At 37.4% G+C, this 141,295-nt stretch overlaps 13 protein-coding genes across 24 annotated transcripts in view; 6 read left to right on the plus strand and 7 right to left on the minus strand.

The window, feature by feature from the left end:
- Positions 1 to 18,816: 18,816 nt before the first annotated feature.
- Positions 18,817 to 24,516, plus strand: gucy1b2 (guanylate cyclase 1, soluble, beta 2). The gene is made up of 15 exons (XM_057361948.1): positions 18,817 to 18,929; positions 19,101 to 19,174; positions 19,244 to 19,338; positions 20,000 to 20,160; positions 20,629 to 20,728; positions 20,863 to 21,053; positions 21,193 to 21,304; positions 21,473 to 21,576; positions 21,687 to 21,903; positions 22,211 to 22,531; positions 22,677 to 22,825; positions 23,302 to 23,448; positions 23,531 to 23,685; positions 23,938 to 24,125; positions 24,285 to 24,516. Exons 1-15 carry the CDS (start codon positions 18,927 to 18,929, stop codon positions 24,494 to 24,496), a joined length of 2,229 nt encoding a protein of 742 aa, XP_057217931.1. The 5' UTR covers positions 18,817 to 18,926; the 3' UTR covers positions 24,497 to 24,516.
- A 1,074-nt stretch (positions 24,517 to 25,590) lies between these two features.
- Positions 25,591 to 28,850, minus strand: plekha3 (pleckstrin homology domain containing, family A (phosphoinositide binding specific) member 3). 2 transcript variants are annotated; one of them, XM_057361950.1, is made up of 8 exons: positions 28,506 to 28,850; positions 28,014 to 28,130; positions 27,748 to 27,903; positions 27,354 to 27,490; positions 27,082 to 27,252; positions 26,735 to 26,778; positions 26,522 to 26,631; positions 25,591 to 26,276 (listed from the first exon to the last, which is right to left on the minus strand). In XM_057361950.1, the coding sequence occupies exons 1-8, from the start codon at positions 28,543 to 28,545 to the stop codon at positions 26,155 to 26,157; spliced, it is 897 nt and encodes a 298-aa protein (XP_057217933.1). In that variant the 5' UTR covers positions 28,546 to 28,850; the 3' UTR covers positions 25,591 to 26,154. The 2 variants fall into 2 exon arrangements, with proteins under 2 accessions (XP_057217933.1, XP_057217932.1); XM_057361949.1 differs by having other exon boundaries at positions 26,735 to 26,781.
- A 413-nt stretch (positions 28,851 to 29,263) lies between these two features.
- Positions 29,264 to 40,891, plus strand: rpgrb (retinitis pigmentosa GTPase regulator b). Of its 6 annotated transcripts, XM_057362623.1 has the most exons (17): positions 29,264 to 29,346; positions 30,131 to 30,256; positions 30,363 to 30,455; positions 30,888 to 30,950; positions 31,385 to 31,543; positions 32,109 to 32,255; positions 33,039 to 33,197; positions 33,296 to 33,451; positions 33,558 to 33,682; positions 34,237 to 34,428; positions 34,684 to 34,813; positions 34,952 to 35,043; positions 35,189 to 35,248; positions 39,294 to 39,539; positions 39,759 to 39,807; positions 39,943 to 40,043; positions 40,215 to 40,891. In XM_057362623.1, exons 1-17 carry the CDS (start codon positions 29,316 to 29,318, stop codon positions 40,425 to 40,427), a joined length of 2,142 nt encoding a protein of 713 aa, XP_057218606.1. In that variant the 5' UTR covers positions 29,264 to 29,315; the 3' UTR covers positions 40,428 to 40,891. The 6 variants fall into 6 exon arrangements, with proteins under 6 accessions (XP_057218606.1, XP_057218610.1, XP_057218605.1 ...); XM_057362627.1 differs by lacking the exon at positions 39,943 to 40,043 and having other exon boundaries at positions 40,215 to 40,397; XM_057362622.1 differs by lacking the exons at positions 39,759 to 39,807; positions 39,943 to 40,043; positions 40,215 to 40,891 and adding an exon at positions 35,516 to 36,131.
- Positions 40,892 to 42,702: 1,811 nt separating this feature from the next.
- Positions 42,703 to 46,847, plus strand: dynlt3 (dynein light chain Tctex-type 3). Its single transcript, XM_057362207.1, has 5 exons — positions 42,703 to 42,850; positions 43,490 to 43,531; positions 43,704 to 43,827; positions 45,775 to 45,852; positions 46,122 to 46,847. Exons 1-5 carry the CDS (start codon positions 42,824 to 42,826, stop codon positions 46,196 to 46,198), a joined length of 348 nt encoding a protein of 115 aa, XP_057218190.1. The 5' UTR covers positions 42,703 to 42,823; the 3' UTR covers positions 46,199 to 46,847.
- On the minus strand, positions 46,789 to 51,724 carry LOC130571314 (cytochrome b-245 heavy chain). Its single transcript, XM_057362205.1, has 13 exons — positions 51,579 to 51,724; positions 51,344 to 51,436; positions 50,923 to 51,033; positions 50,747 to 50,831; positions 50,429 to 50,577; positions 49,602 to 49,783; positions 48,928 to 49,060; positions 48,749 to 48,841; positions 48,409 to 48,662; positions 47,854 to 48,016; positions 47,626 to 47,772; positions 47,407 to 47,531; positions 46,789 to 47,325 (listed from the first exon to the last, which is right to left on the minus strand). The coding sequence occupies exons 1-13, from the start codon at positions 51,621 to 51,623 to the stop codon at positions 47,208 to 47,210; spliced, it is 1,698 nt and encodes a 565-aa protein (XP_057218188.1). The 5' UTR covers positions 51,624 to 51,724; the 3' UTR covers positions 46,789 to 47,207.
- Positions 51,725 to 52,028: 304 nt separating this feature from the next.
- Positions 52,029 to 58,366, minus strand: xk (X-linked Kx blood group (McLeod syndrome)). Its single transcript, XM_057362206.1, has 3 exons — positions 58,021 to 58,366; positions 56,625 to 56,887; positions 52,029 to 53,603 (listed from the first exon to the last, which is right to left on the minus strand). Exons 1-3 carry the CDS (start codon positions 58,263 to 58,265, stop codon positions 52,840 to 52,842), a joined length of 1,272 nt encoding a protein of 423 aa, XP_057218189.1. The 5' UTR covers positions 58,266 to 58,366; the 3' UTR covers positions 52,029 to 52,839.
- A 4,656-nt stretch (positions 58,367 to 63,022) lies between these two features.
- Positions 63,023 to 69,812, plus strand: grpr (gastrin-releasing peptide receptor). The gene is made up of 3 exons (XM_057361974.1): positions 63,023 to 63,580; positions 64,956 to 65,307; positions 65,613 to 69,812. The coding sequence occupies exons 1-3, from the start codon at positions 63,174 to 63,176 to the stop codon at positions 65,994 to 65,996; spliced, it is 1,143 nt and encodes a 380-aa protein (XP_057217957.1). The 5' UTR covers positions 63,023 to 63,173; the 3' UTR covers positions 65,997 to 69,812.
- Positions 69,813 to 77,302: 7,490 nt separating this feature from the next.
- On the minus strand, positions 77,303 to 85,307 carry vegfd (vascular endothelial growth factor D). Its single transcript, XM_057362656.1, has 7 exons — positions 84,634 to 85,307; positions 80,638 to 80,836; positions 80,167 to 80,357; positions 78,934 to 79,070; positions 78,475 to 78,575; positions 78,124 to 78,248; positions 77,303 to 77,920 (listed from the first exon to the last, which is right to left on the minus strand). The coding sequence occupies exons 1-6, from the start codon at positions 84,721 to 84,723 to the stop codon at positions 78,148 to 78,150; spliced, it is 819 nt and encodes a 272-aa protein (XP_057218639.1). The 5' UTR covers positions 84,724 to 85,307; the 3' UTR covers positions 77,303 to 77,920; positions 78,124 to 78,147.
- Positions 85,308 to 85,641: 334 nt separating this feature from the next.
- Positions 85,642 to 91,893, minus strand: pir (pirin). Its single transcript, XM_057362655.1, has 9 exons — positions 91,520 to 91,893; positions 91,297 to 91,389; positions 89,680 to 89,760; positions 88,622 to 88,828; positions 87,505 to 87,589; positions 87,088 to 87,132; positions 86,448 to 86,530; positions 86,284 to 86,350; positions 85,642 to 86,108 (listed from the first exon to the last, which is right to left on the minus strand). The coding sequence occupies exons 1-9, from the start codon at positions 91,607 to 91,609 to the stop codon at positions 85,990 to 85,992; spliced, it is 870 nt and encodes a 289-aa protein (XP_057218638.1). The 5' UTR covers positions 91,610 to 91,893; the 3' UTR covers positions 85,642 to 85,989.
- Positions 91,894 to 97,604: 5,711 nt separating this feature from the next.
- Positions 97,605 to 106,666, minus strand: zgc:113276 (uncharacterized protein LOC553748 homolog). 5 transcript variants are annotated; one of them, XM_057362292.1, is made up of 11 exons: positions 106,554 to 106,666; positions 103,329 to 103,458; positions 102,982 to 103,155; positions 102,689 to 102,861; positions 102,170 to 102,385; positions 101,439 to 101,733; positions 101,169 to 101,302; positions 98,904 to 99,143; positions 98,482 to 98,643; positions 98,276 to 98,365; positions 97,605 to 97,845 (listed from the first exon to the last, which is right to left on the minus strand). In XM_057362292.1, exons 3-11 carry the CDS (start codon positions 103,151 to 103,153, stop codon positions 97,675 to 97,677), a joined length of 1,653 nt encoding a protein of 550 aa, XP_057218275.1. In that variant the 5' UTR covers positions 103,154 to 103,155; positions 103,329 to 103,458; positions 106,554 to 106,666; the 3' UTR covers positions 97,605 to 97,674. The 5 variants fall into 5 exon arrangements, with proteins under 5 accessions (XP_057218275.1, XP_057218276.1, XP_057218279.1 ...); XM_057362293.1 differs by having other exon boundaries at positions 103,325 to 103,458; XM_057362295.1 differs by having other exon boundaries at positions 97,717 to 97,845; positions 98,276 to 98,378.
- A 2,978-nt stretch (positions 106,667 to 109,644) lies between these two features.
- il1fma (interleukin-1 family member A) lies at positions 109,645 to 112,924 on the plus strand. 2 transcript variants are annotated; one of them, XM_057362162.1, is made up of 7 exons: positions 109,645 to 109,770; positions 110,012 to 110,118; positions 110,229 to 110,325; positions 110,544 to 110,880; positions 111,031 to 111,165; positions 111,345 to 111,487; positions 111,870 to 112,924. In XM_057362162.1, the coding sequence occupies exons 1-7, from the start codon at positions 109,759 to 109,761 to the stop codon at positions 112,095 to 112,097; spliced, it is 1,059 nt and encodes a 352-aa protein (XP_057218145.1). In that variant the 5' UTR covers positions 109,645 to 109,758; the 3' UTR covers positions 112,098 to 112,924. The 2 variants fall into 2 exon arrangements, with proteins under 2 accessions (XP_057218145.1, XP_057218146.1); XM_057362163.1 differs by having other exon boundaries at positions 111,046 to 111,165.
- A 3,345-nt stretch (positions 112,925 to 116,269) lies between these two features.
- Positions 116,270 to 122,570, minus strand: ace2 (angiotensin I converting enzyme 2). The gene is made up of 18 exons (XM_057362383.1): positions 122,388 to 122,570; positions 122,015 to 122,173; positions 121,817 to 121,910; positions 120,644 to 120,787; positions 120,346 to 120,458; positions 120,146 to 120,251; positions 119,920 to 120,017; positions 119,511 to 119,683; positions 119,056 to 119,282; positions 118,445 to 118,589; positions 118,235 to 118,333; positions 117,913 to 118,035; positions 117,647 to 117,825; positions 117,438 to 117,496; positions 117,248 to 117,348; positions 117,060 to 117,176; positions 116,750 to 116,944; positions 116,270 to 116,426 (listed from the first exon to the last, which is right to left on the minus strand). Exons 1-18 carry the CDS (start codon positions 122,568 to 122,570, stop codon positions 116,324 to 116,326), a joined length of 2,418 nt encoding a protein of 805 aa, XP_057218366.1. The 3' UTR covers positions 116,270 to 116,323.
- Positions 122,571 to 124,992: 2,422 nt separating this feature from the next.
- The window catches only part of nhsb (Nance-Horan syndrome b (congenital cataracts and dental anomalies)), a 44,600-nt gene continuing 28,297 nt past the window's right edge, over positions 124,993 to 141,295 (plus strand). The window contains exon 1 of the mRNA XM_057362489.1: positions 124,993 to 125,533. Coding sequence (XP_057218472.1) covers positions 125,254 to 125,533 — 280 coding nt within the window. The 5' untranslated portion in view covers positions 124,993 to 125,253. The remainder of the gene's footprint in view (positions 125,534 to 141,295) is intronic.

Consider the following 141,295-nt stretch of genomic DNA (forward strand, 5'->3'; position numbering starts at 1 on the left):
TGTGTGTGTGTGTGTGTGTGTGTGCGTGCGTGCATGCGTGTGTGCGTGTGCGTGTGGGTATGGGTGTGTGTGTGTAACAAAAGCTTATCTACTATACATCTACACAGCTTAATGTATACGGTAATAAAATGTTAAATGCATTATTGTTTTACAAAGAAGCACTGAAAGAGAATGCATCAGGCATCAGACTCTATGTAAATTTCTATTTGCTATGTCAATTTCTATTGCTAAAATAAATTAAAACCTCTTTTAGTTGGGGTGCACAGTTATGAAAAAAACATATTGTCGATTATTCACCTCAATGTTGTAATTGCTAATACCTATTATTAGTTTTCGATTAATTGTGCAGCCCTATCTTTAAGGTAACTTATCAGAGGATGAATTCTATTATTAAAAGAAAGCAAAAATACAGCAATCAGATAGGAAGAATCAGAGCCATTGAGAGAGAGATGCCTCAACTCTGTCCAATGGAACAGTTTTTTCACAGCAATGGCGGATCATGAGCCTCTCAATAGTTCCCGGAAGTTACTAGTAACACACGGAGCTGCGGCTAAACAGATCAATTGAGGTAAACTTTTAACACATTTAAAGACGTAAGTCGTTTAATTAATAAAATTAAAAAAGAAAGAATTAAAAGAAAAAACACAACTATCTGAAGGCTCCATGAATCAATGAAACTTCTTCCGTTATCGCAACTCTCTCTCTCAATGGCTCTGGGGAAAATAGATAACGTGGTCCAATTTAATTGGCTAACACAAAAAAAACCTCTTCAAAAAAACCCTATTCAAAGCAACAGACAAGCACAGTGTTGAAGAGGAGACGATTTGAGCTTGTTTTGCAGCAACACACAACCTTTCAGTCATCAATTCGACCATGACCTCATACCAAAGTAGTCTAAAGTGAAATGTGAGGCCACCGGCACCAACGGCTTGGCCAAAATTAAGTGATGCAACAGGCTTATGACCCCGAGTGCAACGGCAAATCAACAACTGAATTGCTGGAACAGAAAGAAATGAATGCGTTCAAATGTCCATGTCAAAGTGTAGACCTCTAGTTCATTGAGATGTGGCTTGAACATCTGCCCTCAGTCAAACATCAACAAACTGAAGTTATGTTAAAAAGAAGAGGGGGCGTAAAAACATTCAAGATGCTCAGACGGATGAATTCACATAGAAAACTTTTATATTGCACATTCTTGCAACAGATGTTAGCAAATAGATGTCTGTAAAACTGCAAATATACAATATAATATATTATAATATCAATTATCATCACTACATTTCTGTTGTTGACATGTTTATGACATGTTTTTTATTATTTATTATGTTAATGATGGCGCTCGGCTTTCGTAAAAACGCTCGCTCACCTTTACTCAAAACACACCTGCGAAAACAAAATGTATGATAAAGAGCATCAAAAAGTCTAAAACAAATTATACAGTATTTTTTCTATCATTATTTATTTACCCTCACAGTATGACTCTGGATACACAAAAGAAGATATTTTGAGAAATGTTTTGTGTACATACAATAGAAAATCAATGTTGTTTCGTTACCAACATTTTTCAAAATAATCTTCTTTTGTGTACTTCAGAAGAAATAAATGTATATAGTTTTGGAATTACAAGAGGTAGTAAATGATGAAAGATTGGTTGAACTATCCCAGGGATTACTTTTGTGTTGAATGTATTTGCGTTTTTTAATTTTATTGATTTAACTTTAATTAATTCAACCAAATATCTTCAGAAATATCTTCTTGAATAAACAATGCCACCCACATCTCGATGTACTGGAGGACTGTGGGTGAGAAAATTAGTAGCAATTGGGTAAAGTAACGCATTAAGGAATATAAAATACAATTAAAAAGACAATATCCATTTTAATTTAATATCATGAAAAGGCACAAATACTGGATGCAATATTTGTGTGCATGTTTTAATCATGGCCTATAAGTAACAGCAACAAAAACAGTATAAAAGGAACGAAACGCAATAAATAACAGAAAAACAAAATAACAGAAGAAATGAGAATATGGTAAAAAACTGGCCCGCATCCTATTTATACTGTTGGAATCTGGCCCTCAAAGAAAAGTAGTTGAAGACCCCTGCTTTAAGGGGTCACATATGTAGTTCTTCAATAAGTAAAAAACTGTCATTTTGTATCATAACCACTTCTTGACATATTTAAACCTGTATGCATACTTAATTCATATGTTTTTGTTTCATTTGTTAAAATGTTGTTTGTGTGTCTGTAAACTCTCCACAGATGAGCTATGTTGAGCGTTGACCTCCTTCCGTTAGCCTGTCAACCTCAACAAACAAATAAACTGTGACACTTTCCTATGTTTGCTTTGGCTGGCCGATCTGCGAGGTCCGATGGCTGTGCTGGAAGAGCGTTCCTCTGGAGGGCAATGACCATGAAAAAGACCAGTAGCATCTCGGTCGCCCCCCTTGCTCTCGATAGCGATAAGAGGTCAGTGCAGTTGCAGTGCTTCCGAATATGGCATGAGTAATGCAAGAGGTGAGATAAGCCAGTCACAGATAGGGTCAGAACAAGATTTGAAAGAGATGATGGCATTTGTGCACCAGGACAATCTTCATGTGTTTTAAATTTGTTCTCTCAAATATTACTCACCCTCATGTCATTGCAAACCTGCATGACTTTCTTTCTTCTGCAGAAGCACAAAAGAAGGTATTGTGAAGAATGTTGGTAACCAAACAACATTGGCCACCAATGACGTCCATTCAATGACACAAAACCACAGAGACATTTCTCAAAATATCTTCTTGTGTGTTCCACATAAGAAAGAATCAGGTTTTGAACAACATGAACCCGGTTTACTTAGCGATTGTGGGAAGTTCACCACAACCCTGAATCACTGAAAATGTTTCTCTGAAACTTGGGAGCTTGAAAGCTGCTCTGATGTTTCTCTTAATACTTTCTCTCACTCATTCTCACATACGCACGCACTTACACACACACACGCTGATTTTCAGGGACGTTCAGAAGCAGCAGTGTCTGCTGTTTCAGCCCAACTCAAGGTCAGCACACAGGCATACAAACACAAGGTCGGTCTGTTCACAGTACATAAAGGAACAGATGCCAAGCACACAGGTCCCTCCCTCCACGACTAACGCCACTCAGCCTGCACCCACACGTCCACCGGTTGAACGACCTGGCCTGATGGCTTCCGTCCTTTAATGGACCATCAGGGTTAACGCACAGGCTGAGTGATGTGTCGTGTTTGTGTGTTTGTATGTATGTGAGAGTGTGTGTGTGTACATGGGATTTGGTCATTGAAAGTAAAGCAAATGGACCTTTTCTACCTCGAAACAACCCCAAGGCCTCATTGAGTGCACAAGGCCTGCCCTTTCTCTGGCTTTTGTGTTGCTCTTCAAGTAAATGATATATCAGGGACATTTTCTGCTGCTCTAGGTCTCGGTATAAGAAACTGAATGCTTGGCCTTGGCATTGTCTTTCATACTAAAGAGCAACAATGGGAAGTGTAGGACAACTTGTTTTACGTCACAAACTGAATTTCTTAAAAAAACATATGTATTAAATCTATGATAACGTAAATGAATTAATACAAAACTATTGCCCGGTTTCGCAGACAAGGCTTAAGACTAGTCCCAGACTAAAATGAAAGTTTGGGTTGTCTTAACTGAAAATAAATTGCACTGACATATCTTAATATATGTCATTGCCATTGTTTGTCTCAAGATGCACACAGTAATATTTTTATAGAAGTCATTTGATTTTAATAAAAGCTACTTAAATATCCTAATTTAACCAAGGCATAGTGCTGGCTTAAGCGAAGCCTTGTCTGTGAAACCGGGCCTATATTCATTTAAATTACTAAGTAAGTATTGATTGAATAAAAAAAATCAATGTATTCATAAAAAAGTAAAACAAAACAACACAAACATAAAAAATATAATAATATACAAATAATATTAATAATAATAATTTTTACTATTATTTAAATTTGGTTTAAATTCATGTTTGCCTGACTACATTATAAACTTTATATTATATATTATAAACCTTAATGATATTCCTCACTTGCAGTAGGTTGAACTAAAGTTGTCTGGTTTTAAAACCTTGGTTCAGAGCAGTGCACCTGAAATACTTAGTTTATTTAATTTAGCAATGCCACGTACAAAATCATAAAAACAAATTAAAAAAAGAACATAAACAAACATGACACATTGCCAAGGCTATGTAAATAATTCACCATTCCCATTTCCTCAGTGTAAAAATCTCTTTCAGTTGCATATGAATAACCGAAGCTATTTCTACAGGAACATTTGCCTCTGTTTAGATTATTTCACCAGACAGAAAACTCTTTCATGATTTACTTTTGACTTTCCAAACCTGTATGACTTCAGAACACGCAGAACACAAAATAAGATATTTGGAAGAATGTCAGTAACCAAACCACATTAATCTTGACTTCCATTGTATGGACACAAAACCACTGAGACATTTATCAGAAAATCTGACTGGATATTTATTTTGGGTTACCTATCCATTTAGGAAAATTCTAGTAAAGTCTAAATTGCCTGCCTATACAGCTACTGTATATAACAATGAATATGGGAGATGACTTTAACCCTTAAATGTCTCCTTTCTGTGATCATACCATCACTGTTATCAACGTTTCTCATTAAAAAGCTGTTAAATCTCTCTCTCCTCACTGTCTTTAAGATTTTCTCTTAATCTCAGGTTACCCACAGTTCATCTGGCTCTGTGCCTCTCAATCACCTAACTGTCTCTGTGGATGGAAAATCTGTCAGCGGGTGCAGCTCCGCTCGCCTGAGATTGATAGCCATGGCCTTAGCTGCTGCAACTCTGCCACCACGGTCCAACAATTTTACATATTAATTTATGTTCTGTAGAGTTGTAATTGAGAGAGGAGGCGGCGGCGAACTATTTGCGCAGAGATGAGAGCCCCGCTCTATATGATTCATGACCCCTCATCACCTTTTGTAAGGCCCATTTAAACAGAGCATGTATACGTTGCCTTCACAGGTGAATGGAACAGGCGGAAATTATAGGCAGAGTTATATGCAGAGGTTGCATGTGGTTTATTTATTATTTTTTAAGATGTGTCAGGATAAATGAAATGTGTGAACTTGTGTCCAAAACTGCCAAAGGGAATAGTTGATATGTTATAGATATAATTACGGTGGCCGCTATGTCACAGCGCTGCAACGGAAGAAAACACATGCAAACAGAAAAAACACCAGCAAATTCAGAAAGCATCTTCATTAGTTTGGCAACACATGCCCTGCAAATAATCGCACCACAAACAAACACAGAAACACGCTGCAAATCCTCACAACACAAACAAATACATAAATGCGCTACAAGTGGCACAAACAACAAGGGAAGTGTTTCCGGGGGACTCAAAAAACTGATGCACCATTGCTTGGACGCGCTTCATTTCACTGTGCCCATGTTTGTAGGTGGAGAAGAACTTATATTGGGGTCCTATTTTCTTTGTTGTTGATCATGTTAAATGTACTTAACAATATGATTATAATTATAATTATAATAATGATGATAATTTTTTGTCCTTCCACGTTAGTGACACTTGTGAAAGCACGTCGGGCAGCTAACACTACATTTCATAGTTTCTTTGTTAAATTGTTCAAATCGGCCGGCTAGAATAGAAAAATGCATAAAAACTGTGTTTAAACCCATGCGGAGAAAACGCATAAAACAGAACGTTTATTGACAGTCTGTGGTATAAGGTTATCTTTTATATTTTGTTTACATAAGAAAACAAGCGTAAAGGCCTATTTTACTCTGGAAAGTCTGTTCCTCAGCCTGTTACAGTAAAGCTGAGAGCGGAGAAGACTCAATGTTCTTCGTTTGCCCGGTGACAATAGCCGGACAAGAATATATATTTTTATCATTTGTAATCTGGATAAAATAAATAAAAAAACAAACTTGATACCTCCATGCCGACTGTATGAGTTAAGATCCTAACACATGCCCCGCAACAAAGCCTGTTTTCCCGTTTATAGTGACCGTCATCTGAGGAAGGTATTTACTAATTCTACTGATCAGTGATCACCGCCGCATATATGTTGTTCTCTTTGTCGTTTCATTGTCAGTGTCTGTCTTATTTAGCTCTGCATTGTATAAATAAATAAAATCAACTAAGGTAACAGGAACTACAGCGCGTTTTAAAATGAAAAAACATCTGTGCGAATTTCAGCTACAAATTAATTTACAGGCTATAACTTGAAGGCGACGACCACATCGGAGTTCTTTGGAGGAAAATACAGGTTTTTAGGTAGGTTATGGAAAAAGGTACCAATCTTATGCTAAAGACAAATTCAATAGTCGCTGTGAAATGTATATATTTTCATGTTTTAAGCTTAAATTAGCATTAAATTGCTGTATTTTAACAAACGAACATGAATTTAAAGAACAACAGTTATAAATAAAATAAATAAAAATAATTTTTATTTAATATTACGTTGGTGTTTTTATATATAATGTATATGTTAACAAATTTCGTGGCTCACCAGTTTACTCTGTTTTGTTTTATTATTATTTGGTGATTTGAGCAGAGCATAACACAATACAGGCGGCCCGTGTGTAAACTTTAAATATTTAAATTAACTTGCTATCTGAGTGAATAAAATATAGGTACATAGCTACAAATGATTAATTTATGTGTATTATAAAGTAATTAAAGATGAAGCAATTAAAGTCATGCACACCCCTATAATATACACATAACGCGCATAATCAATATAATCATAACTTTTGTTTATGCTTTTATTTATTTGACTGCTGCGGCTTTGACTATTAATATATGTGAAGCTCTACTGTAACTCTAGCAATAAGAAAATACATTTTCAATTAGGTCAACCATGTGAAGATGTGTCGTGTGGGTTTCATCTCCTGTGCTTTTTTTCACATATGTGCAGTCATATTCATTTCTGAGGTAAACCTAAAATAATAAAAAAGAATGTCTGCCTCTTACAACTTTAACATTAGTTTGTATGATAATAGCTAAATAAATGAATACTCACACGCATATGTAACGTCTTTTAATTCCATAATAAAATATAAATAAAAATATAAACAGTGAAGGCATTCATTCATCATCTCGAATGTAATACAATAACAATGCTACAAAAAGTAAAATAACAGATTTATGTGAAACAAATCATAGAATTAAAGATAATTTAAAATAGTAAAATAATCTCTATATGTAAACTCGTCCGTTGTTTATCTGACTCATGATGCGGCGCAGTTGGGTGGTTTTCCCTCTCCACTTCTAGTGAAGTGATGTAAATGTCCCCTTATTCCCTAAGAGTTACGCCGTTCATTGTGCCCTTTGAACTGAACATGTTTTCTCACTTCAGATTGGAATCTCACTGAAATGACACGTGTCCCAACCATGGTGCATCAGTTTTGGAGTCCCCTGGAAACATTTCCGTTGTCGTTTGTTGTACTTGCAGCGCGTTTCTGTATTTGTTTGTGTTGCGAGAATTTGCAGGGCATGTGTTGCCAAACTAATGAAGATGCTTTCTGAATGTGATTGTATTTTTTCTATTTGCATGTGTTTTCACCTAGCGGCCACCGTATATATGGGTCATTCTCGGCTAAATTTTGTGTTAGATTATAATGGGGAAATATTTTTTATAATTAATTTGAAAAGGCTGCTGTTGAACAAAAAAAATTATTTCAGAATCAAAATTCCAGGGAAATAACTACTATATTCATTACCATAATTCGTTTTCATGACATCATTCCCAACAAAGTACCATTAGCAATACTAACCCTCATCCTAAAGTGCTACAATATTTCAATTGTGTCACTAACAATTATTAATTTAATTAAAACTTTTAATTAAATTTAATTAATATTATAAAAAATAAATACACAATAATAATTTATTGTGTTTATTAACAACAACAACAATAATAATAATAATAATAATAAATATTATACAAATAATATATTATATTTTAATAATAATATTTATTAATAATAATAAATGAATTTAAGATTATTTTAAATTCATGCTTGCCTGACTACATTATGTTGCAAGATTGGTATTTCATAAACCTTAATAACATCTAACTTACAGTATATACTTATACTGTAAGTTTAATAGAAAATTGAGTCATTTTTGTAGTACCACTCAGGTCTGGTGCGCTTTGTAATAAGTGACACATTTTAATAGGGACATCTGACACTAATCAAATATACTTTTTTTTCTGATATTAACCAAGACATCTTGGACAACAAAAACTGATTACAAGAAAAGGTTAGAAGCGCTTTCAGAACATAGGTACCTTTTATGAGATGCTTTGACATTTAGAGTTTGTTGCTTTAGATCTAGATGTATTTACCAGTGAGATTTTGATAATCCTTTGTCTCAAGGCCTCATTGCGTATAGTGAAGGTCAAATGCTAGGTAGCAGCGAGAGCCTTGAAGTTTTCATTGACTAAAAAAGTGTGCGCTTTGTTCTTGCACTTCTCAATGTCAGCAGGCAGTATAATGTACGCCACATTTATTTTCTTATATTGTCTCTGCTGTGTCTTCTGCTGATGTAATTACAATCAAAAGTACGGGCCAAGGTTGCTGCAGAAAAAACAATGTAAAGTGTTTCATAAGATAGGCTGTCTGTATACACTCACCTAAAGGATTATTAGGAACACCATACTAATACGGTGTTTGACCCCCTTTCGCCTTCAGAACTGCCTTAATTCTACGTGGCATTGATTCAACAAGGTGCTGAAAGCATTCTTTAGAAATGTTGGCCCATATTGATAGGATAGCATCTTGCAGTTGATGGAGATTTGTGGGATGCACATCCAGGGCACGAAGCTCCCGTTCCACCACATCCCAAAGATGTTCTATCGGGTTGAGATCTGGTGACTGTGGGGGCCATTCTAGTACAGTGAACTCATTGTCATGTTCAAGAAACCAATTTGAAATGATTCGAGCTTTGTGACATGGTGCATTATCCTGCTGGAAGTAGCCATTAGAGGATGGGTACATGGTGGTCATAAAGGGATGGACATGGTCAGAAACAATGCTCAGGTAGGCCGTGGCATTTAAACGATGCCCAATTGGCACTAAGGGGCCTAAAGTGTGCCAAGAAAACATCCCCCACACCATTACACCACCACCACCAGCCTGCACAGTGGTAACAAGGCATGATGGATCCATGTTCTCATTCTGTTTACGCCAAATTCTGACTCTACCATTTGAATGTCTCAACAGAAATCGAGACTCATCAGACCAGGCAACATTTTTCCAGTCTTCAACTGTCCAATTTTGGTGAGCTCGTGCAAATTGTAGCCTCTTTTTCCTATTTGTAGTGGAGATGAGTGGTACCCGGTGGGGTCTTCTGCTGTTGTAGCCCATCTGCCTCAAGGTTGTGCGTGTTGTGGCTTCACAAATGCTTTGCTGCATACCTCGGTTGTAACGAGTGGTTATTTCAGTCAAAGTTGCTCTTCTATCAGCTTGAATCAGTCGGCCCATTCTCCTCTGACCTCTAGCATCAACAAGGCATTTTCGCCCACAGGACTGCCGCATACTGGATGTTTTTCCCTTTTCACACCATTCTTTGTAAACCCTAGAAATGGTTGTGCGTGAAAATCCCAGTAACTGAGCAGATTGTGAAATACTCAGACCGGCCCGTCTGGCACCAACAACCATGCCACGCTCAAAATTGCTTAAATCACCTTTCTTTCCCATTCTGACATTCAGTTTGGAGTTCAGGAGATTGTCTTGACCAGGACCACACCCCTAAATGCATTGAAGCAACTGCCATGTGATTGGTTGATTAGATAATTGCATTAATGAGAAATTGAACAGGTGTTCCTAATAATCCTTTAGGTGAGTGTACATCTCTGTGCTTTTCTTATGTTCAAAGATGTCTAAAGAGCAAAGCAGCATGAGATTTTGTGACGATTTTGTGTTTTTGCATTAAAATACTATTTAGATAATGTTAGGATAAAGAAACAATTTTCCAAAAGGATTGATAAATAAGAGGGTTTTGCTCACATGAGCCATAAACGGAACAGTCATTAGGGGCCAAGCCCCGAAGGGGCTATGGACTCTATTGTTCTTGTCAGTATTATTATTCTGCTTCTTCTTCTTCTTCTTAACCATGGGTGTCTATGGTAGCCCTATGAACCGTACGTAGGAAAATGGTGAAAATTGGCACACTCGTAGAGGTGGTACTGATAAGTCATGTGACCAAGTATGGCGTCTCTAGCACTCACTCTATAGAGCCACCAACAGTTCAAAAATGCACTTTTCAAACAGCTGTAACTTTTGAACCCAGTGATGTACAAAAATTGTACTCGGCACACATCATGCACTCGTCACGCTTATCGCATTCCATGCGTTACACTAAGACTCCACCCAATACAGTAGCGGCCATCTCAAAAAGTACAGTATTGCGTTTTTTCGCTACAAGTCCTAGAAATTGTGACCGATTGTCACGAAAAAATCAGCTGAGACGATCTTTGGACTGAGCCGCATAGACATGATGCCACATGACGACGCCTATAATAATAATAATTCAAATAATTCAATTATTTGTCAAGTATAGTGACCCATACCCAAAATGTGACTCTGCATTTAACCCATCCAGAGAGTAGTGAACACACGCACAGCAAGTGGTGAACACACGTACACCCGGAGCAGTGGGCAGCTATCACTGCAGCGCCCGGGGAGCAAGTAGGGGTAAGGTGCCTTGCTCAAGGGCACCTCAGTCGTTACCCGCCGGCCCTGGGGATCGAACCGGCAACCTTCTGGTCACGAGTCCGACTCTCTAACCATTAGACCACGACTGCCCCTAAAGTTGACCCAAAAATGTATTGGAGGCTGTAACTCGGCCAATGTTCGATTCATCGATACCACACTTGGTACGTGTCAACTACACATTGGATTGGGGGTCCTTGCCAAAATGGGGAACAGCGAGATTTGAAAAATGTATATTTTTGCCTCTAACTTTTGAAATGTTTGTCAGAAAACCGTGATCTCGGTGTCTACAGATTCCTCGAATTGTGCCGGATCGGGTGAGTACGATTATGTCGCGATTGAATGATCGGCTCATCCGCCATTTTGAAAATGTGTCATAAATCGCGATATATTTTGACCCGTGTGATATATCGCCACAAAATTTGACACGCGCCAACTTGTAGTCCCAAACGTACCCATGAAGTTTCAAGAGATCTCGTGAGATATCACTCTTTTTATATTTTTTATTACCCTTGAACCTCGTGTTGCGCATTTGTACATTTCAATTTGCAAGTATGTGCACAAATAGTGCAAGTATGTCAACAAACGAAATGTAATGTCATTTTAGTAATGAAATAAAATATTGTGATGTATGCAGTGCAACTTAAAGTGGTTTATAATACATGTAAATATATTCAAATAGAATCCGTTCCTCCAATACATTGTTTTTCTGCTACTTTTGCTCTACTGTCTCATTTCATGTTGTGGGTACACTGGGGGAAGTGTGGGCTGGGTGTGGGCGTGTGGGGTAAGTGTGGGCTGGGAGTGGTGAGTACGCTGGGTAAAGCGGCGCAAAGTGTGGGCTTGGCCCCGGTGGTGCTGCTTGCAGCTCTTGTTTGATTTGATTCAGTTACAACAAGTAATAGTATTGAAGACCATACTGTATATGGACAACTTTTAAACAATTTTTTATTGACCACCCACCACATTAAAAGGTCCAACATGAAGTTGTAAATGACAGATTCTTCTCTGGTCCATTTAATACTTGTCTGATCTGACTGACATAGCACAAGACCAAGCGTTAGATTCAGAGAGGGAAACAAACTCTCTTTCTTTTTGTCTCGTTATTGGTGCTGCTAGACCTTAGTGCTGCATTCGACACCATTGACCACAGCACACTACTACATAGACTCGAAAATTACATCGGCATTAAGGGAATAGCTTTGAAATGGTTTAAATTGTAGCAATAAACAATGAGGTGTCACGCAAATCGCAAGTCCAGTACGGTGTACCACAGGGCTCAGTCTTAGGGCCTCTGCTCTTCGCATAATACATGCTACCTCTAGGAGATATAATAAAGCGACACGGAGTTAGCTTTCATTGTTATGCTGATGATACTCAACTTTATATTTCCTCGAAGCCTCATGAAACACAGCAGTTCCATCGAATAATGGAATGCATAGTCGATATAAAAAACTGGATGAGTAACACACTTTTATTACTGAACTCGGACAAAACAGAAGTGTTACTTATTGGACAGAAAACCGCCATACGTAACAACCAAGAATACTGCTTAACTATTGGCGGATGTTCCATAAAACCCTTATCGTCAGCTAAGAATCTTGGCGTTCTATTCGATAGTAATCTGTCATTTGAGAGCCATGTCGCCAACACCTGTAAAATTGCGTTTTTCCATCTTAAGAATATATCTAAACTACGTCATATGTGGTCACTGTCAGATGCAGAGAAGTTAATTCATGCATTCATGACATCAAGACTAGATTACTGTAATGCACTGTTAGGTGGTTGCCCTGCAGGCTTATTACAAAAACGCCAACTGGTCCAAAACGCGGCAGGTCGAGTTCTTACACGTACAAAAAAGTATGAACATATTAGCCCGGTTCTGTCAACCTTGCACTGGTTACCTATAAAGCACTTTAAAATCTTGCTTATTACCTATAAAGCCCTACATGGTTTAGCTCCTCAGTACTTGAGTGAACTCCTCTTGTATTACAGTCCTTCACGTGCATTACGCTCTCAGGCGTCCTGTCAGTTGGTAATACCTAGAATTTCAAAATTAAGTGCAGGTGGTAGATCCTTTCCCTAACTAGCACCTAAATTTAGGAATAGTCTGCCCTGCACTGTCCGGGAGGCAGACACACTCTGTCAGTTTAAATCTAGACTAAAGATGCATCTTTTTAATCTTGCATACACTACACTTCCATAATATAAATCCTCTGAGGGTTTAGGCTGCATTAGATCAACCGGAACCAGGAACACTTCCAACAACAACTGATGTACTTGTTGCATCAAAGAGTGCAGAACAGTACTCTACTCTCAGCCAGTCTTGTCTCATTGTTCCAAGGTTACCACAGCGAGCAGGATGCAGTTCATGGCCAGACCTGATGGTAGAGCAGAGAATGGGAAGCGGCGACCTGACAAGAGCTGAGTTGATATAGCTGGATAAAGATGGATGTGGCGACTTGACACGTCTTCACTACAAAATTTCAAATGCTATTAGATTAATAATGATAATCTTAAATCTATAATTTACCTTATTAGTAAGTTTATTTATTTTTAGTTTAGCCTTGTTGTGCAAGCACTGTCGAGCTTGTGCAGAGGCAGCAGCTTTTGCCAGAGGGGAACTGGAATCCCCTGGTTGGGCCTGGGTTCTCCTGAGGGTTTTTTTCTCGATTGGAGTTTTGGGTTCCTCGCCACCGTTTGCATACTGTTTTGCACTATTTGCCTGGCCGGGGAACTGCTTTAGAATTTTAAAGTTTTACTTAATTAATATTGCATATAATTTATGGTCTGTTTAATATTTGACCTGTGTTTCTCTTTCCTTTATCTTAAATGTGTGCTTTCACTGTGCGTGCGTGTCTGTGTGTGTGTGTGTGTGTGTGCATGCGTGCGCGTCCGTGTGTCTGCGCGTCCGTGTGTCTGCGCGTCCGTGTGTGTGTGTGTGTGTGTCTATGTCTATGTGTGTTAGTACGTGTGCATATTGTGTGTGTGGAGTGTTTTGTATGTGAGTATGTCTGTCTTCTGTGTTTTCACCGTTTTTCTTGTTTTTACAGGTATAACTTTAATTGTTTTGCTTATAGTCAATATGTCTCTTGTACAGCTGCTTTGTAACAATGAAAATTGTAAAAAGCGCTATATAAATAAAGTTGAGTTGAGTCTCTGCTTGTATTTTCAAAGCATAAATCCGGTCTGTCACCTGTAATAAAACTCATTTGCTGAACTGAGGATGTGAATGAGGACAGACAAGGTCAAGGCCAAGCGCTGGTGGAGGCTCTACTGAGACATGATTAACTGATATTACATTCTGTGCACTAGGCCTGTATTCAAAATGTTTTTCCTCTTTCTTTCACTCTCTCTCTCTCACACAAAAACCAAGGCATGAAAATAAACACATGGAGAGTTTTGATCAAATTCTCCTTGAAGAAAGCATTTCTATACACGCAACCTTGAACATACTCATATCCCTTACCCTTAAAGGCGGGGTAACCGATTTCCGAATTACGCTTTAGACTAAAAATTTGGTGATTTGAACATCAACAACGGCTAAGAGAAATCGGACACCCCGCCTTTAAGACAGCACACAGTAGACGAACTCTGTTGTACGGGGAAAAAAACCTTTTAATGAGTCTGTCTTTCAGGCGTGTCCAAGGCTCAATCTGATGGAGGACAGACAGAGCAGGGAAAGAAAACTGTTGTAATGAGAAGAATGAAAAAGGCATCCTTCTAGATTCAGATCCTGAGTCCTTGCTCTCTTAACCTGCATTCATATCATCTTATGGCTAGGAAATTACTTTATGAACCAATAAAACACAATTGCTTTCCCTCTGTCGGATCGTGTGTGTTGAGTCTCATTTATGTCTCATACATTTTCCCTCTGAAATTTTTTTTCTAGAGCCTTTTTTTGCGTTCGTAATGTATTGTCACTAAAAGCACAAAGGTCTAAAGCTAGCTATAAGTGTCACTTTGGAATCAGGGTCGGACCATTGTACCTAAATTCAACTTCAATATCAACTTTTGTACATAAAAGATTGATATTCCATTTGTTTGGCTTGTTAGCAACACCTTAGCAACCACTCAAAATATCTCAGCAACCACACTGTAATGCCCTGGCAACCATGCACATCACCCAGAGCAGGGTTTCAGATTAAACCCAGAGATTTTACAGAATAATTCACATTTAAATATCGCTGCTGTCCTTCTGAAACCTTGTATCTCCATATTTCATGATTTTACTTTTTTGCCATAAATCATTATTATTAGTCACCCTTTATGTTTGAAACTTGGCTTTAAAAATATCTAACCAATAAAAAGTAAAAAGGGTTCGTCAACTTTGACAACACAGTATTTAATCATTTTAAAAGTACAATGTTTTTTTCCCATTTAATGAAAAACTGTGAACTTCGACATGCGAGGTTTTTATAAGGACATTAAAGATATGTTAGAGTAGAAATACTATGGATTCCATTTCATTCCAAAAAAAAAACTGACTTGACTAAGACCGCCCAAATGTATTCGCATGCTTGTTAATCGACATCACGGAGCGTTGAATGTTGCGCCATCTTGGGAGGATGGCTGCTAGCATGTTCAATGCAGTGTTTTGTTTTTCTAGTTTAATTAGGAAATACAACTATGGTAGGCCAGTCTTGCTGTGTTAAAAAACTGCAATAGCATTACGCAGAGTCATTCAGGAAAAGCCCATGGTTCTTTCACTTTCGATTTCTCCATATATCAAACAAAACAAGCAACGGTACATATCAAAACAATAATAGCAGTGGAGTATTTTCCTCCCAAGATGGCGGCGCCACAGCAACATGCAACATAGGGCGTGACGTCAGCTTCACATTTTCTATTGCTTTGGAACCTGATGTTCCAAATATGGTAAGTATTACATTTCCGTCACACGCTTGCAGTATTCGACCAATCACTATGCACTGGTTAACTGGCCAATCATAGCACACCTCGCTTTTCAGAGCGATGAGCTTTGTAAAAATCTGCACGTTTCAGAGAGGCGGGGCAAAGAGGAGATACAAACATGCACGGTATGTGGAAAATACAGCATTTTTAAACCTTAAATCGTGTATACACATTGCATTACATCTAAAACAAACGATAATATTCGTTTTACCCATGTCATATGACCCCTTTAAAAGTGACAAACAGGTTGTGCATGTGGAGTAATTACATCACGGCATAGCGTGTATCTGAGAGTCTGAGCTCAAGGTCTCAATGCAAATGATGGGGGGGGAGGGGCGTTTTGTTTCCAGGGTCCTTGGACTGAACAAACAAAGCCCTTATGGATTGAATCTGGTGTCCTCAATCCCTTTTTAATGATCTGCAATATTTTTCTGTCTTGCTTGATATGCGAATTGCAATCAATTAATATTTTCATTTACGTTTATGAAACTTGCCACCTGAAATGCTCTTTTCTGCACAGGTGTTTCATTTCAGCTGGGAAAGGTTGACTTTTTCTTTGAATTAAGAATTTAAAGCATTTATGCAGGCTTTAATTTGAACTGGTTTAATTTATTAACAGACCTTATCGTAATATTAATAATTTACAGTTCTAACATTATATGAAACATAAAAATCTGTGTGCTTGGCAAAAATGTTAACTGCATCTTAAAAGAAACTCATAAATTATCTCGCAATAAGTCTTAATTAAAAATTACCCTTGGAATTATTTACATCTGAATTTTACACAACTGCACACACACAGGAAAACAGCACAAAATACATAAATTACCAATTTCATCCGTAGATGATTGTGAGCTGATCTGAGACCAGCTGATCACAAACCGACACACGCAATGTAACACTGCTGTGGAAGTAACTCATTATTGCCCTCTAATGGAATCTGAAAGCAACAGCAGATAACAAACTATAAAATGTTTTGGTCTTAACATCATGAACAAGAGCCTATCCTTAATAAATAACATTGTCGTTTACATATTTAATATAATCTACAAAAGTAGGCACACATTTTGTTAAGTTAATTTGTTGAAAGGTGCAAGTAAACGAATGTTTTTCTTTGCAGCACTTTTCTCATGTTTGTGTGGATGTCCTGAAATGGAGGAAAGTCCAGAATTTTGCAGACCTTACAGAAGGAATTCGCAGGCTTCTGGTGGACCTTTGTGTTTTACGCCATTCCTGATGATCCTGTTTGGATGGTGTCTTGTGTTCAGAAATCCACCCTTCTTCACGCATCTCGGACGTTGATCTGTGCGACGAGATTTCCACTAGACATAACGTTACTGGATCTCTGGGGTGCTCTTGTGTTTTCTCAGCTTGCACGTTGCAAGACATGCTCCAGAGAGTAGGTTCACAGAACATCTGAGGAGAGAAAACAATGACCTCGTTATTTTACTGCTCTTTGTGTACAATAGATAATAGATTATGTTGTCATTGAATCCTGTTCCCCATAAAAATGTTTAAAGCTAAAAGGCGTTATCGACCTAATAGTGGCGCTGCGCAGACCGATCGGCATATGACATCATCAAACTATCGCGAGAGTAATTAATTAAAAGCGTAGTTTCACGCGTGTAGTCGTATAAAATGGGTTAATTATCAAACTAGTAGCCGACATACATGCTCAAAATATGACAGTAGCCTATAAAAATATTTGGTCTAAAATCTCAAACGCCTGTGGTTTGGTCTTGTCTGGCAAGTGCTGAGAAATCAAGTGCCACGTGACATCGAGCTCTCTCTCTCTCTTTAGTGTACTGTGTAGATCAATTCTTTATTGTGTAAAATAAAACACGTTTTTATCGGTGGTTTTTATTTTGGTTAAAATAGAATACATACAATTAAGATTTTAGACTGCTTTTGGGCATTAATTCTGACAAAGTTTTAATTGCAAACCCTCATAAATGGATATTATTTCTAGATGTTTGATTTTAAACGAAATAATAATTAAATATCGACAGATTTGAGACGATTGAGAACGCATGTATAAAATGCTCGCTGGTGGTTCTGATTGTTACGCGAATAGAAATTCCAGCTGCCTTAATACCTTTACTTTAAAAAGGAGGTTGAAAGAGCAGAAGTTGAAAAATAATTGACACTTACCTTGATTTAGTCTTCTTGTCGTCTGTCTGTTTGTCTGTCGAAGTGAATGTCGAGGCTCTCTTTGCCACGCGCAGCTTTTTATTAAACGAGTTTAGCACCTGTAGGTGGATTTACTCCGCAACTGACAATAACTTGTGGAATAAAAAAGTCCCTCTACAGCGTCGTAAATGTCTTAAAATGCGGTCTTAAGGATGTGCATGCAAACGCTTTTATTGGCGTTACCTGCGGAGTTTATAGTCGAGGAGTTTCCACGGAAATTTCCCGGATCTTACAAAAGTTTAGGATTCCTATACTGTCTCTTAAAGATGGGGCATATAAGATTATAGACATTAATAAGTATTCCTACATTCTTACGTATATAAATATTAAAATATGACGTTCAATTGTTAACACAAATAATTACTGTTTGTTGTTGCATCTGTTACCCCGTTAACTTTCCAAATTGTTCGAATTCAAAAACGTAATTCAAACAACAATGTTAACCTATATTTTGTAAACATCGACTATTTTTAATTAAATAAAGAATTAGTTCAATATATTAAGAATAATTCTGTTTCACTCTTGCCTCCCAGTCCGGTTTTGCACTGTACTTTCCAGCTTCTGGAGGTAAAAGTGAAAGAGAAAGCAGTTTTACACCTGCAGTGCAACAACAATTAACAAGGTTATACGAAAGTGCTTGATTTCGTTCAGAACAATCAAATAGTGACTGATGGGGTATTTTAGAATATGTTACTATCTCAAATCTGATAATTATGTGAAAAGGTTCTAACAAATACAATGTAGTAAAACATAGGAAATAATATTTTGCCTTGAATCTGAATATTGAAAGGTTTGTGTGAGGGTAGTATATATACATTTGAAATGAAAATCATTGCTCCTATTAGGTCCTAGTAGTAACTTCAAAACTGTGCGTGTGTATGGTTCTCTGTGTGTATTGTAGGAGGGTATGTGTTGTGTTGAGTGGGAGTGTCTGTGTATGTAGATTGATCTGTGTGGGGCTGCATAATCTATAGACCTCAATTTAAAGGGTGTCTCCAGTTGCTCCAAATCACAATTAAAAGCTACACATGTGAGTGTAGAAGTATCTGAGATAACAACTGCATTGAAGAAATGGTAAGTGCACTACTTTAGTAAATATTGTAGTTTTATTAACAGTGCAAGACAAGTCACATACATTTTTACATTTACAACATTCACATATTCCATGCTGGTCAATCATGTACAGCAGCAATTGTATGTTGTGGATTCCAGTTGTTGCAAATGAACAGTTTGTTTTTCTCGTAGTACGGCTTTATTAATACTTGTTTGAAGTCACTGGTCATTGAAAAGTTCGGAGACGAAGCATGGGAGAAATTGAGGTCAGTAAAACACAATCCAATAAAAAGTTTTTCTTTGGTGTTTCAATAACAACAAAAAATCTTTCCTAGCTTAATGGCTGGAGTCCAGGACACGTTTATGACCTATGAAATTTATGACGACGCCATCACTCTTCGCTTAGTGCAAGAGGCTTGTAAAATGCTAGGTGAGCATCACTGCCTATATTTTACATCTTATGATAACAATATACCTTGTAACCAGTATTTGTTAGATCTGCATATAATCGGGTTTATTTGCATTTCTCTGCATGTGTCATTATGTGCTTTTTTCTCTTTTCCTTTCACAAAGTTTTATACTCTCCTTCAGATCCGTGTATAGGGGCTTTGTCTGACAGAATGTGTTACTTTTTAAAAAGTCCCTTTGAATGGACCCACTGTCATTGAATAAAGAGATGATAAGACCAGATAGAAATAAAGACCCTGAAAGCATCACGGCTGAGCGTACCAACCTAGTATTCACAACGTCCTTGGAGACTTGTAGACATTGATCAAAGTAGCAGAGAGTGCTAACAATGTCCCTGCTGAAGATATTCCACTGAGATCTGGGCAGCGCGGTGGCTGATGTCCTAACCTGTCCTCCAGCCTGCCCCTGAGAGCAACTGGACAAGGACAGGTGTGAATCTCTGAGTGGGTCACACCTGAACATAGCTCATCCCGAAACAACAGTAGTTGTGGTTGCAGCATGGGAAACAGTTAAGGGTTGATTTATAAGACAGCTGGGCAAAATTTGAATTGAATGAGCAAAATGAATTGCTCAAATTTAATTCTTCTGATTTGAAGTTGATTTTTTTATTTGTCCTCTTATAGATGTGTCGTCTGAGGTGGTTTTGAAGCTGTTTGGAGAGCACTTCTTCAGCTTTTGTAAGATGTCGGGATATGACACTATGTTGCGTACGCTTGGTGGAAACCTGGTGGAATTCATTGAAAATCTTGATGCTCTGCACAGTTATCTGGCATTATCTTACGAGGTCAGATTCTTCTTAATACTATAAATAATGATACAACAAAAAATGTTCATAGTTTGTTTTTATTCAGTATCAGTTGAAGTTCTGGTGCAAAACATCATCTATAGTAAAAAATGAGAGCTCTAACCTCTATTTGTGGCTCTTTGGATTCAGCAAACTTTTAGCAAAGAACCATGAAGCATTTTTCATTTGTGTATATACATTTATTTTGGAAAAATATATATTTGATTTTTTATTGATTATTGAATAAAAATATAATAAAAAATACATACAATTACTTATTTACTTTAATAATGTAAATAATGTAAAGTAGAAGTAAAAGTGTATAGCAGTTATATTTTTACAATGATTTTACATAGATTTTGGTTTAATGTTGACACAGTGCTTTGTTTACAGAATATGAATGTGTATAAAAAATGAACAGTGTTGTATCTTTATTGTACTTTTAATGTGGCCTATCTCTCTGTTCAGGCAATGAACGCACCATCCTTTCGTGTGGAACGGATGAATGATGGCCGAATTCTCCTTCACTATTATTCAGACAGAAAGGGCCTCTACCATATTGTGCCAGGTAAATCTATAGATTAGATGAGGTTTATTATGTTCAATACACCTCAGATTAACATAAAGCCATTCATTGTTCCACATTTAGTACCTCTGATTATGACCACTTTGTTTTTTGTTAACCCCGTGACTTACATTCAGGCATTATCGAGGCTGTGGCAAAGGATTTTTTTGACAGCGAGGTGACCATGACAATCCTGAACCAGTCAGAAGAAGATGAGCGCACCGGAAAGAAGGAACATGTGGTTTTCCACATGCTGCAGAAGGACAAGGTGTCCAGAAGAAAAGCCCAGACGATGCAGAAAGATGAGGAAACTGGGGTTGACAGGAAGGTATGTAAGAACTGTGATATTTTATACATTACCTGTTTTTATAGTAGAAGATGCATTAAAGTAATGAGAATTTGGAGGTTAAAAAGGCCCATTTTGTACTACAGAGAGTGTGTAAACGTAACAACTGATATATTAACAGGACAAGCAGGAGGCAGTGAAGAAAATGAAGGACAGGTATGCCAACCTGCAGTTGTGTCCAAGGAAAAGATCTCCATGGGAGATAGTGAGGAGCATTGTCATGCTGGGCCAAGGTTTGATGGATTTACTAAAACTGTGTTTATTTTCATTTCACAAATTCAAGCCTCTTTAGTCAAAATGTTCATCTCAAAAAAAACATATGAAATATATTTTACAGATTTTAACGTTACTCGAGTGTCCTCACAGTACATGGGTTTACGTTTGTGTCTCTTCCTATCAAGGCAATCTGAGAACCTCATTCACCCCCAGCTACCCTAACAAACTGTGGATTGAAGAGCGAGCCTTCTGTAATGCCTTTCCATTTCACATTGTTTTCGACCAAGATGTAAGGGACCCATGTGTTTTTATAGTATAATGATTTAAACATTGTTTAGCTTTGAGATATACATGAAATCCCTTTGAGGCTATAGAAACAATTTTGAACTTCCTGTTCAGCTGGTGGTAAAGCACACAGGTGTGAACATTCAGAAGTTTGTTCCCGGACTGCAGACAGCAGGTATTCGCCTGGATGAATACTTCACCATCGTCCACCCAGAAGTCATCTTTAACATCCAGAGCATCAAGAAGTTTATCAACAGTCAGTTTGTGCTAAAGACCAGGAGGGAAATGTTACCAGAGGTCCTACAAAACCAGTCGACGCTCAAACTGCGTGGTACAGTTTCTTTGAAAGTCAGCTGCAATAAATATTGTCGCAAAAGACAGATGTTTGAAGATGTTCTTAATATTCTTCTTGAATGTTAGTAAATATAAAAGACAAAACAAAGGTTTGATTTAATCGCTTATTGCTTTTTATGACTTGTCAGTGTATGTTTTATTTGGCATCATTAAAGCTTATTCAATGGCAATATTTTGTCCATTGGTCAAGTTGCTTCCTAGTGTATTTGTATTTTCGAAGGCCTTGAGAAATCCAGTATATATATATATAATAATCTGCATGCATATGTGTCTGTGTGTTGCAGGACAGATGATGTGGATGGAGTCACTGAACTGCATGATCTATCTGTGCTCCCCTAAACTACGAAGCCTCCAAGAACTGGAGGAGAGGGGTCTTCACTTGGCCGACATCGCCCAGCACGACACCACACGAGACCTGATACTGCTCAACCAGCAGAGGCTGGCCGAGATCGAGCTCTCAAATCAGCTGGAAAGGAAAAAAGAGGAGCTGAGAATCCTCTCACGCAACTTAGAGATCGAAAAGCAGAAGTCAGAAAAACTTCTTTATGCTATGCTGCCAACACATGTCGCCAACAAGCTTAAAGAGGGGAAAAGGGTAGAGGCAGGTAATGAAACCAAAGGAACACCAAGCAGAACGATAACATCCATAGCCAGGTTTTAATATACATTTATGCATTTGCTTTTTTTCTAAAGCAACTTGCATCTTCATGCAGTTTCGTGCCTTTGATTGATCAAACGTTTTTGCTACAGGTGAGTTTAAAGTGTGCACCATCCTCTTCAGCGATGTGGTCACGTTCACAAACATCTGCGCAGCCTGTGAACCCATTCAGATAGTCAACATGCTGAACGCCATGTACTCCAGATTTGATCGCCTTACAAGCGTTCATGGCGTTTATAAGGTATGTATGTGAGATCAGATGTACAAAATTATGTGGTGGTACTATAGAGGTACATTCATGGTATTATAGATGGCTATTGGATCATGGTAATGAATTATATTATCATATTCATATTTCATGGTGTTTAAAGGGAAAGTTCACCTTCAAAATGAAACTGAAATGTGTTTATTTACACATACTCTTGTCATTTTAAACCTGTAATTGCAGAAGAAAGAAAAGCACACAAGAGGGTGTGTAAATAATCACAGAAGTTTCATTTAGAAGGTGAACTATTCCTTTAAGTGGAACCCCAGAGAATACCGTGAATGACATGTCATAAATGCATACACAATGTTTGATATCTGTGTAGAATAAAGTAAATCCTTGATAAAACTCATATCAAAATCTGAGAATTGAATATTTAAAGTAAAGAAATAAAGGAAACACCTGAAAAACTTCGGAAGCGACCACTAAAGCTCTAAATCACATGACCTCAGGTGGAGACGATAGGTGACGCTTACATGGTGGTTGGTGGCGTGCCCGTTCCTACAGACACGCACGCAGAACGGGTGGCAAACTTTGCCCTCGGCATGAGAATCGCTGCGAGGGAAGTGACCAGCCCCATCACAGGACAGCCGATACAGGTGCCAATCCCGTTTTTGTGTGTGTCTTGACAGCTGAATGCGTGTCTGTGTCAAAATTAACATGTTTATTGTCACACTGTAGATCAGAGTGGGACTTCACACTGGTTCGGTGTTGGCCGGTGTGGTGGGTGAGAAGATGCCACGCTACTGCTTGTTCGGAGACACGGTTAACACAGCATCCCGAATGGAGAGCCATGGAGTCCCAGACCATATACACCTGAGTCCTTTTACTTACAGGTGAACACCAGTCACTTACAGCTGAATGGCTTTTGTAATCAATAAATATTTATAAGATAATAAAATATTATTAATATCTTAAAATAATGAGTTAATATCTTGAAAAAAGGATTGTGCTAGATTTATTTAATATAGTTATGGCATCAATATTAATATGTAACAAATTAGCATTGAGAATGTTAAAAAGGCAAAGTATCCGAATATAGATACAAACAACATTCAAGAGCTTTGCACATTGTTTCCCGTCCACAGTGTGTTAAAGAACAAGCACTATGAGATCAGTGAGAGGGGTGAGATTGAGGTGAAAGGCAAAGGCCTGATGAACACATATTTCCTACTTAAGAATCTGCAAATGACTGATGAGCAGATCATAGGTCTGGTCGATGGAGAGACGTGCGTATACCAGGATGACCCAGAAGATGTGACGGATGACACGAAGGGTGAGGAAACTTTACAATAAAAGGCTAATTAATGATTAGTAAATAGATGAAGCAGCATTACAATGCCTCGATTTCTCTAACAAACCATCTGCCAAATGTGTAAATGTCAAAAAAGGCAATTTTTTGTTAATGCACTGTAGTTTGATTTTCTTTTCACAGAGGAGACCCCCGAGGAGACACGTGATAACGCTGAAGAGGGAGAAGTGGTTGTAAATGGGGAAAATAACACCTCGGCCCCATCCCTTCGTCCAGACAACCTCACTCCAAATCAGTTAATTCAGTTTGACATCACACCTGCATACGACCTGGAACACCTACCAAATGGGCTTCATTCAGAGAATCTCAACACTAAATTTTGCTCTATTCTTTAGAAAGACATTTGTACGATGTTTAAAAACATGACTTTATATCCAGTCTGCTGTTTATGAGGGCCAGTACAACATCCACAAAAATAAAAAACTTGCAACACGTGGCGTCATGTTCTCCATCCAGGGTATTGTACAGTGTTTAATGGCTGTTTTTCAAGGGCCGGCTGGGGATTTCTGCTTTGTGGACATCTGGGAAAGGCAAGCCTCCATGCACGCTGAGTCCCAGCTCTCCCCGTGCACCTAGCTTCATTTGCACCTGCTGGTTGCCTGCCGGCGACGGGCAGCAGTAGAATGATCCTGCTGGGAAAGCTAATTTCCCCTTGGAGAAATTAATGGCATGTTATGGACTGTTTTCATGTGGAAATCAGATGACAGATGTCCAGAGGAATTGTGGATAGGTCAAACATACGTGTTTGTTTTTGGTCATGTGTGAGTTGTTTTTGATTGTATAGTCGGGTCCATAAGTCTAACTGAAATGAATAAGAAACATTTAAGATTCTATTTCAAGGTCAATAAGCAAAATAAAGTTTGAAACATTGACTATGTTAACTGTACAAAAGGTCAAATATCTTTCTTTCAAAAAGGGTCCAAATAGGTTTTCTTTTCTTGAATCATACAAATAACTTGCAGAAAACTAAAGAACATGCTGTCACTTAAAACAAAAGGGTCAAATTTTCAATTTAACTGTACACTTTAAATTGTCATAAATGCCTTGGGTTCTAACTGTGTATGACACAAGAATACCGCTGCTGTCCCGATGAAACCTTGCATCTCCATATTTCACAAATCATTATTATTAATCACCCTTTCTGTGTGTCACTGGGTTTTGCAAATATCTAACCAATAAAAAGTAGTAAAAAAGTGCTTGTCAACTTTGTATTAAATAATTTAAAAAGTACAGTGTTTTTCCATTTCCTGAAAAACAGCAAATTTGGACATACAAGGTTTTGGAAGGACAGCAACAATACGTATTTAATACCAAAAAATAAAAATGGCAACTATATGAACATATTTCATATGTACTATTACTCTTACATTCGCTTCTAATGAAGCAAACATGCTAACATCAAATAAAATAAATAAAATCTTGCTATATCTTTTTAATCTTTTTTCCTAAACATTACAATAGTGAATGATCAAGTTCCACCATGCGAAGAATTAAGGCAAAAACAATTCTGGGGGAAACTCTAGTAACATAAAAATAAATAAATGTATTTTGCATCAAAAGCAAATGAACAACATCGCATGCTGAGTGAATAAAAAAACAAATCGTCAAAGGTAATGTCAGCACAACCTCTTGGCACATTAACAAAAACCTTTTCTTCAAGGTTCCATTTCACAAAGGCAACTGCACAACACGTCAGGAATCCAGTACAAACATCTTTAACTCTTCACTGAAGGGATACAGCAATTATTATTTATCACAAAATAAGACAAAAACCTTAGTAGCGACAAGGCAAACAAACATTTTAAAAAATCTGCAAGAGTATAAACATCCAAACCAGACTATTGTTTTTCTCTCGTTGTTTGTTAAAGTGCAACCGAATTCTTCATAGAAACAATACTGTGTAAAATCCCACTAAATAACGCTGCAATCTTTGACTGCATAGCAGTACGTGCTTTACTTTTTCCCCGTCTATCAATCCGCTGCCTCACGTGGTTCAGAGGGAAAGGTCAGATTCCGGGGTGTCAGTTTCCGAAAGGAACTTTGTGTTCGTTCCAACCTCTTCTGGGATACTAGGAGTGGAGTCGCCATTGACGTTGGATTTGTGAAACATCAAGCCTTTAAGGGACAAACACAATATGCAGTGAAAATCTGTCCAAACGCTCCAGACATCCCTTTACAACAAACACAATATTAAATATCTTTAATTATCTTTAATTAATAAAAAATACGGCCGGTATTCATTCAACAGCATTCAGTGAATAAACGAGAAGAAAATTTGGTAACATGCTGAATGTTTTGGTGATTCAGGCCTTGATCTGTTTGTGTGGGCAAATAGGTACAAGCATGTGTGTGTGACTCACGTTCTGTCTCTTCAGACCCTCTGCCGCTATGAGCCTCTGTATCCGAGCATGTCCGTGTGCGCCTCTGGGCGGACTTCTGCAAGGCCACACACTCTTTAGGTAAACCCGTCCTTGAAAAAAAACAGCATCTGTAATTATATGCACTCAAAACAATAGCAGCATAAGCTGTCTATACCGAAAACAAGACGTGTGTCTCATGTAAACATTTCATACCTTTCAAAGTTATAGGTGCCAGGATGGCTGATTGAGCGCTTCATCTGCTTGATACAGTAAATGAACAAATAAAACGACTTAAAATATAGAATCACCTGCTAGGTATCTTATCTTCGCATTTAAGATTATGTCCGGGTGATATAACAAAATTAAAAGAAAGAACTAAGCCATTTGCTTAACGAGAGCAACATCTAAAGACATGTTTTTATGAGATTTACCCAAATTATTGGGTGACTTCTAAACCATTTTAAACTGTCATATTACAGATGTATATCGATATAGAGAACGGAAATATCATTTTTATCATAAAAAAATACAAATGATATCAAGGAAGTATGTGTCTTTACCCGGGACATCTGGACGGGAGAGGGGGACACGGGTGACATATTGGAATCAGAGGGGCTGGATTGCAACATGTCAGTCGTGAACTTTGAGTTGGCAATTTTCATACATTCTTCCAGTGTTTTGATGAAGGTTTCACAGGTGGCACTCAGTAATGAGGATGCTTCGTTCCTCGTCTGGAAAATGAAAGACAAAACGGTTTTAAAAAGAAGATCCCTCTGATGACAACCACATTAAGCCTTTCTGTCAAACCCACCCAACTGCACTATATACCAACCTCAGTGTTGGTCACCGTACACACCCCTTCCTGGTCCACTGACTCCTGAATAGTGTGAACCTGCTGCATTAGTAAGTCACAGTAGAGACGCAGCTCGGACATCTTGGTTTTCAGCGATTCTGTGGTTTCTGTTAATTCTGCAGATACATCATTAGAAAAGGAAACAAGGCTGGTAATGGGTCTCAATACGATTTAGAAGTCAACCAGAAAACAAGCTCTCAGTATATAAAAAGCCTTTCATGTCTTGTTCTATGAATTTCCCATTGGGGATTAACATCATATATGGCCCATATAAAGTGCTACATATTTTACTGTGTGTGTTGTCTGTTGCTATGAGGAGAGCCAATAAAAGATCATATAAAACAATAAAAATACAAAGATAAAAAAGACACACCCCTTTCTTTTTTGGTTCTATTGTCAATAAGTCCAGCTTTGGAACTCCCCAGAGCCACCAGCCACTTCTGCCTCTCCGCCGCATTTACAGCCTTAACATAAAAATGCTGCTCTCCCGGTATGATCAGCTCCAGACGTGTGTTGTCAGTCGGGTGAACTGGTGCAAACACAAGGAAGTCCTTTTACAGGAATTCATTGTTTGAAAGGAAATGCATCACCGAATACACAATAATGAACTCCAAGTGTGCTTGAAAAAGATGATCTCACCTTTAATTTCACATACTGACATCTTAATACTGCCTTTGCTGCCTTTGCATACATCATCTTGCGAATCGTAGTATGAAATAATGCCATTATCCAACACAAACCATCTCGGCTGCCATCCTGTCACAGAACAGATTGTCATGAGATGTTATCATTATCATATCATAAAAAAGACAACTTTAATTTAATTTTCAGTTTTGTCATTTTGAACTGTATGCCATGCTGCTTGCTTGTTACAGTCAGGTACCATGTCACATGACAGACAAGGAAGTTTGACAGATGACATGTTTGGTTAAAACTGTTACTATGGAAAGCATACACCAGGCGTGAAAAAAAGAGGAAATGCATGAAGCAATACAGCACAAATGAACGAAGCTATGTTATGTGAAGATATCAAACTACATTCTGTGCATGCTTGCAGTGTCCTGCCTGAGCTCATTCAACAGTCTTTAAATGTCACTTTTTCATTGCCAAATGCCAGTTCATTTACCCTACCTGTCATATAGTTTGTCCATTTGTAGAGTACTCCTTCCATTGTTCCCCGAGAAAAAAAACAGATGACAACTCTTTAAAGCAGCTTCAACAAAGCTTGCACCAGGCAGCTGCTTGTTTGCCCCCTTTACCGGATAATTAGCATGCTAGCCTCCAGGCTAACTCAAAGATCTCCAGGTAATGATCTTCATGGCAAAAGGTCGAGAGATTCGTAAAGAAATTACAGAAATATGTTCTTTCACAGACATTTCTGTCAAGGTAACGGGCTACGCATGGTGGCAATTTGTACTAAAGGGAGACGGAGAAAGATTAGAGATGAGATCATTCTGTTTACAGACTGAAGCGGAAGAGGCGTTTTGTTTAGCAATGATTTTTTCCTGTATAGCCCATCCACTCTACCATTAATTGCAATCCTGCCCGCTAGATGTCGCCAAATAACTGTTAAAATTACACCGTAAAATGAATCTAGAGGTTTTTTAAGTACATACGTGAACGTAGAAAGCATTCATTTCTCAAAAATGAAACAAAACAAAAAGTAACGACGATTTACGTAAATAAGAAAATATATATATATATCTTTTAAAGTTTATATATGTAGTTTTGCATAATAAATACTGTAATACTTTATGTAGTAAAAAATATTTTAAGCGTTCATAAGGCAATAGACCTGGAATTATTGTCATTAAGAGTATCACGTGACGCGGCGCAACCGTAACGCGGATGTAAATGTAGAGTGGAGGGTTTCTTCTTTCCTAAAGATTCTTGGCCACACTTCCTAGAGCTCAGCGTAAATAAACTGATTAGTCGGTGGAGATGGCAGGAGAGACTGAAGATGAGATCCCCGGTGAGATATTATGCAGTACATTATTGATCAATGTAAATAGTTTCTTTATTTTTAATCGCTGCGTTTTTGCAATTTAAGATGTGTCGGCTGCTCTGGGTTAGCCTCCAGGCTACATAACGGTACTTAAGTGGGATAGGTTCACGTGTTTTTATGATGTGAACGTGTTGTAATTGCTCATCTGTCAGAGATAATTAAATTATGATGCATACGTGTAAATATGTGTTGTGTTTTATATTTTGTTCATTGAACACTATGTGCCTCTCTTTCATTGACGCCTGTGGCTACCTGTCTCCAAGGCAACCACGCCATGTGGTCACGCCTTCGCTCACAAACTGTACATTTGTATGTAACTAAAAAGTATAGGTCAACCCAGTTAAGCGTATGGAATGTTTCATGAAATTGAAACAGAATCGAAAATGTAATTTGTAATAGTTCAAATTATACAAATCATTGTTGTTAGTCTAAAACAGGAAGTAATCATTAAGATAAAGAGTTTTGTCTCTTTCTGAGACTTTAGCAATAAACTTTAACATTAAAGAAAACAACTCCGTTAATCAACTCATCTAAGTGAATCATGCAAAATCAAATATAATAAATGAAATAATACAAATTGTTAGTCTAAAATATATAATTTAAATTATGATTTTTCGAGAACACTGTATGGAGACTTTGATATTAAACATTAATGTACATTACTATGATAATTTTATATTAATCTAAGATTATCCAAACAGGACACAGTACATGAACTGACACAATAACTAATAAATTACTACTGTTTCAGAAACTGGTGCTGTTTTTACTTTTGGAAAGAGTAAGTTTGCAGATAATGCAGCCAGCAAATTCTGGTTAAAAAATGACATACCTTTGAAAATATCCTGTGGAGATGAACATACAGCGCTGGTAACAGGTATGATGTATCATGCTTTTTGTAGTGTATTTAGGGGAATATGGTTAGTTATTAAGCACATTTTATTCTGTGATCAATAATCGCTGTTTGTTTCTATTCTGTTTAGAAAATGGAAAGCTGTTTATGTTTGGCAGCAATAACTGGGGACAGCTGGGCCTTGGAACAAAGACCACTGTCAATAAACCCACTTGTGTGAAAGGTAACAGATTTTCATCCAAAAAATACTTTCTGTCATCCACAGCTGTGGAATCAGATAGAAACACTATGACAAATATACAGTAAGAAGACCATTTCATGTGCTGTCAGTTTTTGCTCTTATAGTATACGTTTATAAAAAAAGACAGATAAATGGTTTACAGGAGTTTAAACACAAAAATCCATGTTTGTGAAATGAGAATACAAAACCATATGTCTTTTTCTTAATCCTATTCTGCAGTGGTCCATAATCTATATTAATCTGGACACGCGAAGGGTAGGGTTTTGTGTGGAGGACAATAATAAAATTATATTTGACATTCTTTAGTGGTGTAGACATGAGCAAAAGGAAAATATTAATGAAAAACCTTTTGTCAGGTTGTTTGATTGTGATTTTATGTTTTACACACACACTCACAATATTGTCCTTTTTAAGATCTTAAATCAGAGAGGGTGAAGATTGTGGCCTGTGGAAGAACTCACACGCTTGTTTACACCTGTAAGTTTATGAAAACATGACCGTACTTTTGTTATTGTATGTTTTTGATTTTTTCAAATGAAACTTTTCCAAGCATTCATACCCCCCCTCTATTACTCAGACAAACAGGTTGCCCCAACCCCAAACTCATGCCATTGGTTGACCCAGAGGTTGACATGTCAATCCACCTAATAAAGTGTAACAGAGTCACCGTTTCATACTCTTCAGGGGGTCAACCTATAAATAATTTACTTACAGTCTCTGCATACTGCCCTGGGATGGAAGAAGAAAAATACTTCAATTTTATAAAAAAAAACTATTATAACATTTATTTACTTATCTTTGAGTGCAGTAAAGTCAATATAAAGTTGCTATTACATCTGTTATAACTTTCAATGTTAAACTTGCTCTGGTTAAAAATCTTAATTTTTCTCCACTTTGTTTTCATTTTACAGCCCATGGTAACCTGTACGCCTCTGGGGGGAATAATGAAGGACAGCTCGGCCTCGGTGACTGTGAAGACAGAACCTCCTTCCACCTGGTGGACTTCTTTAGCAAACATGAACCAATCAAAATGCTCGCTGCTGGTTCCAATATATCTGCTGCTCTCACACGTAAGAATTCTGTTCCACTAGCTTTATACTGTAACAAAAGTGTCTGTTTAATGATATGTGACCCTGGATCACAAAACCAGTCTTAAGTAGCACACAAACATTTTTAGTAAAAGACAAAAATACATTGTGGGTCAAAATGATCGATTTTTCTTTTATGCCAAAAATCATTAGGATATTAAGTAAAGATCATGTTCCATGAAGATATTTTGTAAATTTCCTACCTTAAATATATAAAAACTTTATTTTTGTGAGTGGATGGCCTGCTACAGTGACCCTGATTAACAACTTCAAAGGCAATTTTCTCAATATTTTGATTTTTTTTGCGCTCTCAGATTCCAGAGTTTTAAATGGTTGTATCTCAGCCAGATATTGTCCTATTCTAACAACTCATATATCTATAGAAAGTTTATTTATTCAGCTTTCAGATTATGTAAAAATCTCAATATCGAAAAATTGACCCATAAGATTTGTTGTTCAGGGTCACATATGTTAATGATGATTTGTGAATCATTAACTTGTAAAGTGTCCTGTTAGATTTATACTCTGTTTCTATATGTTATTTTAGATGACGGCAGGCTCTATATGTGGGGCGATAACTCTGAGGGTCAGATTGGACTGGGAAAGGAGAGCAATGCGTTGACCCCTCGCGAGGTAGTGGGGAAACAAGTGTCCTGGGTTTCTTGTGGATATTATCATTCTGCTTTTGTCACCGGTATGTTTACCAATGACACCTCATGTCATACTACAGTCAATTGCAAGGCATAATTATATCACTCGGTGAAAATTAAAGTTTTAAAGCTTACTCCATGTCTCTAATATATTTTTATGTCTCATATATATATATATATATATATATATATATATATATATGTTTCTTATTAAAGTACAGCCACGGATTAAATAAGAGACAATTTCAAAAACCATTTTCAGTTTTTCTGAATTTACTGTTTACAGTATAGGTATGTGTTTAAGTAAAATTATAATTTTACTACGAACAATATTTCTCCCAAATTTTAAATAAAAATATTGGTTCTTTTTGCATTTATTTGCAGAAAATAAAAACTAGAGAAACAGGTCAAAATAACAGAAAAGATGCTCTGCGTTTTTTCAGACATCAAATACTGCAAAGAAAACAAGTTCATATTCACTTTTAAGCAATACAATAAAATTTGGAATGGTCTCGTAATTTTTTTCCGTGGCTGTATATCAATTGTTAATGAAATGCATTACATATTTAAGTCATAAAATACCACTTGAAATATTTATTCATCATAGCAAAAATCTTTTTGTCATGTGTAAGAGCAGTCTTTTATAACTTTATCTTATTAATATATTTCAATACAACCTGAAGCTGTTTGTCATGCTTGACCTTCCCACTTCCTCTCTGTGGTCTATAGAGCACCGTATGGTTCCATTACATTCATGAAATGTTTACCATTTGACCTTCCTTGTAGGCTGGCTTGTTGCTAGGTGATTCATGTTTCATTTGTTACAGTGGATGGGGCCTTGTTTACATTCGGAGAAAGGGACAGTGGGAAGCTGGGCTTGACTACAGAGAAGCTAGCCAATCACAGAGTGCCTCAACAGGTGACGGGCATCTCTGATAGGGTGGTTCAGGTGGCATGTGGAGGAGGTCACACGGTGGCATTTACAGGTAAGAGAACATGTTTTGCTTCCACGTGTCATTTTTTGTTTCTTTCTTATTGGAGAAGATGTAATGCTGGAGTGTTTTGTTCATGTGTGGTAATGCAGAGCACGAGTTGTATTCGTTCGGACTGGGTCAGTTTGGCCAACTCGGTCACGGCACATTCATATTTGAGTCGAGGTTACCAAGAGTGGTGGAGCATTTTAGGAGGGGCAGAGTTAAACATGTGGAGTGTGGAGAGAATCACACAGCAGTTATAACTGGTAATTCTCAGATATAAACCTGACAATGCATTGCTTTTGATTGTATGTACTTTTGTATCTAAAATGGATAACTGGTTCTGTTTTGCATATATAAACTTTTGTTTAGACAGTGACCTTCTTTACACATTCGGTGATGGACGCCATGGAAAACTTGGACTTGGAGAAGAGAACTTTACCAACCAGTTTATACCAACCCTGTGTCCAAGATTCCTGAACTACTTCATAAAGGCTGTATGTATTATTTACTGTTCATGACAAAGTTTTATATCTATATCAAGTACCTTCTGCTTAAAATGGACAAACTTAATGATCTTTTCTGTGTTGCTGTATTTGTTATTGAATTTGGAAATTGAAACATGTGGTAATTGGGAACAATTTATATATTCCACCTGAACAAGAAATTATGTTGTCAACGTATTTGGTCAATTTTCCCAGAAGAAAAAGCTTAAAACATTCAAAATATGTAAATCTTCTTAAAGGGATAGTTCACCCGAAAATGATAATTCTGTCATCATAAATTTCTTTGTTTTGTTGAACACAAAAGAAGATAATTTGAAGATTGGGAACCCAACAAGTTCTGGGGTACCATTAACTACCACAGTAGTTGTTTTTTTCCTACTATGGTAGTCAGAACTGTTTGGTTACAAACGTTCTTCCAAATGTCTTTCTTTATGTTCAGCATAACAAAGAAATGAATACAGGAACAACTTGAGGGTGAGTAAATGATGACAGATGACAACTTCGGTTTGGATATGATGAGATTTGTGTGTGGGGGTTATTTCCAGGTTGCATGTGGTGGATGTCACATGCTTGTGTTGGCCAGGCCCAGGGATGAAGGCTCAGAAAATGTGATCCTGGAAGAGGACGATGTCACAGAAGACTACTTTGAGAAGTCAAACACAGAGCTAATGGTTGACACGCACAGTCAGACCACCCTAAATAGGAGTCTGTCTGCTAGGGTTAGGCGCAGAGAACGGGTGAGGTCTTTTAAAACCTAGTCAAAACATATAAATACTACGTACAATTTCCTTCTTTTATGGTGAATTAAATTTTACAGTCTATATCAATATTAGTTTAGCAAATAGTTTAAATATAGTTTAGCATGAAAAGTACCTCTATGCATTGCTCAAATCCCAGGCAACATACATACTGATAAACAACTGTACAGATTGTAAGTCTCTTTAGATAAAGTGTCTGCCAAATTCATAAATGTAGTTTTCCTCTTATTGCAGGAACGTTCACCAGATCAGTTTGGACAGATGTTCCGAACTCTTCCAAACCTAAATGGCAATCAGCTGAACACATCTATACCTGCACCCAGCCAAACCTGGCACGGAAAGATCTCTCACAACGGCCTTCAGAGTAAGGGCAGCAAAATAGTTTTTTACAAATGCTTTTGTCATTTCTGAAAGGGAATAGTTCTTCTAGGGCAGTGCATGTTAAAATGTTCTCTGAGTCCTTGAAGTTTAATCAGGTTTTTACGTCTTTTCTCTTTATCAGTTCCTGGTAAGAGAGAGAGGTTACTCGATAACAGTGCAGACGATAATGAAAGTGTGAAAGATCTTGGAGAAACCACTGACTTGTTAAACCTGGTACGAGAAGAATGCCATCACTTATTAAAGAGACATGCATGCTTTAATACCCTTTGCAAATGTGTAATGTTTAATATTTAATAACTGGGCTTATTATGAAAAAGAGATGAACACAAAGTTTGTTAACACTAAATTTTGATTTCAGACTCATGTAATGAAGATGGACCCCTGTGATAACAGCCTCACGTTGTCTCCAATGCAGAAGGTAAGAGCTGGTTTGGATATGAAGTTTGCTGGTTGGATGGCCATGGCTAAGAAGAACTCCTCACTCTTACTGAAACTTTTTTTAAGGAACGCTTTCTTCCTCCGTTTGCTTGTTTTTCGATCACGTTTTTCTTAAATTGTGATTTTGTTTACGCTCGTTTGTTTTGCAGCATTAAAGCGCAATCTGCTCTCGTTCATCCTGCTCTGCATGTGCATTCATTTCTTTTCTAACACTTTCCCTCTTTTTATCCTCTGCTTCCCGGGATAGAAGAAGGTTAAGGTTGTGAAAGTGCATGGTAAGGAGATGGGAAAGCCAAGAGAAGACTCCACGCCTTATGACAAGAGGGCGGAGCTTACCCATCACAAAGCCCTCCCTACAGAGTTGCTTAGAAGCTCAAGTGGTAGCTCAGTAGTCGGGAACAGTCCTCACAGAAGCCGGAAAGGTTTGGGGCACGGCAAGGAGAATGTACTTAATGCTTTGGAGGACAGAAAACCACCTGGGCGAAGTAAGACAAGAATAGGTATTCCAAGTTTGAATGACATCAGCAGATCTGAATCCAAACCCCACCTCATCAAACACACTACAGATCAAAGACAAATAGAGTCGAGGGAAGATAAATCAGATGCTAAACGGTTAAATGGGAAAGCTCAGAATAAACCACAACTGCTTGAGGAGAAACGTTCAATGGTAGTTGGTGAAAGAAAGGATGCCACTCAAAAGTCAAACCAGGATTATTCTGGAATAACAAATTCCAAAGGACGTCTGCTGGAGGTCGGAAGTCATTCTCAAAAGGTTAAAAGGAAAGAAAAAGATGTGGAAATGAAACCAATGGTTGCTGAACATCATCTCGAACAGTCTACAAGTGAGAACCAAGTCCCCACAGGTAAGAAAGTCTCAAAACAATTCCCACACAAAGCTCAGAGGCTAAAAAGCAAACCTGCTGATGGTAAAACAAATACTGCCAAGATAGAAACCAAAAATGTCCCACACAGCAAATATTTAGATTCAGAAAAACAGTCCTCCTACCAAGAACACGCTCCCTCAAAAACCACGTCATCCAGACCTGAAGACTCACACACAAAAGACAAATTAAACACAGAAAAAAATCCCAAAACGTTTAATGAGTCCACCATGGTTCCTGAAGCTTCCTCCACATCTGAATCAGAGTCTAAATCTGACCAAATGCAACAGAAACATTTCACCAAGGTGACGTCGCTAATCCAAGATGTTGGAATAGGAAGTCTTCTCAGAGAAGCAGCAGTCGGTCAGTTTCTTACCCCTTCAACACCCCAGAAGATGCCAAAACCTCCTCCTAAACAGAGAACTTTGTCTGATGTCTCTTCTCTTAGCGAATCGTATGAGAGTACAAGACAGGAGGAGACAAGAGATGCCAAAAGAACAACTGTCACCATCAACGTTAAACCTGAACAAGAATCTTCAGAGGGGCAGATGGAAAGAAGCAGCCCTGAGGCCCAATCTGAGCAGGGAACATCCACACAGAGCAAAGAGAAGGAGGAATGGGGTGAGGAGAGGAGTACAGTTTCAGAGAAGGGGGAAATTGTAAGTTCTGAAATGACAGAAAGTGAGAAAGAGGTGAGAAGAAGGAGTGCAAATGAGGAAGTGGATGAAAGTGAGAGCAAGATCCTCGATGAAGTGTCAAACTATGGTAATGCTGAGGAGGATGACAATGATCCAACACTCAAAGCCTCTAGTGAGGATGAAGAAGATGAGGAAGATGAAGCTGAGGAGAAAAGTGAGGCAACTCAGGACATTGAAAATGAAGTCAAGTCTGAGGAAGAGGAGAGCGGTGAGGAACAAGAAACAAATGACACGAATAGAGAAGCTGAAGACAGTGGAGATGATGATGATGATGATAAAAGCAAAATGAGTGAAGAAGAGGAGGAGAGTGAGGAAGAATCAAATGGAACCACGAAAAACAAGAGTGAGACATCTGAGGTTGAGTCAGATGAAGAGGAGGATGAGGAGAAAGAAAGCGGGGATAAAGACGAATGTGAGAGTGAAGCGGAGGAGAGTGAAGATGAAGAGGTTGAAGAGAGCAGTGAAGGAGACAAGGAAGAGTCAGAACAAAAGAGCAAGACTGAAGATGATGATGACGAAGAGGAGGAGAGTGAAGATGAAGAAGGTGAGGAAGCAGAAAAGAACAAAAGTGATGAAGACATTGAAGAAGATGAGGCAACAAGTGAGAATGATGAGGAGAATGAAGCAGAGGAGGACAAAAGTGATGAAGACACTGAAGATGAGGAAGCAACAAGTGAGGATGATGTGGATGATGATGAAGACACAGAAGATGAAGCAACAAGTGAGGAAGATGAGGAAGAAGATAAAGAGAGTAAAGCAGATGACAAAAGTGATAACGACACAGAAGATAAAACAACAACTGATGATGAGGAGGAAGAAAAGGAGAATGAAAGTGAAGAGGAAGAAGAGCATCAGAGCAAAGATGTGGAGGAGGAGGAAGAAGAAGAAAGTAATAGCGATGAGGGAGAAAGTGAAGAAAAAGCAGCAGAGGAAGAAAATGAAGAAGAGGAAGCAGAGGAGGAAGAGGAACATGAAAGCGAGGAGGAGGAAGAAGCAGAGGATCAGGAGGGAGAAGAGGAGAATGAACAGGAAGAAGAACAAGAAGAGAGTGATGAAGAAAACAAAGATGAAAGTGAAGAAGAGGAGGAGGAAGAGAAGAAACCAGAAGACAAAAAAGCACTGATAGAAAAAGTCCCTGCTAAAACAAAATCAGGTGTGAAAAAGATAAATCAGCCCATGAAATCTAAACGGGCCGCATCAAAAAGCAATTTAGTGTCAGACGACGAATCCCAAGAGTCTCAGTTTTGGGATAATGTCCTACCTCAGTATCTCAATTTAAAATAATCTCACAACCTTAACCACTGCGAACTTCTTCCTGAGCTTTCTGTACATCATATACTGTATATACAGTAGCTACAGTAAATCTGAATTTTCCTTGTATTTTATTTAGTTGTATTCTAAATGCCTTTGCATGTTTTTCTTTTATGTGCTTTTGAGATTGTTATTTCTGGCTTTTCAACATTTTTATTACTTTTTTGTTACTTTTTAAAAACAAAATTGCATAGGCTAATTTGTCATTTTAATTATTTCATTTTAAATTTGCCCATGCAGTATGAAGAACAGATGATGTGCCTTGGCATTTATATATCCAGCCATGTTCTTTTACTACCAAATGTGCTCAATTTAACTGTGACCTTGAATCAACACCCTAACTGATTTCTTCCTAAAGAATTGGGATGTTTATTTTGAATAAGAACTCTTAGCGAAGTACAAGATCCAATGGCAGCTTTAATGATCTTCTTGAGTGAAGATAGTTGGAAAGTTTTTTTTTATGGGGACAAACAGATGCCAAAAATTTGCTTACGTAAAGTTGCTATTATAGACTACAGGTCTGTTACTGTATGTAGGCTAAATTTTTTATTTTTTACTACAAATTACTAGTCCATTTTTTTATTCCTACCTAATCCATCTGTTTTCAAATTAATATTTAGATTTCGTTCTTTTAGGGGTGCTGTATTCTCTGTACCTGTTAGTTTTCTTATTACATATTTTACATTTGTAGTAAGAATTTTTTTTTATTGACAAAGCTCAGATTATCTAGACATTCGAAACACAAACACACAGTTTCATAGCATAGGACAGTATTATACCTACACCACAGGATTTATTTCTCGAAACATGCAAATCTGCAAGTGAATTCTCTGGACAGGTGAGACTGTCATCATATGATATTCTGTAGAGATCCCTTCACTTGTTGTAGATTGCCAGATCCATAGTTCACATACCCACTCAAGTGCTTGTGTTTATGTACAGTATGTAGTTTAAGTAGAATGTGAGTTTAGTATATGATTGAGTCTATGGTGACCTCTCCAGCTAACCTGAACCCTCTCCTACCATTTTAGTGCCCAGATATTCCCTTTTTCTGTGTTTCATGGTCACCGTTTGAGAAATATGCATTCCTACTTTATTATGTATTACTGATTACCTCTGTTCTCACTCTCTGCAGGATTACTATCACCAAACTCTCGAGAACCAGAAGGATGAGACAAATGAAACGATAGAGGGAGAAGATGAAGAAGAGGAATATTCTGATGAGGAACAAGATGATGAGGAGGTGGAAGAGCACGATGAAGATCCAGAGCCTGAAGAAGTGGAAAATTGGGACGAGAAGGAAAAGAAAGAACACATTTCAGATGAGAAAAGAATCGAGATGGGAAAGCAGGAGCAAACCATTACAGAGACAGATCTACAGGTGTCCTATAGTACCATTCATTAAAAATAATGAGTGAATTACATTTTCATATTGAAGTCACTGAAGGGTGCAGTTTTATTTGTTGAAACAATCTTGACAGCTATAAACATGCATTTTGTTATTTGTTTTAATCAGTAATTAAATGTGTGTAAAGAAATGCAGTGCACTTTTGCTCAAGGGTTTGATTGGTTTTTGTGATATAGTTATTTTGCTCTGCAGAAAAATGAGATTATAACAGAGGCATCAGTCCCTGATGGACAAATAAAAGGTTTGTATATTTTTACATCTCTTAAATGTTTAATCAAATTCATTCAGTGTGATGCAGAATGAATATATCTGGGTAGAAAGTGAAAACATAAATGTAATTTACATTTGTACATTCTTGTAATTGTGGATTCTGAAGATCAAACAAATCCTGCTACCATCTCAGGAGAGAAGACACAGACAGAGAAGAATGGTGTTCAAGAAGACAAACCAAAAGCTCTTTTTGGCTCTAGAAACAGGGTACAAGTCTTGAATCTGGTCATCTCAGAACACCTTAACAAACGCATAGCAATGCCCTAGCAACTGTAGCATTATGGCAGCAAGATTTTCAAAATAACATTTTATGTAAAAGTGTGATTCATATCTTTTTACATCCATGTGTGTAATCGCTGTCTTCGTTTCTACATTCAGCTTTCTCTTTTCAAGAGGAGATCTTCCACCAAAGGCAATCAGGCATCGGAAAAATCTGAAAGCCCAGCAGGGAGCACCTCAACAGGAAAACTGGCAGCTGATGGCCCTCTTGAAAGCTCAAAGACTCGAGAGACAGTTAGCAGTGAACCTCAGACAGGAGCCCAGACCGCAGCGACTGACCGGTCACGATCAGCTGCCTGCATTTTACTTTGAGACCTTTTATCTGCCTCAATGTCCAGGACTTTGGAGGACTACGGGAGGTTGTAAATGCTGTATACGTGGTGAACATTTTCTGGGAAAAAAAGATGAAACTGGAAGAAAAACTGGAATAAGGGCAATTTCACAAAGCAACATCATATCCTGATAATGTTGGTTTCAATGACACTGTGCCTTGTGCTGCAAAGCAGACACCAGGAAATAACTAGGGAGCCATATTGTTTTTCTTGGTACCACATTGAATAACATTATTTTCTTCATATATGTACAGTTTGCGAAACTTTTCTATGAAAACAAATATCAAAGTCTGAAAAGTGATGTTTCATCAAAAAAATCATCTAAAAATCTGATGTGTGTGTGCGTGTTAGCGTGTGTGTGTTTTATACCTATTTATTTGAATATGATTAAACACTCTAAAAGCACCTGTGCACTTTACATATTAAAATTATTTTGTTTTCAGGATTAGGCCTACGTGTCATCATTTGACATTTTTCCCCTTGTCGCTATTTTTTTAAGAATCACAAGTTCACCCCCCACCAGGGGCGGATTTAGTAATTTGGGGGCCCTAGGCAAATCCATGTATGGAGGCCCCAAATATGCGCCATTTTACTTTACTGCAAACCTTATTTTTCTTCCTCCTCAAGGCACACAACATTTTACCCCCAGTCAAAGTGACAGGGGAAAACTAAGCTTAATAAACACAGATGCACACTATAATTAAACAAAAATGAAATGATGAATTCCCAAATGAAAAACATGGAAAAAATTACTATACTTACTTACATCTGGAATTACTATATACAAAGTGTGCCATCTCTCCGTGTGTTTGTTGTGGTTTACGACTTTTCATGCATTTAAATGTGACCAAATTTCTGTACTAGTGCGAATCGTTAGCACTGTACTGATTATGTCTTTGGCCGGATTCACATTTCGCGTCTAAAACCGTGCGGGAAACGCGATCCACGCTGCTTTCTCTCTTCAACTGACCTCTTCAAATGACTCCGAAAAGTTGAACTATTCCCATCTCGATGCGGCGCCGACGCGCCTAGAAAAATGTGCGCGTCGCCACACGCGCGCCTGCCGCGCGTCTACATTTAAAATAACGAATATGCGCGCGGAAAAGACGCGAAATGTGAATCCGGCCTTTATGTGCCCATCGGTCTCTGCAGCAGAGTCAAACAACCTGTCTACATTTGAACTGGTCCTGGCAAAGAAAACTAAGATCCAGTGGGATCAGAAAATGACTGTTATTTCATCACAATGAAGTTATGTAAATTACTTTTGAGTGTCTTATGTTTTTAATATGTGAATGCGGAGTTATGACACAGTTTAAAGAGAATAAAGCAGTTTTATGGACAATTTACAGAATAAATGATTTTCACAAAACTGTTACATTTCTGAATCAGTTAGACATGAAGAATCGGAGTATGAATCTCAACAATGGTGACAATCATGCCATCTCTCTTACTACTCAATTAAAATGTTATCAATGAAGTTGTTGAATTTAATGAAGTTGGTCATTAATGAAGTGGTGCATGAATATGAATGTAAAAAATTTTTTGTGTGTGTTCAACTGTTAATTTGTTATTTTATAAAATATACACAATCGTAAATCTACCCCGAGTCATCCTTGTGTCTTCACTCTGTACTTGAAATGTGGTTAATCTAGTGACTGAAAGGCTATACCATGATTTATTGTTTATTTTATTGATGTGTTATTATATAGTTGGTCACAATAATTACTATAAGGTTTAATTGCAAGAAATAAAGTAGTATTTGGGTGTAATAAACCTTTAAAAACTCTAAGTAGTTAGAATTGGGTGGAATACTGTCTTGTGCACTTTTTTCGGTCCTCAAAAACTATAGGGTCCTTGGACTGCGGTTCTCCGAACTCCGATTCGGTAATTTGGTGCTGTCAAAAAAATAAAATAGGCTAGAAGTCCCAAAAGTCTGGTCCAAGTATTGCAGACGGATAATATTGGAAAAAAATAATTTTCATCATTTACATAGCCTTATGTCATTCCAAAACCTGTTTGACTTTATTTTGAAGAACTGTAACCAAACTTGGCCAAATTGACTTCTGCAGTATGGACAAAAACATTTCTCAAAATATCTTCTTTTGGTTTCACATAATAAAGAGTCATATGCAGGATTTTAACGACATGGGTGAATAAATAATGACAGCAGTTTTATTTTTTGGGTCACTATTGGGAACTATGCGTTTAAATGTGTAGCGGTTAGTCGGAGGATCGCCGCTAGGTGGCAGCACTTCCTCTTGCTCTGCAGCACCATTGTGTTGTTTCCTTTGCTTTAGCTGTCAGTGACAAAATAGCTACACTTATCTACATTGAAGAGTTTATTGTACTCATATATTTGGCGTTTAAATTGTAAAGATGGAGGAATATCATCCTGGAGACGAAGTAAGTGTTCTAGTAAATGAGTCGTCTGCTATTATCTATCTTTTCTTTCTCATTTACTGCTGTTTAATGCTAGCAATGCTAACCGCTTTATCTCAATAGATAAAAACAGCCTTACTAACGTTACGTCATTCTTTATCTGTACATATTTTTGCGAGTTTAACATTTAACATAATCACCTAAAACGGCATCATGATTTCTATTCTAAAAAATTTTTTTTTCATGAAAAATATATCTCTGGGTGTGGTCAGTTGATATCATCTACCCAAAGCTAACTATTAATTAAATATTAACATGTATTAATGTCTTTGTTTATAAGCCTTTTGATGTGTGTGGTAACATATATTTCCAAAATGTAGATTTATGTCTGAATATAATGTGGGTAGTTGACAAATAAACCGTACCATGTGTCCTATGGTGACAGCAAAAATTTTGAAAAAAACTCACTTAGTATGTCATTATATATTATATTATTTATAGTATAAAATAGCATTAAAGAGATTTATCTTCATTATTAGTTTTGTTCTAAATTAACCTATGTCACACCCTAGGACATTTGTCAATGAAAAGGTTCATTTGTCAACTACCCATTGTTTATCCTTATGATTGTCTTATCTTTTAAATGCCCTTTTCTCATTTTAGGTGTCTTTCAGCCCAGATGAAGCGAGTAACGTAGTTAAAGAGGTAATGTTGACCACAAAACTTATCATGTTAATCACATATAACCATTTGTTTATTGATCACACTGAATGAGGTGCTTTGTTGTTACAGAGTCTTATGTCTAACTCGTGCCTGTAGAATGATTCGAGCCTGTTTCTTGTGTGTAACCCTGTGTGTTTTCATGTTTATTGAACAGTGCATTGAGGGTATCATTGGAGGTGTGGACTACAGCCAGAACAAAGTGAACCAGTGGACGGCCAGCATAGTCGAACACTCTCTCACTCAGTTAGTCAAACAGGGGAAACCTTTCAAGTACATAGGTACGGGCTTTTCAATTTAAGTTAAATAGATATTCAACTTAATTTTGTTGTATACACAAATATTTTTTCTTATAAACTATAAAATATGGTGGTTATACATCATATAATGGGGGAATTCAGGTATATTGAGACACTGAGCCATGCCTAACCGTATTGGGTTTTTATTGACGCGATGCGGAAAATGCAGACCGAAGCTTGGAATGCAGGCATAAAACGAAAAAGTAGATAATGATCTAAAGCTACATACAGTTATGTTAACAATTAATTAATAATACATTTCAATATTATAATATTGAAAATGCATGAAAGACGGATTGACGTTATTTGATGGCAGAATGAGCTGTAAATGCGGTGAATTCATCTTGAGCACACTCAATAAAACTGAGATGAGAATATCTCAGCTTCTAGATTCACAGAACTTTGAAATTTATTTGATTTGAATGTTTATCACAAAAAAGCGCTTGAATAAACATGATCGCTTAGCATTGTTATCTGTGTGCCCGTGCAGACTCCTCAGACGGAGTTATTGTTCACAAACATTGAGCCGACTTTCATCCGAGCATAATGCTTGCACTTGCACAAGAACATGTAAAATAATATTAACATCATAATCACATGCAGACTCGAGTGTTTAGCCTATGTATGTTCTATAAATTAGCTAATATGGACAGTCTGCTTTTACATTCGCTCTGCGCGAGTCCGTGAGATCAAATGCGTTCTGTAGCTTGTTCTGTACTTTTTGTTCATTGCTTTCTATTCGCTTTTTTGTTTACACACATTGCTTTGCTTTATAAATAATAAAAACATGATATAATGTAGGCTATCTTGTTTGTTGATATGCTATAGGCCTACCCTAATTATAACTTGTAGGCTACTTAAAAATTGCGACATAATAAAAAAGATATGTTTTTTCATTCAACATCATTTAAATAAACAAATAATGAAACATTCGTTTTTAAGCTTTTCATTAATTGTTGTTAAATATTTTAAGTTTCATGATTTCAGTGTAATAGACACACTTTTACTAATTGAACTTTTAGAGAAAAAAAACAGACTTAAAGGAGAAAATAAAATAGATTTTTAATAGGCCACATATTTGAAGCCCAGGCACAGACCAGCAAAGCAAACAAATGCTCAACGTGCCACTTCTACCAGCTGCTAAAACGATCCAGTCAGTGTTGGCACATCAGCAAATGCAGAAATATTACTGATTATAACGCAAGGAAAGTGGAACACATATGCCTGTTTTAGCTACATTAAATATTGGATATGAACGGTTTGATAAGTTTGATTTTAATAGCCTACATTCTTTAGTCTTTAAATTGTATTTCATAGGCCGTACGCAAAGTGTTTGGACTGCCTTCTGGGTCATTCTTAGTTTTAGACTAGTCGACTACACGGTTACAAAACTTTAGTTTAAACGACTGTCAGATTAGTCGTAGCACACATCCCTAGTCTGTGTTTGTTTAGTTGTCTGGGTAGTGTCTATTAATATTATATAATATAATTATATTATATTAATAATAAAACTTATTTATATTTTATTTAATTTATGTTAATATTAATTGATATTGTTATTTTATTGTATAATAATTGTATTAAATAAATGATTTGTTGAATGGGTCCTGTAGTTTAGTTGCATTTAAAGAAACTGTATGGTACATTCACATCTAGCGGTTGAGCTTGGTATGCAGTCTAAATTCAAGATATTGGAGAGGCAAGTTTAACCAAGTAACAGTTCTTCTCGGTTTCTATTGCTTGTTAGCAGAAATAATCTACTACAGGCACTCTATTATTTGTGAATGTGTACCGGAAGGTCTACGAACGTGCGCATGCGCAGTAACGTTTGTTTATGTTATTGCTTTGAAACTGTCTATATATAATTTATTGATTATTTGCAACCCCCCGAAAGATTTCAGCTAAACTTTTTTAATCCATACATTTTAGTCAACTGTGCTGTGATGCAGAAAAGTGGCGCAGGTCTTCACACAGCCAACTCTTGTTACTGGGACACTACCACTGACGGTAAAGCTTTGTGTTGTTTATAAATCTGCTCTGAGCTTTAAAAGTCTCAACACTTGCAGACAAAAGGCAAGACATGCAAAGCCATGCAAAGAAACTGTATTTATTTATTGTACTTAAATATATATGATTACTGTATAGCCTATTTGTTTTGTTAGCATTCTTTCTGGCACTCCAAATGTATTCGTTCAAGTTCATGTTTTTTTTTTTCACTATAACATTAAAATACACAGATGTGCTTCTAGTTACATTGTGTTGTGTCATTTTCACAGGAAGCTGCACGGTTAGGTGGGAGAACCGCACCATGTACTGTGTTGTCAGTGTGTTTGCTGTGGCTATTGTCCTATAAGCAGGAACCAGGGCTGAGACATGAACACATACACAGACGGGCCAAATCATTTTTACAAAGATAACATCCTGAAGTCTGTTTTGAAGCCACAAGGGACCTAAACCAATTTCTGTTTTCGCTTTAATACGAAGTTGAAATTGTATTACTTGCGCTTGTCTATCATACAAACATTTTACCTGTAGTTGCCATTTTACTTTGACTTACTTGTAACATGCACCTTTGCTCTGTATAGAATGAATTGAAAATATGTTGTTGCTTAATTATTAAAGTTGACTTGGATTTAATAATTCAGTGTAAAGAGAATATATGAGAATGGTTTAGTCCTGGTTAAAACTAATGATCACATCAGAAAATATATTTAAACAACACAACATCCAGGGGAAATTCACAAGCAATGCGAACATGCCACATCGCATCAAACTACACGATTTATAGAAACAAAGTATTTTCCTCTTTTCTAAAGTTTAAAATGAGCACTTAAATTGGTTTTAGTACAGATATGAAATGAAACAACTACATGCACTGATGCCTTCTAAGGAACATACACAAATCATATCTATACATTTCATGCAGAATTGTACAAAGGTTGAAAACTTTTAGCAGGAACTTTATCATTTGTTTCTCCTTTTAATAAACCTATTGTCTTGTATTGTTTTGCATTGTTTCATTGACATTCTTTAACATTAAAAAAAATATCTTCAAATGTTTCTGTAGTATTTTAGATTTATTAAACTTCAAATTGAGAAAGAGGAAGAAGATTTGGAAAGCAGGGAACTTTCACATCTTGTAAAACTACGCAAAATTGCACAGGCTCTTTTGTGTAGTAAATATACATCAGTTACCTATTTCCGCATCATGCCCACAATCATGCTGTTTTTAGACCAACATATTGAAAACTCGACTTCCAATAACCAGAGGAAAATATTACAATGTTACACTGACTGTAAAATGTGTTTATAGGTATCCATGGGTTTTTGACTGTATTCATAAAAACAGCTTAAGAAGCAAATCAGAAGTTTTCTTTGTTGAATATAAACTCCGTTCCAGACTCAGTGTGTGTAAGGCATTGCTTCCCCAAAGCTTCGGCCAAAGCAGCAGGACCACATAAAAACACTCCTACTTTTGAACTAAAAGAAAAAAGAATATACATTATCAATGCACAGAAATGCTTTGAAAGTGCACTATACTGCTATAACTTCAGTACATACCCTGGATGTTGAGTAGCGATGGTGCTGAATTCATTGTCCCAGTTGGGTTTACCATATCGAGTCTTCTGCTTAAGACCAGTAATGGGGTCATCTTCCGCCTGATACTGAACTCTAAAATGGGCAGCCTTCATTTCAAAGACACGAAAAGGATTTTAATCAACATCAGAGTGTCTGTCGCTGTGTCATGGCTCAAGGCCATACCGTCTCGTGTTTTCTCACCTCAGTGTCTCTCCAGCGCGTTAGATAAATGTTGTAACTTAGGAAATCGCTCATGTCTTTTTCTGTCATCTGTTTTTCTAGACTTTGCAGCAGGTCCGTAAACCACTCAAACGCTTGGGTCTCTCTACACACCCAGTAGAAATAGATCTGTGGAGATCAAAACATTACATTAGAAAGCCTTATAAATCATGGCTTCAGAAATTGGATTGTTTAATCGCTGTCAATCACCTTCTTGGTGAAGACATTTTGGTTCTTTTGGACGTGCTTGTACCACACAGACTTCAAAACGGAAGCGAAAGGCGTCACTCCAATCCCAGCGCCGACCAACATCACAACCTCATATCGAAACACATCTTCACTGGCCGTCCCGAACGGTCCATCCACACCCACCCTGCACATAGACACAAACAAGCCACTGTTATGGCTGCTTTCCTCTTGTAGCGTTACAGTACCATTTACATTCTTTGTATGCATTTGGGAGACATTTTTATTCAAAGAAACTTAGATGTGAAGTCCAAAAGGAAACCTATATTTCATTACTGAGGAACTAGATTATAAAGTTGGAAATACGTTTGGAGAACACCAACAAAAATTCACAAATGTTGAAAGAGATATATTTCCTCCTCTCAAACTGAAAACTGCGTTAACCTTTTTTTGTCTCTGCACAGTTCTCGTTTTTATGAAAGCGGCTGTATTTCCACATCCACTTTTCGTAACATGTAGTTTCCCAAATAACAAACAAGGCATACTATAACTATTAAAACCAATCTGCTATCTATTTACTTTGGTAATGTCCAGGCATCCAGCACTGTAGTTTTGTCACCTCCACAGGCTGTGTAAAGGGCTTGCGTCCAGTCCCCTACGATTCGGATGTGCACGCTGAAGTGGTCCTCCTCAGGGGCAGAGGTCAGGGTGAAGGGATGCCACTCCAGTTGGGAGATAGATGGGCACTGGATGAAGACATACTGACCGACCTCCATTTTAAAGCCCTTCTTTTTCATCTGCAGCTCAAGGGTTTTGGATGGGTGCATCACTACCTGCAAAGAAGGAAATTGGTTGCAAACATAAATGTTCAGAGATCAATAGTTCTTTCAATAGAGTGAAACGTTATTGATTCACTAACCTTAGTAATAACCACTTTCTGCTGCGAGCGGTAAAACCGCACCAGTCTCTCACAGACGTACAGAAACATGGGGCCGACCACCCACTTCCATGTCTGAAAGTAAATGTACATGTTTATGTGTTGCTGTCACAAAGTTAATGATGGGTATGAGATGTATTTAACATGACATTATGGTTTACCATTGGAGGGTTTCCAGCAAAGTCTGGTTCAGGGCAGTGGGTGCCATTTTTACCCCAGGTCTCAAAGTAACTCGCACATTGTTTTGGATCGTGCGCCTCTAAACTCTCAGGAGTCTGACCTCGCACAATACGCCTACACACACATGCACACACAACATTACCACATACAGTACATATTGCACAACGGTTCCCAATTTTGTATTAGTCTTTAAAAGGATATTTTCCCAACAATGAAAATTCATTTATTCTTTCATCACTTTCCAAACATGTATGACTTTCTTTCTTCCGCAGAACACAAAAGAAGATATTTTGAAGAACGTTGGTAACCAAACATCACTGGTCCCCATTGACTTCCATTGTATGGACACAAAACCACGGAGACATTTCTCAAAATATATTTTGTGTTCCACAGAAGAAAGAGTCATACACAGGTTTTGAACAACATGAGGGTGAATATGACAACAGATTTTTAAGGTAAACTCTTTAAGGGTTAATTATTTTATGATGGAAATGTATAACCTTAAAATGCTACAAAACACTACATAAGGACTTCGGTACGTGCTATTAATGCTATTTCATTTTCTCCATCATAAAGGAATAACAGGATAATCTGAAAGATACAGATTTAGTTTTGTTTGTGTAATTTCTATTTAGACTTGAGAATAGACCCTCACCCAACTCCATGCAGCACCAGACCAATGAAAAAGACAATAAACAGGTGGTGGGTGAACCAGAACACCTCGAAGTACGACCTTCTGATGACCTCCATGGAGGAAGTGATGATGAGAATGAGTGCCAACGTGATGACCACCCCTGTCAGTCCTGCTGTTGTTGTGAACATCACTATTGTTGGGTTCTGGAAAAGATCGATCAAAAGTTCCAATGATCCATCACTCACATTACTGGCAAAAGTAACATTTATTAAAATCACATTACAATTTTTAAATGATGGTCAATCAGAGGTGGTTTTGAGTCCAACTTCTCTGTTATCATTGTAACTTAAAAGTCCAAGATTGCTGGACTAAGTTCTTCTAAATCTGTTGACTTTTCCAATAGCTTTCATAAATACAGAGGCATGTCAACTGTGTTTCAGCATGACACATTGTTTTTGTTATGATCGTGGGCTTCTCTTGCTCTCAATATGCTATTTCTGGCCGCTGTCCAGAGGGTTTATCATGGCAACAGAATTTTCAAAAGTATGTGATCACCACATTAGCAGCATCATGACGTTTAGGCTATATGTATCTGTGGGTGGAGGTGGGAGGTAGCCTACGGCCTAAACTGAGAGGCTGCGGTGAGAAGGTGTCTTGTGTAATGCCTGGCTTCCCCTGCTTTGCATAACGATAACATCTGCTAACACCAAATCTGTCACTGAGCATGAGATTTGTTTTAGAAAATCTTGCAAAAACATTTTCTTGTGAATGTAGAGCATTTTTAATCATACAGTAGCATAGTCATTGTAGCTTGAAAGGTGTAATGTGAAAAAGCAGCACAGACTCACCGTCTCATTGGATCTGATGGGGTTCAGGAAAGATTTGTTGTCGTTATTGCCAATCTGAGATAAAACGTAAGGCAGAAAGCTGCTATTGACCATAAGCTGGGAATCCATGAATCGCTCGAAGTTAAACAAGTGAGCTATGATGTGGACCGCTGAGAATATAAAAGAAATGGTCAGTAGAATATATTACGCAAACCATACCCAATCAAAAAATGAATATACTGTATGTATAATTTCATATTATATAAAATAATTGTATATTTATTTTTATGAGAAACTTTATTAATGAGAAATGTTAAGATACTAAAGTGTGTTTCCTACCTGTGTGGAAAGCAATCATGTAGGCCACGAGTTTATGAAAAGTGAGGTTTCTGTCTAGCTGACGGGCCGCAGTGCGGCTACAACACTGTAAACACACACAGTTAATAAAAAGATTTACTATACTTTTTTAACTTTACATTCTATTCCAGATTATTGCTCTGATGATTTTGTCCGACCTGTATGGATCCTCGTAGGAATGACAACAGGTTTCTGCAGACAGGTAGCAGGATCAGCATGCAGTTAAAGTTCAGACATGCAGCTGGAGCTCTGGCCCACGACAGAGCATGCTGGGATTGAAACAGGCAGAAAGAGATAGACAAGGAGAAAGACTGAGTATCATTTCCTATTTTAGGTTCTAACATCTGAACGACAAATGCACTGATGCATAAACACCAGAAGTGTTTAGATATGAAATGTAACAATTGATTTGTACACCTGAACAGAATTTAAGCTTAGATATGGTGTTTTTAATTGATTTAATTTGATTTACATTGTAAGTACTGTTATTATTATATTTACAAATGTTTAATACTGATTTAGACACAACAGATGACAATTATATTTCAAAAGTCAATTACATTATGATTTGACACTCACCCCAAGGATAACCCTAGTGTAGTAGAATCTTTCAATCAAAAATGCCATGTAAAAATACACAAAGAGAAACACATTGATGCCGAGCCATACCAGCTGAAACACAGAAAAGATGGTAAAGTTTTTCAAACCCCTTTTGAAACTCAGTCATAAAATATGAAAATCTATAAACTAAAAGAAAATATCTATATTCAGTAAGCTTTGCAAATAAACAGCGTAGCAAATTTTAACAGCTTACAATAACAAAAATAGATAGTCCTTCATTCGCAGCAAAATTTCCCATGTTTTGTGTAAAAGAGAGTGAGCGAGCGAGTGGTAGAGACAGAGCGAGGTTAAAGAAGCCACTAGACAAAAAGTGATCTGGTCAGGAAATGTCACTCACAAATGTGAGCCCATCACAAAAAATCCAGTCAAGTTCCTCACATGAAAGGGGGCGTGTCATGTAAACTCAACTCTCACTTCTCTTTCTGTTTCATTCTACACATATACTGTATTTGTTCTGTAGTTTGCTGTGTTTAAAAAAATGCACATTTTTATAGTCATTCCCTATGAAATTCATAACTGCGAATGATAATGATCAATGAAAATGAAATATAACTGACCTCCCACACAGAAGACTGGAAATATACACAAGTAAGTCTCTAATGCAAAAATAAAAGGAAGCAACTTTCTGTTCTTTCCATAAATAAAATATCATTCTCATTTATTTTGTAAGGTGTTCGCTGACAGATGCAAATACAGCATTAAAAGCAGTGATGTTCTGAATACAGTGCTTACAAAAATGAATAAACTCAAGACATTTAAATCTCCACAGGGGGGCAGTAATGATTACAATCAACTTCTTACACGTTTTTCCTCTGTAGCAAAAACGTTTATGATTAATGTGCAAAAAAATGCCTCCAGATGAGAGAAAAAAGTAAACGAGTGCAAAATAGTAAACAAACAAAAAACACATGTACACAGTTATGAAGACAATCCTCCCATCACAAGTGTTCTCAAGCAAATACTTTCATTTTGCCTTTAAGTTTGTGGTATAAAAGTTAAAACACTCTTGTTATTTCAACATTCTCTGCATGATGGGATTAGCTGTAACAAAAACTACACCACACAATGCCCTGGTGATGGAAAAAAAACAAGTACAAAAGCTTGCAATGTACACAAATAAAAACTTTCAAATGAATGTGCTTTTACGTAGACACCAGAAATTGCAACGATAATCACGCATATACTAAACAAAGGAGAGCGAACCCCCGCGTTACATGACAAAAGCAGCTATTTAATTTAAAGGTTTTCACATGCACTTTTATAGATCATGCTGGCTCGATTGCCTTGTAAACCAAACAGGAGAGAATTTTTTTCATCCCCAATATGAACAAAAGTTGCCTTTCACATTCCACTATCAAGAAACAAGGCAAGAATGCGACAAGCATTTTCATTGGCTATTGATCCGTTTTGATCCTTAAGGGGGCACTTCATGACAAGTTTGTGCGTCTTCAAACTCAGACGCACAAACTCTGGTTGAAGTCCCCTTTGGTAACACAGGGTTGGTCGTCTCCGTCTTTCCCTTGTGGCTCTGACAAGGGCTTGGTCCTCATGGAGCCCGATTGGAATCCCTGTGTCGGGCTAGATGAGAACAACTGCCTGCAAGGGTGACAGAACTGGTAAAAAAGCAACATGAAGAAGACGGCCATGGCGTATCCCAACATCAGCAGGACTTCCAACACCGGAGCATCCACCCTTTGATAAAACTCAGTTCGGTGGGTGTACCACATCAAGGTCAACCCCGCGTTCTCCACAAACCGTAAGGAGTAATACACCGCCACCCGCCTCCACGCCTGGCCCTTATCGATCAGATCAGTGTCGTCCAGTCTGAGCTGCACAGCGGACCAGCAGAACACGTTAATTCCAGCGTACATGAAGGTGAGCATGCAGAGTACAATGGTGGTCCCCACACGGGTCAACGTCTTCTCGATGTTCTCTGGAAACGGAGAGCGGCTGCTCCAGAAGAGAACCCAGGGGTGCAGAAAGAACAAGATGAAGTTGGCCGACACCACTGGAAGAATCCACACTTTCAGCACGGAGCTGAAGAGGACCAGCACGGCCACGCGCGTAGCGATCTCAAACCCTCGCCACAGGAACACGCACAGGTACGCCAACGGGCTGACGGAAACTTCATAATCGTCGTAGCGTATTTTGATGGCTAGAATGTTGCAGCGAAGGGCTCCGTATACGATGGACAGAAGTGAAATGACCATCAATGTACCTGGCGGAGAACAAAAAGAGTCTGATTTATCGGAATTATTTTTGCTTCTTATAATTAGGAAAAAGATGACCAAAAAAAGATTTTTTTGTATACAGTATACAGCTGTGAAAAATGAGACAATTTCAAACCTTTTTTTTACTATTTTATAGGTATTTGTTTAGGTCAAATGATCATTTTTGTTTCATTCTGTGAACTACTATAAATATTTCTGCCAAATTTCAAATAAAAATAATGTTATTTAATAATGCATTTATTGGCAGAAAATGAAAACTGGAGAAAATGGTCAAAATAACAGAAAAGATGCTCTGTATTTTTTTCAGACCTCAAATACAAAGAAAACAAGTTCATGTTTACCTTTAAGCAGTACAACAGTAATATACAGTATGTACATGTATTTAGGAAAAGTTCAAAAAATTGTGATAACCTGTATTTTTTCTCTTTCACATTGCTGTTGGATGACTTTGTCACTCCTGATGTTTGATTTTGTTGAAATTCAACAGACAATGAACTGGAATAACCACAATACATCTAGAAATGCTGAGTAAATGAACAAGTCTATTAAATTTTGCCATAGTACTATATAGATATCTGATTTGCACATATTTTTATTTCTCCAGTGTATTCTTATGAGAAACATCTCAGACCAGATTGACACTGAACAGACCCGTATGAAAAATATAATGCAAATAATACATTTCCATATATTGAAGCCATGTGCTTATTTTTTAATATTTGAAAAGCAACAATTTCTTATTGTTATTCAATATATTGCAATACTGTAATATATTAACAATATATTTGTATATTTAAAATATAATAATAAATTATTCTAGCTATTAAAAACTAATACACAGGAAAATATATTTTATTCTCATACTGGGAAGCATAAGAACCTAAAAAAATCATTTTGGCTAAAAGCAACTAAACAAAACATTTGCATAATTTCCTATATTGTTTATTGTTGTTGTTAAGCAATATTACAATAACAAATACAGATACCCAAGGCCTAAAGCTAAAAGCACTTAATAAGGGCTCTGTCAGAGCTTCATATGATACCGAGTCATGCTTTCATTGCTCTATGCCTCATGGGTAATGGGTTCAGAGTGATTCACTGTCCATTATGATCTTCCATCCGCAATACTGCTTTCAAGGACAGACCACAAGGCTGTGGATGACTACAAATCTGTTAGGCGGTAATGGGTCTGTCATTTATGTCGGGTTAGTATTCAGTCTAGTGTGACAGTTGTTAAGGTATGAGTGGGATATTCCATACCATATGGCTAATAGATTAAAAATATATATTAAACCAAATAACAGCTTGCTAAACCACATGGCTCCTCATGCTTACAATGTACAGTGGGGTCCAAAATGTCTGAGGCCAAATGTTTTTATTTTTATTATTTTCTAATTAATTCAAAAACAATATTGCACGTTATGTCATCTAACTAAAAAACTAAAACATATTTTTATTTAATAAAAGTACAGTATTTTTCCTCAATGACAACTGACATGGACTGCACAGGTCTGAGTAAAACATGATCCACTTATCCATCATTGTTATCCCAGCATGACCTGATAATGTTCCAGAAAGCATCGTCTGCTTCAATGGAAGGAAGGAAATCTGACCTTTCTGACAAAGAAGTTCACAATTTTGCTTATGTTTAATTAGTGAGCTAAAAATAGTGCAGGATCTTACATATTTCTTCTCTATTTTGTGTATTTTTACAATATTTTTCTGGCTTTCCATGTGTTCACTTTTATACAAGAAGGGGCGTGTTTGATATATTGTATGTTCATATACAAGAAAGTACTCTCATGGGGGCCATCAACATTTTGTGAAAATAATCAAAAATGCCGGCGGGGAAGGAGTTGAAAAATATCTTCGCAAGTTGTAAATTGTGTCTGTCTGTTGTTGGAGTCTACACCGGTCTCTAACTGCTCGTAACGGCTCTATTTATTTCAGCTGATATTCTCTGAAACAAAGTGTGCATCCTCGAGATAAGAAGAGGAAATAGATAGTGCACAAGAAGAAGGCATAGGCGCTAGAATGTAATGAATCATGTGTGTAGAATGTATCAGTGACGAGGGCTTGTTAAATTTAGAGAGGTGACTCTGGAAGGCTGCTTCTTGTTTACAGAGAAGACATCATTCTATACAGGAAACGTACAGTTTCTTAATGTAAAAATTACATGTAAGTATTTTTAATGTGGAAAATATGCTAAATACTGCGTACAAACCATATTTTACAGAGAAAATACAAGACATGCATTAAGGGAAAAGTTTGAAATTTTTTGGAGGATATGACAGAAATGCAATACAATATACTTAACTATGTCTTCAAAGGTGTATACAGACCTTACATAATGAAGCGTTATGTTTTTATTACCTTAGAACGAGCTATTTCTATCTACATACACTGCGGGTCTCCTTTGTCTTGTGTCAGTTGCTTCGAGAGGGAGGGGGAGAGGTGGAGTGAGCCATTAGTTGCAATTCGTAATCTCACCACTAGATGCCGCTAAAATTTCCACATTGCTCCTTTAACACTACTGCATAACAATCAATAGTTTTCAACATTCTCACATTTACTGTTTCATAGATATGATGGAGAATTGCCAAACATTACATCAAGAGTTACAACAAGAACACTCATTAACTCATTAATTCATTAACAGTAATCCTCAAAAGCACATAGACTCACCATCACTCAACTTTAAAAGATGTACAGAATAGATTGAGTCCAGATTAAAAAAAACAAAAAAACAAGTGGGAATAAGAAAAGTCTTTTTTATGTGTTCTACAAGGCATTTTGTTCATTTGAACAGCGTTTTTTTTTTCTTAATCTGAAAACTGTAACAGTCATGTTGTAGTGTAATCAAAATACAGTATGGAAATTAGCTTTCGCTCTCTCTTAAAGCCTTTATTATACCCACCCAGTCTCCTGCAGCACTCTATTTTAAGTGTTTTAGTATGTACTTGATATACTGTTCAGTGTCTGAGTGTGTTGTTCTCTCTTTCTCTCACCTCTACCAATAGACACTCCTTTCTGCAGCACACAGATATAGAGCTGCAGAGTAAGCTGGGGTGCAGAGCCCAGGAAGGCCTGTATGACAGAGGTTCTGGCAAAGGCCGCTCTATGGGTGACTAGCTTCCCCTCCGCCTGCCCAACTTCTTGTTCCACCTCCTCGGCCTGTCCATCTCTGGGCATCTGCTTCTTTCGGGTAATGGTGACATACGGCTCCTCCACCTTTCCGGCACTGCCATAGATACAGAAAGCATCCAGACACCTAGAGGAACAACATATTTGGTTTGGCGAAATTAATGGTTTGGAAACATAAAAAACAGAAAGCTGCAGACTTAGGTGCTGATTGGTCAATACGATGTTGCAAGTGTGCTATAATAAAGAACATATTTCTGCCTGTTCAGAGCCATAAAATAGGTTTATGGTCTCCTGGTTCTTCCTTTCCATCCTCCACATTACACATACACTACATCATTTCGAATTAGAACAAAGAATAGCATTTGGTATTAGAGCTCACCAGCAAAATTCTAGAATACCCAGCCTCAGGGGGCAATCTGTCCATCTCATTCATTTAAAAGGCAGAGGTTAGATCTCAATAGGCAGGTGATAGTTGCCAGGCGTTGAGTAAGCTTTTTCTTTGTCAAACCTTGAGTGCAGGAGTCTAACGGCCCTTCACCATAATATAATGGAGTACATTAAGAGGGGCCATGGGATCGTTCACAGATGATTCACACAAACCTGGTGAAATTAACATCTGAATTATACATGACTCACACTGGAGTGAAACAGCTTTATGTGACTGAGCTGGACCAGGTCACGTTGCCAAATTGTTCTAACAGAGAAGGCAATATCGATACATCAATTGTACACACGGTCAATGCAAAACCATTAAATTTTAAATGGATCACTGGGAGGCCTTCACCGAAATAGCTTTTAATAACACCAGCAATTATTGCAAATAATTTGAGCACACAGACTGTGCATAAGGGATTTCGGATTACACTGCTTGAGCGTTTGGAGTAAAACGCCCATCTCAACCATTCGATGCGTAATTACGCAGGTCCTAAATTAAACCGCGCGGATTCCAGGGCAGTTCGTGGCACACAAACCGATGGTCACCCATATCATATACAGGAAAACGAAACCAGGAGACCCCCTGACTGCGTACAGTGGGCTACATTTAATTGTTTCATATTAAAAACATACGAAATAAACGGGAGGTTACTATCCGTGCACGTACAAAGCATATTACGATCTGTTGTTTTCCGCGAACAATGGACATGATTTGTGGCTTTGATCAGGTGTGCGTAAATAATTCCGATCCTTATTATGTACATACGATTTGGGGTAATGGATCTAACGCAGTAAATAAATTGCACTAATAAACTGGCTACTTACCGGATTATTGGCCCCAGTTGTAAAATGTGAAGAAGAAGCACTAGAGGTCTGTCTCTGCTCAGGTCTCTGTGAATAAAGATCAGTGTGAGCTGCACCAGCACGGATGGCACAAGCGTGAATAGAAGCGTGAAACACTGCCAAATCTGATCACCAGCTGAGCGATAAGTGGTGCTTAGATAGAGAGCAGCCGTCGTCTCGGCTGTAAACAAAGAGACCGACACAAGGACAGAGCTGGGCAGTCTCATCCTCACTCATCCATGTTGCCTTTCAGATCCTCGATCTCGTGTGCATGCATTTTGAAGTACAGGAATCGCATCGAGCACCAGTCGCAGCCTGACAGCTGACTAGTGCCGTGGTGAATAATTGTATAACGTGTCTGACCGGTAGAGGGCGCAGTGAGATCAATTATTCACACACATAAGTGCCATAAATAACAGTCATTAGTGGCATCATATCACAACTTCACAAGCATGCGTCGTAGAGAATAATCAACAATTACATACGTTTATATTATTAACAAGTAATAATTAAACTAAACTTTGGAAAAGCCTCCCCAGCCAGGTTCGGGATTCAGACACATTCAATCAGTTGACTAAAAAACTAGACTAAAAATGCATCTCTTTAATATAGCTTTCACCTAACTTCACTCATAACACTGTTAACTCACCGTAAGCAGTATATTCCGCAATATAACGTTAGTTAGCTTGTCGGAACCGAACACACACACATCCATCATAACGTGTCACTTTCTTGTGATCGGCCGCTTAGCTAATATCAGTTTTCTTCCAAAGATCTTTCTCTGTGTTCTTCAGAAATACATTTAGATTTGGAACAACTCGAAGGTGAGTAAAGGATGACAGAATTTTAATTTTGGGTGAACTATCCCTTTAACGTGGCTCGGGAATGCTAATTCTCTTCCAGGTTGTAGGAGTACAATCAGGTCTGTATATACTTTCTTTTTTATTTCAAACTCTCTCGTTAGATATTTTTATTTTGCGATTTTAATGATTTTACCTGAGCTGAGTATATTATGGGATCATGCTAGCATTATCAATTTTATTATCTTGTGGGCCATGCGGAGCTTTTTTTTTATTTATATAATTTGAAGCTTACAATATTATAATAATCAATAAACACAGAGAAAGAAAAAAAGAAATACATTCTGCTAGCATGATCAATAATACTTTGAAGTTTATTCATCATTGTGTGCACGTTTGTCGTCGTAACACGCCCACCACCTTTCTATTATACCATAGTCTGTTTGAATACTTGATTCTGATTGGTTGGAATGTGTGCATTACGTAAATAAGGGATAATCCACGGCTAGCCGTGCATTAAAGGACCAAGAACCAATGGTTGCCCCCACGAAGTGCATTAAAATCCTTTACAGTAATGCTCAGCTAGCCATGCATCATGTGTCCATTTATGAGGAATATATACTGTTATGGATGTAACAATCCTGAGAATGGCACTTACCTGACTATGAAAAATCATGCACTGAAAATAAAACAAATGCTTCAAAAACTTGAAGAAAGACCTGACATGGGTATTTAAACCATGCACCACCAAATGTTAATATCTGTGCTGTTAGTAGCTGTTAGTAAAAACTTGAGTTTTTCATGGTAAGGTTGACATTTTCACTGAATTGACCATATGCGTATATACTGTATATAGCAGAGCTTTCCCATTGCTCAGTGGTTAGAGCATTGTGCTAGCACCGCCAAGGTCATGGCTTCGATCCCAGGGATTGCACATACTCAGAAACAAATGTATAATATAACGCAATGTAAATTGCTTTGGATAAAACAGTCTGCCAAATGGATAAATAATGGCATACATTACTAAGACCTTATATAGATTCACGTCACACATACAGTATATACATCGTTTTCATTTTCGAATGAACATTGAAGTTTAGGGCCTTGTTCAAAACACAATTAAATCATGAAACTACTTTTAATTGTGTTTTGGACATGGCCCTAAACTTCAATGTTCATTTGAGGTCTTTTAACACAGCAGTGGGATTCTGGGTTTATCACATCAGCTGATAAGACACAAAGGTCTCACCATTTCATTTACTCTGAAAAGGTTGCAGTAGTTTGCTACAAGCTTGATAACCTTTGACATAAATGTTTTGCTCTGTGTCAGTGATTTTTTTCAACAATGTTGTTCATGAAAAAGATAAGAATTTTATTTGAATTCTTTTTATGCCAGACATTATAATAAAACCACAGGCAGAAAATGAGAGACTTATCTGGTTGTGAAACACAATAAAGAATGAAATTTAATCAACATATTGAATGTGTTTCAGTAATTGCAGCACAATTACATTGGAGTGTATTTTTTCAATCCTGCCAGTCTGTCTCTCTGAAAAAAGAGGTATATCCAATGTTTTGAAGATTAGCCGGTCTGCTTTGGTGACATTTAGTTCTTTGCATGCTAGGATTGTAATAAAAAACATAGAGTATATTGTTGCCTTGTGAAATGCAAATATCTGAACTTTTTTATTTTGATAATGCAAAAATAATAAGCCAGACAGAAAAATTCTAATTAACTTCAATAATAAGTGACTTTGATTTTTCATCTTTTAATATTTGTCCTTGAATGTCATCGCACTCAATATCATAATATTGTAATACTTTTATGCACAGTTCTCTATTCCATATTACTTTATTTTACTTTATTAATCTTAATCATAGAATTATATTAATTGAATATATATTCAAACCATTTCTCCTGTTTCTTAAATATTATCCTAAATAAAAGTTTAATATTTAACATTATATGCCTTTTTGGAAAAAAAGTATGTATTCAAAGACCCACTCCTTAGTTAAAAAAATCATTTTATTTTCTAAGCATTTTGCTGAGTAGTTTATAAGTATTTTGTTGTACAATAGATTTAGCTGTTATTGTCATTGTTCTGGTTTATTTTTATAAAAGCAATCGCTTTGGTTTCACTGGGTTTCACAGCAGCTGACACAGGGCTAAGATGTCGTTATCTTTTTACTTCTTTGCAGAAAGAGATAACGAATGGCGAATTCTATGTAAGGGGACCCGCGGTTTATGTAGATGGAAATAGGTAATTCTAATGTAATAAAAACATAACGCTTCATTATGTAAGGTCTTTATACACCTCTGAAGACAGTTATGTATATTATATTGTACTATATTTCTGTCAATAGATCCTCAAGCAAATTACACACAGCACCTTTAAAGATAAATTGCTATTACAACTTGCTTAAAGAATTTTAACGAGTTTTATAGAACTGTTGTAATCCTTGAGCAGCTTGATGAGTTATGACTTTTTGTTTAGTAGAAGAAACACGGGTGTCTTCATGTAATGTTCACTCCAACCTTGTAGTCGTAAATCTATTTAAAAACACCGTTAAGAAATTCCTCATGGAACCTATGATGAGGTGGCCACAGTGAGCCTTGTTGGCCTACAAACTGACATGTAGACTAAACATATGTAATAAAAGATGTGATAAAATGAAAGTCTTGGATTAAAGTCATCATGGAAAGACATATATGGTTAGGACTGTGTCTAACACATCTGATAGAAAATTCATTAGCAATCTCAAAGCTGTTGCTGTAAGTGTTGCAATCAATACCATGAATTACTACACTTACAATGATAAAAACAATCAATCTCACCATTTAAAGAGCAATCCCCGTTATCATCACATTGGTCATCCTTTTCAACCATTAGAAAATCATTACAGAGTCTTAATAGACATAATAGAATCTCTCTTTTGATTAAAAAGGTTTCACTGTGTTATCAAAAAAGACAGCTTTCTAATAATAAGACATAAGTCAAAATGAGGCTGAGATGAAGGGTAAGGGAAGGTGCACAAAGTAAAACCGAAGTGTGTTGGATTTATTTATTTTTATTACTCTTTTTTATGTAATAAAAGATTATCTTGACAACACAATGGGGAGCTCAATCTTTACCCTGATTCATACTTGGTGAAGATAAGCTTGATCGTCATTGATGTCGCTATACGCACGCATATTCATTGTGGAATCCTTCTGTGGTGCTCACATGTACTTCATAATGCTTGTGGTTTGACGCATGCATTAGATTCTGGAACTGAGCTGTTAAGTGTTTTTGTGCCAAGCAACATCAGACCACTACATGTAGATCTTGCATACAGCAGTTACACTTGAAACCTCGTTACATAGACATAGTGCTTACAGATGGACTTTGTGCATTATGGAGTGGTATACCTAAAAAATGCGCACTGGCATTCATTATGGATTCACGGTGTAATTGCACTACTTCAGTAGACATTGATACAGTAACAATCAATTTTATTTCAGTTCAGCTGTAATTAAAAAAACGCCATTGGCTAATTTTGTTCATTTTATGTTTTCATCTAATGAATTAAACCTTACCGTAACACCGTTTACAAAGCATCATCTTCTTATTTCTCTCTTTTAAAACTTTTAACTTTTAAAAGTTTTAATGTGCAGCACACTTTTTGTCTGAACTCCAATAAAAATCTAGCTTTCTTATTTGCCACAAACAATTCCAACCGTGTGTCTATGGAGACAGGAAAACTTTGTTCACTCTATGGTATGTTCTGTACTTCCAGAGCATTTGCACTCCTTTAGTTCTCCTGTATACAAAAACTTCCTTTACATCAGATTTCAGTGTTCATGTCTAACTTTGTGACATACATTAAGAATCAATTAAACAATATGATGGTGTTTTATGAATTTTTATCCTGCTATCTACCCTACTCCAATCATATAGGCAAAATGTACAAATGTAAGCATAATAATCCACAGTTGCCAGGGGATCTTACTGACTTTTTATGTTCGGTTACACAGCTGGAAAATATTATATTAATAAAATTACTAGTCGAATGCCTATAATAATAGTGTTTCAGTAAAAGATGAAACGGGTGGGAAAAGAAAAGCGAACGAATTCAAGTGCAATCCTAAAAGATAAACGTCAAAGCGCAGGCGCACCAGTTTGGCACATATGAACCAAACCTCACATGGACTCTTCATTTGCGCACAGAGTTCGCAGCAGAACAGCTGGAGAGGAATACCACCGAATGAAAGGATAGAAGTGTTTATTGTTTGTGTTTATGGCCTCATTCGTCGCCACTGGACAGCTAAAAATGCACACATGGTGATTTGGTAACATGTCTTCTGACGCAAATTTCGCTCCGACACCGGATGTAAAGTTTTTGTCTTTGAGCGAATCTCTGGAGCGCAACACCAGCAGCGCACCCGACAATTCACACTTGCGTGCAGGTATTATTATCGCCACCGTTTATGCGCTCATTATTATCGTTGGACTGATAGGTAACGTGACACTCATTAGAACGTTTTGCATCGTGAAGTCCATGCGCAATGTTCCCAATCTCTTCATGTCTAGTCTCGCTCTCGGAGACGTGTTGCTGCTGGTCACCTGCGCGCCCGTGGATGCCAGTAAGTTTTTGGCGGATGAGTGGCTCTTCGGGCGGGTGGGTTGTAAACTCATTCCGTTTATTCAGCTGACTTCGGTCGGGGTGTCGGTTTTCACTCTCACGGCGTTGGCAGCGGACAGGTAATAGCCGTTTAATATTAAAAATAAATGTTGGATGTCTTTCAAGTGGTGTATATGGCGTAAGCGTCACTGGATTTCAAAAGAATATTTGCAGTACGGTTTACATACATACCCTCAAGTTTGTTCAATAATCAGAAATCGCAAAAAAGCAAACACTGGTGACTTCGATGATTATAAGATGCAACGTGCAAAAATAAAGCACTGTCGCAGAAGCTAAGAACCTTTCTTTAATCACCTTTTATGGTTTGTAGAACCATTTAACGCTTAAAAAAATATAGTCTGCAACAAAAATGTTCTGTGTATGTTGAAGGCTCTTTATGGAACCACACAACCTGGACAAAGAACCTTTTTGGGAACCTCTTTTAAGAGTGTGCATTTTTAAAGTAGGTATTCTACATGAGTAATTTACCTCTCTTTTGTAACATAAATAAACTACTAAAACATTATTTAAGTTAAATCAGTATGTCCCTGCACACCAGCCTCTTGTGCCATTTGGTCTGGAGCAGATGAACCTGTACATGAAAATCAACACGTCTAATGATGGAGAAAAAACAGTTTTCACTGCCTGTTTGTGTTGATGCTAAAGCACTCAAGAGTAACCGTGAAACGGTGCATCCACGGAGCTATGGATCAATTGAGGGTTGAATTGCTCTGACACAGTCAATATTGTGGTTATTTGGTGACGTCTTCTGACTTCTTTATTGCGATGACCTTTCCAAAGTGAAGAATAGTGCTAGGTTGTGATTCTGATTTGGTTATTTCTTTCTGACCATTAGATGTCATAAATATAAGAAAATTATACACGTATGAGAATAATTTGTTTGCCTCTAATATATAGAAATGGAAAAAATGCAATAGTCAGATAATGATGAATTATAAAAAAACGATGTAATGTGTTATGTGATTTGAGATTTAATCGCACTGTTAGGTGTTATATTAACAGTTGATTACTAGATAAAAAGTACTAAAGAACAGATGGTAGACGGCATGTAGGGGAGGAGTTTTTCTGTTGTCTGTATAATGGGCTTCGGCTTTTATAAAGCAGTCTACCATAACAAATTGCTTTCAAAGAGACTCTTCAAAAGGAATTTGGGAAGTGGCATATTAACAGAGAACATATTAATGAAGGCTAAAACTGAAAATTGCGAATTCTAGGGTTCACATAACTGCACTCTAAGACACTGTAGATTGTAGAAATATAATTGATGCATGAAATATAATACATTTTTTTACTTTAATTGATATACCGTGCCATGAGCATTTCCCATCTGCCAGAATGTAATCATTTTCCTTTGATTTGGAATAATGTTTCCAGTTAAGTCTTCAATTAAAATGGCTAATGTAAAATGTTTTTTTGTCTTTATCTGTTTCCTAGATACAAGGCCATTGTCAAACCGATGGACATGCGGGCGTCTAATGCCACACTAAAGGTCTGCCTGAGAGCCGCCTCAATTTGGCTGCTCTCCATGGTCCTGGCCATTCCCGAGGCCGTGTTCTCCGACCTCCACACCTTCCACATACCCAAAACCAATGAGACCTTCAGTGCATGTGCTCCATATCCCCATGCTGGAGACCTGCACCCCAAAATCCACTCCATGAGCTCTTTCCTCATTCTTTACGTCATTCCTCTCCTCATCATCTCTGTGTACTACATCTTCATTGCCAGGAGTCTGATTCAAAGCGCAAGCAACATGCCAGTGGAGGGAAATGCACACATAAGGAGACAGGTGGGGTCAAATGTCAGATTTATGATTAATGGTAAAAAAAATGTACCCTCAAGTCTGGGAACACAGAAAAAAACATCAACATTAAATTTCAACATTTAAGTCTTTGTAGGCTGTTTAGATGCTCAAATAAAACAAGCGTCAGTGTAGTAAGAGCTTAAATTCTGTAGTCATGGTTGCATTTTAATATTGTACAGAAGCACTGAAACACATTCACCCTTCAGCTTTAATTATATTATAATGTGGATTCAACTGAGGACAACATGTGATATTTACGTCTGCTTACCTCTGTGCTCTTTGAACCGTAGATTGGGTCACGCATGCGTCTCGCCAAAACCGTGCTGGTGTTTGTGGGCCTTTTTGCCATCTCATGGCTCCCCAACCATGTGATTTACCTCTACCGCTCCTACCACTACACAGAGGTGGACACCTCGATGGCCCATTTCATCTCCAGCGTCTGCGCGCGCATCCTTGCCTTCACCAACTCTTGCGTGAACCCCTTCGCTCTCTACCTGCTCAGCAAATCTTTTCGAAAGCAGTTCAACAAGCAGCTCTGCTGCTGCTGTCCATCCATCTCCACACGTTCCCAAAACACCACACGTAACAACACGCGACTCAGCTTGCTCAAAAGCACCCAGAATCACTCCGTAGCCAGCTTCAGTCTCGTCAACGGTAACGCTGTCTGCCATTAGAGCAATGTGAGTTTGTGCAGTGTTAAATCATAGTTAAGAAAGTTATGGGCTAGTTACACGACGCCGCCATATTAGATTTCTGATCAGCGAGCGTGGCCCGGCTTATGCTTATATATTTCCGGTCGTATAACACTGTGTGGGAAAATAAGGATTTTTGGCCGGCAAATATGAGCGCTTTTTAAATAAATAAGTCAAAATTTATACAGTATATCAGTGATATAACAGAAAAACCTCTTTACATTGCTGAGATCCTCGATAAGACAACACAACACGATATAACAGAAAAAAAAGACTTTCATTCTCCATGCTCATGTGGTTAACCAAAATCCGTATACACAAGTCATGTAACATAAGCCGGCATGTGTATCGTACATTTCCACAGAGATGATTTTGTTTTGACAGTTGGGGACTAAGAAAATCATTAAAAGCATTTATTTCCTCTTTCGATGTGAAACCGCTACACACACTCTCTCCACACCGGGAGCTATGACTGCGCTATTAATGGAATACAAACGCCACCTGATCATGACTGTATTAAGACTCTTTCACAGTAAGTACAACACGATAAATACGCTAATCGCGGAAACTCATCACAAAGAACACTACACGATTGATCCCTCACCTGTAAGTGATGCTTGTGCTGTCTGACAATGAGTTTCACTCTTGCCCTCAACGCAGAGTATTCCATCCGTCTGACTTTCATCATATAGAACTTGTAACGATGAGTTAAATCTATACAAAACTTATCTACTAGCAGTGTGAGTGAATACGAGTTTATTGTTGTGTTGCTTAAAGAAGATGGTGATATGGGAGAAACGCGGGGAGTTGCATAGACTGGTATAAAACATCATCTGCCTTTTTTGCTGTGATATCAAGTAGGGTTGGCTAAACGAGTTACTCAGAAATGTACAGAGGATTTTCTGTCATTTTCTTTTTATCAAAAAAACACTCATATTTGCCGGCCAAAAATCCTACTTTTCCCATACAGTGTTATACAACCGGAAATAAGCCCGCCCACACACGCTGATCAGAAATCTAATATAGCGGCTTCGTGCAACTAGCCCATTGGAATAGGATTAGTGTTCAATTAAAGTTTGCTTATTGTTGGACTGTATAGTTTTACCTGTAATTGGCGTCTTGGGGTTTTCTATGCTCTGAAAGGACAAACTATTGGAAAACAAGAATGAGGACAGCAATTATTTTAAGTACTTTCAATGAACTGAAACACGATCATAGACATTGGAAGTTAAAAACTTATACATGTCTGTAATAGATGAGCTTTAAAATATTGTTTAGCTTTTCAAGCTAAATGTGCCGTTAGACGCAAATGTGAAGGAATGAACAAATGTTATACACTTATTTATTTATTAGTCGTATCTTTAATATTTGGATCAATATTTTTATGGAGAGTTGCGATAAAATGTGAACAAAAAGATGAATGCTCTTATCTGTATTAAAAGACTGTAGTCTTTTAAAAGGCCCTGTAGGGATTAATGACTTGATTGACATGCTGTGTTGCATGAGAGCTCAGTATTGTGTATGCGAAATCCTGGCAGGAAAAACAGGCCCGATTCTTATGGGACACCTCATCTTTGTAGTGCCTTTAGGGATGGCACTTTGTTTTTCTGAATAAGTATTTATAGAGTGCAGGAGAGAGTTATTTTTATTTATTAAATTAATGTGGCTTGATCATCTTTTACGATCGACTTTGCTGTTAGTGTTTCAGGGACATATAGGGCTGGTTTCCCGTACAGGGCTTAAGACTAGTCCTTGACTAAAATAAATGTTAGAGCTGTCTAAACTGAAAATAGCTTGGACTGACACATCTTAAAATACATCAGTCCGATTGTTTGTCTCAAAATATTATACATGTATGTTTTTTGTAAGCCTTGTTTGTTAAAACTACTTTAATGTCCTAATTTAACTAAGGCCTAGTCCTGGGTTTATCTAATTCCTGTTCGGGAAACCATGCACCCCATTATGTTTGTATTAAAAAAAATCTGATGTCCCTCTGGTCTAAACAGAACCCGGTAAAAAGATTTTTTTATCTTTGTATGGAGGACGGTTGGATTATGTTTTCCTCACAAGATTAAGACAGATATGAATAATGATAATAGGCTACAAATAATTGTAAAGGTCCAGTGTGTATTTTTTTGGAGGATCTATTTACCGAAATGCAATATAATATACATAACTGGTGGTGTATAAAGACCTTATAAAGTGTTTTTAATGTTTTTATTACATTAGAATGAGCTCATTTCTATCCCGCAGGTCCTCCTACATGGAATTTGCCATGTTGTTTCTACAGTAGCCCAAAAGGGACAAACTGCTCTACAGAGTGTGTTTCGTAAATATGTTATCTCCTTCGGAAAAGAAGTGAAAACATGACATCTTAGTTCTCTGTCAGCCACCATAGTGCTTTGAAAGGGAGGGGTGGAGGAGCCGTTGGTTGCAATTCGCAATTTTAAACTTTTTAAAGCTTTTAAAATATCACAGGTTAATCCCTCGCCAAATCCCTAATCAATTTTTGCCAAAGCTTTTAGGTGTCAGAACTGACACCTTCTTCATTGTGTGTATTGTCATACACTGTAATGTTCTTTATGTCAAAAGAAACAAGATACAGGTAAAAACATGCATGTGACTATTGAGGCATTATCTCTAATGATGAAAAGATTCATGCGGAAATAATGTTGTTGTTGCTGTTGTTATTGTTGTTATCTTTTTAGACAATGAAGAAACTAGTGCCATTGGCTTTGTGAATAAAGTGTGCATTTATCCACAGAAACAGGTGCAGGCAATAAATGTGATCATGTGATTGTTATTCATATTGTGTAACATAAGATGATATAGTTAATGATCATTATAGTTTACCTACTGTACTGTACGTATATATTGTGTCTTTCTAAAAAGTACAGATCGCTACAATAATCGACAAACGGTACAAAAGAAGGAAATTGCATCATGAGGTTTTAAGAGATGCACCACAAGTTCATCACAAATAGAATGGACTCATTTACCGAACTGTCCTTGTCCTTGTATTGTATGTAAGATCTGTGTAAAGATTGTTCAAAACATGTATAAAATTACCAACGTTTCTTCTTTTATTCTATGGTTTTATAGTTTGGAAGGTTGTTCCTGTATGACATATCGCTTATTGCTCCCTGAACTCTTTGTAAGTCGCTTTGGATAAAAGCGTCTGCTAAATGACTAAATGTAAATGTTAAAGTTTCATCGGTCTCAATGCAGATGTCAGTACTTTCAGGTGTTTGTTTTGTGTTGTGATCTCAGAATCATAACCTTTGTCTTATCAGCATTGAATTTAAAAATAACAATGTAATGTTTTTGTTTGACTGCTCCAGTGAGACGTATTACAGAGCCATATTTGTCCATTTGTGAGATCTAAGGAGATTTTTTTAAAGCAAAAATAGAACATTTTTTGGGGTCATTCAGTCCTTTTTAAGAATGTACTGGAAAATGTCACTTACCCCACTATTTTCTGCTAATCTAACATTAAATGTTTTTTCCAGCGACAACAAAGACTTGATTCGTCAGTCTATTGCTGTTTGTTGTTTCTGGGAAAATTGACAGTGAAAGCAAAACAAACCCCATTATAGAAATACAGAGATGTAAATCTGTCACAATTATTACAATAAAGGAAAATGAATCGCCCATGTGTTCATGGATATTATAGATCTTTTTTACAGCCTTGGCTTCTCATTAGCCAGGACAGAAAATGTTTTCCATCTATTTAATCGATTGTTTCCCCGGTTTAAAGAATGACTGTTTATACTTGAAGTGAGTGCAGCGAGAGATGAATCGTGCCTGAATCAGCATGTGTTCTCCTGAGCTTCATCTCCAAATTAGGCTTACTGAGGAGGTTGTATTTAACTTAACCTTCAGTGTATGATTGACAGTAATAATCTTTTATTCAAAATGATGCTGTCCAGTGTCACTGCTGGATGAATGAGAGAAATTTGCAGACGTACCTAAAAGCGCTGTGTGTTTTAGAATAACTTGGCATTTAGCAGTTACCCTGATGTAGGTTTTGCCTTGTCACTTTAGATCAGACATTGGTTTGCTTGCGTGCGTGTGTGTGTGTGTCCGTGTGTGCGTGCATTTTAGCATAATCGCATTTTCACAATAGTTCAAACATGACAACCATGGATTTATTGTTGCTTTAAACTGTTGACTAGGAATCATATTGATCTGACTCTCTATATGTTTCTCCACACAGATGCATGCTGGTCGAATCAATTTAACAGTCACTGACTTTTACCAGGTGTAATGAAAATTTTATCTTGAAGTACAGCCTTAGTCATCGACAATAAACATAATAATATTCTAGTGATGGTAATAAAAACCCTGTTTTTATTTGAGACCACATTCAAATATTTCAACTGCCTGACTATAAACAGTAGGTTGGCACACTGCTCTAACGTGTCTATTTTTGTTCTGTAATGGACAGTATCTTTCCATCATTCTCCTTGGGGCCTGTGCAATGGGCTGTGCATTTCCTGTAAATACCTCATAACCAATATCAGGGGCATCATGGGAAATTGATCAAAGCAGTTTGGGCGACAACATACGTGCTTGGACATCTTCCCATTTTCTGCACAGCATTTGATAGTGAAGCATATGAGCCAGGCACTTCTGGGTACTGGACTGTACATATTGCAAGAACATATCAGGAGTCTTGTAAAGACATTTTTAATTGTAAATAAATATGTATACATGCTGTATGAGAACATTCTATCAATGATTGGTCAAATATTGCAAAAGCAGTGTTTGATTGGAAATGCATTTTTAACTATAAATCAGCATTTTATCTGTTATCAGATGTTTTACAAGCCTCTGTCTTTTGATGGTATCTATGTAATAAGGCAAAAAACACTGAAAACATTTCCTGACCCAACATGCCAGGCTTGTGGACTGTACAAACAGTTTTGCTTCGGAATCTAAATGTAATGCATATCCCCAAACCAACGGGAGTTGTATTATTGTAAAAAATGACCATTTCACCATATGCCATTTACTGTATAGGCTATGCATCAAACACTAAACATTTTTAATATTATGCTAATCTCTCAATTCAACTTAATTATAAAATTATAAAATGTATTATTAAAAGCAAATTTTAAAATATGTGCATTTTTACAACTGGACAACTACGGACAATTCATTTAGCCTATTAAAAATGATAGGCTATAATATATTGTATATAATATTATGTATAAAATTATAATTAAATTGTGCTATCATGTGCTCATAATAAAAATGAAAGCAAGCTATAGCTCAGCACAAATGTCAAAGCAATTGAGTCTTTACAGCATAATATATGTAATTCATAAAATGACAGGAAGCCAGTTAAAATGAAGAGCTGTTTTCTTGGCATTTTAGAGTTTGCATGAAAGAACATCATTCTTGAATCCATAAATGCATGGATATTGCTTCCTGTAGCCTACTGTTTCTTAAACCTTTGTTCCTATTAAAGCAGCCCAAATAGAAAACATTTAAAGGAAAAATAATAATATGCAATCAACAGGAAAAGCTTTTTTGATAATTTTCGCTCTGTGCATTGGAAGATATGTAATGCAAGACAGAAATAGCATTTAATGACCGACCACACACTGACTGCGAAAGTCTTCACTTGTTTACCTACAGTATATGCTGAGTTCATTATGTAGCCTTCAAGCCAAGATGTGTGAACAAACTGAGTTTGTGTGAAACAGGCCCATACCCCTATAGCATATGAATAAACTGACCTGTTAGTATTTTACAACCGTTTAAAATTGGATCTGTTGTCTTTATGCTTAATAAACGGAACCTTTTTTTGTATTTTTTGCTCGCTGCTCTCATGTGGGAAAAGGCACAAAGCCAATGTGAGACAACTTTGTTCAACTGTTCTTGCTTGTTATATGTGCTAAAAAAAATGAAAACCTCTTGGCACTGCAGGTACTGCACAGGTAACAGAAACGTGCTCCAGTGATTGAAGCCATTTTCTGAAACAACCCCTGCTGGCTATTTAAATTACAGTAGGCTGAGTGAAATTATACCAATAAAAAATCGCATGTGCAGAAAAATGTGAAAGACTTTAAAATAAAGAATTCTAAAGGCAAAAACGAAATAGAGGCCAAATATTTAGTTTAAAGTGAGCATTCAGAGGTTTTATCAGCATAATATAAATATAAGAATATAAATATTATTACATAATATATAAACATAATATGAACCAAGACCCACCTTATCTGCTGCTGTACTGTATAAACACTGGAAAATTCTTAAGAGATTTCTTGCTGTTCCGGTCAAAAGAACAATGAAAGCTACAAAGAAATGTTCAGCTTTTGTGTGAATATTTAAAGTAAGTAGATGTTATAGATTGTTAACTGTATCTCTGTCACCTGCGTATCTACATAGAGGATTTGTTAATGGCTGAGAAATAAAAGCAGTCCAGAGAAAGGTTTGTTCAGGTTTGGACCTGTTGAAAAACTGGCAGACTGATGGTCAGTCAAAGATCTTTCAAGAGAAGAGCTTTCATAATAATGACACAAACGTCAACAGTTACTAAAAGAGTTTTACAAGGATAGTCTTTCATGTCTGAAGATCATACATTTTAAGTGTTGATTACATCCGATCCTAAACATTTCAACTTTGTGCTACACATATGAAGGATGCCTCAAATCGCATTGAGGATTGTGGAGGAGAGGTGTGATATTACTTTTCGTAGTACTTTGACTTTTCAAAGGAGGTAATCGGGTAACATGTAGGTACCAGAATATCATGGAGTTGGGCTCTATTGAATTGAGTCATATATGTGCTAAAAAATCACTCTTACCAACTGTAATATAACATATTGACACCCACTAAAAATGTACCTAGTGATTTACAATTGAAAACCTATTAAAAAGCAAATACATCTTTTGGGGGTTCTCAGTACTTTGATCTTCTCTATGTGTGCAAGCAAATTAAACTAGATTAGAGGTTATTATAAGTAATGGTAAGCCACTGATATTACAGTTTGATGTAAAAACACACTCCTCTCTTTTTTCTTATTCTGTTGTTTTTCATTTGCCCCGAACCCCTTTCATGTATCTTGGAGGTCACATGCTGTCTGTCTGCACAATGGCATGCAGTGTCTGCCAGTGTTAGGCTGACCTGAATAAGCATCTATAGGTCTGCAGCTGGAGAACATTGCATATATGCTTGAGCTTTACCATGAAATTGGAACTTAAAAAACCGTCAGAGAAATGGAGGTCGTTTGGCTATTTCATACAGAGATTTCGCATGCTAATGTAAAATTGTGTTTTTAAATCCAAAGCTCATTACTGCAATAAAGTTGCAAATAGCCAAAACCAATCAATTCCTTTCACGGTTTAAGCGTAGATTGAAATGATTGTGATGCTGTTGGCACATAGTTTTTAAACTCTTTTAAAGGGGTCCTATTTTGCCTATTTTTCAAAGTCTTTATTATGTTTATGATGTGCAAAACAATACCTGTTCATGTTTCGGTTTTCAAAAAATGCTTTATGTATTACATATTTCACCTGTGTTTTACACCGTCATCTTGATTCTCAGAAAACAGGCTATTGAGTTCCTAAATGATCCTTCTGAAATGCTCTGATTGGTCAAGGTGAGACAGTCTTTGATTGGTCTACCGCTTAGAGTGTGTGTTGAGATGTCCTGCCCATTACTCTATCCGTGTTCCAGGGGCAGGGTCAATGTAAATTTTGGCATCCATGATGGCACTAACCCAGGAAAAAAGTTTGTTGTAGTCCGAGCCGTTCATTGTAGTCTTAAAAAAGTATTTTCTGTTTAGGAAAATATCTTCCTTTTCTGTAAACTTTTATGCTCAAACAGTTATACTACTCACTAACTAAATTTAAAGAAGTGAAATTCTATCAGACCTCCAACAACAACGGCTTGATCAAATAAAATAAATACAATTTAAAAAAATAAAATAATAAACATATTAATAATGAATAAACATGTTGCTTTGAGACATACTATGAATAACAGCCTGTATACGACTCTTCTTCTGTAAATAAATATATGTCTCAGTGGTTTTGAGTCCATACATTGGAAGTCAATGAGGGCCAAGGTTGTTTGGTTAGCAAAATGAAAAATATATCTTTCAGATATGAAAATCACACAGGGTTTGGAGTGACATGAGGATGAGTAAATGATAAAAAAAATATTTCTGGTTGAACTATCCCTTTAAAAGATTGCTGCGTTTGACTAATATAGTTAATACTACCACTAATTCCTTGTTACACGCTGGTCCATTTGAGCTGTATGATATAATATTTACCAAATTTGTAGAGAGATAAAAATGAAGAAAAAATAAGTTTACCAATATTATAACTGGACCTACTTACGAAACACAACCTGATATGACCTTTAGAACCTTGAAACATACCTGATAAAGTAGCAGTTCGTATTTGTAATGTTTATATAATGTAACACAAATGACTGCGGTATAAAGATTTATGATCAAGAGAGGCCTCATGTTAAGAGAGCTTCGCTATATTTACATACAGATTTGAAAAACTAAAGTGCTTGGATCAAGAGTGATGGGCCATCTGTGACCCAAAACAATGTCTTGAATTTTCCTTTGTCAGAAATGATCAGAAACACCTGAGCACATGAAAGGTGGCATAGTCTCCAAAGATTAAATAAGGAGCTTATTGATGGAATGAGGGGACAGATGAACGGAATGCTGAATGCGATAGGGTAGGCTGTGTTTTATAGTTTAGAAAGCGAAGAGCGATGACTACGTATGCCGCAAAGTGACGAGTAAAGGTCAAGATATCTACGACGACTTCCGGGCAGTTAACACTCCAAGGGGTGACAACTGCATGACCTTCAATGGTAATCGACAGAGTGGGCGGGGTGGAAGATTCAACCTGGAGGAAGAGGATGCTCTTTGTCAAGGATGAGCTTGAGGAAATGAATAGGTGTCAAAGTGAAAATGTCAGCAGTGGCAGGTTAAGTCGTTTGTGGGGAACAGATGTGGAAAATCCATTTGGAGGAAAAACTCCCATTTAGTAGTCAAATACTGGAGTTTTAGTGCGCCCATCTCTCACAGTCAAACTGACGATAAATCCCTCTTTTTCTGCATGCTGTACTTGAGTGAAATGGTGGCTCAACTATTTTAAACGCTATTCTTTCCTTTGACATTTACAGTGAGATTTTTGGCATTGTTTGCAAAATGCATGTGTTACCTGACTGGACAAAACTGTGCACGTTGACAGTGAGTCAAGCTGTCAAAAATAATCATTTATGTTTGCACCAAGATGCTTAGACCTGGGATTAATGTCATGGTTGGCTGATGCAACTACTATAAATGGAAGTGTTTCCACGGAAACCTTACCTGAGGTAGACCAGCAAAGCAGCACGGACGCAATAGCTCTTGAGAATTTTTTTTCTTGTGCAGTCAAGAGATTGCTGACTGCATTCAGAGAAGTCACAAAGGAATGTTTTCAATTGTATTTTCTCTAATTCAAGAGGATACAGCTTTATGAAGAGCAGTCACATAACAAACAACATTTTACTAATCATAACGTTTTAGGTGAAGACGTGTTCAACCCTAAATTTAAAAGGTGCAAAAGACAGTTTAGACAGTCTGAATCAGATGCAAAACACATACCGTACTGTCAAAAACATTGATAAGATGATCTTAAAGGGATCATGTTATGCCCTTTTAAAGGAACAGTTCATCCAAAATATTAAGGTTTGTCATCATTTACTCACCCTCAAGTTGTTTAAAGGGGTGGTGCAACGGTGTGTCGTGTATTCTGACTTCTTTACCATGTTAACCGTGATGTCTTCTCTTGCTTAACATGGTCAACTTATCAAAAACCGAGTTGGGCGTATTACGTAGTATTTCTGTGCTCGAAACACTCCCCCAGCGATCGTACAGGTTTCGGGAAGTTTTTGTTGAACATATAAAACTGTTTCGTAACAATTTTTCTTAGTCCCTTATTGGGCAATTCTCCCAGAAAAGCATGCGTCAAGCAAGGAGAGCAGGAGAAGCAACATGCGCAGACGTCACTTTCACTTGTGTGCAGGAGAGAGAGAGAGAGAGAGAGAGAGAGAGAGAGAGAGAGAGAGAGAGCGAGAGAGGATAAATTCGCGAAGTTCAGGTGTTTGTTTGTTCACTGCATTTGGGTGATGAATGTTATATAAATGGTGGATATAACGCTGCATTTGGAGATCGTTTGAAACTGATATATGGAGCCGTCCCAGCGCTAAATGATGCCGGATATGAACCGCATGCGGTGAGTGAAACTGATATCTGTGTTTTGTTGGCAATGGGTGCGCACGTGCTTTAGTTCAGCCTCCCCCCCACACGCACCGTATGCTTTCGGAAATAATCGTACAGCTGTATCTATCTTTTATAAATGTGATCAAACTAAATACTCTTCGAAGATACGAAGTATGCAATACTACTCTATAGGTACTCAAGATTAATATGAGACTGGCAGAAACCGCGTGTGTTAGGGCCGCTTTAAAATCTGCTTTGTTCTGTTGAACACAAAAGAAGATATTTGGAAGCATGTGGGAAAAGTAGTTTCGTTTGCTACTATAGTTGGTGCACCAGAACTGTTAGTTTACAGATATTCTTCCAAATATCTTATTTTGTGTACACTGTAACAATAAAATGTACAGGTTTGAAGTAACTTGAGGTTGAGTAAATGTATAGACACTATTTTCATTTTGGGCGAACTATCACTTTTTGAAGTAAAAGTGTCTGCTAAATGCTTAAATGTAAATGTGTAGAATGCCTTTTCATGTCGGATTGTTTAAAGAACACATTTTCATTTTACATTATTGCAGCACCTCTCCTCTCAGTCTGCTGTAGCTCCACATGAGATAACACCACTAGAAGTTTAACAATGCAACCTTTTAAAGAAGTTACCTACACTCTAAAAAAATGGTGATATAGCACTAAAAGTGGTTATTTGCTCGTAATCATAAGGGTACCACTTTTAGTGCTATAGTGTTCTTCAGCCGTTTTATAGAGCACCTCAGTCATCCCAAAGAACCTCTGAAGAACCACTGAAGCACCAAAATATGGTTCTATAAGCTCTAAAAGTGGAGCCACTTTTAGTGCTATGTAGCACTATTTTTCTGTATGTATACTGTGGGAGTAACATAGTACGGTGTTGATATTATACAGTATATTGTATAATTTATTGCCTTTATCTTGAGCTGAATGTTAAAAGTGTAAAGTCAAACATCAGTTGAGTCCTGTCTTTCCATGGACTCATTTTACACACTAGGAAAAATGTAGCTCACAATAGTCCTGCTTATTAAATTTAGTGTTTTTATTTAGTCAACTTTTATCGCTTATACATACAATTTTGGCAGCATGCTCGATGATGAACACATCAATTTAAAAAGAGGCTACCGGCTATTCGTACCTTAGAAAATCAGTCCAATGCATGTATTATAATCAAGTACTTCTGTACGTATGCCATCCAGTCCTCTGATGCCTTCAAAAAGATCCACAACATCTACAGACCAGGAATTCCTCTGCCCTGGAACCATTTCAGTGGGTGGAAAGAAAGAAAGGACTCCACTTTGAGTCACTATATCAGTGAACATTGCTTGTTTACACTTAGAGAATATTTATATTTAGGAAATTCCACAGACATTCTAATGTGAAATGTTCAGTGCAATAGAGACATTTACAACCGATATCATATTTACATAAGTATTCAGACAGAAAAGCAGCACTGACTTTATGTTTAAGAGGGTTATCGCTGCCACGTTACTGATGAGATATGGAAATAAATGTTAACGTTAACAGGACTTTGATATAAATAGAGAGGTAAATAAATTAAATGGCGTTTGCAGTCTCTGCATTTGGCACTTGCAGATTGTCAGGGCGCTGTGCTCATCGTAACTTGTTTTCTCTCTTGCAGCTGTGAAAGGATAAAGAAAAGTGGAGTGTCATTGCTGAGCAATGAGAAAATACTTCAGACATGTGTTAAACGTTTAATGCAGTGGTGGAAATGGCTGAGATTCATTAGTTGAGGACATATGTAAGATTTTTAAACTAACGATGAATCCCACTACATTGAGGTTATTACGTGGAAAAGGATTGCAAATCGTCTATTGTTATTACCTCACGAAGATTTCTTGAGTTGCGTCACGTGTGATGTAATCTGTGTGTCCATATTTTTGGAATGCATTCACATGTCTCTGAATCAATCTCACAGTCCTCTGCACTGATGGCGCCTGATGGTGGCTCTGGAAAAACGGGTTATTGCAGATGCAGTAAATGCAAAAACCATAATAATACTGTAAATCATGCTGATGTGCCTGTGTGCTTTATTTGGTTTATATTGAATTAAAGTTCCTCCACTATGACAACAGACATGAAAAAAGGAACCGAGGCGTCCGTGCATGAGTTCAGAACAGGAAGTTCTGGGACCAATAGGAGTCAGCCAATAGACTGTAATCAGTTCTTACTGACCTTGTTTACCGGAGGGGTACGTCACACATTGCTCTGCCATCCAGTCCCATATTAACCCTCTGTTACACTGCCTTCTGATGTCTTCTGCCTTATTTGTATAGCTGCCAAAACACACGCGTACAAACAGACATATTAATATGCCAAAAAGCACACACACTTTTACACGCGGCTGCTATTCAGCGAAACAAATCGGTGATTCCTGACGAAGCCTGTCCTAAATAAAGGAGGTTTGATGTTACATGACAACAATATCCAAACTATCTCTTTGCACTCAATGGAAGCGCAAGTGGAGAATGAAAATTACCTCAGTGCCAATTTCATCCAACTCTACCAGATTTTGAAAACCTGTTACTCTGCTATTTTCTTAAACGGTTAACAGGCCAACACTCATGTATATTGACAAGTTTACATCCCATTCTGACACTAACCTATTCTTTTAGATATGAGTCTGGTACTGACCCGTTCTTCTTGTGCTTCTCACGAACATGTCTGCGGATCAGCGTGTGTTCCTGGCACTTACACTCAGTGTGATTGGCTACTTTCACAAGCACTGGCTCCGGCCCAGACTTAAACGGTGCCAGACTCACACTCAAAATCTGTGAGGAAAAGGGCGTCTTTTAGAAAACGGAACAGCGTGTACACATAAACACATCATAAAACATGACATGATAAATAATAGGACCTGAAGGTATCATTTTTCTTTTCATTTTCACACTCAGAAATGTTCATCCACCTCAAAATGTGATTTTTGTTCCCAAAAATTGGAAAATTATGAGATGCTACACAATAAAATCGCCAGTGTTAAAAAAGGTCAAATGAACACTCACAGTGTAATCCACACTCTCAAGGTGTGGATTATATATACACTGTGAGAGTTAATTTGACCTTTTTTACACTGGCGATTTTACTGTGTAGCTACTTTTCATACTAGGTTCATTTCATGCTAGACAGCTTCATAGTTTTATGAAATCATATTTTTATAATAGTCATATTTAATTTTGACATGGGATTTGTGCATAAATAAAACTAATGTAGCCTAAACCCCAAGCATACTACAGCAGGGGTTTTCAAACTGAATAGTGCCAGGGATCCCCAAATAAGATGAAACTTTTGTGAGGTACCACCTTTCCTAAAATACACATCCATCTATAATTTTTACGTGTAAAGAAACATTTAAACTTTGTTAGATAAATAGTAAATTTGGGATTATAAAGAAAACATATTGCTTCCACACTTAAATAGTTTGCTACACTTGGGTATAACCCTGAAGAGACATTTTCGATTCAAATGTATTTGTACACTTTTACTTTGAGTGTGAAAAAAGGAACTATAGTGAGAAAAACTAGAAATATACAAATCAAAAAAATTCTGGTAATTTTGCATGTAGCAAAAAACAACACATTAAAACTTGGAAACGAGGAATAAATTGGAAATGAGGAAATGAAAAAAATAATACTATTTAGTAGACGTACAAGTTTTGCTTTTTTCAGTTACATTTTCTGGGGACCCCTGACAAGCTTTTGGAGGCCCCCTGGGGGTCCCAGGACCCCAGTTTGAAAACCCCTGTACTACATATAATTACCCAAATTATCTTAATGAGGAAGTAGAGCAAATTGCATTGGAAAATTGTTTACACTTTGCCAAAACATAATTATTTTGTAATACCCACGCAATGCATTGAGTAGTGCTCACAGTTTTATTGATATAAGTCATGCTCGTATTACGGCAGGTAACTCCCTCTTTGTTGCAGCAGCCGCCACACCTGAAGACAGAGACGCAGGGCGGTTTAAAGAACACAGCCGTATCGGTGCCCAATTCTTTGGCCACGTCTACACACGTCTCTCTGGGCATACATTGTGTCTTCTGCCATTCCTCATCAATATCTGTGAAATAGAGGTGGTGGGATTTAAGATTAGTTGACAGGTTAGAGTAACAATTTTTTTTTACAATCTCCAATAGTTTCTATTACAACTATCATTATAAACCATCAGCTGTTAATCTTTATTAACTGTATGGTATTATACTACTTTTTAATGACATTGATTATTAAATTATTTTTAACAGATTAGTCAAATCTCCGTGCTTATTGTGCTCTTTCAGATTGTGTATCAGCAGCATGTCATGAAAACGGGTCAAAAAAATGCACATCTGTCTGCGTTTAACCTTTCAGCATCTCTGGGCTGAACGGGGTGGCCGCGTATCGAGTGGACCTGCGGTTTTCAGGCTGTGTGGCGTAGTCAAAGTGCTTCAGCTTGAGTCTGCATCGCCACATCTTCCAATCCGGATACTCTGTCAACATCAGGAGCTCGTCCAGACTCGCAGCTTCCCTCAGTTCCCGCTCCCACTTCTCCTGGTTTATGTCCTGCAGGGAAAAGAAAGCGGCAATGAATGTGAAAATGAGGAGCACATTAGAGATGCTGCTGTTAGTAGAAAATTGTGTAGAATTGGAAATGTGAAAACAAATAAACTTGTTGTTAGATGTTGTATACCTACACTATTGTGTATACTATGTTGTACTACCTCAGATCTAGCCGATTTTGACACTTGGAAGATATAATCATGGTTTAACAGCACACAGTGATCGTACTGTCTAAATACTGCATGACAATGAATATAGCAGTCCGATTACAATTCTAGACAATCAGTTTTAAAAATGGCACTAATACCATGCATTCATTAATAATACCTTAAATTTAATAATGCTACAAAATAACCTTTTTCTGTTTTTCATATAATTTTCCTCCTGAAAAAAATATGATGTATTCGCTTGAACACAGATTCCATTAAAACCAATACAACTCCAATTATAACCATTAAATCCATTCAAATGTATGTTATTGGGTTTTTTGTTCATTAAATTTATATCGTTATGTATTTCTATAAACCTTTTGAATTTAAATTTTAAATAATTACACAGATGCAAATTTCTACAATGTCAGACGGCAACAAAGCTTTTGGAAATTTAAAAGATCGTTTGTTTCCACAAGAGGGCAGCAGTGATCACCAGTGTTGGATCTCTGGGTTTTGTAGCTGTGAAATGAATCAGTGTTACCCCGGGGGAAGATGCAGCTGTTCCCAAGTAGTTCATAGATTTATATGCCAGGAAAAAGGCAGAGTTGCATCAGGCCTTATGTAGATCCTTCTTTTACAACCTCAATATAATCTGCAGAGTTTTCCCTCACAACTTCCATATATCTGACATCATCCAGAAATGGACCATGCCTATTAAACTTTACAGCAATACTGAATCATCACTGCAAACTCTTGAATCACCTGAAATCTGATGACAAGACACGGAATCAGACTCAACATGAATGATTTGAAGAACAAAAACTCTTAAACCTCCTGAATCTGAAACGAACTTTAATGTCAGGTCATAAAGTTAAAAAAAAATTCTTATGTGCTCCACCAAGCTTGTGTAGCAATACACACGCAACACCCTCTGGCAGAGGCCCACTGTAAACAACTGGACCATATGGTCTTTTAGCTCAGTATGGACCACCTGTTTAGAAGCTCAGCGAAGATGCACACAGATCCAAGGGATTGGAGTTTGGGACGACTGCCACCAATATGATTATGAACATAAGCTTGTGGTTGTTTTGCGAAACATAGATTGAATAACCACTAAGTGCCTAGTGACAGCTGCCGCATAGCCTTTACAAAGTCACCATTAAGATTCAGAAGAACAAGAAGAGAGAATTTACAGAGAACATCATGCACAGGTGGAAACTGGAGTTAGAATACACACACAAACAAACAAACCTCAAAGTCTACCTCTCAATCAATACCACATGAGCGAGCTCACACAAAACCCGGATCCGCAGAATTCTGCAAGAGCGTTCCTTGGATTTCAACAGAATTGGTATGTCTTCTGTATGCATTTCTCAAACATTTAGTATATATTACTTTCAAAATCTGGTTCCCTCTCTCCTCCGAATCAAACTTTTCCATCTATTCGCTTAAACGAGTTATCAAAAATCACAATGTTTTTGAAACACTCAAAAGACATTACTGGTTTGGTTTTGAATGTTTACTACACACCGGGTGTGTCCGGCAAAGATGGTGAATGATTTTATGCTTTTATGAGACGGCAGAAAGTATAACAACCTCGGCCGGGATGGAGAAGGCTGGCACGCGACATGGAAGTCAGGCTAGGCTAGCATCCTGCTGTCGTGTAGCGACACGATCCTCTCTGATCCCTGCAGTATGTTAGGGTGGAACTGTCTGCTTCCACTTATCCGCACAGACAATGCAACAACAAACAGAGAGCAGGAGAGGAGGAGTGCTTTAAACAGAAGGGAAAAACGTCTAAACACGAGCGAGAACTCATTTTCCCTTAATGAGGTGGAGGCCCCCTGACAAGGAGAAAGTAGAAGTGAGACGAGGGTGGGAAATGTGAGGGTTTAGAAGACCCTAAAAGGCCTCTGGCTGCACTGGGATACCAGGCTACATGCCACACACGCACATGCACAGCCTCTTTATAAAGCTATCTGTAATACCTAATAGGATATTATACTGTTACACCACCGCTTGGAACTCCATCATCACGCTTACATAACCCGTGATTGGAATACACAGATGAATGATGGTAACACAGCAGCGTACATGACTTCCTTGGAAGTTTCGGATGTTTAGTTATTCGGTAAGAGTCGTAAGGGTTCCCACATGTGTTTCCAGAGAAGCTCCTGCATCTCCCATTAAAATATAAATTTCGGCTAATTCCAAACAGTCATCTTCTCCAAATGCCACATCAGACTGATTCAGGATCTTAGTTACCCACGGTGCCAGACAGGAAAATGTTTGAATTTGCTATTAAACAAACTGAAGCTCACAGCAGGGGCCCATCTGGCCCTACTGAGCTTACAACAAGTCCTTCTTCAGTGAGTCAGGGTAAAATTATATTAAATCCCCATTTAACAGGCATTTTCCAGAATTACACATGGTTAGTTCACAAACAAATACAAGACATTATAGCAATAATAGGGGTGTCCATTAAAAAATCAACAGTTTAAGAAACAGATTCATTGAATGCACATTTTAAGAACTTAAGAAAAATAAATTAAATACTATATATTATAAATAAATACAAATTCATAATAAAGTACACAGCAAAATCACCAGTGTTAAAAAAGGTCAAATTAACTCTCACAGTGTATATATAATCCACACTTTGAGAGTGTGGATTATATATACACTGTGAGAGTTAATTTGACCTTTTTTAACACTGGTGATTTATCGCTGCTGTCATTCTGAAACCTCATATCTCCATATTTGATGGTTTTTAGTTTTGCCATAAATTTTTATTATTAGCCACCCTTTATGTTTGTCACTGGGTTTTGCAAATATCTAACCATTAAAAAGTATTCAAAAGGGCTTGTCAACTTTGACAACACAATATAATCATTTGAAGAAAGTACAGCGTTTTTACCATTTCCTGAAGAACAGCAAATTTGGAGACCCAAGGTTTCGGAAGGACCGCAATGAAATATTAGATATTATTGCAAAAAAAATGCATTGAATTAACATTGTATTGCTCTAAAGTATTGAATTGGGTTTCTTTTTCAACTCTTATATTATTGAACTTACCAATGGCTTGCAATAAAACATTGCAATAAATTGTCAAGCAGTTACATTGTTTTTGGTCTTTACATTTGCTTCTTGTAAGAACATTTCAAGAAGGGATAGTTTGTCATTCCAAACATGTATATATACAGTGGAACGCAAAAGAAAATATTTTGCAAAATGCCTCAGTGTTTTTTTGTCCATACAATGGAAGTCAATGGGGTCCAATGTTATTTAGTTACCAACGTTCTTCGAAATATGTTCTTTTGTGTTCAGCACATGACAGAAAGTCATACAGGTTTGGAATGACATGACGGTGAGTAAATGATGAGTTTTCATTTTGGGGTGAACTATACCTTTAAATTTATTAATTGCATAAACTCACTTTTTACTGGTAAAAACTGTACTAAATGAGTAAATGCCCAAAATCAAAGCTTTTAAAATTGTAAAGTAACACCACTTATCTTCAAAAAAATAAAATTCAAATTCTTTAAAACCCCATTTGTACTGCAAACATACGCCATGTCCTAGGGTTTTTTCTGTACTTAGTCTTCTACAGTACATGTCCATAAATGTTTGCTGAGGGATGCTACTCACTCTCTGGGGTCTGTAGGTGTCCACGGCCAGCATCAGTCTGACATACAGGAGCAGCAACATGTGGAGTCCAGCACATTTCTGTGTCTTCATCCTGCTACTTACTCTCCAGTGTACAGTTCACCGATTGAGCAGCGAGGGAGGCCAGTCTGTACCGTGTATACACAAAGAAACTCCCTGCAAAGGTTTTTCACACAGGACCACACAGATGCAGGATCAGACGCCCGACACGAGACCTCTCACGGCAACCTTTCGGAAGCCAAATGGGCTCTCCTCTAAAAACAGGACAACACTTTGAACTTGGCTGAGGAATTAGCTGCTGTGTTTCTTTCTCTCCGGTCAGCTTCCTCTGTCAGGATTACACCTGGGTGCTGTCATCCGTCTAGGAGATCCGGATGTGTGCCACTAAATATGTTGTGCAATCTCCCACAGGCTCTCTTCTCCAGCCGCGAGTGCGTGCGAGACCGTCTGGGAGCAGCTCATGTCTATCCCGTCCCATGTGCTGCAGTCTCACTCTGCTGTCACCACGTTTCCTGCTTGCAGACTTCCAGGCTCAGTTGCTTGCACACAGGAACATGTGGTTTTAAATGTGATCCAGACCTCAATAGAGGGCAAGCATTGAAGAGGGGGAATAGGAGGAGAGACAGTGAGAGGAGAGATCTAATATTTCTCCCAAATGCAGCAAAGTGGCAGAATGAAACAGGGGGGAGCTTAAGCGACATGCCCCTTCTCTCTTTTGTGTGGTGCGTCACACTTGGAAAGATTCAACAATGAGCTCGTAATACGAGACGGGAATTAGAGGACGCTTTAATGCGCAGTAATGGGTCGCACTCCATCTGATCATCTGAATGCTCTTACTACAAAAGCTTCAAAAGAATCTATTATCAGTCGAGTGTTCAAAACAGAAAGGAGTCACTTTTGTAAAATAAGGATCTATCTTGTGGTTTAGTGAAGGTCTAAATGTAACGAAAGAAAATCAGACACAGTGGTATTCAATGAAAGAAAGCATGTTGTGGTCAGATACAATGTAAACAGCCAGAGGTAATGATCTTGATGAGATAAAATATACAATAGATTTGAAATAAAAGTTAAGACCAAACAACTTGGATAATTACATAGATAATTACCAAGAAAATAATTATAACAAACAACTAAACAGAATACAATAGTTTCAAGTAAAACGCTAGACAACAGATTCATTTTAAAATGCATCAGGAGTTATCTATAAGTAACATTTAACCTCCACTTGCGTCTAGAGCTCACTCGTTTCTACATTATGTTTTTTAGAGCCACTGTACAGGTGTATATCAATTTTAAGGCACAGTAACAAAAAATATATTAAGGATCTTTAAAAACAATTCAAAACCTTCGACCAATCTTTGATTGCCAAACTTTTGCTCTTTCAAATCCATTTGTAGCCGATTGGTAATCTCTGATGGTCTGATCAATCTCTTCCTGTGTGTTCATGACAAAGGGCCCTAAAATAAAATGAAATCTGGTTTTAGAAAGGTCAGAAAATATAAAACACACATTTATGTTTATGCTGATACTTAAATATCTAAACGGAAAGCCATGCACAATCAACCTTTGAATGACCAAATATAAATGACATTATACATGGAAAGATATTACTAAAAAACTTGGATAACTTACCATACTGAACCACAGGTTCTTTAATAGGCTCACCAGCAATCAAAACAAAGTGAGACTCATCAGCTTCCTAGAAGTTGAAACCCTTTATTAACATTTACTCTTAAATTTGAATTTACTAAACCCAAAATACTGCAAGTTAACATGAGAGAAGAAGGATAAAAAACCTTGTTTTCCACACTGACGTAATCGCCGTCTTCAAAAAACACTGTATGGTGTGGCTCAATTGTCTGCAAATCATCATCTGGTCCTGAGGGGAATCACATAACTAACTTTTACAAATAACTGTATGTCAAAGACTCCACATACCTATCAATTTAATTGAATTGAGTTTTTATGACCACACAAACAAGATTAACTAGGGGTAAATGTCAAAGTAACATGTGTTGTTTGAGGTAAAGATCGTCTCAAATCTTTTCCTACACCCTAAGATCAAAAGTCTGGTTCTCAAATGCTAATTTATGATAAATGCATTACAGCGAAAAAGATTCAAGACTCATTTAGAGGCACCTTTGAAGTCGCAGGTGGAAGATTTACAGTTAATGGATGCATGTATAATCTTCTACAATCTGAAAATCTCCTAAATCAAACATTGCTTTGACTTTCTCAATTATCAACTTGAAAGTTAAAAGTTACCATTGGCAAAAGATCATAAGAATAGTCCTAATGTCTGTCAGATTTCCAAAAGAAAGAAGAGGAAGTGAGAAATAATCTCAAAGCACCTGCTCATGTTTCAAGGACTGAAAGTTGAATCTCCAAAAGTCTGGATAGAGCTTTCATTTCTATATTGTTTTTATTTAAACTCACCAGTGCATAAAGAACCTGCAAGGGTGTAGATGAAAGCTGTCCAACCTGAAAAATTAAAACTATAATTATATAATACATAATTAACAATATCTATAATTATAAATATAGAAATATGATTTATCAGTGCAGGGGTGAAATGGGGTAAATTGGAACACTTTTTAGCTGAAAGTCCAAAGGTTTACAAAAACTTGAAATTGCTAATAAGTTAAAGCATTATGTCCTATTTTGCTTTAATGTGATCTAATGATATCTTAATAGGATTGATGATATAGTATGTGCTCATAATGACATCCGTTAACAGCCTACATGGGCGAACGCATGACAAGATATAAAAACGCTGACCCAACAGTTTTTAACATGTCCTTGACAACAGATTTAACGCTATAAAAAGCATGCAAATATTTGACACTTCTTTACCTTTGGGTACAGGCTGCATGTGCTTTGCACCTTCCTTCAGTTTAAAGTCGAGATACATTGTCGGAGTTCTCGTGTAAATCTTAGACTGAAAAAAGAGAAATATACAAAAAACACATTTAATAAAAAAAACAATTTATATTAAAAAAAAAAGTTTTATAACAGCCGACCGATGGGACAACAACACCCTTGTCCTTTATACAACATATCCCTGTTTTGCTACAAAACAAAAATAAGAGAAATTGTTCAATATTGTTTAAATTATGGACTTAAACAGATGTAAAAACACTGTGTGTGAGTTCCACTGAATATCTGGTTCCAGTAAGCCCAAGTATTTGGCTGACCCACATTTCACTTCAGCGCTGCGTCCAGCCCTCTGCCCCGGAGAAACCTTCTATAACCACATTTTACATTTAAAACATTTAAGAAAACCACTTCCACTCGCGCCTGCTCCAAATTTCCTGATGTTGACAGAGAGGGGGGTAGACCATGCCCTTGCAGCAGCAATCAGTACGGAGGAATCCAGTATCAGATTGAACATTTAAAAAAAGAGGCCATTCGTATCAAACGTTAAAAAATGTTCTTAAGCGATAGCCGCTTTCCGCTTTCCGTGATTCTAAGATACTGTATCTTACTGTAAAACCAGGAAACGGACAGAAGCTTGAGTAATAGTCTTAAGTGAGGATAAATGGATGGACAAATTCATGTGTTTGCGAAATTACAAACAGATGACAAACACACACGAGCATCGAAGGCGTGCACAATGCGTTGTTTTCTCTTAGCGGTTTCGTTAAAAAATGTATGAAAAAAATCAAGAGGAGCATGTTTTATGTCACCTGATGAACAAAGACGCCCTACTGGCTTGAAATTTATGAAAAAAGCATAATTTATGAGAAAAGTTATGACCACCACCTTTAAAATCAACCTGAAATGGCAATTTTTTTAATTATAGAGAAAGAGACAGAAAAGATGATGGAAAAGATGGACACGAAACAGGATTTGGATATGACGTTGCCAGATTCAAACCCGCATTTCCCACATGAGGAAGCTGTAGAAGTGTCTGAACCGTATTAAAAAACAAACAATTTGTGGTCTCGGTGGTAGTAAAAAAACCACCCACCTTTACTCCAAGGGCTTCCCCTGAAATCACAGTTACTGTGACTCCGTCTTTACTTGGTTTGGGAATGTCTTTGCCCTTTAGCTCCTGGTACTGAGGCTCCACCATCTTATCTGCACTCTTCAGATTCACCCAAAGCTGAATGCCATGAATGCGTCCGTCGGACACGGGCATCTCAGCGTGAATCACCCCGCGCCCTGCAGTCATCCACTGACAAGACAGAAAATAAATAATTGTGTTGTTTATATTGCAAAGCGAGAATAAACACTAATCTTTTGTAATGTGCTGAAGTACAATGTTTACATCCAGGCATCCTTTGGCGAGTCTGCTATTGCTAAAATTCTATAACATCTATACAACAGTACCGTTACTCTTGTAATCAGCATGTAGAGCTCTTTATGAGGTTTTATTTCAGTGTAAAATTGAACCACTACAGTTTTACAACAGAAGCTTAATATGACTAATGGAGTCCTTTTCTTTCTCTCTCTTAGTGTAAATTTCCATTATTTCTGAAGTTTAGCAGCTTCTCTTAGAGAGCCACAATGCACTAGGTGGTTTGAGTTATGGAGTGAAATGCTCTTAACTCTGTCAGCAGCTTTTTCCTCATTCGTTTTTCCTCAATGCTCTTGCTGTTATCAGGGAGTCCTCCAGCGCTTAATGGGGAGGCAGCAGCGCAATACTTAAATTTTAAGTGTTAGCCACTGTTAAAGTCGTGTGGGCTACAGACATATTAAAAGCCCATTAAAACATTCCCTCACTGACCTGGGAGAAAGTGAGACAGCTTTACGACACATGAAAAAACACAGGAAATGCCCTACGGGGTACAAGCTCTCACTCCGTTTGTTGTGTGTGTGTGTGTGTGTGTGTGTGTGTGTGTGTGTGTAAGTGTGTAGCGCGTGTGCACAGTGTATTAAACCTAAACGCATGATAATGAAGTTTAAAGCCATTTTATCTGTTTTATTTACCGATAAATACCAATTTTAGATGTTTACTCTATAATTTACGCCGCGTTTTCTCATCTTGCTTTCTATAAATGATTTCAAGTTTCATGTGTGTCTTACCTGTAGGTCTCCAGGTTCTAATGTCCCACTATGACCACAGGAATCTTCATGAGCTGTTACTCCACTTAACAAATACGTCACCTGTATTAGAGAAGACATACACAACATGTGAGTAGTTTTAAATATACAATTATAGATCTGGCTGTATAATTACACTGCATAAATATACTGGGGATATGATACTTTGCTTTTTAAGGACATATTTACGCAAAGGTCAGTAACTTTGGGAAAGTCATTAAGCTTCCTGTTAAATAAAAACTAAACATGTCAGGAATTGTTCAGGTGAAAGGTGAAACATATTTCAAAGGGCTGTGTTTGCAGAGTACACAAAAAAAATTATGTTCAAGGGATTTTGGAAAATCCCTTAAGGAGCATTAGGTTAAATATGAAAACAGATACATCTTAAACTGTATTTGAGTTAGAAAAGTTAAGCATTAGATGACAAAAATGTTGTCAAGACAGATTTTAATAAACATTTGTTGCATTTCTTAAAATATTTTTGAATGCGTTTTCAGAACAGTGTCAAATTGCATAATGTGATGAGATTCATCTTAACAACTTCTTGAAAAGGTCTTGCAAGCTCACTATTAAAAAAGCACAGAGATAGCTAAAGTGCGATCACCTAAAATGTGCAAATATCATCATGTTACCAAATAATCAAATATGCTGAACACAAACATTTTTGAATACAAAGGATAAACAGATTGCATGTCATCTCTCCATGCACAGCTCTCAACAGGATACAGGAGGCAGGAGTAAAAGGTTAACATCTGACCCCTCTGAGGTTTGCTTGACCTGTGGCTACAGGCGGCCTGTGATCTTTAAGCACAGCTGTGATCTGACGGTCATGTGACCGCTCGGAAACAAACACACCTGCATGTCATATGGAGGTCCAGCTCTACAGCTACTTGCTTGAGTTGAGTAGCGTACACACTTAACATAAGGAATTACTTAGGTTAAACTGTCAAAATGCATCCTTCTCATCATTACAATGATCTGTGGTGGTGAATAAAAATTCATAGGCACACGCATGGATATTTTGACAAAATGTGTAAATGTTAAAGCATTTCCCTTCACAAATCTACATTCCTGTTTGCCTGTATACAGACCAGTTTCAAAAAACAAACTGATGTTTAGAAGAAACTGTGTTCTGCCAAAATAAAGGGGAGTGGTGAGGATTGTCTAACTTCTTAAGCTTGTTAAAGCTCTTTTAAGCGTTAAGAAACTGCGCGCCCCAGTGGTCACAGAAACCAACGCAGCCTTTTTGGGGGTAATGACGTCTAATTGGACAGATTATAATATTTTTCTGTTATAAATGTTTATTTCAAATTCGATGTTTTGACAAAACAAGGTTTCTACAAAACAAGTTTTTACATTTCTCCGATATGAATGAGAATAAAAGTTGAGAATATAATGCATCTTAATAAGGTATTTTTACTTTTTCTACTTTTGAGCCCCAGTGCGCCCCCTGTCGAAGGAACTGTTTTATATCATACGCCGAAAAGGAATGGGTTTTTTTATTCTCTCCCTCTCCAACTCTGTTCATTTTGTATTTGACAACAAAATGTCATCCATGTACAGTCGTGCAAGGACAGTGCGAAATTACACGACGCTTACCGTCTCAAATCCACGGTGAGGGTGATCAGGAAACCCTGCTGGTTTTGCGATATTGAATTCATCAAGCATCAAGAAAGGATCAAGGTTTTTCAACTGAAATAAAACGTTACATCATATTTGTATGCATGGAATTCGTCATGTTTTAACATAAACTATACTGTCATTATTTATAAGGAGATTCGTGCGTACATCATTTCAGCAATTGTAACTAATTGTAACTCACCTCTCTCCTGCCAATACTCCTGCGAACTCGAGCCCCGACACCTTCAGTCTGCTCGACACTCAAAACAGCCTTACAAACTCTCCTGATCATTATTGGTTCCTTCTCGATCTTTTTATAATACAAATTGTAACTATATTTCCCTTTAACAATTTGCTTTACTCAGCTTGCACCAGAGGTAACGTTAGTCAATAGCAAGATTTGCGAATCGAAATCGCATGTATTGTACTGTCTCTGTACAGCAATGTGCAGTGCATTTATACTAATCTAAAGATGTGACAGGTGTTTGTATATGTTGTCGTTGACTCGTTTGCGCTTTGTTTTTACTTCCTGCACAGATGATCACAGTCCCAGTTGGTTCGGTTTATTTAAAGGTGCAGCGCCAGTCACAATGACTATGCACTATTTACTGTCACATACAGTGACTATGCGTTTACCAGACACGTTAACAAGTCCCTCCCTGAGGTGAAATGCAAGTCATGTCTCAAACCTTGAAAGGCCCAATCCAAGTCTCAAGCTTTTGGTCGATAAGTTTGATAAAATGTATAAGAGCAACTCACGTGCATCTACATGAGCAAATGACGCACAGTGACAGCTAAGGGAGTAGTGTTTATTCAACCCAGCTTATTTTTTCAAAGGTTAAACAGCAAATAATTAATATTGACGTGCGTTGTTCACAAGTCTGAGTCATTTTTATTAATTCTGAGACTCGAGTTTATGGCCATTAATACGCCTTACATTTTTTAAATCCTAAAACCAAAATGAGCCTGGATTTTTGACTGTTGACTGTGGGCTTCCATATTGGTTGGGTATCACATGACGACCGTTTTATCGGACCCCCACCAACACTATGTATCCAACCGTTAAAGGATGTTAATAGTGAAGTATTTTAACTTTCTTTCTTTTCTTGTCCACTTATTAGGCAATATTTTTGATGCATTGGGTCAAAGATAGTTGTGGCCTAATGGTTAGAGAGCCAGACTTAAAACTCAAAGGTTGCAAGTTTGATTCCCAAGCTGTCAGATTTTCAAGGTTTTATTAGGTGACCCCCCAATGGGATAACCTATGGCATACTGTTCACATATTTAAATTTGTTTTATAACTTTAAATCCATTTACATAAAAAAATACATTAAAAACTTAGACTTAAGGTTTTTCATACTGACTGTATTCCTTAAAAATGTCTTTCTGATCCTCAGCCTCCTCCTAGTTTAGTATTGAAAGGCCTTTCTCCAAATTACAATTAGCCTTTCAGGATAGGCCGTTTCCACCTCTTGTAACATTTGGAAAGCCATGGCCTTTTAGCAAACAAAGTCAAAAGAAACAAACAAAAAACAAACAAAATGTATGTGTATTTGAAAGGGATATATATAGGCTACATGATATATCGGACATGTGACTGGGCCTAACATTTTAAACCTCTACCTCTGTCACAGCAGACCTTCATCCTCTGCTGCAAATTAATTATCATACATAGTGTTGTGTACTGAAAAGCATTACACAATTTTTTCCAAAATTATGACCAATGTAGTAGTTTCTAGAGTTAAAAGAGTCTCTATTAATATGACTACATCAGCAACTGTTGCAAATAAAACTGATACAATGCAAAGTCAGTTTTCAGAAAACCAAATAAAGGTAGATTTATTAAGGAACATACAGAAGGAACAAAAAAGAGGTTTAATACTGCCTTTATAATTAGCAATGTAATCAAATACATATACACAACAGAATTTTTGTAAAATACCATGGTAGACACATTAAAATAACAGTTACAAACATCTCAACAAATCTACAGTTAATGTAACAAACATAGCCATGATGAGTATATATTGTAAATATTATAGTATAAAAATAGTGCATATATTTAAAATATTTATATATTTAATTAAATAATTGATTTATAGCGTTTATAGTTTATAGTATAGTTTTATTTTTAATCCCGCACTTAATACACTAAGGCCCGGTTTCACAGACACAGTTTATCTTAAACCAGGACTATGCCTTAGTTGAATTAAGATATTTATGTCGCTTTTATGAAAATGCCTTAGAAGAATACATTACTGCAGAGCATCTTGAGACAAAACAATGGCACTGATATATTTTAAGATATTTCTGGGGAAGTTATATTGAGTTAAAACAGGTCACACATTCCTTTTAATCTGAGACTAGCCTTAAGCCTTGTCTGTGAAACCGGGCCTAAAAATCAGAGATTTTTGCTGCTTCCGGCTTTGCTACTGTTCGGACGCATTTACTAGCGCTCCGTGCTTTGCGCTTCTGCTTTTATGCTTTATCTTATTTAAACACCAGCAGTTCAGTACAGTGCTCAGACTAAACAATTAGGCACTAAAACTAAAGACTCTGGGAAATACTTCAAAACTTTTGGAATACTCAGCAACCAGGATTTTTCTTAGGATAGTGGTCTACCAGCTTACTGCTGACAATTGAAATTCTTAAGGGTAAATCAGCTGCCCACACTCAAACTGGTGTGAACATGCCTTCTTTTGGATCAACAACCACCTGCTGCTCAAACTGCCACAAACTTCTACAAAAGATTGCAGTTCTCGAAACAAACTTACTTGCGATACTGCCGCCCCTCTCACTACACACTACACACCCTCTCTCCTACATCATCTCTTTTGAGCTTCTCTGAGAAAATGGAGGAACTAGTATTTGCTGGAACAAAACTCTCCCACTCTATTGTCGCGAGTCCACAAGTTTCAACTAAAAAACGATGGGCCACACAACCACCGAAGCCTCTGGGTCAACCTAGCCAACCTGTTCCCTCTGAAAGAGCTCTCCGGCCTCTGCTGCAACGCCAGGGATCACACAAACCCCCATCTGCTGGAGGAGGACTAAACAAGACTGCAAAGAGCACTGGTAACTGATATGAATTGGGTCCCCGCTATGATAACAGCAACAATCGCAAATATTTACAGAACAAGTGGGAACCCAATGTTCCTTTAGTTTTCCCTATATCTGTCCTGGCCCTTTCCAGTCGTATGGCAAACCTATCTAATCTACTGCCTATTAGACGTCACTCTGAGAATGACAGGGGTAAAAAACAAAAATGAAAATTAGCACTTTTGAACATCCGTTCACTAAAAAACAAATCCTTTTTGGTTAATGACCTCATCACCAATAACAAACTGGACTTCATGTTTCTAAATGAAACTTGGTTAGATGATAGTTGTAGTGCTACAATCCTCAATGAATCTGCCCCCCAAACTTTACTTTTATAAATGTTTGCAGAGCTATTAGGAGAGGTGGAGGAATAGCTGCTCTATTTAAAGATCTCTCTCAATGCAAGCGTCACTTGGTGACTACCTGTCCTTTGAATACTTGAGTATTGCTTTAAAAGGTGCACCACGCACTCTGTTTACAATTATTTACAGACCTCCCAAATACTCCCCAGTCTTTGTTGATGACTTTTCAGAACTGCTATCAGCTATTTCCTCAGAATTTGACTGCTTTGTTACTGCTGGAGATTTTAATATTCATGTAGACAAGACAGAAAACAACACTGCAAATGAACTCTTAAATGTTTTAAACACTTTTGATCTGATCCAGCATGTGCACGGTCCCACACACAATCGTGGACACACTCTGGATCTGCTCATTAGCAAAGGTCTAAAGACATTTCATCCACTATTATTAGAGATGTGGCACTGTCTGATCATTTCTGTATTTTCTTTGATATATCAATCAGTCCTGCCATTGAAGATAGACCCGTCTCTGTAAAAAAGAGATTCATAAATGAGAACACCAGTGAGCTATGAATGCTATGTTTTTGTCATCAAATATATCTGCAGACTCTACGGATGTTCTCCTCAATAGCTTTAATGCAAAAGTTAAAAATGCTATCGATGCCATTGCTCCAGTAAAGGTCAAGGCGATAACTGGCAGGCGTAAAGCACCCTGGAGAAACACACCTGCAGTACAAAGTGTTACGACCCTGAGTGTCCTCCTTGGCTGATGGTGGCAGACTGTGGGAGTATATAAGGACTGGGAGTGTTCACCTTGCTCTCTCTCTCTCTCTCTCTCAACAGGTGGCAGGAGTTGCTCCCGTATGAAAGATGATGTTTCTCTGTTGTTTTGCTTTGTATCCACATGATATATATTGTTGATTTTTATTTTCTCTTTTTATTTGTTTCCTTTGTTGGTTTTAGTTTACCCCTAGACGTTTGTTTCATATGTGATAATTGTTTTGAAATTAAACAATATGTCAAGATTGAACAAGAGTGTGTGACCCCATCTTTGTGTTGCGGTTTTACAAACGAGCAAGCCGTAACACGGGTAACTTCAGGAGGAGAAGAACATGCAGAAAACCTGAGCGTATGTGGCGAAAAACAAAGCTTGAAGTTCACTATAACATCTATAAAGACAGTCTGCATTCCTTCAATGTTGACTTAGGCAAAGCTAGACAGAACTTTTTCTCAAACATTATAAACTGCAACATAAATAACACTCGCACTCTTTTTGCAACTGTAGAGCAACTAACAAATCCCCCAAGTCAAGCTCCCAGGGAAATGCTGTCTGATGACAAATGCAATGAGTTTGCAACTTTTTTCCTTGAGAAGATCAATAATATCAGAATGGAAATCAGCAAAGCTCCATGCGGCAGTCAGGTCAGTCTGACTACATCAGAAATTAGTAACTCTGTCTGAATTTCAGACAGAATTTCAGACAATTTTTTTATCACAAAACCTTGAAGGAAACGGTACAGCATCTTAAAGCATCAACTTGCAGCCTTGACACACTTCCCACATCCTTTTTCAAAAGAGTGTTTAACTGTTTGGAAGCAGATCTCCTAAAAATAGTAAATACCTCACTGCTTTCAGGAACTTTCCCAGAGTCCCTAAAAACTGCAGTTGTCAAACCTCTACTAAAAAAGAGCAATCTAGAAAAAACCTTACTGTCTATCTACAGACCAATATCAAATCTTCCTTTTATAGGCAAAAAATACTTTTTCATTGAAAAGGTTGTCTTCAATCAGTTGATATCGTTGATAAATGATATTCGATTGAATTCTGATTCAGGCAAAATATCAGTTCTGGTGTTACTAGATCTCAGTGCTGCCTTTGACACGGTAGATCACACCATACTCCTACATAGGCTGGAAAACTGGGTAAGGCTTTCTGGGTTGGTACTTAAATGGTTCGGGTCACACCTTAGAGGGAGAGGTTACTATGTGAACATAGGCAACCATAAATCTGACTGGACACCCATGACTTGTGGTGTTCCACAGGGCTCAATTCTTGCTCCGCTCCTGTTCAAATTGTATATGCTCCCACTTGGCCAAATAATGAAAAAGTACCAAATTGCCTACCACAGCAGATGACACTCAGATCTACCTAGCCCTCTCACTCAATGACTACAGAACCATTGACTCCCTTTGCCAGTGCATTGATGAAATTAACAGCTGGATGTGTCAAAACTTACTTCAGTTAAATAAAAACAAAACTGAAGTCATTGTATTTGGTAACAAGGACGAAACTAACTAGGTAAACACATACCTTGACTTAAGAGGTCTAAAGACACAAAGTAAGGTAAAAAATCTTGGTGTCATTTTAGAGTCTGACCTTAGTTTCAGCAGTCATGTAAAAGCAATAAGCAAATCAGCTTACTACCATCTCAGAAACACAGCCAGAATCAGATGTTTTGTCTCAAACCAAGATTTAGAGAAACTAGTTCATGCTTTTATCACCAGTAGGGTGGATTACTGTAATGGACTCCTTACAGGTCTTCCCAAAAAGACCATCAGACAGCTGCAGCTCATACAGAACACTGCTGCCAGGATTCTGACCAGAACCAAAAAATCATGGGTTCACTCAAAACAAGGCGAGTCAGCGTTTAGCCATTACGCCAGCCGTAGCTGGAATCTGCTTCCAGAAGACATCAGATGTTCACCAACAGTAGCTACTGTTAAATCCAGATTAAAAACACACTTGTTTAGCTGTGCATTTACAACCTGAGCACTGTGCTGGTTTACATCAACTGCACTTCTATTTCTAATTTCTTTTGCTCTTATTCTTTTTATATATACACTCACATTTTTAATAAATTTTATTGAAAAAGCTTCGTTTTTGCTACAGGTAAGTACAGCTGAAAAGAACGGTGAAACCTGTGGTTTTCAAGTTTATTGGATTGGATTAATGTAGGTTACAACCACATGAGGCCGTGCATGTGTGATATGTACTCTTCGGTCCTCCTTGTCTTCTCCATTCTCGCTGATGTACTTTCATCCAGTCCACTATGTTGAGAGGTGATGCTTTTAAATATGCGTATACTTGCAGCTTGACCCCCTGCAAGGTTAACAGCATGAGGCCCAACCTGTAGATAGGTCATATATATTTAGTTTATATATATTACATGGTGTACCAGGGCTAGCTGACCCACATAAAAGCTGTTGTATATTTTAATGTATATTATTGATTTACTTTTTATTGGCAGATTCCATTGTGTCAACTCATCCTTATAATGTGACCATAAACTGTATCTTTTGCCTGGGCAATAGGGTGCTATTGTATTCACAACAAAGCCACAATCTCTCTATACAAAAGTTAACATTAAAAATAGCCTATACGAGAAACATTTGGACAAAATGTGTGACAACTAGTTTGTGCACCCCAGTTTAGTCTCATTTCAAGAGCCTCACGTGTCAAAGTGTTCGTTTTCTAGTTCTATAGAAAATGTTATAATATGTGACTTGCAGCATGCTATATCTTTACACCAGCAGTCTCTTACAAGAACATAACTACACCTGAAGTGCTGTGTACTGCCCCATCAGGTAGAGAGGACATTCTGGTGTCCACTGCAGTGATTCTGTTATGCACGGCCAGCCGTCCAAAACCTACCAATGAAGACTGAAATGTTCTGATCATTTTAATAAATAACATACAGCATGAGAGTTCACATAAAGTTCATATTTTAAGGTCTATGCATATTATTCCAGATCCAGTGGCTCACTTGAATGGGGAATTTTCTCATGACGTCTGCCAGTAAAGGGTCTTGATTTACATTCAGTTTGCAGCCTGTTGCCAGCCAAATCTTTTCCCCATTCCACCGTTCACCATTGCACAGGGAGAGCCTCCAACTCTGAGTCTGATAACACCATTTAGCTTCAGTCACCTTGAGAAGACGACATTGAGAAGAAGACATTTTATTTAATAATACATAGATTAAATGTAATTAAGAAATTCAATTGTTGGTTATAGATATTCTATACATAAAGACAGTAATTTCTGCATTAAAATGTGTGGACAAATATTTTTTAAATCACTTATACTAACACACCATTTTTTGAGCATCTTATGAAAGCTATTTTATCTATAGCATGCAAATCTGTGGTCTGTCTTTCATAGATACTGTAGCTGTCACCCGGACATCACCTGACAGTGATGTCTGACCAGAAGTTGTCCGCTCTGAATGAAAGGCAGAAGTTGTGTGTAGACCTCTGGGGTCACAGCTCCTCCTTTCCTGGCTTGTTTTATCATTGCCAACCTCTTGTGAAGACTCCTTTCATTATAGAACTGCCTGAGGTAGGCCAGGCCATCCATCTTGATTCCATGCTCAATGTGTGAATAGCGTCCGATCAGACTCTCCACGTCCCCAACATCAAACTGCTTCAACTGTTGGATAGTAAATGTTGAGCCTTTAAGCATACAGTATGAGTTGTTTAACAAATCTCCACAATACTTGATTCTAATTGATAAATTACGGCATTCTGTAGTCAAATTTATGCATTATAAATCTGTATGGCTCACTGTTGGACTATATATTACTGAATTTATGTAATACGAGTCATTTCTATTTTAAAAAGTTCATGAAACCTCTGCTATCTTTTTTCATCCTCATCCCTTCACTTAAACAACTTTGGCTAATGGCTTTTATTTAAAGGTCCAATGTGTTATTTTTTGGGGAACTATTGACAGAAATGCAATATATTATACGTAACTACAGGTATGTCTTATATGGTGTATAAAGACCTTACATAATGAAACATTATGTTTTTATTACCTTAGAATGAGCTATTTAAATTTTTCTATTTCATACACCACGGGTCCCCTTGCATGGAATTCACAATGTTGTTTCTACAGTAGCCCAAAACTAGTCTCAGCCATAGACGTCACGCCCACGGACCGTTGGCTAAATGTCTGATGCATAAGGCACACTTTACTGGAAACATTTCAGCAAAGTCATCACGATTGGTTGAATTTCACAGGATTTCCGGGAGACGTGCGTGTCGCGTTCTTTAACGGTGCACCTGGAAACAACACAAAGCTGTCTGATCTAAGATGTAAGCTGTCGTGTTTACAACGGTTTCTATAAGAATTCATCGCGATCGACTAAACGCTTAATTCTTAAAAGTATGCAAGGTTCACAGCATAAAAATATAATCATTTTGTTGCTGTTAACTTTCAGATAAGTTTGGCTACGCGAGACTACCCCTAAATGGACAAACTGCTCTACAGAGGATGTTTCGTAAATACCTATATCCTTCAGCAAAGAAGTGAAAACGTGATGACATCTTAGCTCTGTGTGCTTCGTAAGGGAGGGGGGAGGTGTGGAGTGAGCAGTTGGTTGCAATTTGCAGCCTCTCCACTAAATGCCGCTAAATGTCATACGCTAGGCTAGACATTTAAAACGTAAATATTACAATGTCCTTAAAATTACATTTCATGCAGTGCAATGTAGCGGTGTGTGAATGTAAGCAGTCTGCCAAGTTGTAAAGCCGAAAGTGAACGAATAGCAAAGTTATTGGCTTGGGGAAAAAAGCTGTCGACTCTATGTGAACAAGTCGTCTGTCGTTCTAATTTCAGTTCCAGGTCAGATTTGCGTCACTCCGTGTAATGCCCGCCTACATTCCATTTGCGACACTGCACGCAGTAGACCAATCACAGCAGACTAGACCATCTGACCAATGGGATCAGAGTAGGCTGACTGAAAGGAGAGGATTAAACAGATGAATCGCCGAAGGAATCATTTGAGAGTCCGTGCAGTGCAAACTGCCTATTATTATTAGAAAATGAAAGTAGTTTTACACCGTGTATGTAAGTAAACTTGTTGTTGGACACTCCATAAACCAAAGTAGGACCTTAAAAATCACAATATATTTACTCTTTAAAGAATGCTGTTTTTCCCCATACAGCAAACCTTTTAAAGGCAGTCAATCTTTAAAATTCAGTAATTTCCCCTGGATAATAAAGTCATAATGGTGAGGAAAAGATGTCAAATTGTGTCAAAAGCCTTATAGCCCTGCCAGGATTTATGTTGCGTTACAGCTGACTGCAGCACTGGACTGGGAAGAAAAATCGGTCCTGGCACTTTTAGGCTCGCATTGGCCCTCCACCGAATCTGTCGACGGTGGGAGGGGTTGAGGTGTTGCTTGGTGCATGCATACGTGTCTTTTGCATTTATAATACGTCCGTCTAAGCGGACAACACCTCCGTTCCGGACCCATACGTTAGCGAACAACGCGTCCATTACGGCACCATACGCTAGCGGCCACCGGCTCCGTTCCGGCCCCATACGTTAGCGGCCCACCGGGAAAATGCCCGGTACGCCAGATGGCCAGGCCGCCCCTGGCTGACTGTACATTATCACTAACATACGGTTGTTTACCGTCACATTTCAACAGACTGGGTGTAACTTACCTGTAAGTGTTTTCGTAAGACCCAGGTCACGTGACGGGCACCCTGCTTAAGAGCAATTGAGATAATGTGGGCGCTGGTTAGACCTCCACCCACCACCATCACTCTTTGACCGATATGACACACGGGGGGAGGACCTGAGACAAAGTTTATCCCTTGTTATTTTACTCAAAATAATCCTATGCTTTCTATGGGAAAAGTCATCTCACATTCATCTCATAAAATATAGTTTTATATTTGGTTCTTATTTAAATGTCAAATTGAGAAACCCACCTGTTGATGGCTCATTCGTTTCCTCACGTGTACAGAAGTAATGCATGAGCTCGACTGTGTGTTGTAGACTTCCCTCCGGGTAACTCTCCTGGATTGCTTGCACCCAAGACGGGATGTTTGCCATTTGTGCCCTGGAAGGTCCTGTCGCCATGACGACGGTTTTTGCCTCTACATTTTCTCCTGTGTTTAATGTCACGTTGAAAAACTTCACCTTGCTCTCATCCTCAGAAAGGATCGGAATGATTCTGTCCACTGTGGCTCGGATTAAGATGCTGTCCAGGTCATATTTGCGTACCTGGGGGAAATCCTTGGCAATATAAATCTTCATTTTGTTACTACAGCTTGGTTAGTATTAAATCGCACAGCCTGATGCAAGATGGTATGTTAAAAATACAAGCAAGACATTTTGAATAATAATAAAATATATACTTTTTCTATTGTATGACGCAAAAAAAAAATGTTTTTAAAAGCTTCCTTCTATGGTCAATGGTGGCCAAGAACTGTTTAGTTACAAGCATTCTTCCAAATATCTTTCTCTGTGTTCACCAGAACAAAGAAATTTATACAGATTTGGAACAACTCGAGGGTGAGTAAATACTGACAGAATTTTTATTCTTGGGTGAACTTTCCCTTTAATAGCAGAAACACGGTTAAGCCTGTAAATTTAGCAGCCGATGTATTGTTAGTATAAGGCGTTTCACACAATTCCTCATGCAACATGACCCTCAGACCTGCTCCTGGAAGAAGTCTATACTGAGTTGTGTTCCTGGCAGACTGAAGTACAGCTTCTTCTGAAGGCCATTTGTTGCGCTTAGAAGCTTTTTGTCCCTCTTACCCAGCCGATTGTCATTAAAAAATGCATTCTCGTCCTGAATGTAAATTTGCTCAGGTAGACTGTGCAGCTCCTCCGCCCGATGCTCCGCCACCACAAACTCTTGCAAGGCCGTCTGGGATGGCACAGATGGAGGACCTATCAGTCCTTTAATATTGTTTGTTTGCTTGCTTACTTGCATTATGTTTTGTAAAATGCTCAACATAACTAAATAGGCCTATAAGATTATTAAGACATGTTTGTTGCACTACATAAAGATTATTAAAGTGAGAGATTTAAAAAAATCAAATAATATTGTACTTAACAGTGTGTATATACAGTATAGTGTTTGATACTGAAATGCATTTATTTGAAAAATAGTAGGCCTACAGTATTTCCATAATAGATGTTAAACGTATGGTCTCCAGTGCTGAATTACCTTATCAAATGGGTCGGTATGCACAAGCATGTGTGATCGGAGATGAGGAATGCTCAGGGAAGTAAACTGGCTTTGCCACAGTGATATCCATCTTCCATATGAATCCACCACCTTGAAGTTCAGTGAAGAGCGTGTCTGATGTTTCCCGCCATTCTTTGTTTCTAACACAGGCCCTGTGAAAAAAGGATTTAATCTATTTTCTGATCATAGAATGTGATGAATTGAAAAATGAAGATGCACTGATTAAATTGTGGAAAACCAAATTGTTCTTTGGTCATGATCTTCCGACTCACTGGTTGATTGTCTTTTTTTGTTTTTGCGAGCACTTTTTGCTTTTGCTTTGCTAAGCTGAATTCCTTGAAGTATGTCAGCACTGGATTGGCAGATAGGTTGGTCAGGGTCTGAGAGTAGAGTAGCGAGTGTTAGAGCATGAGGACCTCCTCCGATTATTAAAACATCCAACATTCCTGATATGAACACACACAGAGAGAGAGGAGCTAGTTAATTTGAATATAAATTGTATTCTACAATTATTTTGCCACTGCAGATACAGAAAACCGAAAACTTTGACTAGCAACCTAACAGTAGTAGGCAAACAGTCCCACAACATAAACTTAATATAGAAAAATCTGTTACTTGCTGGATTTGCTGCTTGCGTGCAGTCGCTTGGAGAGTGCAGACCGAAAAAGCTGTCAGTCCTACAATTTTCAGTTCGAAAGTAGTGTGTCACGTTGTCCACTGAGTCTATAGATACTGTGGCTCATGATTGGCTGTCCAGGAAGAGGGTCAGTCTCAGAATAGCTCATAGAGTTCAGTATAATTTTAGCTCACAACTTTTCACTGTTATCTAAACAAGCCAAAAGTCAATGACACTGGATAAATGTAGCAATTAGATTGGTTATTGAAATTGATGTTTAGCTTTGCAATATTGCTCACCATCCATTACTCGGTATACTAAATATGCGTGTCATGCATAACAACGCCTTTCAGCCGTGATTTATTCTCGATAAAGTACTAGCCTTGAGTACCTTTTTGCTTTTATAAAATGGTTAACACATTAAAAATATTATAGCCTAAAATATGTAGTAATGCAACTTTGAAGAAGTAAAATCACTTAAAGCCTTTCTTCCGCTGGAAAAAAAGTCCCTAATTGACTGTAAACAACAGCAACAGAATATTTCATTTACGTTGCTAAGGGTGGCTGCTATAGGGAGCGTTACGCGTGAAGTGATACACAGAATCGTTAGGTAACGCGGTCATAGCTGTGTTCTATCGTGAACAAAACACAGCTATTGGCCAATCAGAATCAAGGATTGGAACTAACCGTTTTATAATTCTTGCTAAAATAAGTATACTTTCGGTATATTAAAAGCTATAAGTAGGCTATATTTGTCTTGTAATTTGAAGTATAGATGGTTTCAAAGCAACAACATAAACGCATGCATGCTTTTGTGGTCTGAACGTAACTTCCGCTATACACATCTGCAAAGAATAGAGTTCCTGCAGATTATTTCTGCGAACAAGCAAAAGAAATCGAGACGAACTGTTACTTGGCCAAACTTGCCTCTCCAAAATTTTAAATTTAGACTTTGTTACTAAGTCCAATCGCTAGATGTCAATGTCCCATACGGTTTCTTTAAATGCGACAAAGTTACACGACCCGACGTAACATACAACAAAATTCAACGTATTATACAATAAAATAATAATATAAAATAATGTTAATATAAATTAAATTAAAATAAATAGTTACGTCGGCGCCAATAGCCATGTGGTTAGTGTGCCGACATATAGTGCAATGCACTTGCGGCCCAACTCAAATACGATTCCCATCTTTAGGGTCCTTTGCCGGTACCACTCCCATCTCTATCCAATGCTTTCCGTTCTCCACTGTCCTTTTAAATTAAATGCAAAAAGCCCCTAAAATACATCTAAAAAATTTTAAATAAATAGTTATATTATAGCCATACCAGTAAACAAACACAGACCAGAAGTTAATTTTGGGCCAGGCGCGTGCGTCCGATGAAACTGTCTATATCTCGATCAAAAAATAAAGTATTCTTAGTACTTGGCTCGTAGTTGAGTTTACTCTTATGAGTGAGTAGCCTATGAAATGCATTTTTTCACTACTTTTTCACTAATAAAGTGCTACAAGTATCTAGTAAACAACCATTAAACCTTAAACCAGTACAAACTAAAACTGTTATAGTCCCTATATAGTCTTATCCCTTAAGTTTATACTGTTTCACTCTTGGAAACTAAATTATGGGCCATATAGTATTGAAATGGTAAACTTACACGCATACTATTAAAATATGAATATACTTGAGCTTTAGTTTACTTAGTATTCTTATTTTTTTGTAAAAGGACAATAAAAACAACATAACGCTACATTTACAGTTTTATTTACTGTGATGTTTCCTACATTATAAGATAAATTACCAAAGAAGACTCTACATGAACCATCATGTTGCACAGAAAATGACAGTAAGCTTTGATCTATGACATTTGTGTTGCAAGGCTGGGTACAGTTTTACAGGTAACTTTAATGCAGATTAAGCATAATATCCACTAGAGGGCAGCATAGACATGTTCAATTCATGTCCCATTGTACATAGTGGGGGTGTTAGAGCTATAGAGACTGTAGTTACAGATGTGTAAGGTTGTGAATCTTTTAAGTTATAAATCTTTAAAGCACTTTATCAGCAGATGTTTTGGATTGAATTTATGTTATGGTTAATGTATCAGTTATGGAGAAACTGATATGGAGGAAGCATATACTGTAGATGCAGTTAGTATGAATGTTCCGCATTGCAATGCCGTCACCAGCACCTGCTGTTGTAAACATGCCTGTCCTGTCATGTCTCAGCCCACAAACCCAGAACTCCTCTGTCTGTTGCCATGCTCAGCGCTTAGTCGCATAGTTGTTGTCATGTCTTCTGGTATTGCTGTGGTCATTGCAGTGGTGTAAATTATTGGAGTAAATGTAATTAGTTTCTGTACTTAAGTATATTTTTGGCTACTTTGTAGTTGAACTGAGTATTAAAGATATTAGCAACTTTTACTCTCTACTTCAAGTATATGTTCTTAACTCCACTACATCTGTAATGACTGATGCAATTACACATTACATTTTGCATGGCACCTAACTTTTTCTGCAGCAGTTTGCAGGGCATTGAAGGTACTATATCTTGTGCATTTTTGCCCTTACTTACTGAAATTTGTCAACATTCTTTATGTGAATGCAGGTGCATTATCAGTTGACATAGCTGATGTTTTATGTGGGAGGAGGAATGCAGCCGGCGATAAGGCCCAAACCAGCAAGTTCAGTGCAAAAAGGCTTACACTTTTGTAATTGTACTTAACATTATTTTATTTATCTGTTTTACTGAAGAGAGCTTTTTGAAGGATATTAGTTTCCTTATGAGCACTTGAGCTTAACTGAGACTTGGGTGTTTGTAAATGGTTTGATGCGATTGCTCTCCTCACGAATCAACTGTTTCTTGTTTTTCACTGACATGTCTGTGCTGCTTTGAGCCTACATTCAGTATGCGTAAAATACTCAAGTACTGTTAAAATCAGATACTCTAATACTTTTACTCAAGTCGTTTAGGAATGCGTGACTTTTAACTTTTAATTTTCACTGCAAGGTATGTACTTTTACGTATGGTTTTCAGGTGCTCTTTACACCTCTGGGTCATTGATTTTAAAGAGTCCCCCATCGTAGTTTCTTCATTATGTTAAAGTGTACATAACTAGGGATTTTTAAGGTCCTACTTTGGTTTATGGAGTGTCCACAACAAGTTTATGTACATAGTAGGTGTAAAAACACTATTATTTTGTAATAATAGGTAGTTATTCTTACCTTACTTCCTGGCTGACTCTCAAATGATTCATTCCGTGATTCCTCTGTCTAATCCCCTCCTTTCCGCTAGACTAGTCTGATTGGTCAGATGGTGTAGTCTGCTTGGTCTACCGCGAATGAGGCTCACAGCTACAGTGTTTGGGGGAGAACAGGGAAGTTTTCGCGGGCAGTCCTAGCAAAACGTAGGCGGGGACTATATGTAGTGATGTAAATCCGCGGCGGTTCGCGAATCGGACAAGGGACGACTCGTTTGCGTGATGCGTGATAACTTTGTTATTCATTCACCTTCGGATTTACAACTTGGCAGACTGCTTACTTTCAAACACGGCAACATTACACACTGCATGAAATGTAATTTTCATGATCTCATGTTATGTACTCTTTAACAATTCTTAGTTAGCAACTTTCAAAATATAAAGTATAATTATTGTGAATGGTGTTTGTAGCCTATATAATGCTGTGGGGAAACTTGCAGGCATGCATGCATTCACATGTCTTAACTTGATCTACTCAAATAATTCCTACAACCTCCTACAAATTATTTGTTTCACACCAAAATTTTATCATATCTACCCACCGCAGTGGCAAAACGTGAATGGCTTTACCATCACTGATAGAAATTTCCCCCAAAAACATTGATGATTCATACTGGTTTTGAAAGAATAGCAAATCAGCATCGGGTAGACCAGCAAACATGTGAGGAATGGAAATGAGGTAATGTTTGTGCATATTTTTTTACATTCATATAATGACCAAACAGGAGAAGCATTGTGGGTGTCTCAGAATGAAAGAAATGTATGGCATTTTGAACTTTACAAACATCTCAAAACAGGAAAGTGACTAAACTACAGACTCTTCAATGGTTGATTCTCATGTTGATAAATGTCAATGCAATGCAATACGTCATGAGGTCAGGATGTTAGTGTTGTGGGCGCGTGCTAAATGCACAGTTATTCTCGTGCCCTCGTTGCCTTTGTTACTGCTACTGTAGTGTTTGAACAGGTAAAATGAAGAAGCAATATACTGTACATTTATAATCAAACATTTATTGGTATAATAAAAGAAAGAAAATTGTCAAAAGCAATAATAAGTGTTCTTAATATTACAGTAAAAGTAAATTGTATTCACATTTCTAGTCTTTAATTTAGCATTCTATTCAAACAGCATTCTGTGTGATAAACATTGAGAAATTGTTTGTTGCTGTCCCTGTATGTTGTATGTACAGATTTGTCATCCTTTACACCTTAACCGCAATTTATGTATGACAGTGTAGGTAGTATCACACGTGAGAAGGCAAGCCTGCAATTGTTTTCTTTTTTAAATATTGAGTTTACTCTAAGAATTGTTAAGACAGGTACATCTTGAGTATACGCCTGAAGAATAGATTAGAATAGATTTAGAGTATACATAAAGCAAAAGTGCTTTGCTTTGTAAGGCTATAATAAGAATTTATGAAGCTCTGTGATCAAGAGGAAGTTGGTGAATGTGTCACACCATGATGATGTAACCCGCCTGTTGTCTGCAAAAAAAAGTTTACCGTAAGACCAGTTGAGTGAGGATGTTTGTGTCACCTATAGCACACTTTTACTACATTTTTCTTGTTTTTGCAGGTACAACTTTAATTGTTTTACTTATAGTCAATATACAGCTGCTTTGTAACAATGAAAATTGTAAAAAGCGCTACATAAATAAAGTTGAGTTGAGTTAATGTGTATTTTTTATATGGATATGTTTGTCCATATAAAATGTCTGCATTTGAACGCACTTGTGAGGACATTTTGCTGGTCCTCAGTAAATAAAAAGGCTCATAATTCGGTCAAATGCTGTTTATCTTTAAATCTAATGTCTTTTGTGTGATTATAGGTTTAGGTGTTGGGGTAGGGTTAGGGGATAGAATATACCGTAAGCCTGATATAAAATTGTGTGTGTTTGTGTGTGTGTGTGTGCGTGTGTGCGTTCATGTTTGTATATCCCGGTGGGGACCTAAACCTGAATACACACCAACACATGGGGACTCGCGTCACCGTGGGGACCAAAATTGAGGTCCCCAGGGGCAAAACAGCTAATAAATTGTACAGAACAATATTTTTTACAAATCTAAAAATGCAAAAAGTGTTCTATGATCTTTAGGTTTAGGGATAGGGTTAGGGATAGGGGATAGAATATACAGTTTGTACAGTATAAAAACATTACGCCTATGGACTGTCCCCACGGGGATAGTCAACCAAAGCCTGTGCGTGTGTGCGTGTGCGTGCGTGCGTGCGTGCGTGCGTGTGTGCGCGTGTGCGCGTGTGTGCGTGTGTGCGTGTGTGTGTGTGCGTGTGTGCGTGTGCGCGTGTGCGCGCGTGCGCGCGTGCGTGCGTGTGTCTGTGTGTGTGTGCGTGTGCGTGTGCGTGTGCGTGTGCGTGTGCGTGTGCGTGTGCGTGTGCGTGTGTGTGTGTGTGTGTGTGTGTGTGTGTGTGTGTGTGTGTGTGTGTGTGTGTGTGTGCGTGTGTGCGTGTGTGTGCGTGTGTGTGTGTGTGTGTGTGTGTGTGTGTGGTAACCTGCACGCAGGAAACCACAGGTCGAATGAAAATAGACATGTGAAGTGCAGTACAACAACTACGTAGCAAGGGTGTTGCAGTAAAAGTATTTTGAAATTAAACTTAAGAAATACAGTATATCATTGTTTTTATGAACACATGTTTGTTCACATATTCAAACTTTGTCCTCCAGGTTGTACTTTTAATAAATACACAAAAATGACAGTCTTAACCATTTGCTTTACACTATACGTGCCGGTTTACCTGTTGTGTATTAGTTCCTCTTATTTTGTTGACTGTCCATGAGGAAGTGAGGTACTTAAACCCTTAATTTTGTATCAGTAATGTTTGCAAGTAACCCCATGTAAGTATGTGTTAAGTAAGAGAAAAACTGACATTTCCTGAAACACAACTAGCAAGTAATTTTCAATAATGTGCCTTAAATGATGAATAACATTATATTAAAGTAGATTACAATATTGTAAAAGATGAATGGCGTAGTTATTTTATCTCTTCCCTGTGGGTTACACTTTTTAATCCTTCCCCCAACACTTCTGCTTCTCTAGCAAAACCTCAAACTTTGGTGAAGTGACATCAGAGCATAGGTTCCCCTTCCAGCCTCAGCAGACCTTTAAAACAGCACTTCAGAGCCACAGCTCTGACAAACGTGAAACCAGGTCATCATGGCAGCCGCGGTAAGCGAATTAGCATCTAATCATATATAAATGAAAACTGATCACTGCTGTTGATGTTATGTGATGTGGTGTGATGGTGTAACGGCATAGATGCTTAAAACTTGGTGGTGGCCATAAACCACAGAATGAAAGTGTAGGTTGTGTGTACGGTGCGACCGAACCGTAGTATAAGCTGTAAAACTGATACTGAACTTACCGAACCATTATGACATATAAAATAACACTTCGTTTTTTTATTCAGGGTAATTCTCTTAGTGGAGGTGTTACGCTGCTTCACACCGAGCAGGAAGGGAAACATACATATGAAGTGATGAACTTCATAAGCTCAAACAAAGGCTTTTTTGCAAGGTGAGATGTTTAATAATTCGTTGTTTTTTTCTGTATATGTAAATTATTATATTATATACAGTAATTATCTATATTATAATATATTATATAAAATCTATCTGTCTATCTAGAGGGGGTGATAAAATCCTGATGGTAAACGGAGAAAAGATGGAGGATTTAACTCCAGAGGAGTTTGTTAACATTCTAGTTGAAGGATCTCCCCTGCTGGTGGGTCACATACATACACTTGTGTCTTCCCTATGCAGCCATTAAATCTGGACAGCCAATATAGAGAAGTGAAATTAAATGTTTCACTGTGGGCTTTTTCGCCTTGTCAAGAAACTCACATGGTATCGTGTGTGGGTGGAAGCGCTTGAGGAATAGTTGTACATGTGAACTCGTATGACTTGATTTTCATTCTCCTCAACTGTGATCTCTTGTATCAGACTATACATCATCCGTGCAGAGACAGAACTGAGGAGTGTTCGTCAGAGGAGATCCAGGCCTATAAAAAGGAGCCAACGGTGATGGACTTCAGCCTGACGATGGTGAGAGAGGAAGATCTACACCCAGAGGGACACCGGGAGCAGCCACAACCAGAACCTGACTGGGAAAAATATATTAAAGATGACAATCTGTTTTTTGTCTCTATGACTGAAACAAGTCTTACACTGGTTATTGCTCGGGGCTGCGACCCAGAAAGCCCCTGTCACAACTGCGGAAGAACAGACTGCCAGTTTAATGAAGTTGTTGTCATGCCTGAGAGAGCAGAGATTGTCTTTAGTAAGAAATAAGTGCTGCATTAATTTCCATTTCCTGATCTTTGAATGGCTACATCTAAAATCGAATTTGTAATAAGCACTTGATTTTTTTTAGTCGTATCATTTTATTTAAATAGCTAATTAAATGAATGTAACTAAATAAACTGTTTAGGTTCTATTGTTTCAGATGGAGCACTGATTGTGAATCAGATTAAGGAACGAAATGATTTGTTCCTGAAGAGTCTCCTAATAAACAAGTACGTCACCCCATGGAGGGAGCAGCTATTACTGGGGGACACCATGTCAGGTTCGTATTAACGATGAGAAAACTCCTCTATTTCTTTGACAATGTTTGGTCTTACTAATTAGATGTCGAAAATTAAGTTTAACTTTCGGTGGAGGTTATTATTAATACACATTTGTTCTCCTCCCGGTTGTTTCAAGACACATTTTCAGCATGTTTTAAATGCTTTGCTTCCCTTTCAGCAAAAATCACCATCTACTATTACAAGATGAACATATTGGATAGGAATTCAGGCTCGCCGGTTGTGCTGAACTTCACGGGCACAAATAACTTCTTCTGCTGTACCACCAAGGAAGGTGATAACAAGAAGATGTTACGAGTTGTGGTACGTTTTTATTCACTTGCAACATGTAGTGGCCAAAAGTGATGTCCGAAGGGCAGATTTGTTTTTAATGCACCCTCGGATTAGATTAAACCATCAAAATATGAGGTGCATGGCGCAACCCTAAACACTAAACTTTTGAGGTATTATTTATTTGGCAAACTACTGCATATCATGCCATATGAGTTTTATTCGAGTATAATATCAAATCTTTTTGATAACGTTCTCATGGAAATGAAGAATACATTGACTAGTTCAATTTATTTACATTCCATTTTCTGAATTCCAGATGTCTCTGTTAATGTAACAGTAATATGCACCTTCAGTAAAGGTATGTTACGTCATTTAAACTCCAGCTAAACTGTTTCATCTGTCCTTTTTTTAGTGCCATGATAGAAGTGACCTGAAAAATATATGCGCGGATGACACTGAAAAGTGGTCCCTGGTATTTTACATGTCTTCTACATTAGACAATCACCGACGTTTCGAGTCTGCTCTTCACAGAGGGTGGTTTATTTACATACAGAGTGTGAACAGTGATGAAGTTGAGATGAAGGAAAAGAATCAGTATAATCCAACCAACTTTTATTTTGTAATTGAGAGTCAGACTTGAATACACAGAAAGCAGGAGACTTGTGTATCTTTGCTAGCAGCAGCTGTATGAACATATCATAATATATCTTACAACATGATATATATGTATTACATATGATATATGTAATATAGCATGTGTATTAAAAAGAATGCTATAAACTACACTGTATTTAAACGGAATAATGCATTTTGTAACCGGAACCTGACATAGTTTTCAAATACCTTTTTAATATTATTGGTTATGTTCAAAACTAACTGTAACCCTGTTAAACTGACTTTGTGATTCAAGATTACGTGAGCAAAATGTGTCATTAAGGTGAATATAAATTCTTTGGACAGGCGACTATCTTCAGATAATAAGTTGCATCATCACCGAATACGAAGAATGTATTGTTTAACTGCTATTGCAGTAATAAGTAGATATGTATCATACTATTAGCTGATATGTTTAACTACCATGTTATTGTAAGTGTCATCTTTTTATGTTGAACTGATAGATTTGATCCAGTGCATGTAATTGTTAATTTTCTTGGCTCATGTTGTATTTTTAACTTTGGTTGTTTTTTATTGCATTGAAATGAATTCTTAGCTAAATATTGTTTTATGTGTATTCCTTATATTGTTGAACAACATGTATAAGCTAAAAGCTACTAACAACTTTAAATTGTTGCTTTAAGCTACGTTAATGTATCATTTATTATATTTTAATGTCCTTATGTATCATGTTTCTTATTTTGAATCTTATAAAAAAGGTGTGTAATTGATTTGAAGAGCTGTTTGTAATGTGCATAACAATTTTTATTACTGAAAGTGATTATAATAATGTGTAACAAACTAAAATAAATAATAAAGAAACATTATAAAAAGTGGTCCAGCCATGAAAATGTTTAAAAAACAAGTAACATATTTTGAAAATTTTCATACAAAATCATACAAGAAATATTTTGTAGAGGATATAGTATTTTATTTAAGTTTATTGATTTTTGTTATTAATATTTGTCGGATATATTAGAAATTCTGAGATTCATCTAAAATATCAGTTTAATGAATCAAAGATAAAAACCATGAGACATCATTGTTATGTATAAAACTCTGAAGTTTTATGCAACGAATGTTTCATCATATATATATGGACGCAGAAGTAACGCATACATATAGCACATTGCATCATCTTTCATTAAACTGGTTTAAAATCATCGTTTTCCCCATGAATAAACAAATGTAACTGATTACCCCTGTAATCAGCCCAATGAGGCCCTAATAAATAAAAACAGCTTATCTCAGCCTTGTATTGAAGAAACATCTACTTTTCTGCTCATTTTTGCTGAGTTTGTCAAGTTACTGTCATAACTCCTGGAGTTAAAGGCTTTACTGTCCCCTCTCTGGAACTGTTTTTTACCCGCAACACTATAGCTGGTCTATAAACTTTATGAATTCAACATTTAAAATGATAATAAGGCACTGTAAAATAAAGTGTGACTTTATTTTGATAAGTAATACATCTGAGTAGGATATAATAAAAAAGGCAAGCCTGCAATACAGTATGTTGCATTATTCAGCCTTAATGATGATGCAATTCACCACACCAGCATATTAACCAAAAACAGCATGGAAAGCGTGTGACAGACATACTACTTAGAAAAGGGAATTTCTGTGGTCACTAAAAAGTTTACTTTTTTACTGGTGAAGTCACATATTTGATATTCAGGTAAAAAAGAACATTCAAATATTCTTCAGTTACTTTTTAGTTATCAGCAACAGAATGGAAAATAATTGCTCATGTTTTTTATATACGTATAATTTTAAATTTTCTAATTGGTAACATTTTACAATAAGGTTTATTTGTAAACAATAAGTTACCTTTATTAATTTAAACAAATACTATACAATATTTATTAATACACAAAAAACATTGTATTTGTTAGCATTAGTTAATATACAATGAACATGAATGATCAACAAACAGTTGTATTTTCATTAACCAACATTTACAAACACAAATAGGTACATTTGTGTTTTATAACTTCCTCTTTTCACTACTCTGCTGACTACAGGTTGTATTAACCATATAAGCACAGTTGAGCATCGATATGAATGTTTTCTGTCTTTGCATGATGTACAACACATCTTCTTAATTTTTTAATACCTTATAAAAATCTCTGTCTCTCTCTCTCTTCAGAAAAGGAGACACTCTTAAGGGTAAACATTAAAATGAATGATTTAACTCTATTACTATATTTTTGTTGTGGTTTACAAATGGGGACGTCCCCAAAAGGGAGGTTTGCTTATGTTCAGGTACAAATATGGCAAAATGTTGTTAAGTGGGCAGTGAAATGGGTCATTGCAGAAAACACTTTCAAAGGGGTTTTTCTGACATCTAGAAAAAAACAGATCACATATATACGATGAGATCATCCATACTGCGGTCTATTTCAGAGTCTCTGCTTGAAGAACACGTGTCTGAACCAGTTGTCAGTTTTTCTAAAAGTGTGACTTGAATTCAGTCTTAGACTTTATCTAGTGTCATTGTGCAAAGTTACAACAAAAGAGTCTGCATCTGAGAAGATCTGACTGTGCCTATAAGGCAACAGTCATGAGGTTCAGCCTGACGATGGTAAGAGAGGAAGATCTGGAAATCGCTGGAAACCAGGAACCTCCACATCCACAATTCGAAGATGTCAACCTACTTCCTGTCTCCATGGGTGACACAAGCTTCCTTCTGGATCCGGATGACCCTTCCCACAACTGTGATTGTCAATATAATGAAATGGAAACTGACAGTGCTTGTAAGTAATAATTCATTTATTTTGTTCCTTTGATTGCATTAATTTTGAACTGTTTGTAAATGCCATTCATTCGATTTGCGTAATAGGCAAATTCTCCCCCTTTAGCATTTCTCAAATGTCATAATTAATAAATGATGTACAGTAGCTATCAATATTTCACATATTTAAGTGGTATTCTGCTTATATTTTAACAGATTCCACAGCAGTTGTAAAATTGTATGCAGAACGAAAGGATTTGTTCTTAAAGAGTTTTCTTCTTGGCAAATATGTCTGCCCATCCATTGGCCCATCAGGTATACAGATACTCCTGGAGGACACAATGTCAGGTTTGTACCAAATAATTGTGTGTACAATAATATGCTTTGTCATCTTTCACTTTTATTCCTTTCTGAAATATTTTTATTTGCAGCAGTCATGCTTGTTTCTTATCTCAAAATTGTCTGTATTTCAGCCAAGATTTCCATCTACTCCTACATCATAGTGCCAATAAAGAAACAATTAGGCGTTCCAGTTTTGCTGAACTTCACAGCCACAGATAACTTCTTTACCTGTACCAAGCAGGCTGAAAAAAGGATTCTAACACTTGCGGTGAGTTTTTATTTATTACTTCATGACAAACTGTATAATGTCACTTCACTATTTGTGTTTTAAAAATTCCTAAAAAGTCCTAACTTGTAGCTAAACCACATTTTTAATGCTTCTTTCAGAGTTGTGACATAAACAAGCTACAGTGCATTTCTGCAGACGACAATGAGAAATGGTCCCTGGTTTTCCTCATGTCTAAATCTGCAGGCGGCCTTTATCGTTTTGAATCAGCTCTTCACAGCGGATGGTTTATTCAGATTATGGACAGTGATATGGTGAACATGCAAAAAGGATATCTGCCTGGATATGTAAAACCCAACACCTTTTTTTCCTTAATTGAGAGTGAGACCACAGAAACCATTATGCGTTATAAAAAGTCTTGAATTTGAGGCATTCTAATATTAAAGAAGAATACGCATATAGAACTTGCAGACGTATCCTCACTGTTTGCACGCAGTTTAACACGTTTTAGTATTTTAGAAATAAAAATCCTTATGTATATACAGTATATGTGTGTGCACATCCTCTCCATCTGCACTTTATTTTTACATCGAGCTACTCAGACAACTTTTTTTTTACAATTTTTTTTCATTATACTTTTATCAAATACTGGTTATTATACTTTTTAAAAAGAAATCTTTATAAAAATTGTGCCATTTTGACAATATTTATAATATTAAACTATATTTACATTTGTATGAGCAACGTTAAGCTATTGTGTTACTTTAGTTCATGTATAATTCTTAATTTAATCCTCTTTTTAAAAATGTATTTGTGAACATGTCTAATACATTCTTTATATTACATTACAAATGTCGCCATATGTAATGACAAAAGCTTTTTTCATGCAATCTGAAGGAGCTGTTGTGTTTCTTTACAGTCCTGTTAATTCAACATCATCTTCAAAGGCTTTGTTCATTTGTCCTTTGTCGGATTCCTCATAAGGGTTCACAGTGTCCTCAACTTTCTTAGCTTTCCTGAGAAAATTGGACATGAAGAAATTTAGTCATATTCAACACATTTAGTCAATATTGTTTTAAATCAGGTTTTCAGATTATACTTGTTAAAAAAACTCTTTACAAAACCATACTATGTGCCTTTTTTTTACTATATTTATGATATTAAATTGCATTTATATATTTGTATAAGCTATCCATTTCACATTAAATTGATCATATCATGTGTTCATGTGTCATTTTTCATTTTATGTTGCATTATCCAGCTATTATGATGATGCAATTAACCAATTAACAATATTAATATGTGTACAACTGCTGTGGTTCCTCCCTCTGATACATACTTTTTCCTGTTGATTGCCCCTGTGACCACAAGGTAGACCCCCACGCACACAGTTAGTCCCATTACCACTCCAAACACCACCAGCCAAATTGTGATCTTTTCCTCTTTAGGTGGGGCCAATGTTGCCATCAGACCAACAAATTCCATTGTTTCATCACTGAGTAGAAATGCACTGTTGATACGTCCTCTGGAAAGCCTGTGACAGACAGCATATTGTTTAGTAAGGGAATTTCTCGATGTGGTCACTAAAAAGTTTGCAATAAGGTTATCAGAGTAACCATCTTTTCAGAAATTCACAAATATTCAGATACCGGATTGCCGCCTCCACTTCTGCTTTAGGAATAACCAGGCCTGGTGTGGTTGGATCCGTTACCACGAAATAAAAAGAGATTCTGGGTGTTTCCTTGTATGTGTGGATATTCTCTGACCTGTTTGTAACACAATATAGTGCTCATTATTCTGAAGGTGTGATTTGAGGATGAGAACAGACAGTACTCACATGAAATGAATCTCTTGCTTCTTTTTTTCCAAGTAGTACTGGCGCATAGCAAAAGCCATTGTGGACTTAAAGAGATACATTTCATTTGAATTCCAGATGTACTACAGAAAAAATGTAAGAATAATTAAGTCATATTACATTTGTATCCATATAAGAACATAAAACCCGTAAATAAGCAAGATTTACTTACTGCATCCCCTCCCATGGCAGCTTTTAGACTTATTCTGACTTTAAAAGCATTTTCTGAATCTGTATGCAAAATATATTGTTTTAATAAATGAAACACTTGTTTTCAAATCATTAATAGGCTAATAAACGTCACATTGTAAATGTAAGTAGATCTATGTACATGTATATAATCACATAAATGAAACAGAAAAGGTCAATTGAAATACTGACATGGGTCAGTATTGACATTCCAGTCTGTCAGTCGGTTATTCTTTTGGTTATCCTCTTTTAACCATTCCAGAAGAGTGCTGAAGTAATTTAGTAGAGGCCGGGAATCTATCTTTGTGGTTCCTGCAATGTCCTCCAGGGCACGGGTCCATGACATAGATCGGCCTAACTCAAGCATATGCCTGTGGACCGAAATAGTTTTCGTTTATTTACAGCAGTTCTGTTTATTCTATTTGCATTGTCACAGAGAAACAAAGCTTTCCGCATACCTGAGTTTGTTACCGGCTTTGGTTGAGTTTGTAATGTCACATTTGTGAAGCGGGCCGGTGTGGCCAGCTTCCTCACAAAGTGCCTCTTGAAATTGAAACTGATAAATAGTTCGAGTGAAGTACCTGTTAAAGAAACGAAGAAAGGACTAAAATATAGCGTTTGGTTAACACATGATCGTTTTAATCGTTTTAGTTCCCTTCTTAATATAAATGGTAAAAATAAAGATTGTTTGCATGAACTACTGTACATTTAATGTATTGTGCTTTATTTTTGCTTTGATCCTGCCTGTTCAAGTGTTGTATGTCCATACAGACTTATTACCTGATGAAAGAATAATCCCCAGACACGTGAAAGAGTGCAGGTGGGTCACAGTATGACTCGTCTCTGGGCACAGCCTCAGCCACACCAACTAGCTCCCTCCTGTGACATATGTTTTGTGGTGAGCCACAAAGCAACTAATCATGTTACCTTTAAAAACATCCTTGAATTTTTAATCAGGATGCTGCCTTGTTTTAGGATTCTATCACTTACTTCATTTCCCACCAGCGCAGCATCCACTCATCTTTGGGAATGGTACCTTTAAACACTTGCCACCTCCACTCCTCCAGCATGTAGGTGAAGGGCAAAGTGGCAACGATGGTGAGGGCTTGTTTTAACAGGAAGTTAATTTCTGTCTCTGTGGGTGCAAAATGATGCTGTTAGAATTTAGCTTAAAAGAACTGTGAAAATACAAGGGAAAATACAAATTCAACGAACCAACAAACAAAACAAAAAACCATGTTTGCTATCTAATAAAAAAATATATGCTAATCTCGGGGGCCGAGATTCTTTGTCTGTGTTAGGTTATAAAGAACCGTAGACACACCTGCTTTCAGATACCTTGTCATACCTTATTTGGTCATAAGATGAAACCTAAACATATTTCGCTTGCAGCTGTTCTTGTCTTCTTTTTCTGTACCTAATATAAAGGTATATCTGTGTGGAAATAAACGCCTTTAAGCTGCTCATTGCTCAAGAAAGTTTTTGTGTTTCTCGTAAAGAGTTGCCAGACGTATGTCGTGCATTTCCGTAAATGTTCGAGCATCCAAGTACATGATCGGTGCCTGTGGTTAGCCAGTCAAACAGATACAATCGCACTGTACCGTAGTCCTCTTTGAAATCGGCAGGTAGGAGGCCCAAGGCCTGCAGGTGAGAGGGCGTGGCTGCAGAAAGGGACATTATCTCTCCCACGGCCTCGTGAAAGCCTTCATTAGCGCCATCTCTCAGCAGGTATGGACGGTGACGGTAAGCCATCTGGTACTGGTTATGACCCATCTCATGGTGAACAGTTAAGAAATCATCCATGTTCACTTTAGTGCACATTTTGATCCTGAAAACAACAAATGTGTTTTTAAATGCATAAATGTATGGTTTTCTGTTCAGGTATCAGGTTTTTCTAATAATATGAGGCAAAATAAACTAACTGGAGAGAAAATGCAATGTTTTAAAAAACAATTCACACTAATAGAAAATTCTGCCATTGATTAAATTGATGAGCAAGATCTCATCCAAAGGTTGATCATTACCAGGCATTCATATGGAACATTATCAGCCCCACCTGAAGTCCTCTTTGTTTCCCATATCCCATGCGGTAGGATGACACACCACTTTCCTTCCATCCTCAGGTTTCACAAACATTGAGTTTGTCCAGAAGTTGTCAAACATCGCAGACATATTCACAGACATAAAGAAGTTTTCGGCCTCTGTAAACAATCGCATTTCATTCCAGCCCTGAAATTGACAATCGCTTTAATTCATTAGAACGTAAAAACAAGGATATAAAAAAGCAGCTCCCTAATCTTTAGAGAAACTTTAATTGCTGTGACTAAAAACGAAAATGATTTACAATTGAGATTACATATAATCTTTGATCAATGGAATAGACCTTTAGCCTGAATTGTTATACACTTGTAAAGATAACAGAAAAAAAGGGCAAAGTATGGGAATAAAATGTGCACATGTCTTACCTGGGCCACCATTGCAGAGCTCACATCAATGTCGGGCTTTTCAGGGAATGGGACGGTGAGAGGATAAAGATTGGTCCAAAACCGTCCCCACATATCACCTGGATAAATAAACCAAAATGTACTTATTTGAGTATTTCTCGATTAAAATAATTTTTGGAAGATGCTGATCTCTGAAATATAGCCTATTTCACCACACAGGTAATGTCAATGATGCTTCATAAATTACCAAGAAGGTGTGCAGGAAGAGAAGCATCTGAGGCGATGTGACCCGGATAGACATTTTGCAGTCTGGCTCTCACATAAGCATGAAGCTCTTTGTATAAAGGTAAGATCTGGAACATCACAGCATCAGTGAGTTTGATAAACCAGTCCAAATGTATTCTTCAAATTTTGTATTAATGATGTAAGACGTTTTTCAGGACTGGCCTCTTTATAGATTCGCCTGGCATCTTCCATAACTTGATCTCGGGTATAGCTGTATTTGGGTTCATCAGTGGTTTCATAATCCCCCCTCCAGTAATCTCCATGGTCAGCGTAGTCTTTGATAAACAATGTATAGTGAACATCAGTCAGATTTTTTAAAACTGGCCATTACCCCCAAACTGAAGTTGAAGTTTCTCACCACTTCAGCTCTCATTGGTGAGATGTTATGGTACTATGAATTATCCATAAACCTAAAGCAGTAAATTATTTTTAAAAACAGCATACTAAAAGAGACTCCTACTGTTTAGTCTGGCTGCTTCATTCTCCAGGTCCACGTAATCCTCATACAGGGGTCTCATCCGCTTCCCTGTGGCCACTCTCCAGCCCTCCCACACATGTAGACGTTCATAGTAGTCTCTGCTGTTTGCCATGATGCTCTCTAGACCTAGAGAACACAACTTGTATGACATATTTTATTTAATGGTAAAATGTGTTGAAATGGAGCAAGAAGTGTAGGATGTGTACAGCTTTGTAAATGATGTTATGATTTTACAGAAAATTGCAGACCTTTCTGAAGGATCACTGAGATTTTGTTACAGTACCTGACGCCCAAATTTATCTAAATAGATTAGATATATCTTTAACTGTCACATCCTCTTTTTTTTTTTTACTAATCATCGTGATACTCTTTGTTCTCAACAATGGACCTGAAAATTAAAATTTACAGTTCTCTTTTACATTTTTTCCCACTTGTGTGATTCACTTCTCTGTGTGAAAGCATTTTATTGTGCATTTTATTGATCAAACCAGACAGTAGACACATGTTGGATAATTGTATAGGACAGGATTTCCCATGGGGTTCGAGAACCCCTGGTGGTTCATGAGGGAATTGCAGGGAGGTACACTGTGTGTCTACAAGTACACAAGTTGTTTCCATTACTTTGAAAAAATTAAAATAGCAAAGTCATATTTAGAAAAAACAATAGTTATGTAAAATACTACTAATAATAACCTTAAAATAGATAAAAAATACATGTTTTTGAAGTTCAACATGCAAATGTGCTATAAAATTATTGAAATGTTTACTTCCTCATGTTAAGAACCTCTCAGAGGGTGCTTCAAGTAAATGATTTAGGTCAAAGGGGTTCGGCTGACAAAAAAGTTTGAAAACCCCTGGTATAGTAGAATACAAATTTTGTTTTTAATAGGAAAGGCATGTACACTGTAAAAAATGATTTGTTGTTTTTTGTTGTTTCAACTTAAAAAAATAAGTTACCTTGTTGCCTTAAAATTTTAAGTTAGTTCAACTTAAAAATATTAGTCAACACAACGAGTTTGCAACAAATTCATTAAGTGAACTAATATTTTTAAGTTGAACTAACTTAAAATTTTAAGGCAACAAGGTAACTTATTTTTTTATGTTGAAACAACAAAAAACAACAAATCATTTTTTACAGTGTACTGCTGACAATACCTGGTTCCAAAGTCTGACAGTCAGAGGGGTCGTCGTTTTTACATACAGTCGCAGTGTTATAAATAGTGCTCATATCTGATAATACTCTCCTCAGCTGTAACACACAAGCCATATTTATCATGTATGTTTCTCAGTAAGTGATTTGCCATTAAGATGTATGAAGACCTCAATGTGATTCCATGAAAATCTCTGTCATACCTGACTGGCCTTATCGGGTGAAAGGGCCCCTGATCCTTTATCTTGGAGCTTTCTGAGCTGTAATTTAATCTCTGGATCAGAGATCTGATCGATAGGGAAGGCACTGGAATCCTCGGAAATCTTACTGTAGTACTCACTCCAGACCTTATATGCTTCAGCCTGTGAAAGAAGATTTGCTCATTATCAGTGTGTTCTCCAAAGATATACATTTTGTCCTTTCCAAAGTTTCACAAACTTTACTTTAAAAGATGGACTTTTAACATGGATCCATTTGGCAACTTCCTTTATCAAAAGCAATTTATCAGTACAGTGTGTGATGACTGATTTCCAGTTGAGGAAGGAAAACAGCGGGATATAAAGGGAGCATACTTACCTCTTTGTCTGCATTTTCCTGAGAGATGTCTGTATTATAGGCCCAGGATGCAAGGGAATACTGGTACACCAGACGAGATGCATCCTCATCAAATTTTCTTAAGAATTCCCCGGCGTTTTCCTCCACTGTCTGGGTGGAGGCCAGAGAGGCCATAGCCAAAAGCAGGAGCCACCGAGCACTCATCTCAACCGCACTTGCCCTACCAGCACTGCCGCTGTTGTTGTCACAGTGTCACAAGGTTTTATCTAAGACACCTTATTGCTTTGCCCTTTGAGCCGTGCCATAACTTAATGGTGCAACATTTTTGCTTAAGTGCAGGTGGGATGGCTCCTAGATGTTGCGTAACATTTTATGTGTTCATTACTTGTAGTTTAGAGACGTGATACACAGTTTAAATTTGGTTTTGGTCAAACTTGATTTGTTTTTGTTTTTTTGGTCTTGTCCTCACAAAGCGTGCTGCCACAATGGTGAGCTGGGTTTTCTGGTGTTCTGAGTGGCTGTCGGCACACTGATATTCAGAGTATTGTGGGAGGTTACTGGGACAGTACGGAAAATGCAGAAGTTTTATATTTGTGGTTAGGGTTTTTAAGAAGTGAAGTATAAGCGATGGTAATCTTGTCACTTATTACTGAACTAGCATGAATCAGCAATTTATGAATATTATCCAGATTGTTATTAGGTTAATAGTTTTTAATCATTTTGGGCTTAGTAATGGGCATGCTGTATTACTATACAGTACTGAATTTTTTTTAGGCTTGTCAAAAATAAACAGATGTTTTGATTCTGTGTGTGCGTATATTTTCCACATTGATGTGAAAATACTGAGAGACCCCTTCTCTCTACGGGAAAGAAAACATTGAGTATAAGTGTGCACATAATCTGGGCCCATAAAACCATAAATAAAATAACCTATGAAGGTTTTATAAAGATATTTATGAAGATAAATTCTGACTAAAAAAAACTTCTCTTAAGTAGGCCTATTATGTCTTAATAAACTGAATAATGAAGAATCGATTGAAGAGAAAGATATTCATCATGAATTAGGTTGAGATATACATGTTAATGTATCCTTTTTAATCCTTTTTTAAACTGAGTAGTTGGGAACATTATGAAACATTAAATAACTATTATACATTTTTGAGACACTGTGTAACTCTTAGTTCACTATCGGTCACTTAAGACCATGCTAAACATCCACTGCGACTGTTTAAGTAGAATTGTTCTGAATTGTTATAGCAGGGATGTGGTTTCTACTTCATATGTACGTTTTTTCATCTTATTTATGAAGCAGGATGTGGTTTCTTCATCTGTGTTTTATTGTTTGTAATCTAGATAAACTTAAACCAAGGTCAGGTTATTTTTGTCAGATCTAGCACTCTCACAGAACGTGATTGAATTTTTCCAATAAGGATCATGATTTGTCATAACGTTCCCTATTTATTCATTCCTAATGTTCATTCCAAATGTTCTTGGTTTCGGTCCCAATTTCATGATCTGTCTGTCTTTGAGTGGGAAATATAATAACTATGATGTAACATTGATTAATATATGACAATGCAACTTATGAAGAAATGCTACTATTTAAACCACTCAGTTTTTATTACTGTTAGTAGTTTTGAAATGCATCACATCGACTCGAATGTCCACTTGCAGTTATATCTTATCACCACCAGGTGGTGATCTCTCTTTCAGCTTCCCTCAGACATTTCCTCGTCTAAACTGTATCTGTCAGTGATTCCACCAGAGGGCGAAACATTCACAAGAGCTTGTATTATGCTAGAGATTCTGTAGAGAGTATGGTATGCATTATCGGTAGTTTATTAATTTATGAATTAGGGTTTATTATGGGGAAAAGGATATGAGACAGAGTCATCGTATAGTCTTTGGAATGTCAAATCTATCCACACTACTGGTCTAATCATTCAGCTCAGTTTGCACATTTGAACCTTGTTGATGCGCTCTAAGCCCTCAACAAAAGAGAGCACAAAGCCTATTTCAAACAGGACCACCAGCCTCTGTTTTATTTTAAAACCTCTACAGACCCACTGCTGCACTTTTGCCACTCTGCAACATTTGCAGTTCCACAACAACGCACGTGTACTTAGACTGTCACTTTTGTTTCCTCTAGCAACCACTAAGGTGAACTAGGTCAGCAATTTTCTTTCGCATTTAAGAAAGATAAGATGAACAGTAGTGTTACTAGGCATAGGCTTACTTTTAATATGAAAATGTTATAAAATCTAACCCTAAATTGTAAAGGTAATCTAGTTACTAAGACATAACATTTATAGAATATTGTGCACGTTCAGAAATATTAGATCCGTGATTTTAATCCATCAAAGCTCTAAAATATAGCTGAATATGCCTATATATTAATTTTGTAACGAATCCTATGGGAAAGACTTTGCTCATGAATATTTATTACCGAGCGAGATTGGTAGTTACCACAAAACGTCATCGCGCTTTAATTTATTTTCAAGAGGGAAGTCTTGACCGTAGCCTACTATTCGTACTATTCGTAATTTCTGTCACCGCTTGTAGTTTATCCAAACGGAGAACTCCCGTTCCTGGCGCAGGCAGACCAGTCCGTGTTTTGGCGGAGTCTCTCTCATTTTTAAAGCCACTTCAACCTCAGTCTCAAAGCTCTGAAAAAACCCACTAGCCTACCGAAAGGCACAGGATCAGAGGAGGAGCAGATATTTGCTGTGAGAAACTTCCATCAGTATGCGATCTCCTCTAACGGGAGAACTGAGGTGATGGCGGGTTGCGCGGAGGATTCGTGGATTTTTGTTTGACAGGCACCAAATCTTCTGTTGGATTAGTTGATTTACCTATTTATGGGGGATTTGATTTTACCTGATAGAAAATGCCATTTGCCAAACGGATCGTTGAACCCCAGCTGCTGTGCAGACACCCCATCCCTAATGATGAAGGGTTACTATTCGAGGATCTGCGCTCCATCAGCAACGTGGCTCTATCCCGGACCCTGCGGCAGCTCTCCGACTTGGCTAAACACGCCTGTTCCTTATTCCAGGAGCTCGAGAACGAGCTCGTGTCCACAAACCAAAGGGTTTGGGCTCTGCAGAACAAAATAGGCAAAATTCAGCAGACCGCCAATGCGCTGGATCCAAAACTGGAGGCTGTGCGTAAGTAGACCATTTAGGATTGCGCGTAAATTATGGGAGAGATTTCACACGGTTAACTGGGATGTTGTACGTATTATCTGTTCGCAATGAATGAATGTGGTGGTTATATGTGTCGAGTCACATGTTGGCACTGTCTCGAAGCCTTGCCGACCAAATTATAATGTGTCACACGCATGTATGCGTAACCAACACCTGCACCATGACCGGTTGCGCTTTTTGCTCCGATTCGGAAAAACGACTTGCAACGCGGCATTTTGCTGTTGAAGACTAATGTCTCAGTCTGTATGTAAGAAGATTAAGTTATTAGGAATTAGTACTGGTCATATTCAGCAGATATTTGTAAAGAGGGGCGTGTAGGGTCCATGGCTCCGGTCCGCTATTTCCATGGCTCTGCTTATTAAAATGGGTAAAAAGCAACAGCTATCTTTGCAGGTATGACATGATAATTATTTTTTCGATAAATCTGAATAAAAACCTTAATCTCGAGGTCATCGGTATATAAGGGATCTAGAGTCTGGAAACGCGTAATTTCATAATCGCATTTGGCTGTGCAAGGGCATTGAAAAAATCTAAATTGTTTTTATGCTCATGTTTGCACATCACTATAATGACAGTGCATGTACAGCTGGTTATGAAATAAGGTATTTTGTCCTTATTTTGGCACTGGATCCATTTTATACAGAATTATTGTAACCAGGTTATTTGATATAACGTTTTAATACGACGAAATGAAATATTCACTTTCTACATCTGAAATTGCGCGTTGTTACAGTCAATTTCTCAGGTTGTTGGATTATATGGGTGTGGGGGAAAATATACATGCCTGTGAAAAATGCATGCATTGATGCAGCAGTGCCATATCCACCACATATGCATGAAGAAATTACAGTCTTGTCCAAACAGCAGCATGACTGGTGTCATCCATGAAATAAACAAATCTTAGAATCCCCCTCCTACATCATTTTCGGATGAATGTGTGGATGAAATGAGGCCCATGAAAAAATGCTATACAGCCACTGCGCCCTTGTCAAGCCTCTGAGGAGATAGCCTCATGTGGATCATAGCCTTAACACTGGTATATAGCTTTAATTATAAGAGGATGTTAAGCTGCAGTTGGGATAAATCCAGTGCATTGATACAGCGCTGAAAAGATGGGTTGGATGCAGAGTTTTCCCCCTTTGCTTGGAGGCAAAGCAAGGCTTATGCAATTAGCTAGAATAGGACGAAATACACTTCACTCCGGCTGATTCAGTTTGCCATATTTTGAAGATTAACCATGTAGGTCAAGCTCGGAGTTATTGGCATATAACCAAGACTATTTTACCCCACTCTAAAAAGGGCTGGGTTATTTTCAACCCAGCATTGAGTCAAATAAGAAAAACCCAGTCGTTGGGTTAAATTATCTCAGAAAAGGTTTATATTTGACCCAACTTTAAAACAACCCTGCATTTTGTGTTGAAACAACTCAGCATAGGTTACTTTATAACCTAAGGGTTGGGTTCATCCCTTTTTGACCGAACGTTGGTTTAAAAATATCCTGACATTTTTTAGAGTGTTGTTCCACAGTCTCCAGTAGTGCTTCATTTTGGAGGATGTTTATTTGTTGTGTGACAGAGTTGATGGCATATTGTGGCCTTGTGGGTTGGCAGAATGAGTTTAAACTGGTGTGGTGTCTGTTTTTCCCCTACCTGACTATACTGTAATAAATGTACTTGATTTTAATTGAATAAATCAAATTTCTTAAACATCTCTTCGAAAACAACTGTGTAGCAGCTGCTGCATCTCAACTATATTGTTTGTTTTATGGCTAGATTAGCAGGAACGATCCTAATCCTATAATTGCAGCTGTATTCCAGTGATAGCATATGGTGCATGTGGAACGACACCCTCTTGTTGTGAATTTGAATAGATGGAAGACGGGAGGCTCGGGAGCCTTTCACGCAGTATTACTTTAATTGTGACCTTTGCTAACTTCTCTCTTTGCATTGAATATCGTATTATTTTATGAAGAATGAAAACAATTTACATGAATTTACATTACTTTTTTGTATTTTCAATAAATACTTCATGCTTTTGTTTAAAAATGTTAAACAGAAAAAATGAAATGTAGTTTCCTGGCGACTTTAGAATAGATGTGAGGAATAAGATATACAGTGTGTCCATAAACAATAGACAAAGCATAAAACAGCTAGTGCAACATCCTGTACGTACGATTGCATAACATAAATTGCGTGTCTTATAATAATTGTCATAGTTGTTAAAGTGGCTGGAGTGAGATGGATTATTAAGGTGTCTAGTGCATAAAATGATGCAATGTATGTGCAATGAATTGGGTAGGGGGATCTGTATCTGCCAGTATGGTTGTTTTATTAATGCACGTTAGCAGATTGAGCATTGTGAGCTCTGTGTACAGAAAGTCTTACGGTCTTCACACAAATGCTCTTTAGCCTGCAGGAGGTGGAGTGAATTTTTCCGGATGATTTGAGGTCATTCCTGATTAAGGTGGCAGTAAGGAGGGCCCCAGTGATGCCCCCAGTTGATATTCATTGATGAAATACACAAGCAGTGCAAAATCGGATGATCTCTGAGTCTGAACATAAGTGGCAATCTCACAAAGAATCACAGTATGTCTGGTCTTAGTTGTAATGTTTTTTTTTTCTCCATCCTGGATGCGAGAAGCCCTTTGATCTGCCCTCCCCAGTGAGGTAGAATTGAGTTTCGCATGCCCTCGGTCCTCTTTCAATTAGACACAATCTCCCAGAGCATACTGCTTTTTTGCAAGTTGTTCTAATGAAGGGAAAAGTTACATTGAGAGTTGTGAGAATGAAGAAACACCTTTAATATGTTACGCTTAACACCCGTGCCAATATGTTTCTGTTGGGAACATACCCATCTGTGTACTGAAAGAACTCAAAGTAAGACTTTGAGAGTGAGTTTTTGCCATAATAATCATAATACCAGCATCCATAATGAATTCTTGCACGGCTGTCGTCAGTGGGCACTTGTCCTGGTCACCATCACGTGGTGAGGTGGCCCTCCAATTCAGGTAAGTTTACATGTACCACTACAGCTATTGAATAGCTAATTCCATATTAAAAAGTTCTATATTTAGCCATTTTATTTATGTATATTTCTATGGCAAGACCTTGAATTGACCGAGTTGTGAGGCACCATACCAGTGCACAGAAGCTGCATGGTAACAGAGTCCTGGGGTAGAGAGGGTCAACCTTTTAGAGCAAAGAGAGTGGACACTGCAGCCCCTGGGGCCAAATTCATTGTCCTATAGGTTTAATAGCCCATTTTTTATACACAGACATACCAACATTGTATGTCTCATAAACACTGGTGCATGTTTACCCATGAACCCAGACAAAAATACATTAAGGAAATTGGAAATGTAAATACATTTAAAGACAGCAGGATATGCACAGGTGCACACACTTATTCACATTCTCTCTTAGGTCGAGGGCTCTCTCGGTTATTCCATTTTCATGAGTATCATACAAAAATAAGTCTCAGTGGCCTGGAATTAAAGTAGCTGTGGATGGCACATCAACCTCTCAGCTCCAGGCTACTGTGAGCTGAGCTCTGATTGGTCGATTTCTGGGAGCGCTGCAGCCCTTGGTTTAAGTACTTGTGGAGTTCAGCCACCATTTGCACACGCAGTCTTTGAGAACAAGTCTAGCGTGAGGGCTCGTGCATTGCTTCAGGCTACCTACAAGGACATGCAGGCTTCTTATTTTGATGTTTTGATGGTATTAAGCCAGCTATCGTACAGTTGAAGATGTAACTTTTGTTTATTGAAGCACAAATTGTGTGTTTGGTTTAAAATCACAAATGAAGGATTTTACCGAACAAGCTAAAAGGTTTGTGGAATGTGGAAATTCCAGCAAGAAGCGTTAGATTATGTTATAATAAATATAAATAACCCATTTACGTGTAACTTACCGTAAAACCTCAAATTAAGAATGATTGTTCTTCTTATTAAAGCTAGCTTGTTTTACTTTAGGTGTCAGCATTTGTGAGAAAGAATATATGCCAGCTATTTGCTTTACTACAGGATAAATACCTTATAAATTTTGCAATGAAAGTAAGACTTCATGTCAACCACACACAGTAGGTTAACTTATTATGTAGGGCTGTATGGATTTATTTATAGCTGTTTCACTTTATAATAGGTTGTGTATAAATTTGCTTTAAAGGGCATTCTTAAACAACAAAATTTTGATTTAGCTCAAATTTAGGGAGACAGTATGACTGAGAAGGTAAAGGTGCTGTAAAGTGTGAAGTTTGCCTTTGGGCTGTGGCGTCTTTTATATGGGGGTTAATTCAGCCTTTCAGGTCATTTATTATGGGGAACAAACAAAGAGATAATGACACACTGGGTATAATTTACTTCCAATATAAGCTCAAAATGAAGCATTTCGTGGGTTCAAAGGAAGGGGAAAGGGTGGAAATATAAGTTTTATTGCCTAATGGGTGCTTTGGGGTGCTCCCAGGGGTTTAAGATGACCTTTATCTCTCATTGAATGAGCAGTGCTTTGTTCCAGAGAAATCCATCTCAGTTGGAATCTAACAATAAAAACATTTCTTTATTGATATTTCCTTATTTATTTTCCATTTTTTGGTCACTGCCCAGACGTATTATTTTGTAACAATCTTATCTAACAGTAATAATAGAATGAGGATGTGTCCAACACTCTGAAAAGTTTAACTGTGATTTACTAATTTTTTTGGTGAAAAACTTTTCACAAAAATGTTTTAGTACATTTTAAATCTGCATGTGAGATCAATAAAATATACTGTTTAAATTGAGTAAATGTAAGTACAAAAAATTAAGTCAATCTGAGTAACTCAAATATTTTTTTAGGATTCACCAAAAATATTAAATATTATTTGTTATTTAAATACTTTTTACTTATTTTCATTAATTAAATAAACTTAAATATATATGTACATTTTCGAGAAATAAACGGTTGGGTTTTTAATTTAAAAAAATTTGTCAATCAGTCCCACTCAAAAATCAAATTATTTTAAAAGATTAGTGATGAGTGAAATGCGATTGGTAGCATGTATATTATATTATTACTTTACTGACAAAAGATGTGTATATGCACATTATTTGCTATATACAAATAATGTGTATATAAAAATATATTACAATATTACGTTATTTAATTATTGTCTTCTATAGCTTTTAGTTATTGTATAATGAAACCAATGCATTCAAGCATCAGACTTTATCTAAGAACCAACATGGCATCCGCTACCTGCCCAGACTTGTTCTAAACACAGCGGAAGCCCCCCCATCCTCCGCATTCTGCACTATACCCATCCTCAAGCTTAACAGTACACTGACACTGAGCACACACAAATGTGGTATGTGGGGCTGTGGCTGTATGTGATTGACTTGTTTGGTTGGGTTACCCTTATCATTTGCTGTGGAGCTTGACCAAAGGTCCCGTTATATTCCTGGCAGAGTTCTTCTCTCAGGGTTGGAAAGTGGTTTTGAACATCTATGTAATGGTATAATGTTTTTGTGAATGTTTGGATGGCACGATGCGTGCAGCATTTTAGAACAGCATTTTAACTGTGTGACAGAAGTAGGCAGAGCCCCATGTCACATGCACTTATACAAAATCTTGAATAGCTATCATGTTGGGAGCGCACCTACATGTTGAGCCTCAAAATGAAGTCTCCATATAAGCTCACTAGAATTATAAACACAGCAGATCTACAGTATTTCCATCTTGTTTATGCACTGAAAAAAGGGTTTCATTCAACCAATTAAAATATTTTAGGGTAAGGATTCACATCTAAATTTTATAACTTGAGCCAATTAAAAATATATACCTTTTCTTTATTATTTTTCATTGGCTTAAGTTATAAAATATAGATGTGAATCCTTACCCTAAAATATTTTAATTGGTTGAATGAAACCCTTTTTTCAGTGTGTGATGAAAAACATGTTATCTGACAACACGTTGCTGTTAATTTGCAGCCGAATAAGAGCCAAACAAGGCTTATGAAGTCAAAAACTTGTATCTGTCTTCTAGCCCTCACTCTGCTCCACTTTTTTCTTTAGAGTTGGTCAAGTTCTGGGTTTGACAGTACTTTTATTGTTTCATGCACTTTGATTTTCACTGAAGGCCCATCAAGGCTTTCAATGAGGCCTATCTGAGAGCTGCTCATCATGAAAAGAAAGAAAACCATGTCCTCTTCAGCACAGCCTTAGAAATAGAGGTCGAGCTCAGATACGGTCACATTTGTAAATGGCGAAAGTACAGTGTTACTCATATGGACCAGGAACAAGTATTTTGACCAGATTGCTTGAGGGTCGCTGATTGATTTTTTTTATATAAAAAGCTGTTGTTTCTCTAATGTTTGATCTTCACAAAGTATATGAATGACTGGAAGGTCTTTGACGGTTTGCTTTTAATGGCTCCATTTCTCAAGAACCAAATCACAAGGCTTACGGCTTATATACAGTAACTGAATGAGTCAATTCAACAGCAATCTTCAACCCTCTATAATTAGAAATGATCACAGACACAGTATATGGCTGGGTTTATATTCATTATTTTTACTGATGAAGACATATGCGTTGTTGTTTAATCTGGGTGTAATAGTGAATTTGTACAGATGGGTGTTTAAAATAGTGTCTGTAATGCATTGGTTTCTTAAATGTTGTAATGTCCAAGTGTAAACAAATAACATGTTAAATGAATTGTAGGATGATGTAATGAGTGATCCATGTTTTTTTTTCTCAGGGTTTGTTTTAGATTATTTTGCGGATAATTTGCAATATTGCAGATAATTGCAGAATTGCAGATAACCCAAATAATTTTGATTTCTTTAGAATTCAAAGGATAAGTGAGACCATGTCTGAAGACATCTATCCCTCTAACATGCAGCCTACCCAAAACAATCTGCTTGAGGTTTATTCCTCCGTATAGAGTGCTTTTAGTGTTGGTCATAGAATTGTGTCCCTATGATAAAATATAAATGAATAGAGCTATTTCTCAGTTGGGGGTTGTTACTGTAACGCTGTTTGTGTCAGTTTCGAGTTGTTCTCTGAAGTAATAACAGCAGTGGTTTAATTGAGGTTTTATCGTATTTTTTAAGAGTGTAACTGAGGTGTGAAGTTACATGAGTCGTTAGTAACTTTGAGTTGTTTTGCCTCTGAATTTATAGACACTATGTTGAGAAAACCACATGGTCTACAAAACACACTACATGATATCGTGTTAGTTTAGACAGAGGGAAAACTTAGCTTTTATCTGGCCTGGCCTGTCCTTACCTTCAAACCTCAATCAAGTCGTCCTCCTGTGATCAGACCTTTGAGGTGCCAGTAATCTCAGCGTACCTTTGATCAGGCCACTGTGATGATGAAACAAGCAGAATTCATACATGTGGATGAACGGGATGAGCTATTCTTTAATCACTCTCTCTTTCCCTCTCTCACTGCGTAGATACATAACCGCAGAGACAGATTTATGTGGATATGCTATTTTATTAGCTTTTTGATGTTTCGCTTTCAAATTACCTGGGAATGTCTGACGACATTCTTAATACAGTAAATTTAGTTTTATGGCATGTAGCATCGCTCGGGAATCTGGAGAATTTTTCATACACCAAAAGGACACCTTGGGAAATCATTTACCGCCTCCTGCGATCCGTTGGATGTATGGATGGGTTAAATTGCCCTTCGACTTGAATTGGCCATCTGCCCGGACAGCCATGCTTCAGACAGTGAGAGATGTGTCTGTCGTTACTTTTAAACAATGCCTATACTTCTAGTCTTAAAGATCTATCAGAATCACAAAGGGCTCTCAGAGCTACAGAATAGTGGTTGGCACATCTGCGGGTTCATAGTGACAGCATTTTTCAGAAAACAGGACAAATTTTGTTTATACACTTTAATTTGCAAACACAACAACAAAACTCAATTCATTTACACTGGTATACATTAAAAGAGGTTGAACTTAATTGAATAGTCAGGTTGTATTTTTACATTGATGCAGGTTTTGTTTATACTGTTATATGCTACTTAAAGTGATAGTTCACCAGAATCACCACAAAAACAAAACAAAATTCTGTCAATATTAATACGTTATGCCATTTAAAACCTGTATATGACTTCTTCTGTGGAACACAAAAGAAGATATTTTGAGAAATGTCCATACAATGGGGCCCAATTTTTTGGTTACCAATGTTCTTCAAAATATCTTCTTTTGTATACTGCAGAAGAAAGAAAGTCATACAGGTCTGCAAAAACTGAGAGTGAATAAATGATTTAAAAAATTGGTTTGGGAAACTTTTATTAAAATTTATTTTTGATAAACATTTAGAAGTAACACATTTCTCCTCCAGGCCCAATTAATTGTTTCAGAGGGAGAGAGGGAATCCACACTGGTCTGAAAGAAAAGCTGGTCTGTGTCAAGTGGAGTCGCTCTCAAAGAGAGAGAGAGAGAGAGAGAGAGAGAGAGAGAGAGAGAGAGAGGAAAACAGGAAAACTTGGCTGATTGAGTCACAACAGAGGGAACAGTTATAATTAAGAAAGAGAGACAGAGTGAGATAAAGAGAGAGGACTGCTATGATGACAGTCTACTGTAAACAGAGCTGTTAGATTTGAGCTGTCTGTAATCTACTGTATTTCAAGAATAAATCAATGGGAATCACTTGGAAGTAACACTGGGTGTATTGCAATGTGTAGGCAGCACACCTCCTGTTTCATGTAGAACGTAAGATTTGCTCTGTGGGTTTAACTTTTCATGTGCTTCTAATCTCGTTGGATTCATTTTATTCTTTTAATGGCCCACGTTTTGCTGGGATCGTATAATTAATGGTTTAGTTTCATTTATTTCTATGGCACTTTTTACTATACATATTGTTCCAAAACAATTTGAGCGAAGAACAATGACTTACACCCCTCTAAACTAAAGGCGATAGTGGTGAGATTAAATTTGTGATTAGACAATGATTAGATTAGCCGTTCGTCTAATAATGTTTATGAAAGGGATTTGCTCAGAGACAGCTGGCCCCAGATCAGTCTGTTAGAGTTTGTTTTTGCCTGCTCTGCTGAGCGGGCTGATGTGATGACAGCGGTAGCGGCGGACTGCAGGTCTGCAGGCGAGTGCAGCTGCTCCAGAAGACAGTGTAACAATGCATGGAGGAAACATGTTTTTCCACACCTCATTAGTGAGAATCCAGAGCGACTTTAAATGAGAACGAGGACTGTTGAGAGACGTCTGCAATCTAGCCCTTCAAAATAAGAGCATGGAGATACAAAAGCCTCATTTTTCTGATGGAACCAGATCTACATCCACTCTATGATCAAGTAATTGAAGGCGACTATTTTTGCTCAGTTGAATAATTACAGCTATGCCAAACTGCAATTAACTTGCCTTGTAATTTCCACTGGGTTACCCCCCACCAACCCCTTGCACTATGTAGTGGATGTGATCGTGTGTGAAAGTATGTGTGTGCGTCTGCACCGCTGTATTTGGGACGCGTCCCTCCGCGTGAGGAGGGGGCTGAAATCTCCCTAGGCGTGAAGTGCAGATCGGCCATATGGTTTTAATAGATCAAGGCGAGTGATCCTAAAACCAACTAAGGTCATTTATATTTCTCTATGCTTAGTACCATCTGCTGTTGCCTTTGCCTATTAGTTTATCCGGACAGATTTTAAACCCCTGTCTGATCAAGAGGATGAGTAATATATGGAAACAGAATAGTTATGTTAAAGAGGTCCTGCCTACATTTTTTTCTCATTCCAACAGTTATTTCACATGGTCAATTCGCTGTTTTTCAGAAAATGGAAAAAACACTGTACTTTTTAAAATTATTACATACTGTGTTGTCAAAGTTGACAAGCACTTTTGAATACTTTATTGATTACATATTTGTAAAACCCAGTAATAAACATAAAGGGTCTAATAATAATGATTTAAAAAAAAATTTAAACAGGAAATATGGAGATACAAGGTTTCAGAAGGACAGCAGCGACAGTGTTATTTTTCTTAGTCTCTTGAAAGCTCATTTGTTTTTTTTTGTGAGGTTTTGTACTAACAACAAGAGAGTAGAAGTGTTTATTTCACTATTTTATATTTCAGTCTGATTTATGCTTAAAACAATGCCAAATGGCAAAAATATCTTATAACACTGCAAAATATTAAAAAATACTTCTTCAAAATACTATTTAAAAATATTTTTGTTATAAAATGTGTCTCTGCTGTTACAAGGCTCTTTTTATAAGGAGAAAGAAAAAAACAGTTTTTTTTTGCAAGTTAAGTATTTCACCATTTTGTTTTGACCCAGATGTGGCTATGCTTCTCCGTGCATTATGCAGTAGGTTGCTTGTATTCCACGAGTTTCTCAAAACACTTTAAAAAGCAGGCTTGTTCTGAAAGTTTAGAGAATGTGTTTGTAGACATTTTAGTGCTTGTTTAACAGAATTTAACTAGTGAGCTGTAATCTGCACTGTGAGTGCCCATGATTTACATATAATAACAGTGAGCATACTGTCCATCTAAACTCAAAGTCAAAGTGTTTTAGGGTTTCCTCTGTGCGCTCCTCCAAGCCTTTCTGTACTGCTCTCTCATTAGATGTGCTGGTTATAAGTCAGTTACCAGCATGGGCTTGATCTGAGCCACGCAAATCTCCAGATTAGACGGAGGCGATTGAGCGTTCCGATCAGATTATTCCTCAGGGTGTATGGCATTGGATTTCACAAGCTAATTATCCGTAGCTCATGTAAGCAGGCTTTGCCTATAGGCCTAAATAGAAAGATTCTTGGAGTACTTCCAGAAGGTTCCAGAAAGATTAACGACATTGGTAAGGAAGCATTTAAAGTGCCCATTATGTTCTATTTTAAGTGTCCTAATATTGTATTTGAGACCCAACAACAGGTTTAAATGCATCCAAGGTCAAAAAACGCTGTCATTTTCTTAAAATATGCATTTAATATCACTCCATTTATCAAAGATCTCATACAAAGGAATCGGGTGTTCTTAGACACTCAAATGTTGCGCAGAATTGCGTTTCCTGATATTGTAACCATTCATTTTGCCCAGTGTTTTACCACTCAAGCAGGCGTGTTCCGGCGTGTTCACGTGGGAAAGTGACGACAAGTCATTAAAACGACAGACACTCTACATTAAACGACACATTTTTACACTTGGAAGCGAACCGGACCCACAGCTAAACAGATGCGTTAGCTGCAATGCTAACGTGACTGATTTATGAAACATTACATCTTATAAGAAAAATCTATCCACATCCTTTATCATGAATCCAATTAATAAAAATGACAGACACTCTACATTAGACGACACATTTTTAGACAATAGTGGGCTCACACCTGATTATCAGAACTATTTGAGTAGGACAGTAATAGCTGCTGTAAGTGTACACTACGTAACACGCAAAATGAGCAATTTTCAACAATCAATAGAAGACATAATTTACACGTCTAATTAATCACACTTACATGTTGTGATTCAGAGATGTTTCTTGGTCCAAATAAAGTCATGCTGGCCCATCTTTCATGGACAAGCGTTTAGCAAATCCCACACTGAACTCGCCAAGGTTGGAGAAAAAGTTGTCAGTAAAATGACAATAGGTTTGGATTATACTGCTGTGCAATCGTGGGGAAAATATTTGTATTCTCTGGTTCTTTACATCATCATCCTTTGGATTTGGAAGTAAAACAACTACATGCTTGATTTGCAGCACAGAACACAGCGTCTCCGCTACAGGATGTAAACAAACAAACTATCAGAAGTGTTTGTGGGCAGGTCAGAGTGTTCGTGTTTCGCGGGCAGGTGGGGATTGTGTTATTGTGCAATTGTGCAAATGTGTTATGTCGTGACGTCTGAAAATTGCAGCCCTGAGCTTCGAAAAAACAACGACTCGTTATGGCGATTCAGAATCGACTCTTTATTTTGAGATGTAGTATCTTTGTTTATCATGGACTTTTATGATTAACAACTTTGCAGATCGTTAACATTGAAGGAAAGCTACGTTACACACTGCAATAAAGATGATTTTAGGAATTCCAAGTAACTGACTCCTTAAATTACTTACTAGTGAGCACTGATCTTCAAAAACTTTAGTTGTGTATAATTTAAATAAGAGCATAAATTGGTGTTGTTTTAAGGATTTAATGCTCCATTACACGATTACAAAGTTGCTTTGTACATTCCTGCACTGAAAAAAAAACTAGTAGGATTTACCTTTTTAATTTAATTTTAAAAAATTGTGTCCAGTTTTTTAAGTTAAATTATTTTAAAAAACTGTTTGCAAAAACTTGACACAAAACAATTAAGTAAATCCTACTAGTTGTTTTGTTTTAGTGTGAGCAACAGACCCATCTCTCAGAGCTGTCTCTCATCTGAGTTTCATAAGAGATCTCAACAATATCTCAAACTGGGCTTAGATTTGCCAGGGTACCGAAGTCTGCAATAATAAAAGTGAGAGATTTTAATATGCCCACATACAGCAACGGAAAAAAAATGAAGAGACCACAATGTTATTTGACTATTTATATGTATGTGTTTTACTATTTATAGGTATTTTAAGTAAAAATTTATTAGGGAAATTATTGTTTTATTCTGTGAACTAGATTCCTCCCAAATGAAAATTGTTTTTTATTGCATGAATGTACAGAACATTAAAAATGGACAAACTGATCAAAATAACAAAAAAAGTTACAGTGTGTGCAGATCTTGAGAGCTGCACAAAAAAACAAGCTCATATTTATGTTTAAACAACACAATACTACTATTTTTACATGTAGGATCTGTTCAAAAATGAATAGATCATGGAATAAGCCTGATTTCATTTGTATTTGCATTCTCTCAGTCTTTCACATTGCTGTTGGGTGACTTTGTCATTCCTGATGTTTGTTTCTGTTAAAATTCTTTACCAAAAAATGACCACAATACATGAAGAAATGCTGTTTAAAGGCAAAACTGGAGTGGTCTCTTATTTTTTCTGCGTCTCTGTATGATAAATTCTTCCAGTACCAAATAATCTGAGCTGTGTTATCCACATTCATTTTTGTAGATTTGTGCTTTTACTGTATGTCTCATTTGAACCTTTTTTGTTTTCCTAAGGAATTGTAAGAGAAACATCTGGGACCACGCCGATACTTAAAAGAAACGTAAACACCACGTCTCTTGGCAATAAAATTGTCCTCTGGGCCAGTCACATTTCAGTAAATGTATAAAATTATTTGACTGGACAAAAGCTTTTCGTCTTTTTTGTCGTTCTGTGCACAAGATAAACTACCAAGATGTTTTGAGCTCCACTCAACCTTGTGATTTTAATTGTGGAGTGCTTTTCTCCAGGGTTTCCATTCATCATTTTGTACACCGCTTGAACAACGCGTGTCTAACACATGGAATTGCCGCTGCGAAGACTGGAAGCATGCATTTTAATGTGTTTGTTGCCCTGTTCTCCGGGGACTGTTTTGTCTGTCCTTCAGTAGCCTTACGCATGGCCGGTGTTGTTGGGGGGCGTCACGGAGGGCTAAAGGGGGCTGGTAAAGGGCCTGGGATTTTTACAAATACTGTCAAAGGTTTGAATAATGGGAATGAGGTGCGTGTGTATGTGGAGGGGGGAAACGGGGGGGTTGTTGAAACAAACACACGAGTACGCAAGCACACATGCACATTCTCAACTTGGCAGCATCTGTGCTGTGGTCCGTCACAGGGTCACCACAATAACAACCATTGCTAATTATCCAATCAGTCAGCAGAGCCATAAGCGGCTGTTCTTGCAACACTCCTTTTAAGCTTCAAAAGCTGAAAGCTTCATCCGACGCATGTTTTTCAACTCCTGACAGACTTCTGTCCAAGTCTTAATTGCACCGGCTTAGCATTCTTAAGTATTCAGAAACAGACTAAGATGGCGTAACCAAGACCAATGTAGTATTAACTGTAGGTTAATAAATTAGTGTGAAATACAGATCTTAAGTACTAATAAGCTCATTCAAAACTAAAAATGGTTCTTTTAAGGAATAGTTCATGCCAAAATACTCCTGATGTTGTTCGTATTGCTGCTGTCCTGAAACCTCTCCATATCTCCATATTTTGTGATTTTTATTTTTTGCCATAAGTCATTATTATTACTCACCCTTTATGTTTGTCACTTGGTTTTGCAAATATCTAACCAATAAAAAGTATTATAAAGTGCTTGTCAACTTTTACAACACAGTATGTAATCATTTAAAAAGTACAGTGTTTTGGACATACAAGGTTTCAGAAGGATAGCGACAATATGCATAATTAATACGCAAATATTTTAAAGTTTTGTTCATTAACCTTTTGCTATTGCAACACAATATTGTGCTCTGCAGAAAGCAGAAAATATACACTCATAAACTACCCTAAACTGCTCATAAATACAGATGAGATCGATATTTCAGCTGAAATCTCTCTAATCTTCATAGCCACTTTTGTCAGGCTTTAAAAAGGACAAATAAGTAAAAACAAGCAGAAGTCTTGACTCGGTTTCATGTGTTAAAACAAAATTCCTGTGTAAAAATTCTTGTTTGAGCAGGTGTAGAAAAGAATTGTCATATGGAAGTGAAGTATTCCTTTAAAGATTTCGAAAGATATATAACATGCTTAACTAAATTTATTATGAGAGCTCATAACGTTTTACTGTACTCTGCATGTGGAACTGTGCTTGTGAACTGTGTGGAAACCCAAACAGATAACAGGAGATTCCTCCACTTCTAGAGAAACAAAAGAGTGTGCCCAGTGTGTGACAGAGAAGCAGTGTTCTGTCCCACCCCTAGTAACCTTTCTTTGCCCTTCATTCAAGTCTCTCTCTCTTTATTTGACCATTCTGTCACTCGCTCATCATCATTTCCATCATGTGGTTTGTGGCTGTGGTACACTGTGGTAATGCAGATTACTTCTTGCGTTTGAATGAACAAATTATGCAGACACAAAAAATACACCGAAAGCATCCTCATATGGTTCCATGTGTGTGTTAAATAACGTTATAGAAAAATTAGCAGCAGTCTCTAATCTCAATTATATCTCTGTACCACCAAATGCTGTCAACTTTACATGGCACAAGTTGGCATTTTCACTTATTTTAGTAATATATCTTTTTAAACTGGCAGCTTTTGCCCTCACTCAATTTTTTGGACTTTGTTTGGTCTTTACCTGCAATAGAAATTTGTGTTAGTTTAAACATTAAAGCAGAAAATATACACTCATAAACTACCCCAAACTGCTCATAAAAACAGTCTGACGAGATCGATATTTCAGTTGGAATCTCTCAAATCTGTGCCAAAGTATTGCTCGCGTTTCATCAAAGAACAGACGTGGGTCTGAATACGCTGCTGCTTTCTTTCACATCTCGAATGCACACGTTGCTCCTCCTCTACAGGAAAGTACACGTAGGTTCAAGTGTATGCTTCAAAAAGTAAAAGTATCTGTATCGATATTGGCGATACAGGCCCTGTATTTACATGGTTTCAGATTGATACCAAATTTTGTAGTATTTCCCACCCTAACAGCAGAGCAGAGGAGGAGCAACGTGTGCGTTAGAGATGTGAAAGAAGCAGCGTATTCAGACCCACGTCTGCTCTTGAGAAACGGATTAGAAATGAAATATCGTTCTTCTTAGACTAGTATCAATCCGATAACAATACCAATTCTGGATTAGTTTGAGTTGTATACGCAAGTGATGATCGTTAAGTGGGTGGAGCCCTGATCAGCCTCCATTTGACACGCCCCTTTT

Source organism: Triplophysa rosa, linkage group LG20 (genome assembly GCF_024868665.1).
Source record: "Triplophysa rosa linkage group LG20, Trosa_1v2, whole genome shotgun sequence".
Classification (NCBI taxonomy): Eukaryota; Metazoa; Chordata; class Actinopteri; order Cypriniformes; family Nemacheilidae; genus Triplophysa; species Triplophysa rosa.

What these genes read in the sequence shown, in the direction of transcription:
- gucy1b2 (XM_057361948.1), top strand. An exon ending in CCTCTACCATATTGTGCCAG is followed by an intron (nt 20,729 to 20,862) that starts GTAAATCTATAG and finishes ACTTACATTCAG; the next exon opens with GCATTATCGAGGCTGTGGCA. An exon ending in GCGTTCATGGCGTTTATAAG is followed by an intron (nt 22,826 to 23,301) that starts GTATGTATGTGA and finishes ACATGACCTCAG; the next exon opens with GTGGAGACGATAGGTGACGC.
- plekha3 (XM_057361949.1), bottom strand. Translation starts at nt 28,545, where the DNA reads ATGGAAGGAGTACTCTACAAATGGACAAACTATATGACAG. An exon ending in CTCCCGTCCAGATGTCCCGG is followed by an intron (nt 26,782 to 27,081) that starts GTAAAGACACAT and finishes TACTGTATCAAG; the next exon opens with CAGATGAAGCGCTCAATCAG. An exon ending in AGGGTCTGAAGAGACAGAAC is followed by an intron (nt 26,277 to 26,521) that starts GTGAGTCACACA and finishes TGTCCCTTAAAG; the next exon opens with GCTTGATGTTTCACAAATCC.
- rpgrb (XM_057362622.1), top strand. Translation starts at nt 29,316, where the DNA reads ATGGCAGGAGAGACTGAAGATGAGATCCCCG. An exon ending in TGAACTACTTCATAAAGGCT is followed by an intron (nt 33,683 to 34,236) that starts GTATGTATTATT and finishes GGTTATTTCCAG; the next exon opens with GTTGCATGTGGTGGATGTCA. An exon ending in GGGTTAGGCGCAGAGAACGG is followed by an intron (nt 34,429 to 34,683) that starts GTGAGGTCTTTT and finishes CTCTTATTGCAG; the next exon opens with GAACGTTCACCAGATCAGTT.
- dynlt3 (XM_057362207.1), top strand. Translation starts at nt 42,824, where the DNA reads ATGGAGGAATATCATCCTGGAGACGAA. An exon ending in CGAGTAACGTAGTTAAAGAG is followed by an intron (nt 43,532 to 43,703) that starts GTAATGTTGACC and finishes TTTATTGAACAG; the next exon opens with TGCATTGAGGGTATCATTGG. An exon ending in CTGGGACACTACCACTGACG is followed by an intron (nt 45,853 to 46,121) that starts GTAAAGCTTTGT and finishes TCATTTTCACAG; the next exon opens with GAAGCTGCACGGTTAGGTGG.
- LOC130571314 (XM_057362205.1), bottom strand. Translation starts at nt 51,623, where the DNA reads ATGGGAAATTTTGCTGCGAATGAAGGACTATCTATTTTTGTTATT. An exon ending in AGAAAGTGGTTATTACTAAG is followed by an intron (nt 48,663 to 48,748) that starts GTTAGTGAATCA and finishes CCTTCTTTGCAG; the next exon opens with GTAGTGATGCACCCATCCAA. An exon ending in ATCGCTACTCAACATCCAGG is followed by an intron (nt 47,326 to 47,406) that starts GTATGTACTGAA and finishes TTTTTCTTTTAG; the next exon opens with TTCAAAAGTAGGAGTGTTTT.
- xk (XM_057362206.1), bottom strand. Translation starts at nt 58,265, where the DNA reads ATGAGACTGCCCAGCTCTGTCCTTGTGTCGGTCTCTTTGTTTACAGCC. An exon ending in CAACTGGGGCCAATAATCCG is followed by an intron (nt 56,888 to 58,020) that starts GTAAGTAGCCAG and finishes TTGTTCCTCTAG; the next exon opens with GTGTCTGGATGCTTTCTGTA. An exon ending in AGGAGTGTCTATTGGTAGAG is followed by an intron (nt 53,604 to 56,624) that starts GTGAGAGAAAGA and finishes GTTCTCCGCCAG; the next exon opens with GTACATTGATGGTCATTTCA.
- grpr (XM_057361974.1), top strand. Translation starts at nt 63,174, where the DNA reads ATGTCTTCTGACGCAAATTTCGCTCCGACACCGGATGTAAAGTTTTTG. An exon ending in ACGGCGTTGGCAGCGGACAG is followed by an intron (nt 63,581 to 64,955) that starts GTAATAGCCGTT and finishes TCTGTTTCCTAG; the next exon opens with ATACAAGGCCATTGTCAAAC. An exon ending in ATGCACACATAAGGAGACAG is followed by an intron (nt 65,308 to 65,612) that starts GTGGGGTCAAAT and finishes TTTGAACCGTAG; the next exon opens with ATTGGGTCACGCATGCGTCT.
- vegfd (XM_057362656.1), bottom strand. Translation starts at nt 84,723, where the DNA reads ATGAAGACACAGAAATGTGCTGGACTCCACATGTTGCTGCTCCTGTAT. An exon ending in CAGCCCAGAGATGCTGAAAG is followed by an intron (nt 80,358 to 80,637) that starts GTTAAACGCAGA and finishes TCTATTTCACAG; the next exon opens with ATATTGATGAGGAATGGCAG. An exon ending in GAGAAGCACAAGAAGAACGG is followed by an intron (nt 78,576 to 78,933) that starts GTCAGTACCAGA and finishes GTGTTTTGGCAG; the next exon opens with CTATACAAATAAGGCAGAAG.
- pir (XM_057362655.1), bottom strand. Translation starts at nt 91,609, where the DNA reads ATGATCAGGAGAGTTTGTAAGGCTGTTTTGAGTGTCGAGCAGACTGAA. An exon ending in GGAGTATTGGCAGGAGAGAG is followed by an intron (nt 91,390 to 91,519) that starts GTGAGTTACAAT and finishes GTTTTATTTCAG; the next exon opens with TTGAAAAACCTTGATCCTTT. An exon ending in ACGTCAGTGTGGAAAACAAG is followed by an intron (nt 86,351 to 86,447) that starts GTTTTTTATCCT and finishes TTCAACTTCTAG; the next exon opens with GAAGCTGATGAGTCTCACTT.
- zgc:113276 (XM_057362292.1), bottom strand. Translation starts at nt 103,153, where the DNA reads ATGTTGGATGTTTTAATAATCGGAGGAGGTCCTCATGCTCTAACACTC. An exon ending in CAAAAAAAGACAATCAACCA is followed by an intron (nt 102,862 to 102,981) that starts GTGAGTCGGAAG and finishes CTTTTTTCACAG; the next exon opens with GGCCTGTGTTAGAAACAAAG. An exon ending in TCTTACGAAAACACTTACAG is followed by an intron (nt 99,144 to 101,168) that starts GTAAGTTACACC and finishes ACTATCCAACAG; the next exon opens with TTGAAGCAGTTTGATGTTGG.
- il1fma (XM_057362162.1), top strand. An exon ending in TTGAAGGATCTCCCCTGCTG is followed by an intron (nt 110,326 to 110,543) that starts GTGGGTCACATA and finishes CTCTTGTATCAG; the next exon opens with ACTATACATCATCCGTGCAG. An exon ending in AGAAGATGTTACGAGTTGTG is followed by an intron (nt 111,488 to 111,869) that starts GTACGTTTTTAT and finishes TCCTTTTTTTAG; the next exon opens with TGCCATGATAGAAGTGACCT.
- ace2 (XM_057362383.1), bottom strand. Translation starts at nt 122,570, where the DNA reads ATGAGTGCTCGGTGGCTCCTGCTTTTGGCTATGGCCTCTCTGGCCTCC. An exon ending in GCTCTGCAATGGTGGCCCAG is followed by an intron (nt 119,684 to 119,919) that starts GTAAGACATGTG and finishes TGTCAATTTCAG; the next exon opens with GGCTGGAATGAAATGCGATT. An exon ending in GGAAACAAAGAGGACTTCAG is followed by an intron (nt 119,283 to 119,510) that starts GTGGGGCTGATA and finishes TGTTGTTTTCAG; the next exon opens with GATCAAAATGTGCACTAAAG.